At 44.6% G+C, this 123,853-nt stretch overlaps 4 protein-coding genes across 6 annotated transcripts; 1 reads left to right on the forward strand and 3 right to left on the reverse strand.

Moving 5' to 3' along the window:
* Positions 1-16,355: 16,355 nt before the first annotated feature.
* Positions 16,356-29,048, reverse strand: MPL (MPL proto-oncogene, thrombopoietin receptor). Its single transcript, XM_069738078.1, has 11 exons — positions 28,821-29,048; positions 26,242-26,395; positions 25,252-25,415; positions 23,672-24,046; positions 22,850-22,964; positions 22,128-22,291; positions 21,464-21,606; positions 20,990-21,149; positions 20,353-20,444; positions 17,964-18,047; positions 16,356-17,215 (listed from the first exon to the last, which is right to left on the reverse strand). The coding sequence occupies exons 1-11, from the start codon at positions 28,900-28,902 to the stop codon at positions 16,952-16,954; spliced, it is 1,797 nt and encodes a 598-aa protein (XP_069594179.1). The 5' UTR covers positions 28,903-29,048; the 3' UTR covers positions 16,356-16,951.
* Positions 29,049-32,419: 3,371 nt separating this feature from the next.
* TIE1 (tyrosine kinase with immunoglobulin like and EGF like domains 1) lies at positions 32,420-69,900 on the reverse strand. The gene is made up of 23 exons (XM_069738079.1): positions 69,352-69,900; positions 65,051-65,350; positions 58,960-59,070; positions 56,147-56,302; positions 55,925-56,056; positions 55,252-55,392; positions 54,754-54,882; positions 51,132-51,277; positions 50,891-51,035; positions 50,234-50,392; positions 45,561-45,698; positions 44,867-45,154; positions 42,439-42,729; positions 39,062-39,255; positions 38,164-38,374; positions 37,149-37,259; positions 36,762-36,952; positions 36,364-36,477; positions 34,974-35,044; positions 34,847-34,887; positions 33,366-33,462; positions 33,184-33,283; positions 32,420-32,831 (listed from the first exon to the last, which is right to left on the reverse strand). The coding sequence occupies exons 1-23, from the start codon at positions 69,410-69,412 to the stop codon at positions 32,760-32,762; spliced, it is 3,399 nt and encodes a 1,132-aa protein (XP_069594180.1). The 5' UTR covers positions 69,413-69,900; the 3' UTR covers positions 32,420-32,759.
* Positions 69,901-86,997: 17,097 nt separating this feature from the next.
* C8H1orf210 (chromosome 8 C1orf210 homolog) lies at positions 86,998-106,094 on the forward strand. 3 transcript variants are annotated; one of them, XM_069738080.1, is made up of 5 exons: positions 86,998-87,137; positions 91,591-91,673; positions 92,624-93,113; positions 103,537-103,683; positions 105,362-106,094. In XM_069738080.1, exons 1-5 carry the CDS (start codon positions 87,080-87,082, stop codon positions 105,682-105,684), a joined length of 1,101 nt encoding a protein of 366 aa, XP_069594181.1. In that variant the 5' UTR covers positions 86,998-87,079; the 3' UTR covers positions 105,685-106,094. The 3 variants fall into 3 exon arrangements, with proteins under 3 accessions (XP_069594181.1, XP_069594183.1, XP_069594184.1); XM_069738082.1 differs by having other exon boundaries at positions 87,014-87,137; positions 92,624-93,092; XM_069738083.1 differs by lacking the exon at positions 86,998-87,137 and adding an exon at positions 91,359-91,442.
* A 7,283-nt stretch (positions 106,095-113,377) lies between these two features.
* TMEM125 (transmembrane protein 125) lies at positions 113,378-114,319 on the reverse strand. The gene has a single exon (XM_069738084.1). The coding sequence runs from the start codon at positions 114,177-114,179 to the stop codon at positions 113,523-113,525; it is 657 nt and encodes a 218-aa protein (XP_069594185.1). The 5' UTR covers positions 114,180-114,319; the 3' UTR covers positions 113,378-113,522.
* Positions 114,320-123,853: the final 9,534 nt, after the last annotated feature.

The raw sequence follows: 123,853 nt of genomic DNA on the forward strand, positions 1-123,853 counted from the left end.
TCAGATCACTAAACAAATATAAATATTAGACAAAGGTAACACAAGTAATCACAAAATGCAGTTTTTAAATTGAAGTATTTATTATTAAGGGAAAAAGAAATCAAAACCTACAGGGCCCTGTATGAAAAAGTGTTTGCCTCCCCCTCCTCCCAAAAAACATAAATTAACTGTGGTTTATCACATCTTTGGGAAGCTGAGTTCACATTCCCTAGCCACACCAAGGCCTGATTGCTGCTACTTCTGTTCTCAATCAAGAAATCACTTAAATAGGACATGCCTGACAAAGTCAAGTAGACTAAAAGAACCTCAAAAGCTAGACATCATGCTATGAGCCAAAGAAATTCTCGAACATATGAGAAACAAAATCTATCAGTCTGGAACAGGTTATAATGACATTTCTCAAGCTTTGGGAATCCATTGAACCACATTGAGAACCATTATCCACAAATGGTGAAAACATGGAACAGTTGTGATCCTTCCCATGAGTGGCCGGCTGACCAAAATTACCCCAGGAGCGCAGCGACAACTTACCCAAGAGGTCAAAAAAGACACAACAACATCCAAAGAACTGCAGGCCTCACTTGCTTCAGTTAAGGTCAGTGTTCATTACTCCACCATAAGAGACCGGGCAAAAATGGCCTGCATGGCAGAGTTCCAAGACGAAAACCACAGCTGAGCACATGAAGGCTCGTCTCAATTTTGCCAGAAAACATCTTGATGATCCCCACAACTTTTGGGAGAATACCCTGTGGACTGACAAGAAAAAAGTTGAACTTTTTGGAAGGTGTATGTCCCATTACACCTGGCGTAGAGGTGACTGTTATGACCTGGTGGTTAGGACAATAATGGACCTGGTGGTTAAGAGCACACGGAATGACCTGATAGTTACTGATAATATAGGACGAGCTCTGAGACGTGGGAACTCTGCTGACCGCAATCCCCAATCCTATCACACACACTAGAAATAGCCGTGGATTGCTCCTAACGCTCCCTATGCAACTCGACACAGCCTAAGAAACTAGCTAGCCTGAAGATAGAAAAATAGGCCTGACTTGCCCCCAGAGAAATTCCCCAAAGGAAAAGGCAGCCCCCCACATATAATGACTGTGAGTAAAGATGAAAATTACAAACACAGAGATGAAATAGAATTAACAAAGTGAGGCCCGACTTACTGAACAGACAGAGGATAGGAAAGGTAGCTTTGCGGTCAGCACAAAAAAGTACAAAAAGACCACGCAGAGGGCGCAAAAAGACCCTCCGCACCGACTCACGGTGCGGAGGCGCTCCCTCTGCGTCCCAGAGCTTCCAGCAAGCAAGACAACAATCAAAATAGCAAGCTGGACAGAAAAATAGCAAACCAGAGAAAAACAAGCAGGAACTTAGCTTCTGCTGGGAAGACAGGTCACAAGAACGATCCAGAAGTGAACTAGACCAATACTGGAACATTGACAGGTGCCATGGAGCAATGATCTAAGTGGAGTTTAATAGAGCAGCCAGCTAACGAATTAACCTCGTCACCTGTGGAAGGAAACCCAGAAGCAGCAGCTCCACTCACAGCCACCAGAGGAAGCCCATGGACAGAACCAGCCGAAGTACCATTCATGACCACAGGAGGGAGCTTGACAACAGAATTCACAACAGGTAACGCAGCATTTCAGAAAATGAACATCATACCAACAGTAAAATATGATGGTGGTAATGTGATGGTCTGGGGCTGTTTTGCTGCTTCAGGACCTGGAAGACTTGTTGAGGTAAATGGAACCATGAATTCTGTTGTCTACCAAAAAATCCTGAAGGAAAATGTCCGGACATCTGTTCGTGACCTCAAGCTGAATCGCACTTGGGTTATGCAGTAGGACAAGGATCCAAAACACACCAGCAAATGACCTTAACCTTGTAGGTTTGGATTTCTTTTTCATTAATAATAAAGACTTTCATTTAAAAACGCATTTTGTGATTACTTGTGTTATATTTGTCTAATATTTACATTTGTTTGGCGATCTGAAACATTAAGTGTGACAAAGACGCAAAAGAATAGGAAATCAGGAAGGGGCAAACACTTTTTCACACAACTGTATAACCAGAAACTTCTCTACAAGTGACAGCGCACACCTGTGCATGTAACGTAATATATTATACACATCACATGTCCACATGTAACACTGTACATATTATTTATCTATATGTTACCCTACATGTCATGTGTATTGCGTCTGTATATGTAATATTAGCATATATATATAATCATATCTTTACATATATCACTATCTATTATCTATCTGTCTATATATTATCTATCTCATATCTATCATCTATCTATCTATTATCTATCTAATATCTATCTATTACACTGGTCTACAAAAAAAATTTTCTGGCATGGACTTTAAGAACAGTTTTAGACTAATTTGAGGGCGCTGAATTCAAATCTGATCTTACAATTTCTCTATCACATCACGTTTTTGCGCTATAGGTATATAGCCCATTTTCAACAATTCCATGATAAATACATTATGTATAAGCAGTGTATGAAAAGTGCCGGTTTATACGGTTCACTAAGGTAAAGTTAGTTTTCATTTAGTCTCCCAATAAATGTGAGAATATCTTTGTTTTCTTTGAACATGCATAATTCCCATTTGTTATGATAACACCCTTGTTTTCTGTGCTACTGGGACAGTAGAGCTACAGCAGAGCATTGGGTGAAAACTGAATGGCCTCAGCGACAGAGTTTGGCATCTGGCGATAAGAATGTCATCCATGATCCTCTAGTGGATAGGAAGGACATTGTCGTTCCTCCCTTACACATAAAACTTGGATTGATGAAGCAGTTCGTCAAAGCTCTCAATCAGAGTGGAGAATGCTTTAACTATATATGTTCAACTTTTCCTGGTCTTAGTGAAGAGAAGAAAAAGGCTGGAATATTTGATGGACCTCAGATAAGAACACTTATGAGAGACCCAAATGTTATCACATCAATGAATGAGACAGAAGAAAGAGCTTGGAATGCATTTTATAATGTGGTGCAGAATTTTCTAGGGAATAAGAAAGCAGACAACTATGAAGAGATTGTGGAAGAGCTACTAATGAGTCTGCGAAATCTTGGATGGAGAATGAGGATCAAGATTCACTATTTACACAGCCATTTGGACTTTTTTCCAGAGAACCTTGGGGATGTGAGCAAGGAACAAGGGGAGCGTTTTCATCAGGACATTAAAACAATGGAAGAACGGTATCAAGGCCGGAGGGACTCACATATGATGGCGACTATTGCTGGAGCTTGATGAGAGACAACCCAGAAGCTGTACATCACAGATCAGCCAAGGAAAGAAAGTTCACATAACTGCCATTTGTCATTCATCTGTGCGCCATATATATGTGTTTTTATATGTTGTAGTTTAATTCTGTAAGTATATTTGATTTGCTGTACAAAGACTTTGTAATCTTTGTTATTCCTTGATTAAAAATATACAAAATGTAGTACCGAAAATCATGTGTTTTTATCATAAAACATTAGGAGTAATTTTCATCAAAAATTGAAAATATCTCGAAATCCTGATGTGATAGCCAAAAACGGAGTTCATATTCATAATCAGCAGCCAAAATTGACTTAAAATATGTTTTAAAACCTTTTGCCTGAAAAATTGCGTTGACCAGTGTTATCTATTATCTATCATCTATCTAATATCTATCTATTATCTATCTATCCATCTATTATCTATCTATTATCTATCTATTATCTGTCTATATATTATCTATCTCATATCTATTATCTATCTATTCATCCATCCACCCATATATACATCTACATACATACATCTATCTGTATTACCTGTGCTGGTTTATGGCGGAGGTTATTTCCCGGTCATCCTGTAGTCCAGCATACCCGCGTATACAGGTTTCCCTGCTCTCTGCATTAACAAGATTTGTTTAGGAATAATTTCACTATTTGCATCCGTTTTTCTCATGCAAAACTTTGCAAGGTGCTGTTCCTCCTGACGGGGTTACACCGGAGGTCACTCAATTACGATGAGCTTCCTGGGAAGTTATGTGTCTCATAATGATAAAATCTTGGGAAGGGAGACACTTATACAAAGCATTGTTTTTGTTTTATTCTCTGGTTATTTTCATGGATTAGAACAGGTGATGGAGGAGCTTGTGACCAGTCGTGCCCATCAGCCTCCCCCTTCAGGAAGCAGTGCTCCTAAGTGCAGTGGTTGTTTATGGGAGGAGGCTGATACACAGATTTGGTCACGCGCCCCTCCATCAGCCGACCTTTGAAGAACTGTGAGGAAGGCTTCTCTAACAAGTGCAGGAGGAGAGCCTCTATTATTTATACATTAGTAAATGCCAAAAATCCCCAACAATTTGTTACATTTAAGCTAAAGTGGACAACCCCTTTAAACATGACGAACTGTGTCTCAAATATACAGTATTTTAGGGTTTGTGCATACATTACATATTAAAAAAAAAAAAATCCATAAACATTTACTTGTGAAAAATGCAGTATCATAACTTACATCTAGTGCACACATCCACTATACATGTACAGTGCATGTGCGACTCTGCTAATCTGCACCATGTGAGCAACAAATTTGGATCAAACTGATTAAATCCACCCTGATGGATCCTCAAATGGCAGACTTACTGCTTTGAAAGGTTGGGGGCATAATGCAGTTTTTTTTGCCACAACTGTAACATAAAGCATAATTTTGCTTCAAACTTGCAGCAACAAAATTGTGGTTTTATCATGAAAAAAGAAACACAGCTGCAATGTGTGAGCGCAGCATTACGGTGTATCAGAACTTGTCTTTCAGTCCTACTGCTGTGACACGAGCAGAACAGGTTTGGAAGTATACAGTACATGTTCACATTAGGCAGATAATTAGCGTACATTTCTGTGACTGCGCTATATATTAGAATATACAGTAGTTGCAGTAATATAGGCGTTTGCTACAGAAATCTGAAAAATATATTTTCAGCTTCATTAACTTCAGCAACAAAACTGGCATTTGTTTATTCTCAATGAGAACTGCTGGAGAAAGTCCATAAAGAATGAAAAGCCCCATACTGGTCATAGATGGAGGTCCCAATGGTCAGACCCTCACCAATATGAGTTACCGCCTATCCGCTACTTAGGTGATGATAACTTGCTTTCACAGAACAACCCTTTTAATATTTCTTCCACAAAATCCTATTAATATTTCATCAACAATAAGCATGTATCTTAACCCCTTAATGACAGCCAATACGTCTTTTAACTGACCTGAGATATAAGAGAATAGCCTCCCCATACAGATGACAATCCAGTAGCTGTCGGCTGTACACTATAGCTGACAACTTGCTGCATCAGCCACGATCAGTGTTTGCACCGTCCAAATCTGTTTAACCCTTTAGATGCTGCTTCCTCAAGGAAGGTTGATCCGAAACATCATCTACTATTATTCGCAGAGGCGGATTATCAGAGGGTCAATATGGGCGGTAGCCCAGGGCCCAGTGGTCTGGGGGGGCCCTGGGCTACCGCACAGATTGACCCTCCACTAAGTGTCTGAATGCCCGCCGGCATTTGTGTGCCCCCGGACCCGGTGGGCAGAGAGAGGGGGCCCGCAGTGGTTGGGAGGTGCGTGTATCAGCCGGTCAGCTGAGAGCTTGGAGTCCCTGCACCAGGCCTGCACAGCAGCACACCACATAATGGCTGCTCTGTGCACAGGACCTGTGATACGGTCACAGGATGGGAGGAGTCAGGGGTCACATGATCGGGAGGAGGACCTCCGTGTACAGGACTTTGCTGGTTCCCATGGCGCCGGAGGAGGGTAAGGCAGCGTATGTGTGAGGTCAGGAGGTGTTTACAGGGTGGATGTAGCAGAGCCGTGTGTGTACGAGGTGTATGGATCGGAGCAGCGTGTGAAAGGTCTATGGAGCGGAGTCGTGTGTGTACGATGTGTACGGAGCGCAGCCGCGTGTGTACGAGGTGTACGGAGTGGAGCAGCGTGAGAATGAGGTGTACGGAGTGGAGTCGTGTGTACGAGGTGTACGGAGCGGAGTCGTGTGTACAAGGTGTACGGAGCACAGCCGCGTGTGTACGAGGTGTACGGAGCACAGCCGCGTGCGTACGAGGTGTACAGAGCGGAGTCGTGTGTAAGAGGTGTACAGAGCCATGTGTACAAGGTGTACGGAGCACAGCCGCATGTGTACAAGGTGTACGGAGCGGAGTCGTGTGTAAGAGGTGTACGGAGCCATGTGTACGAGGCGTACGGAGCACAGCCGCGTGTGTACGAGGTGTACGGAGCGGAGCCGTGTGTAAGAGGTGTACGGAGCCATGTGTACGAGGTGTACGGAGCACAGCCGCGTGTGTACGAGGTGTACGGAGCACAGCCGCGTGTGTATGAGGTGTACGGAGCGGAGCCGTGTGTACGAGGTGTACGGAGCACTGCCGCGTGTGTACAAGGTGTACAGAGCGGAGTCGTGTGTAAGAGGTGTACGAGGTGTACGGAGCACAGCCGCATGTGTACAAGGTGTACAGAGCGGAGTCGTGTGTAAGAGGTGTACGGAGCCATGTGTACGAGGTGTACGGAGCACAGCCGCGTGTGTATGAGGTGTACGGAGCGGAGCCATGTGTACGGAGTGGAGTCGTGTGTAAGAGGTGTACGGAGCCATGTGTACGAGGCGTACGGAGCACAGCCGCGTGTGTACGAGGTGTACGGAGCGGAGTCGTGTGTAAGAGATGTACGGAGCCATGTGTACGAGGCGTACGGAGCACAGCCGCGTGTGTACGAGGTGTACGGAGCGGAGTCGTGTGTAACAGGTGTACGGAGCCATGTGTACGAGGCGTACGGAGCACAGCCGCGTGTGTACGAGGTGTACGGAGCGGAGCCGTGTGTAAGAGGTGTACGGAGCCATGTGTACGAGGTGTACGGAGCACAGCCGCGTGTGTACGAGGTGTACGGAGCACAGCCGCGTGTGTATGAGGTGTACGGAGCGGAGCCGTGTGTACGAGGTGTACGGAGCACTGCCGCGTGTGTACAAGGTGTACGGAGCACAGCCGCATGTGTACAAGGTGTACAGAGCGGAGTCGTGTGTAAGTGGTGTACGGAGCCATGTGTACGAGGTGTACGGAGCACAGCCGCGTGTGTATGAGGTGTACGGAGCGGAGCCATGTGTACGAGGTGTACGGAGTGGAGTCGTGTGTAAGAGGTGTACGGAGCCATGTGTACGAGGCGTACGGAGCACAGCCGCGTGTGTACGAGGTGTACGGAGCGGAGTCGTGTGTAAGAGATGTACGGAGCCATGTGTACGAGGCGTACGGAGCACAGCCGCGTGTGTACGAGGTGTACGGAGCGGAGCCGTGTGTACGAGGTGTACGGAGCACTGCCGCGTGTGTACAAGGTGTACGGAGCACAGCCGCATGTGTACAAGGTGTACGGAGCGGAGTCGTGTGTAAGAGGTGTACGGAGCCATGTGTACGAGGTGTACGGAGCACAGCCGCGTGTGTACGAGGTGTACGGAGCACAGCTGCGTGTGTACGAGGTGTACGGAGTGGAGCCGTGTGTACGAGGTGTACGAAGCACTGCCGCGTGTGTACGAGGTGTACGGAGCACAGCCGCGTGTGTATGAGGTGTACGGAGCGGAGCAGCGTGTGAAAGGTGTACGGAGTGGAGTCGTGTGTACGAGGTGTACGGAGCACAGCCGCGTGTGTACGGAGCGCAGCCGCGTGCGTACGAGGTGTACGGAGCGGAGTCGTGTGTAAGAGGTGTACGGAGCCATGTGTACAAGGTGTACGGAGCACAGCTGCATGTGTACAAGGTGTACAGAGCGGAGTCGTGTGTAAGAGGTGTACGGAGCCATGTGTACGAGGTGTACGGAGCACAGCCGCGTGTGCACGAGGTGTACGGAGCGGAGTCGTGTGTAAGAGGTGTACGGAGCCATGTGTACGGAGCACAGCCGCGTGTGTACGAGGTGTACGGAGCGGAGTCGTGTGTAAGAGGTGTACGGAGCCATGTGTACGAGGTGTACGGAGCACAGCCGCATGTGTACGAGGTGTACGGAGCGGAGTCGTGTGTAAGAGGTGTACGGAGCCATGTGTACGAGGTGTACGGAGCACAGCCGCGTGTGTACGAGGTGTACGGAGCGGAGCCGTGTGTACGAGGTGTACGGAGCACTGCCGCGTGTGTACAAGGTGTACGGAGCACAGCCGCATGTGTACAAGGTGTACGGAGTGGAGTCGTGTGTAAGAGGTGTACGGAGCCATGTGTACGAGGTGTACGGAGCACAGCCGCGTGTGTACGGAGCGGAGCCGTGTGTACGAGGTGTACGGAGCACTGCCGCGTGTGTACGAGGTGTACGGAGCACAGCCACGTGTGTATGAGGTGTACGCAGCGGAGCTGTGTGTGTGCAAGGTATGCGGAGCAGTGTGTGCAATGTGTATGGAGCGGAGCGGTGTGTGTATGAGGTGTACGGAGTAGTGCCGTGTGTACGAGATGTATGGAGCGGAGCCGTGTGTGTATGAGGTGTATGGAGCGGAGCCGTGTATGAGGTGTATGGAGCAGAGCCGTGTGTGTATGAGGTGTATGGAGCAGAGCCGTGTATGGAGCGGAGCTGAATGTGTACGGAGCGGAGCCGTGTGTGTATGAGATGTATGGAGTGGAGCTGTGTGTACGGAGCGGAGCCGTGTATGCAAAGTTTACGGAACGCAGCCGCGTGTGTAGGAGTAGCTATGTGTGGCCATTATCATGTGCGGCCAATATACAGTAAGGAGCATCATGTGTGGCCATTATACAGTATGGAGCATTATGTGCGGTCATTATACAGTATTATTGAGCATCATGTGCGGTCATTATACAGTATGGAGAATCATGTGTGGCCATTATACAGTATGGAGCATCATGTGCGGTCATTATACAGTATGGAGCATCATGTGCGGTCATTATACACTATGGAGCATCATGTGTGGTCATTATACAGTATGGAGCCTCATGTGCGGTCATTATACAGTATGGAGCATCATGTGCGGCTATTATACAGTATGGAACATCATGTGCGGTCATTATACAGTATGGAGCATCATGTGTGGCCATTATACAGTATGGAGCATCATGTGCGGTCATTATACAGTATGGAGCATCATGTGCGGCTATTATACAGTATGGAGCATCATGTGTGGCCATTATACAGTATGGAGCCTCATGTGCGGTCATTATAAAGTATGGAGCATCATGTGTGTCCATTATACAGTATAGAGCATCATGTGCGGTCATTATACAGTATGGAGCATCATGTGCAGTCATTATACAGTATGGAGCATCATGTGCGGCTATTATACAGTATGGAGCATCATATTCGGTCATTATACAGTATGGAGCATCATGTGTGGCCATTATGGAGCATCATGTGCGGTCATTATACAATATGGAGCATCATGTGTGGTCATTATACAGTATAGAGCATCATGTGCGGTCATTATACAGTATGGAGCATCATGTGTGGCCATTATACAGTATGGAGCATCATGTGTGGCCATTATACAGTATGGAGCATCATGTGTGGCCATTATACAGTATTGAGCATCATGTGCGGTCATTATACAGTATGGAGCATCATGTGCAGTCACTATACAGTATGGAGCATCATGTGTGGCCATTATACAGTATTGAGCATCATGTGGGGTCATTATACAGTATTGAGCATCATGTGTGGCCATTATACAGTATTGAGCATCATGTGGGGTCATTATACAGTATTGAGCATCATGTGGGGCCATTATACAGTATGGAGCGTCATATGCGGTCATTATACAGTATGGAGCATCATGTGTGGCCATTATGGAGCATCATGTGCGGTCATTATACAATATGGAGCATCATGTGTGGTCATTATACAGTATAGAGCATCATGTGCGGTCATTATACAGTATGGAGCATCATGTGTGGCCTTTATACAGTATGAAGCATCATGTGTGGCCATTATACAGTATTGAGCATCATGTGTGGCCATTATACAGTATTGAGCATCATGTGGGGTCATTATACAGTATGGAGCATCATGTGCGGTCATTATACAGTATGGAGCATCATGTGTGGCCATTATACAGTATGGAGCATCATGTGTGGCCATTATACAGTATTGAGCATCATGTGTGGCCATTATACAGTATAGAGCATCATGTGCGGTCATTATACAGTATGGAGCATCATGTGTGGCCATTATACAGTATGGAGCATCATGTGTGGCCATTATACAGTATTGAGCATCATGTGTGGCCATTATACAGTATTGAGCATTATGTGTGGCCATTATACAGTATGGAGCATCATGTGTGGCCATTATACAGTATTGAGCATCATGTGGGGCCATTATACAGTATAGAGCATCATGTGTGGCCATTATACAGTATGGAGCATCATGTGTGGCCATTATACAGTATTGAGCATCATGTGGGGTCATTATACAGTATTGAACATCATGTGTGGCCATTATACAGTATTGAGCATCATGTGGTCATGTGGGGTCGTTATACAGTATGGAGCACTGTGTGGCCATTATACAGTATGGAGCACTGTGTGGCCATATTTTTTTTTTATAATTATTCTTTATGAACAGTGTGATCAGCAGTGCTAAATGGGTGTGGTTGAGACATGGATATGGGTGTGACTAGTGAATGGGTGTGGTCAGAGGTGTGTCCTAAAATTTGCTGCGGCGCGCAACGCGCGCCGCAAACTTTGTCCCTCTTTCCCAACTTCAAAAGTTGGGAGGTATGGTAATATGTGGTCTGGAAATGGTGCGGTGGTATTTGTCCCTTGTATGTACTATTATTCGATCACTGTGGTTGTAATTTGTGGTCTGGTCATGGTGCGGTGGTATTTGTTCCTTGTATGTGATATTATTGGTCAAGATATACCTAAATTGTATTGCAGATTTTAACAAATATTTCCTAGGTTACAGTAGAGTAGGGCCCGGCCTTTTTTCTGGAATAATCTGGTTCGGGTATATCATGACCCCCGTCATATGACCCCCGTCACATGACCCCTGTCACGTGACCGGGGGGGCCCACAGTGTGTGAACAGCCCGGGGCCCTGGCTACCCTTAATCCACCCCTGATTATTCGGTATGTGATATTGTATATATGCCCTGTCTATATAACTTGTTGTCTACAATTTTGGAATGCTAGGTGGGTATTTATTTACACCTCTTACATATATTTACTAGCATTCCTCTTGGGGCAACATATTTGATGTAATCATGAGTAGTAGGATGTCTGCGTTGCTCTGTTCCCCATTAGGCAGTTTAGATGTGTTTGCCAATTTTGACCCCTGCTGTCATTATTTGACCGTTTGTATTTGTATGGATATTTAATAAAATTTATATTTTATATCTTGGACTAGTACACTATTTATCTTCTGTGGTGCCTTAGTTCTGATAGTGTGTCCTGCACATCCAAGTTATTTGGCTTCAGCATCATATGCGCGGTTATGATGTTAGTTTATTGTTGTAGAAGCTTTGTTTCCTATGTTTTCATATTCCAATAGGTGTACAGTAACTAATTGATTTTTAGATGTATAAAGTTTTGTGCATTTTTTTAACTACTATTTGAAGGGTTTGACCTCTCACCACGGGGAAGGAGGTATTCATTTTGCTGCTTCTCCGTCTATCAGTCTCCTAGCATGTGACGTATATACTACCAGATATTGGCTTCCCTATATAAGAATGCTCAAGTCAGGACCAAAACTTGACTGGATTCAGATGTCTCAATGACTATGATCTATAGAAATATCATTAAAAGGGGTTTCCAGAATTGTCTTGTTGTATGATAAATAATCTTTTATCAATTTATGTAAATGGCCTCTTCCAGGCTATGGGCAGGTCATTGCCCGGAAGACATATGAGACTTATTAATAGTTTAAATAGATCAACTGTGGTGACAGACTCCCCTTAACAAATGTGAGATTTGCAAGCTCTGACCTTAGACTGGGAAGTTGGCCATGAATCGTACGCATTGCTAGTCTACAGCAGTCTATGGATGTTTATACAGCAGTCCTGGATGTTATATCAGAGCTGGAGATATTTGATATTTTAGGTATGATTATGGGGCAGTGAGGATTCTGAACTATTATATTATTGAAAAGTAATACCCAACGATAAATGTTTCTATTGAATATACAAGGATATCTACTAAATCGTAGATTTCCTGACTGATCTTTGACCATTATATATTTTAATTTTGATCTTGTAATTGTATGTGTGTGTATTGGGGCCATTGATTTTCAGTATGTCAAATAGCTATATTTTAAAAAGAAACAAACCTTTTGGGCACCGCTATGGGTACACACTGTACCCCAACATATGCTATTCAAGCCTAGAATGTAAAATGTAAAGTCAAAATTCAGACATAACTTTTAGCCAAGTGTTTCCAATTTCTCAAGAGATAAAGCAGGTTATGTATTGATTATTCTTGTAAATTATTATAGACTATTATGGATATAGACAACATAGATACAGTTTAATAATCTCTGCATTTCACATTGTGTTGAACTTGAGTATGTAGTTCCATTAGTGCATGTTATATGCCAATTATATAATATGTTGCTGATTACATATGTCTATACAACAGACTGCAAAGGTTGTATTATGTTTTATATTTATTTCATTTCAATATATTTCATAAAAGCTGACAGTTTGCTTTAATAATGCTCAGTTGATGCTTGTATTTTAATATTCTCTTACACATCCCCATGATGAAGACATACTGACTCCCTGAAACACAAAGCTGAGAGCATGAAAGATACCAGGTTTACAGAACGAATTCAATCACATCTTTCAACATTTGCTTATGTAGCAATTTCTCCTTTCACGTTCATAGCCTTTTGCTAGAGGTGTTGTTCAACATTCAGCTTTACATATTAATAAAGTCTGGCACGGAAGACTTATTGATAGGTTTCGAATGCAAATTCAATGTTACATTGTAACATCGTGTAATTACAACTGCAACATCAATATATTACATTATTGCCAAGAACAGAACTAGTAAAGTAGAAGGGAGGATATTATGAGAACAGTTGCTAGATTAATATAATAATAAAAATGTTATTAGTTTAGTTGTTGCATTGATATAAAGCAAATTCAAGTTGAAAGCAGATTGTTTAGGCCAGTGTTTCCCAAACTCCAGGCCTCACAGCACACAACAGGTCATGTATTCCTTGGTATTGCACAGGTGATGGAATTATCCTCAAGGCATCAGGAATACCCTCACCTATGCAAGACTATGGAAATCCTGAAAACATGACATGTGGGGGACCGTGAGGACTGGAGTTTGGGAAACACTGGTTTAGGCCATTGATAGTAAATGCACATTTATTATCATAAAGTTGCAGAAATGTATATTAAAGGGAATCTGTTAGCAAATTTTTGATATGCAATATAAGGGAAGCATGCTATAGAGGCATAGACCCTGATTTCAGCGATATGTCACTTACTAGACTTTATTTTGCTTTTTCAAAAAAATCAGTTTTATTAGCAGGAGATTATCACTACAGTACTAGGTGTCTCGTGCCTCCAGGTCCAACTATGCTCCCAGCACTGATTGGAATCTTCCTGTCAATATACAAAGAAATCTGCCAATCAGTGGCGTGGTTTTTTTTTATACAGTTCAGCATTCAGAGCTCTGCTATATCTGCAGCAGAAAAAACTGTGATTTGGTCATAAGTGCTGCACCAAGTAAACTAAGTGACATATCACTGGAATCAGAGTCTGTGTCCCTACATCATACTGCTGTCAGATTACAAAAAAAAATCTTTTGACGTATTCCCTCTAATACTTTCTCCAACCAATATACACCCTTACACAAACATCTTTATTTTATCATAACCATGTCACAATTCCTAATTGTAAACCTTTCTATTGCATAATACTTTACCCCTAACCCTTATATCTCATTCCAGCTCGTTACTCCATCCCCAAGTCTTGTCCTTTCCATTTTGAGCCGTCTAGCCATAATGTCATGATCCAGACCAGGTTTTGAGTCCTGTCTACCCCTTTCCCGGTCTGGTCATGTCAGGGGTTAACTTTGCTCTGCCTCATTCTGGGTTCAGGTTTGCTATTTATCTCCGCTGCATCCTGCAGGCGGTGTCAGTTATAGTTTCTGTCTACAGCATGAGTAGCTGACCCTGCTTAGACCCTGGTTTGTCCTGCTGCGTTTGCTGTCTATGCTCGCGCCTGTTTACTCCCCTCTTCCCGTCCCGACACTGTGTTTTCCCTTCATGTGTAGACTCCCAGGTACTTGACTCGGCTTGGACCCAGACCTGCTTTTGTCTCTTGTCTTTGGTATTTCAGCTCCTGACCGGTATTGACCTTGTGGCTTGTCTCTGCCTCTGTGTTTGTTTACTCCTTTGGTACTGCACTACTGACTAATATCGACCCGGCTTTTTTGACTATCCTGCTGCTACCTGGTGGTGGCCTCGCTGCTGCACTGCAGGTCTGCTCTGGTAGTGTGCAGTTCTCCCGCCACTCTATTGCCATCTAGTGGAGCTTGCATCTCCCTGCATAGCAGCAGCATGACACATAACACTTATGATAGCATGATTCATAATGCTTTTTTTAATTATCCCACGATACTTTACCCAACCGTACCGCTACCATAAACCATGACTTTGCAAGGTTCTAAAGGCATGGGACCAAAATCGACTCTGTTACATGTTTATACACACACATATATACATTGTTTCAGATGTTTAGACCTTTTTCTCGTAGAAACATATCACATAGATATTATACTAATTGTTGTGGATGATGATGGGGAGATGTGTCAGTTTTTTGTTTTAGTTTTTCTCTCTTCTATAAAGCATCAATTGTCCGGCTGAGTGTTAACGACATCTTAATATCGGGAGGGATAGGTGTGACCAGAGGACTATTTGCATTTTCCCTTATTGCCCACAGATCTTATTAATCCTTGATAAAGTATCACGCCACCTCCTCATGTTTGGGATTCCGGTTTTGCTGAGTGTCCCCTTGTTTTTTAGGTTTCATCATTGCTAATGAACTGCTCCCCAACCATGCAACCAGAGAATGTGCAAATAGCATAATCCTCATCGCTTGTTCTAATTTGCATAAAAAGTTACAAAATCCAAAAAGTAACTTTTCACCAATCTATATAGAGTTTTACATGTCAGTGAATTAGGCTGTGAGGCCCGGATGATGAGATGGGAGGAACAACAATATGGAACATTGATTGAAACATTGTAACAAAGCGGGACTTAAAGGTTCATGTCCTCCTTATCCATATACATTGACAGGGTTAGTTTTTAGCAAGAGGAAAAAGGATAAATGTCATTTAACATTCACTAAACTTAAACATCATCAGCACAGGATGTACAAGATGGCAGAATTTCTGAACGCTCTTCATTTTGGAAACAAGTAGACAGGTGACCAGAACCCTGAAGTATTGGTATTGCCAATCTTCTTTAGGAGGGCACAGCTGTCTAGAAGGCCACTGCCATCTCCTGGACGAAAGTGGGAATTACAATATGTCTGTCAGCTCATGTACATGACTGTATTTACCTTCTCCCCTGATTGACAGTTTCCTATTTCATCCTCATTAGAAATCTATTGAAAGCAATGGCCATAATGATGACTTCGCTGCCCAGCAGCAAATTCATAAGGCTTGTTGTTCGTGTGTCTAATTAATCACAAGTCACAAAAACGTTGGTATCCTTTGGTAGAGCCAAGTCCTTGTTAAATATAAACCGTAGCTTTGGAGAGGGATTCTAGATAGTTTAAAAGTGTAATAGATGGCAAAGAGTCACGTGGAGTCATTTCTAGAAGTCAGCACCACGTAATGTTCACCTTTAGGTAGTTTAAGGGGTCTTCTCTATTATAATGGGCCACTTGTTTTGACACAACTGGACTATTCATGTCTTATGTGAATACTCATTGACACTAATAGGTTCTGCACTAATAGGTTCTGCATTACACTTAATTTTTATGGGGTAATTTGCCATCGCTGCCATCATCTGTACTCCACCCGAACACGTTCTGAAATTAAGGCAGCAAATAGACTGGTGAAAAGTCACTTTAAAGCAACGGTTTCATAGGAATAAAGACAAATCCCCTAATAAAGAGATTTGCAAAATTTCATAATTTTCCACACAGGAAAAAATTATGAACAAAAAAATGAAACTTTAGTTTTTTTTTACCTGCAAATTATCTCCATATCTGCAGGTTAATAGTGTTATTTTACATGACAGGTTCCATTTAATCTTCTGGACCCCCTGGCTCCATGGACTAAATTTAATAGATTCCCAGTAGGAAATACTTAATAACATTTACATAATTGATCCAGGAACAAAGAAGTCTGCGGCACTCACCCCATTGTTGCTGTGTGAACGTGTTCTTTATTGAAACATGGCTTTATGGAAGAACATACATCCAGCTAGGCAGCAGGTTTTACAGAAGGGTGCGGTGGTGGAGCGTGGACAGTGGTGCTCCACCACCGCACTGTGTGATGCCCCCTGAGGAAGGTTTCATTCCGAAACGCGCGTCGGGGTGTGCGGTGGACGCTGCGGTGGTTGGTGTATTAATTACGGGTAAGATCGGGGGCCTCTCCTCTCCCTATGGGGTGTCTTTTACATTATGTATAATACGATTTGACAATCTACCATTGGAGTGTGGCTCTGTTACTGTTTTAGCCCTTTGTGGCTCTGGGCCAGCTTTATAATGTGGAAGTTCCCCATATGATATATATGATTCACCCCACGTACCGTCAGCTGCTCCATTTTGGCTATTGGGCTATTGTATAACTCCCTTCTGTTCTTTTTATACCTGTTTGTCGATTTGTTTTATTAATAAACTATTTTTGATATTTTGGACTAAAAAACTGCTGTGGGTGCTTTTTGTTTTCGTATCCAGGATTGACCCAATGACAAAGACAATGTTCCTTATATGTACAAAACATTTTGTGCCAAGGTCATCTTCATCCCACGCTCCAGCCTACGGGCAGGTAAGTCTGATTGGTGAGGTCACATGGCGGCTGATCGTTGGCACCAAGTCCCTGGTTCAGTCCCAGAGGCTCCAGGTTTGGCCATTGCTCCTTATTCTGGTAGCTCGCTGGGGCAAGCTGAACATAATCCCGGGATACTGGTTGACTTTCACTGGTTAGCGTCAGTTCACAGAGAATTTCCAGACAGGAGGATTGTGCAGCTTCCTCCAGAGGCTTCTCATACAGAGTAGAATCAGGCTGGAAGAGGAGACAACATGGTCATAGGTTAAACCAGATGGAGAAATGTCTTAAAGTGTCTTCAACCTCCTTCACATAAGATCAGAAATTGGTGCTCCTGCCTTCAGCTTCTGTCTACCATAATCCGCCATACTAGCAGCTGTGGGGGTAGTTTCTCAGTCACCCAGTCACTCAGAATATTGGCTTGAGTGGAGAATGGGGGGTCTTAATGGAAACAAAGAATAAAAAATGGGTCCATTTCAGATGTGACTTAACAAAACGGCAGATCCTGGTGCCTCAATCCACACAATCTTTCTACATGAAATTGGAAACAAGAGAAATCAGAAATATACCCCTCAGTGCCCTATAAGAGCATCATGGGCTTCCCATATGGTGCACATGGATTTGTGTCCCCACCCGCCCCACTCAATCTCCATCCTTTTCCATGGCAGTCTATATAGTAGTGAGATAGGAAGTAGCTAACTTCTCCATCTATTTGGACTTTCGTAGAAATCAACATTTATGCAGCTAGGGACTGAGATGCCGACATTGAAAGATGTCACATATCTCCTGTAGGAGCAGGAATGACAATCATAATATTTCCCAAGAACAACTGAATGGTTTTAACAAACGTTTCAGAAGAATCTGGGATATTAATAATTTTTTTTTTTTGGGGGGGTGTGGGGGGGTGGGTAAGTAGGAAAATATGGATCTTGGTTCAATGCTGATGACTTTGTATTTCTTAGAATGGACTCTTATTAGACGTTACCTGATACTGTTTCTGGATCTCAGCTAGAAATGAGTCCAGCACGCTGTGCAAGTTCGGTAAAGGGGGCCACAGCTTATCTTTTAGCTTCCTAGAGAAAAAATATCACATAAAAAAATAAAGGGAACACTTAAACAACAGAATATAACACCAAGTAAATAAAACTTCTGTGAAATCAAACTGTCCACTTAGGAAGCAACACTGTTTGACAATCAATTTCACATGCTGCTGTGCAAATAGAATAAACAACAGATGGAAATTATTGGCAATTATCAAGACACCCTCAAAGGAGTGGTTCTGCAGGTGGGGACCACAGACCACATCTCAGTACCAATGCTTTCTGGCTGATGTTTTGGTCACTTTTGAATGTTGGTTGTGCTTTCACACACATGGTAGCTTGAGATGGACTCTACAACCCACACAAGTGGCTCAGGTAGTGCAGCTCATCCAGGATGGCACATCAATGTGAGCTGTTGCAAGAATTTTTGCTGTGTCTGTCAGCGTAGTGTCCAGAGGCTGGAGGCGCTACCAGGAGACAGGCCTCTACACCAGGAGACGTGGAGGGGGCCGTAGGAGGGCAACAACCCAGCAGCAGGACCGCTACCTCAGTCTTTGTGCAGGAGGAACAGGAGGAGCACTGCCAGAGCCCTGCAAAATGACCTCCAGCAGGCCATAAACGTGCATGTGTCTGCACAAACGGTTAGAAACCAACTCCATGAGGATGGTCTGAGTGCCCGACCTCCACAGATGGGGGGTTGTGCTCACAGCCCAACACCGTGCAGGATGCTTGGCATTTGCCACAGAACACCAGGATTGGGCAAATTCGCCACTGGCACCCTGTGCTCTTCACAGATGAAAGCAGGTTCACACTGAGCACATGTGACAGACGTGACAGAGTCTGGAGACGCCGTGGAGAGCAATCTGCTGCATGTAACATCCTTCAGCATGACCTGTTTGGCAGTGGGTCAGTAATGGTGTGGGGTGGCATTTCTTTGGAAGGCTACACAGCCCTCCATGTGCTCGCCAGAGGTAGCCTGACTGCCATTAAGTATCGAGATGAGATCCTCAGACCCCTTGTGAGACCATTTGCTGGTGCGGTTGGCCCTGGGTTCCTACTTATGCAGGACAATGCCAGACCTCATGTCGCTGGATTGTGTCAGCAGTTCCTGCAAGATGAAGGCATTGAAGCTATGGAATGGCCCGCCTGTTCCCCAGACCTAAATCCAATTGAGCACATCTGGGACATCATGTCTCACTCCATCCACTAACGTCATGTTGCACCACAGACTGTCCAGGAGTTGGCGGATGCTTTAGTCCAGGTCTGGGAGGAGATCCCTCAGGAGACCATCCGCCACCTCATCAGGAGCATGCCCAGGTATTGTAGGGAGGTCATACAGGCACGTGGAGGCCACACACACACTACTGAGCATCAGTTCCTTGTTTTGAGGCATTTCCACTGAAGTTGGACCAACCTGTAATTTGATTTTCCACTTTGATTTTGAGTATCGTTCCAAATCCAGGCCTCCATTGGTTAATAAATTTGATTTCCATTGAGGATTTTTGTGTCATTTTGTTGTCAGCACATTCAACTTTGTACAGAGCAAAGTATTCAATGAGAATATTTCATCCATTCAGATCTAGGATGTGTTATTTGAGTGTTCTCTTTATTTTTTTGAGCAGTGTACTAATATGTGTCAATTTTATTCAGATCGGAATTATATTTAGGCTTTACATCATCCAGGGCAAAGATTTATTCAGCTGGCATAGCCTTGCATTTAGACAGAGTGGCTAGTTGGCGTTTCCCTAATAGCTAGACCCCACATGTCACAATATAATATACAGGTTTTGGTACTATTTCAGCCAGGTGAAAAAAGATTGATCGTTCTCAGTGGAATAAACAAAATAATGATATTGTAGTTATTATCTAAGCTAATTAAATATTTATTCTGAGCTCAGCTTGTTTGTTTTTTAAATGTCCATTTATTACGTCATGTTTCTACTCTTTTTGTATATATATATATATATATATTTGTGTTTCTTCAGATACTTTTTATACCATGCCTGATGAAGAGACCAAAGTAGTCTCGAAAGTTTGCTTTGTGACATCACTTATTTTATTTTTATTATTCTTATTTTGTTCCTCCCTCTGAGAATAATCAATATATTAAAAATAATAAACAAACAAGTATTGTTCACACAACATGGGAGGAGATAATGGCAGATGGGGAACACCCACTGAGAACTGAACCAGAAAAGTCAATGAAGCAGCCCTTAGATGAACAGAAATCAGCCAACAATATGGAGGACTCTGCACCCCTCCATGTATACAGTTATATAATATCAATAGGACGAACTCCGCGCATGTAGGATTTGTGTTGTGTGACACTTTTACTTGCCTGTAAAATAAGGGGAAGATACAAGGCAGACAAAATCCTGCAGCCAAGAGAATGAGAAGAGACACAATGATCACGGGAATCACCCAGACTGCAAAAGAGGAACATGCAATAATATATACTCTATTACTTCCTGAGTATTGACCATAAAAAAGAATATGTTTTATTATATATTCTCTATTTCTGGGAAAGCTTTAGTGACATCCATTATGGCTGCCAGGGCTGTCAGATTTACACATCACGAGGATGAGAGATGACGGTTAACTCTTTCTAACTCTTTTAAAACCTGTAATTGAGGCCATATTGTTTAATGCTCAAGTCTTCTAGTTATATAAAAATAATCCTATATACCAATAATATGTAATATGTAGGAATATCAGAACTGAAGGAAATATATTGACTTGGAAGGCGCTTGATTTTAGGGGCTGTTCCCATTCAATTCTTTGTCAGGAAAGGGAACCTGTGCGTTCTCTTTTTTTCGGCATCAATTGGAATTCCGGAACCTGAATTGTCACTGATGAGACATTTATGGCCACATCTAATTAAAGCCCTATAATGGTAATTACACAAAATATGTGTCCTTCTTGGGTCTCATAAAAAGGGAAGAACCTACAAGTATCCTGTGATATTCCTCACCAGAGCCTGAAGAAGATTTGGTGGTGATTCTTGTGGACCACTCGCTCCAGGACCCCTGAACGTCCTCCTGACTAGGACTTGCTCTGATTTGCAGAGTGTAGCTTGTATCAGAGACCATGGAGATCTCCTTGTTGTGAACACCGGCCGGGACCTGCAGCGTCTGAAATAAAGCGCACTATGAGGACAGGTCTGCACCGTAGCTCCACAGACAGGCGTAACCTGGAGCGTCTTGGCCCAGTAGAAAATCTACCACAGACCCCCAGATATCATGTGCAACATATACTTATATAGCGATGTTCAGTCTCATCAAAAATACAGTAAAATTATCACTTTATTTCTCATTGACGCCAAAAACTTGACACATAACCAAAAGCCATTATCCATCTTGGACATTAGCCTTTCCCTTCTCATTACTTGTCCCCCCCAGATTATCTCTGCACCCCTCTGCTATGTTCCCGGCTCATATACATTTACCGTCCAGGAGTTCTCATTGTCAGTTGAAAATCGGATTTGATAGATGAGATATTTTCCGAGTCCTGGCACTGGACTCGACCAGTTGAGAGCCAGTTTGTTCCCAGGCAGATGAAGGATGTGTAGATCAGGGGCTGGCGGGAGAACTGTGTTCAGGGAGAATTAGTAACATTTTTATTAGAATATGTATATATAGATGGTGCCAGGAAATTACAAGACAACAAACAGATCCTCAGGGGTGGGACTAGTTCTACTGGTGCTCACATCTGGAGTTCCGGATTATGCCCTCCTCCTCGGTCCCTGAATCTCATTTGGCAACGCTGGGCATATATCCTGTTCCTCTACATGTGATGTCCATGTATGTGAAGCTGCGTCCCCTCTCTGCCCTTTAATTGTAGCCTCCTCCTCAACAGCTCCCTAGGCGACTGACTATTTTGCCTTTTCTCCATTCCAGCATCAGATTTTCTTTGATACCTCTAGTAGATGCTGTCTGCTGGGAAACCCATAATCGGAGTGTTATTGGCAGGATCCAATTTATTTTTGTTTGGGGGTTGGGGTTCGTTCCTTGTGGTCTCTTGATACAATTCATCATTATGAGAGCCATTTGCCACCACACGCATTAGCCATTATGTTGGGGGTCGGTAGCCATGTCCTCAGAAGCGCTTACCTACATGGTTCAGCATAAAGGGTTTCTTATAATACAAGCCCCACTTCCCATCCAGTAATGTTGCATTCAGTTTTACAGACACGGCGCTGTCGTTCTTTCCTGAGAACACGCAAGGACATTGATTCGGATGTATCGAGGTCTCGCAGAGCTGCCATGGGGATGTGCTAAGTACGGAAGAGAATATCTGAGATTAAACCAGGGACGGAGCGTTCAGGACCCCCATGGAAGACAAAGACGGGCACATGTGGTGGATCGAGGGTCAATGTTGTGCTACCTAATATGATGCATCTTCATAGATATCACCCGCCATCATGTAATAAGACCATCGCCAATGGTAAGAGGCACCACATATAGCACTCATTCTTAAAGGTCTATGTAGGACAATGTAGGACTCATTATTGAAAATCTTACACATGGGACAAGCAGAAGAATAAACCTGGCACATGCCTAAGACCCCTAAATATAAGGGAGCAACTCCATTATGGACCCACCAGCCCCTGCGGTGGGACAAGTGGCAGATCATTAAAGAGTGCAGAACACTGCAGAGCAGCACAGTAGATAACTACCCCATGATACCACCAGAGACTGCCCATCCTAGGGGAACTACATCCCCCAACATCACCATTGGCATCGTAGACTCCCATCCTTCCAGAAGAAGCCACTGGATACCATGTGCTGTTATCACAGCGTTGTGGGGTCTCTTCAGACCACCTTATAATTACCTCTCTTGTGCATATCTATAGTGAACTTGAAGGAGTTGGGCATCCACGATCTTTTCATCCCATTTACAGCAGATCTGAGATAGGTCCGAGGTGAAGCACTGGAACTTGATGGTTTCTGGGAAATGCAAAATAATTTTAATAAGGTATGTACTTCTACCAATATCCTGTATGTTGTCATTAATTGCAAAAATCAGTACGAAGTGAAATTGGGAGTTGTTTCATGGGCTCTTCACAGTGTTGGGCTTCTCTAACTACTTTGTGAGATTAACAGGAATCCGTCAGCAGGTTTTTGCTTTGAAATCCAAGAGCAGCATAATGTAGAGTCAGAACCCCTGATTTCAGCAATATGTCACTTACTAGGCTGTGTTATGTTGCTCCAGTACAATTTTTTTTTTCAGCAGGAGATTATCACTACAAGACTCGTGCCTCCTGGTCCAGCCACACCCCCAACACTGATTAGCAGCAATCTCTAAATATACAGTTTACACATAAAGTTGCCAATCAGTGGTTTTGGCAGGGTTATACACAGCTCTGCATTCAGAGAACTGGTAGATCTGCAGCAGAGAAAACTGACTGTCACAACTGCTGCACGCAGTAAACTGAGTGACATCACTGGAATCAGGTTCTCTGTCCCTACATCATGCTGCTCTCAGGTTCTTTTTTAAAAAATGGGTTTTTGGCTCCCTGACTCTGTAAAATTGCTATTTTGTTAGTTAGGGACCATGAGCAGCAGTTCTACAGTGTGGGGATCCCAGCAAATATCTCAGCCTCCTTGACCTCTGTTATTGTGAAGAACGGCAAACACATCTTGTATCCATCTACCTGCAGACCTCGGACTAGTGAATGTAACAGCCTCAGACCAAGGACCCCATATACTTGGCTTCTCCCATTCCACTGATGTGCGGACTCGGACTTGGTACAGAAGACCAGGCTTCAGTGGGGGGAGCAGAACCTCTTTGACCTCTTTAATTATCGTCGGATGTTTAGACACCGTTGATTTCACCAATGTGGGGAGAGGGGTCTCTGCAGGTGTAGGAGTAGGGTCACCCATCTGGTGAAGATCCTCAGTGGTCATAAACTGGACTTCATATTTGAAAATGAAACTCATATCCAGTTTCGGAGGTTTCCACGTGACCCGGAATCGTTCAGGACCTTGTTCCCACACGACCTTTATGTCATGTGGAGGCGGTAATATAACTGAAAGAGAAAACCCAAAGAAATTATGGAGAAGTACAACTGGTCTCCCCGCTAGCTACAGCCTGGCTATCAGGGTGCTTGTAGGGGGTCGGGTGACAAAGAATGCAGCCACATGAGAGCTAACATGGCAAACGGTGAAATCAGCTACTGCTTGTCCCAGAAACTGAAGGCAGGAAATTAGGAAGAGGAAGGGACTGAAAGGATACAGTAAAAATGAAACAGATACATTTGCTAACAGCATGGACTGAACTATCAACATTCAACTACACCTATTCCTGGCCCAAATAATATTGGCACTTCCAAAATTTCTAATGAAGCTACAAAGAGGGGGAAGCTGAAGCCACTTCAAATCAAACACATCTTTATTGGTATACAAAGGCAATTAATCAAAAACTATTAAAAGAAAAAGAGGAAATAAATGCAGAGAAAACTCCACTCACTGGTAATACCACAACCATACCCAAGGGAGAGACTGAGCTAGTACACAAGATGGAGAGGCTTACAATTACATCCAAGAACAAATCCAATAATGCCAAACAAATTATGGGAATATCAATTGTACAAATGGGAAATCTTCCAATAAAGATGGGTTTGATTTGAAGGTTTGTAGGTTTATAATGTCAATATTTAAGACCAGCAACCATGAAGTCGGGTCAGAAGAAAAGACGCTGAGACAACCCCTGTAAATATTTATTTTGAACATTAAGAATCATCTTCACCTATTCAAATGATAGGTGATCTCTGGGGGTCTAACTGCTGGGGCCGCCACTGACACCAAGAAGGGTCTCTGACGTGTCCCATTGGAAGTGACCCCAGCCTGTGCATGCACCACCACTTCATCCATTCTTCATGGGTTGTCAGGTCTGTACGGATCTCTCCAGCCGCCCTAAAGAGAATAAATGGATGGAAAGTCTTCATCCACGGCCTCCGCTCCAACAGGGCTATTCAGAGCCTGCGGCTTCCAGCTGTCGGACCCCCACAGTCTGCAAGGTATTGCTTTTCCGAGGAATAGGTGATACTTTTTGATGTTGGGAATAACCCATGAAATCCGTCCCTGAGCTACCGTTACATTACATGAGATCTTGTGTGATTCTCCAATACACTTTTTTTTATGGCAGTCTGTACCCTGCACCCTTTGGCACAGTACTGACTGCTGTAATACCATATTGTGCCAAAATATCTCCAAGAAAGTCCGTAGTTCTTACCATAAAGCTCCAATTCTAATTTGCGGCTGCGGAGGGTCCGGTTGGTCATTTTGTCTCTGACGCTCACATTAAGTTCATTGAACAGGATAACGTCATCGTGCTCGCAGACGTAGAGAGTGCGGCTGCCGGTCTGCACCAAGATGTCACATTCCTCCTCCGATTCCCTGCGAGGCAGGAAAACAAGTCTGATCCGTCAGAGAACGATCGAAGGTTCTCGACTTTGATATTTATTTGGTTGCTGCTCACATACAGAAGCTGAAGACCTGCACAGACCTAATTCTTCTCACAGCAGATGGTTTGTTACAGTTGTATCCAGGCTACACAATCCTCTGTGAGCCAAACACATCCAGAGCTCTCATCTCTCCTGTCCTAAAAAGTATGACCGCAGGTGACACGGATCAGCCGGAATTCCCGTCTCTTCAGCTCACAGAGGATTGTCCAGGCTGGATACAATTGTAACAAACCACAAACTGGTGGAAATTTTAAGCTGGAGCTTTTCGGCCTTTGAGTGCGAAGGAGAAGATTTCTGGTGACTTACAGACGGCAGAAATCTTAAAAATGGTGAAGAATTAATGCATAATATATATATTAGCGAGGCACAGAAATATAACTAAAGGCAAGAGGAGGATGCAGGAGGACATGGGAATGGGCAGAGGAGGAGAGTATGTGCACAATTTGGTGACCGGGTGACTGAAAGACTCTAAGGGGTAGAATTTCTCCTTGTGCAGAGTGACATACCCGGCCTAGCATGTGAGGAGACTTATAAGCCATGCAGTGCTCTTCTGGGAAATTAAATATGCAAATTGCCTTTCCAGAGAGGAGGATTTGAACTCTAGCGCCACCTATTGGAAGTAACTATCCTAAAAGTCAATGCTGATTTTAGGATTGCTAATTCCAATAGGTGGCGCTAGAGTTCAAGTCCTCTTCCTCTGTCAAGATGTAATTTGCATATTAAAAGACTCCATCGATTTACCATTCCCGGGCACGTACTTGCCATAGGCGTAATAGAAGCCATAAGAGACATCCTCCCTTCCTGCCCAGTCCTTGGGCAGCACCTCCTCCGCTTCCCAGTAACAGATAACGGTGTCCAAGTTTCTAGAGAAGCAATGAGGGACATCGTGGTCTCCGGATAAGAGGAGGAGGTCTGGAAAACATGTTATATACATTCATATTTACAGTGTTAGGACGGACAGCAGGGCTCCTGCACAAGAAAAGTATTGATCAGTAGAGCGCAGTGTGCTCACAATTCTCTTTTTGTTTAGTTACTGTATTGCATTGTTCATATTTAGGTTCTGGTCCTAATTATGTCAACAGTTCAGTTTAGCATTATAAGGTCCTAATTCTGACCTGTTATGGGGGCTTATTAATTATATTTATGCCATTGACTTAATGTGAACCTACGATGCCCGATAATGCTATTAACCTGCAGATATGTAAGTACGGCACCCCGGGGATGATTGCTCTGGGCATGACTGCCAGCTAGCCGCTCCTGGGAGGAACAAAGTACATTTTCTTTCTCCCAGTCCTGGCCAACTTCCTGGTATATATGTCTCCCATCCTAGCACATATGTCCCCAATCCTGGTATATATGTCTCCCATCCTCGGCCCCTTCGTGCTATATATTTTCCCCGTTCTGCTTCTGCATAAAAAAAATTTCTCACCTTCAGCCAGTCCCTTGATGTGCGGTGTCCTTTTCCGTAGCAGGTGCAGAGGCCGGCAGCTGACATCGGTGTGGCTGCTATGGCGACTCATGTGATGCCAAGGCCTGGCACGCCGACATCAGCTGATTGGCCAGCTCTGGAGTACTCAGGGTCAGTAATGTAATGTATGTACACAGTGACTCCACCAGCAGAATAGTGAGTGCAGCTCTGGAGTATAATACAGGATGTAACTCAGGATCAGTACAGTATCAGTAATGTAATGTATGTACACAGTGACTCCACCAGCAGAATAGTGAGTGCAGCTCTGGAGTATAATACAGGATGTAACTCAGGATCAGTAATGTAATGTATGTACACAGTGACTGTACCAGCAGAATAGTAAGTGCAGCTCTGGGGTATAATACAGGATGTAATTCAGGATCAGTAATGTAATGTATGTACACAGTGACTGCACCAGCAGAATAGTGAGTGCAGCTCTGGGGTATAATACAGGATGTAACTCAGGATTAGTAATGTAATGTATGTACACAGTGACTCCACCAGCAGAATAGTGAGTGCAGCTCTGGAGTATAATACAGGATCAGTACAGGATCAGTAATGTATGTACACAGTGACTGCACCAGCAGAATAGTGAGTGCAGCTCTGGGGTATAATACAGGATGTAACTCAGGATCAGTAATGTAATGTATGTACACAGTGACTCCACCAGCAGAATAGTGAGTGCAGCTCTGGAGTATAATACAGGATCAGTACAGGATCAGTAATGTATGTACACAGTGACTGCACCAGCAGTATAGTGAGTGCAGCTATGGGGTATAATACAGGAGGTAACTTAGGATCAGTAATGTAATGTATGCACACAGTGACTGTACTAGCAGAATAGTGAGTGCAGCTCTGGAGTATAATACAGGATGTAACTCAGGATCAGTAATGTAATGTATGTACACAGTGGCTGCACCAGCAGAATAGTGAGTGCAGCTGTGGAGTATAATACAGGATGTAACTCAGGATCAGTAATGTAATGTATGTACACAGTGACTGTACCAGCAGAATAGTGAGTGCAGCTCTGGGGTATAATACAGAATGTAACTCAGGATCAGTAATGTAATGTATGTACACAGTGGCTGCACCAGCAGAATAGTGAGTGCAGCTGTGGAGTATAATACAGGATAAAACTCAGGATCAGTAATGTATGTACACAGTGACTGCACCAGCAGAATAGTGAGTGCAGCTGTGGAGTATAATACAGGATCAGTACTAGATCAGTAATGTAATGTATGTACACAGTGACTGCACCAGTAGAATAGTGAGTGCAGCTCTGGAGTATAATACAGGATGTAACTCAGGATCAGTAATGTATGTACACAGTGACTGCACCAGCAGAATAGTGAGTGCAGCTCTGGGGTATAATACAGGATGTAACTCAGGATCAGAAATGTAATGTATGTACACAGTGACTGCACCAGCAGAATAGTGAGTGCAGCTCTGGAGTATAATACAGGATGTAACTCAGGATCAGAAATGTAATGTATGTACACAGTGACTGCACCAGCAGAATAGTGAGTGCAGCTGTGGAGTATAATACAGGATCAGTACTAGATCAGTAATGTATGTACACAGTGACTGCACCAGCAGAATAGTGAGTGCATTTTATTGATAACGGAACCTGATTTCACACCACTAAGTGTATCAGTTCAGACTCATCAGCCTGGAGACAAGAGGTGGAGAGCTTTGTGCTTCAGGGTGTTCTGCGCATAGAGGAATGCCTGGTACATTGTCACAAGCCCGTCTGCTGTGAAACCTGATGTCTAGAGTTCAGCCTTTGAATGTAAATATTTCAGTTCACTGACAGCAAGCAGGAATTCTAATTAGTATGAGAACTGGAACAAGCTGAGCTCGAAAACTTACCTTCTTCTGTAACTTTGGGTTTCACGACAGAGCAGAGCAGGGTGAGCAGCGTGCCCAAGGTGACGGGTAGATGTCTTCTCATGTCTTTAGATGTGTTCTGGTCCCAGAAGCTGACACTTAGAATAGTGTGATGGTGGTATAAGTGCTGTCTTATCCAATGTGATAGCTTCTAGCTTACGGGAGCCCCTTGCAGGGTGCCCCATCAGCCATCAGTGTGGTAAACTCTGTGACAGTGACATGGTCGCGGCCGTCGGTGCATCCTGTTGGTGGCTGGTGCTTGAGGGTAAAGCCCGAGCGGCAGGAACCAGAGAAGGAAATAGGAGAGAAGATAAGGGACTGCAAGAACGGCACACATTTTATGACTGTGTAAGAATAGGTGGACATGACCGTATCTTTGGTCCAAGTGTGATCCGGCAAAACATAGGATTGTATTCGGACCAATGTTATTCTATGGTGCTGTGCACATTTCCAATTTTTTTCCTTGGACAGAGACTATCCGAGGAAAAAAAAATCAATTTCCACGCCCTGGCACAATGGAGACGACTTTGCTTTCTCCATCTTCTCATCGCCTGAGAGAATCGGATCTCTCTATGATCAGAGTGTCATTTGCATAATCAGCCCGATTATTTTAGATGAAAGAATCTACGACCGTCTGCACCTGCCCTAACGATCCACTGGTGTGAAACGACAGCTCCCAACATGTCAGCTACTGGGGAATGATGGAGGTTGTTGTTCGCAGCAGCTATAAAAACGCTGTTTGGAAAATTTTGGTGGTCTGAAATCTATGAATATTTGGCAGTGAATGCTGGGAGTTATAGTTTCACAGCTCCTTGAAAACTACCAGGTGCAGATCACAATATTAGGTTTTGCCATTATTCGATTATTAAACGGAATCTGTCACCATGTTTTTGCCACCGAACCTGAGAGCAGCATAAGCCCCATCTCACATTGATTGCAGGTGCTCATCAGACCGCTGCAAGTCCCCCGTAGGGATATTAAACAGCCGGTAACCCCAGTTACACAGTGAGACCCCCTCTTTTATGCAGCTATAAAGGGGCCTACAGTGGCGTAACTACCGTGGTTGCAGCGGTCGCCACTGCGACGGGGCCCGGCAGATCAGAGGCACCCTACACCATGTTGCAGTGCAGGAGATCCCTCCCGCATGGCAACAGTCCGAGGCGTATCTAGGGCAGTGGCGTATCTGGGGGGGGGGGCAGGGCGCAGCCAGCAGGGGGGCGCAGTCGGCCACCTAATGTGGCGGTCCGCAGCGTCTCCCCCGGCGGCTGCATTCTGCCGCCCCCGCACTGGGAGTCAGCTGTTCTCTGCGCCGACTGTCAAGCTGACAGCCGGCACAGAGAAGCTGCAGAGCGCCGACTCCCAACGTGTTAATAGGGAAAATGTGAATTTGGGTGGAAAATATTTTGGCATGGTGGGGGGGGCCCCATTTGAAAGTTTGCAACGGGGCCCATAACTTTGTAGTTACGCCACTGGGGGCCTATATTTACAGGTATAGAAATTCTAAAGGGGGTCTCTGAGGATAGCAAATAATGTTCATTTTATCTCAGTTATCTAAAGGTTACAGCCATGTTCATAAATCCGCACTTATACATGTGTCCATAGAGTTTATATACTGAATCTATAGAGTTCTATGCAAATGTTCCTACAAGCAGCAGTGTACCTTGTAGGGTGGGTTTAGGATGCAAAATCCCCATTAACCTTAATGGGATTGCCAACTTTGACCAGACAATTCCAAATGACCTACAAACGTGCAGAGAAGTAATGGTGACGGTGCCAGAGATGGCGGCTGCTGCCTAAAGACAATCACATTCTTTAGGATATGCTGAAAAAAAGAGCATGGACCGCACCTCCAAAAATCATACAATGATCTAATGCCGCTAGGGAAAAATATATATGATTGATATGTAATATATATAATTGAACATGAGGTTCTTAGTTTAACATTCTGATCAGAGTGTATGAAGCCCTTTGCCATGTCACAGGGAACCTCGTAGTGGGTCCTACCGACCACCGCCACAGTGACAAGTCACCAGCAGGGCAGACGGCCTGGTGCCCCACAGCACCCATGTTGCAAGACTGAGTCCCCATCCTGGGCTCATCTTGGTATATATGTCTCCCATCCTGGGCTCATCCTGGTATATATGTCTCCCATCCTGGGCTCATCCTGGTATATATGTCTCCCATCCTGGGCTCATCCTGGTATATATGTCCCCCATCCTGGGCTCATCCTGGTATATATGTCCCCCATCCTGGGCTCATCCTGGTATATATGTCCCCCATCCTGGGCTCATCCTGGTACATATGTCTCCCATCCTGGGCTCATCCTGGTATATATGTCTCCCATCCTGGGCTCATCCTGGTATAAATGTCCCCCATCCTGGGCTCATCCTGGTATATATGTCCCCCCATCCTGGGCTCATCCTGGTATATATGTCTCCCATCCTGGGCTCATCCTGGTATATATGTCTCCCATCCTGGGCTCATCCTGGTATATATGTCCCCCATCCTGGGCTCATCCTGGTATATATGTCTCCCATCCTGGGCTCATCCTGGTATATATGTCTCCCATCCTGGGCTCATTCTGGTATATATGTCCCCATCCTGGGCTCATCCTGGTATATATGTCTCCCATCCTGGGCTCATCCTGGTATATATGTCCCCCATCCTGGGCTCATCCTGGTATAAATGTCCCCCATCCTGGGCTCATCCTGGTATAAATGTTCCCCATCCTGGGCTCATCCTGGTATATATGTCCCCCATCCTGGGCTCATCCTGGTATAAATGTTCCCCATCCTGGGCTCATCCTGGTATATATGTCCCCCATCCTGGGCTCATTCTGGTATATATGTCCCCCATCCTGGGCTCATTCTGGGCTCCTTTCTTGTGTGTGTGTTCTCCATCCTGGGCCCTTTCTGCTATATCTTTTCCCCATTATGCTTCTGAATAGAAAAATATATCTATTTTACTCACCATCCAAAAATATAGTCATGTGAATATAGCAATCTGGTAATTTACATTCAAGAAAATGTCATCTTTGAGCCAGACTCTGTACAGTAAGTAATGTAATGCCTGCACGCAGTGACTTCTTAGAGTATTCCTCAATGTCATGCATGACATTGTACCTGAGGAAGACTCTAAGAAGTCGAAACCGGTTGTATTCTAGTTTGAAATTAAAATCATCCCTGAATCAGAATCTCGAGTTCCATCATCATCATCCTTCAGGAGCGCGCGTTTCTGGGAAAAACATTAGTTGCTTCATAACAGTGCCGTGCACTTTGTTTTCTCCCACCAGACATTTTTCACAGCCTGAAGAGGAAAAAGAAACATCCAACATACGACTACAAAAGAAATGTTATGACAGAAATGAATAAGAAAAGTCTTTCAAGTATCTTTGATGTGACATTTCTGTCGTTCTTTGTTGCGAACCCCCCTCCAAAAACCTCTCTGTGCATAAAGCCTTATACAGCCGGCACTAAAAGACCCCAGTAAATCTCTCTGCAGGGTGCAAACTGTCGGATAACTTGATACTTTTATATCTGTAGTAAGATGATGAGATACAATGAAAGAGAAGTGAGACAAGCTACAAACAGTAATGAGGTTTATTGTGGCAGTATAGGTGGGGGTGACTGTACAGGGGCATAGGGGGGCTTTACATATGGCAGTTTGGAGCTGTAGTGGGGGGGGAGACGCTCTTATCACTCTCCTCCAGCCGCACTCATTGACATCTCCGTCTTACCCTCTCCTGTGGTTTGTGGACGGAGCCAGAGATGAGTGACAGTACAGGAGCCCGAGATCCGGCCATGGGCTCCGCTGATCTCCGCAGTCCACCTCTCCGGGGAGACGGCGAGAACATTAGTCCTTATGTACAGAGTCCTTATCTCCAAGTGTGCAGAGTCCATAACATCCTCAGTCTTCTCTCCGTCACGCCTCTTCAGCCGTCGCATCAATTCCAGCATATGTGAAATTCTCAAATAAAGCCATGTTCACATAGGCCTGAAAGAGACGAATATGAGATGTGATGGGGTCACTGATCTCCTCCTATCACAGCGGGCACTGGGCGAAGCCCAGCATGTCTACACCGGCCATGATAGACCCCCAAACTGCTCTCCTTTAATCACACCTTCTGGCAAAATTCCTTGCACCCTTATTTCTTTCTTTGCTAGAAATACTTATACCTGAGCTGAAATGTAGGTGTAATATGCTAATTATCTAGTGATGAACGACTGCACTGCAGAGAGATAGGATCGCCGAATATTCAGCCTGCATTTCCCAGGTCCAAAATTTTGCGGAGTTATAATGCTGCCAGATTCTTTTCATTTACCCACTCCATCCTTCTCAGTCTTACCTTCCTGGCCTCCAACATGCGGATGAGCTGCAAGGATATCTGGGTAAAAGGAGGCCGCTCATAGGGACGATCCCTCCAGCACTGACGCATCAGCTCATACCTGAAACCAACATACATCATCATATAGGACCCCCACCCACAGCAGCACCTGGGGGGACAAGCGGTGCCGTGTCGTCACTTACACTTCGTCGTCGCAGTTCCGGGGTTTTTCCATCCTGTAGCCCTGCGGTAATTTTTCATAGAGTTCCGCACAGGTCATTCCACAGTATGGCGTCCCACCTGGAAACATATATGACAGACGGTTAGAAATGTGCTGGTTCTTATAGCATTGTAGCAGCGGAGGGTCCAACATCGAAGCTACGACCCCCAATGACCAGAAATTCTTACATTCTGGAATGAGGTTTTCAAAATTGGACATCCCCTTTAATTCTCTGGACTTTATAATCATAGGTACGTTTTTAAAGGAAATGTCTCGTGTATGTGATTTATTACTACATTTATTAGATTTCCTTTAGTAGAAGAGAAATAAGTTTGTTTAGGTTTTAAAACACTTGTACTTTTTTAAACCTTCTCTATTGGCGGCCATATTGGAGACCCACACGTCCCGTCTGTATGGAGAGTGCAGCAGCAGAGTCATAGATTAATATGATCAAACAAACAAGGCAGCACTCTGTAGCGCTATAGCATGCAAACATGAAATATGAACATTTTTATATTTCTACTGCAATAATGCAATTCAATTTTCATATTTCATGTATGCATGCTACAGCGCTACAGAGTGCTGCCTTGTTTGATTGTATATGAGTTGGTGACTCTAGGTTCAGCACCTGTTCACACCTAGTTCATGTTTGAATGTGACGGTCAGTTTTTTGATTTGTATGCATTGGCCTTCTGACTGAGCACTCCACCCCTTAGCTTCAGGCGTTTTTAATCACAACAGGATCACTACCCCTCCACAGAGACAGAGATTGTAGTCTAGGAGAGAATCCACATTAGGTTCTCAAGAGAGGATTGGCATTAAGTTAGGTCCTGGAAACGAGAATCGCCTTAACGCGGCTTCCAGGTACACATGAATTGGCCAATTTGTGCACTACGCTTTCTCAATTTTTCATATTTCTACTGCAATAATGCAATTCAATTTTCATATTTCATGTTTGCATGCTATAGTGCTACAGAGTGCTGCCTTGTTTGTTTGATTGTATATGAGTTGGTGACTCTAGGTAAGCACTTGTTTACACTTAGTTCAGGTTTAGATGTGACTGTCATTTTTTTTTATTTTTAGATTAATATGATGTCCATAATGTGATGTGAACAGGAGCAGGGAGCGGCAGGGGATCATCTGTAGACAGGATCTTATCTGTGTGTAGAGTGATACTTTCCTGCCTCAAACTTCCCCAACCTGTGCTGATAATGAGATAACTCTGCTTCTTCTGTCCCAGTCTATAAAGCTTAGCTGATTTGCAAATTGCAGAAAACAGGAACTGTCTCTATATTTATCAGTGTGAAAACTATTTTACCTATATTATGTCAGCTTTTTTGTTTTATAATATGTAAATTTGTAAAATAATCTTCTGTTTATAAAACAAACTGATTTCAATATTCTGTAATTTTAGAATTTTATCATCTCCCTCAAGATGAAACAAAGAAAAGATTCTTCACTTACCTAAACTGACAATCTCCCAGAGGAGGACGCCGAAGGACCAGCTGTTATGGTAAAGCGAGAAACACGCATTATAGACCTGATGAAATAGCTCCGACCACAGTGTGAACACTTCTATATTGGCACTTACACATCACTCTTTGTAGTATACACACTGTAATTGAGGGACTCGATGGCCATCCATCGCACCGGGAGGCGACCCTGAGGAGTGGAAACCATCGTTAGTAGAAGGAACAAATTAAACTAGCATCTAGTTATTGCATCACTGTGTGCAGCTGTGGATGGAAAAACTCCCATTACCCTTTACACCTGATACTGTCCGGTCACCTAATGTAAGAAATGTAACATATTCCCTGGATTATAGAATAGATAAACTGTTAGGAGATTTCTGTGCAACCAGCAGAATAGTGAGTGCAGCTCTGGAGTATAATACAGGATGTAACTAAGGATCAGTAATGTAATGTATGTACACAGTGACCGCACCAGCAGAATAGTGAGTGCAGCTCTGGGGTATAATACAGGATGTAACTCAGGATCAGTACAGGATCAGTAATGTAATGTATGTACACAGTGACTGCACCAGCAGAATAGTGAGTGCAGCTCTGGGGTATAATACAGGATGTAACTCAGGATCAGTAATGTAATGTATGTACACAGTGACCGCACCAGCAGAATAGTGAGTGCAGCTCTGGGGTATAATACAGGATGTAACTCAGGATCAGTAATGTAATGTATGTACACAGTGACTGCACCAGCAGAATAGTGAGTGCAGCTCTGGGGTATAATACAGGATGTAACTCAGGATCAGTAATGTAATGTATGTACACAGTGACTGCACCAGCAGAATAGTGAGTGCAGCTCTGGAGAATAATGCAGGATGTAACTCAGGATCAGTAATGTAATGTATGTACACAGTGACTGCACCAGCAGAATAGTGAGTACAGCTCTGGGGTATAATACAGGATGTAACTCAGGATCGGTAATGTAATGTATGTACACAGTGACTGCACCAGCAGAATAGTGAGTGCAGGTCTGGAGCATGATACAGGATGTAACTCAGGATCAGTAACGTAATGTATGTACACAGTGACTGCACCAGCAGAATAGTGAGTGCAGCTCTGGGGTGTAATACAGGATGTAACTCAGGATCAGTAATGTAATGTATGTACACAGTGACTGCACCAGCAGAATAGTGAGTACAGCTCTGGGGTATAATACAGGATGTAACTCAGGATCGGTAATGTAATGTATGCATCCAGTGACTGCACCAGCAGAATAGTGAGTGCAGGTCTGGAGCATGATACAGGATGTAACTCAGGATCAGTAACGTAATGTATGTACACAGTGACTGCACCAGCAGAATAGTGAGTGCAGCTCTGGAGTATAATACAGGATGTAACTCAGGATAAGTACAGGATAAGTAATGTAATTTTTACTATATTACTAATATAACCGGCAGTTGCATTTGTTTATACGTTTTCTTATGGTTCTACATCAGTACAGCAGTTTACATCACTTACCATCGTCTTCTTCACATAAACCTCTTCTCCTCTTGACAGCCCAAAATCTGCAATCTTAGCAGCCATATTTTCCCCAACAAGAACGTTTCTGGCAGCTAGATCTCTATGAATAAACTACGAAGACAACAAAGATAAAGTACAGACATAACCACTTATCTATAGCACCGTTCATCCTGCTCTCCTGGTGCATGAACATCATTTCAGACCAACAGGATAGTGACATTCACACAAGCAAATGGCATAAGAGAATGGGCAGGGAGGAATGTAACTGTATTATACAGCACGTTCAGTGTCGTGCAGGGTCTGTGGAAAGCTGGGTGACATGTCCTATGGGCTCCCATTAGTGGTGGTCTCCCAGCCATCGCTGCTGACAAGGACAACAACCATCATCATCTCACCTGCTTCTCGCTCAGGTACTGCATGCCTTTTGCTACATCTGAGGCAAACTGCAGGAGCTGCTGGGAGGTCAGGGTGGACGCCGTCCCGTGCTCCTTGGCGAAGGCAGGATCCGTCTCCAGGACTCGGCTTTTTCGTAAGTAGTCCAGCAGGTTCCCAAATGGGGCAAATTCAGTGGCGATATAGAGGTATCCTACAAGACGGGGAGCAAAGCATCAGTACAGAAGAATGAATGGCTGAGATCAGTTTTCAGCCTTTGGATTTTTCTATTCACTTTGACCATAAATCTCAACTAAAAACTGATGGGGAAAAAGATGGCGACAAGATTCTCTGCACCGTAATATGGCGCAGAGGGCAGGATGGCGGCTGCCGCTGCAGGCATGCGTTACCTCTGTTCTCACAAGCTCCCAGCAGGTTGATGATATTGGGGTGATGTCCCAGTTTACATAGGACTTCCAGCTCTCCGGCAAAGTCTCTGTGGTCGTTCTCCGATGCAAATTCTGAAAAAAAGGACAGTAAAATTAAATTGAGTCAACAGATTTTACTTGATAAAAAAAATAGTTTGGTCTTTGTGTTTGTATTGTAACCACAGAATTCTGAGTGCAGCTCTGGATGTGACTAATGCATAAGATAAAATAGAACAGCCGAATACTGGATGTAGTTCTTGACATGAAATATACTTCAGACATAATGTAACTGTAAAATACTGGATTCAGCTCCGGATGTGACTAATGCATTAGACATGATGTAACAGCAGAATTCTGAGTGCAGCTCTGGATGTGACTAATGCATTAGATATGATATCACTGTAGAATTCTGAGTTCAGCTCTAGATGTGACTAGTGCATACTATAACAGGCTACTGAGCGCAGCTTAGAATGTAATTAATACATAGGACATGATGTAACAGCAGAATACTGGAGTCAGCTCCAGATGTGACTATCACGTAAGACATAATATAGCAGAATACTAAGTGCAGCTGTCAGTGTAACTAATGCATATAACAAGATGTAACAGCAGAATACTGAGTACAGCTCTGGGTGTAAGTAATGCATACTATAACAGATTACCGAGTGCAGCTCTGAATGTAATGAATGCATAGGACATGATGTTACAGCAGAATACTGGACTCAGCCCTGGATGTGACTAATGCATTGGATATGACGTAACAGCAGAATATTGAGTTCAGCTCTGGAGCATAAGAGCTAATGCAATCTCGCTCCGTAGAGGATAATTATAAGTATATATTATAAAATTGTTTTTAAAGGGGAATGTACATTGTGGCTCCATGGGTTTCTGTACATGCCAAGTCCCCTGATCCTCATCATGTGGATGTAAGAATCCCGTCTTCTCCCGGACACATTGTTGATCCACAGTCCGGAATTTCTGGTAATCACTTCCTTACCTTTGAGCATCTTGATGGCAGCGTTCATCCGTACTCCATCTTTTTTGATCATGGCCTTAATGACTTGACCAAAGTTCCCTTCTCCTATCACATCTTCAAACTTGATGTCGGCCCAGTCCAGGATGGGGTATGAGAAGGGCTCAGTCTGGGGTCTCGGTCGCCGGGTGAGGGTCAGCGTCCCCGAACTGAACTGCAGGATGGTTTCTTCTCCCTTAGAAGTGAATGATTCACAAGTGTCATCATCAGCGATAGGTCTCAATATGAGATCAGTAAAGCTATTGCCCTCTGTTATCAGCCAGTTTTGTGAATCATGTTTCCGGATTCTTTTGTGAGATACAAACTTGTTTGATATTTTTGCTATTGTTACAGTTTGGTCAAATCTTAAATGGAAAACAACTCTAAAGTCTGTCATTCAGAAAACATTTCCACTGTGGAAATTAATTGTATCCATTGTTCTCTGTTTTCAGCCATTTTAAACCAGGAAGAGCGCTGAAAACAATCTACTGTTCTCTGGTATCTGCCATTACTAGTGTTATCGCCAACGCTGAGAATCTAGAGGTAAAATACATCCGTATGTGACTGATATCAGCTGTTATAACGCTCCTCCACTGTTATAATCTCCAGTTGGTTAATATTTTAGCTGGAGTGGAAAAATAAAGCCACTGTATAAGCTGCTCCCTAGTGGACAAATATGGAAATACTTTTATATTTTGGGAAACTTCTCTCTTTCCATGGGTCTAGCCTAAACCTCCTGGTCCTCCAAGACAAAATCAGTTACTATTCATAATACTCATTTCGTATGAGACATTTGACCCATTTGGCGTGACTATGGCCGTGCTCTCTATTTGGCAGCTGTCCGTAATGACCCAGTAAATGTGACGTCGGAGGGGCTACTTACCGATCCGGAATTATACGTGAACATTCTCCTGCGATGGAAAAAATTCTTTTTGATGCAGAAAAGAGCGAGAAGTGCGACAATAATGGTGAAACACGTGACGGACACAGAGCCGATGATCGCCAGGATAAGCTGCTGTCCAGAACTGGAGGCTTTGAAACTCCGGACCTCCTCACTGGTGGCCATGACGGGGGGCTCTGCGGAGATAAGGGGCATTTACTGCAAAATTACTAAACAGAAACACAGACTGCGGAGAGGAGATGAGGGCCGTGTAAGCGACTGGTGCAGAAAAAATGACTGGTATATCATTTATTTTAATAGTAATATTTAATAAATAATAGATGTTTTAAATACATTGTTAGATTATGTTATTATTATGTTATAACTAGAAGTAGTAATGTTGTGATTGTCACTGATATCATTATATTTCGTTTGTGAATATTAATAATGACACAAGAATCAGTAATAGTAATTAAAAGTCCTTCTGTTCTTGAGAAAGGAGAAGAGAGGATTTTTAATAATAAGTAAACTGCAACGTTGCTTGTCAATTGGTTACATTAAATAAGATGAGACAAACCCTTTAATGTTATTAGCACTAACAGTATATTTAATATTAGCATCAATATAAGTATCCGTATTAATATCAGTCACCATATTTTTGGTCCAAGTGCGATCAGACAAAAAATTGGATTGCACTCGGACCAATGTTATTCTATGGGGCCATGAACATGTCTGATGATTGATTCGGTCTGTGGGAGAAAAAAATTGCAACATGCATGATTTGCATCCGATATTCGGATCACACTCAGCCATGCAAATGAATGAGTTTGTGGAAATCATCAGACTGCACTTAGATGACATCTGAGTGCAGACTGATTTCCACAGACAGAGAGAATGGAGGAGATGGAGAAATTGTTTTTTTTCCATCTTCTCCTCATCCAAGAATCTTGGTACATGTGTGGTGTTTTAACTGATGAAGGAGTCTGAGAACTCCAAAACGCATTGAATAAAGCCACGACCTATATGACATACGTCTGGACTTTTACTATTCAGAAGCACCGAGTGAATTCACGTCTACCCATTTTTTTCTTTTCAGTTGGTCATCATTACACCTGTGGATCTGCTGCAGCGAATGCATCATAAGCCATAAACTGGCTCCATCTGGTGAGTAAAATCTTATTGTGTCTAACCATCTGAATCTCAGATAAGACCCTATTTTTGCACTATTTCTCCAACAGTATTCATCCAAGACTCTTATCACACCCCTGATCACACTCCTGATCACATATCACACCCCTGATCACACCCCTGATCACATACCACACCCCTGATCACACTCCTGATCACATATCACACTACTGATCACATACCACACCCCTGATCACACTCCTGATCACATATCACACTCCTGATCACACTCCTGATCACATATCACACTCCTGATCACATATCACACTACTGATCACACCCCTAATCACCCCTGATCACATATCACACCCCTGATCACGCTCCTGATCACACTCCTGATCACATATCACACCCCTGATCACATATCACACCCCTGATCACGCTCCTGATCACACTCCTGATTACATATCACACTCCTGATCACATATCACACTTCTGATCACACCCCTGATCACACCTCTGATCACATATAACACTCCTGATCACACTCCTGATCACACTCCTGATCACACCCCTGATCACACCCCTCATCACACTCCTGATCACATCCCTGATCACACCTCTGATCACACCCCTGATCACACTCCCGATCACACTCCTGATCACACTCCTGATCACACACCTGATCACATATCACACTCCTGATCACATCCCTGATCACCCCCCTGATCACACTCCCGATCACACTCCTGATCACACTCCTGATCACACGCTTGATCACATCCCTGATCACATCCCTGATGACACTCCTGATCATCACATATAACATCCCTGATCACACTCCTGATCACATATCACACTCCTGATCACATATCACACTACTGATCACACCCCTAATCACACCCCTGATCACATATCACACCCCTGATCACGCTCCTGATCACACTCCTGATCACATAGCACACCCCTGATCACATATCACACCCCTGATCACGCTCCTGATCACACTCCTGATTACATATCACACTCCTGATCACATATCACACTTCTGATCACACCCCTGATCACACCTCTGATCACATATAACACTCCTGATCACACTCCTGATCACACTCCTGATCACACCCCTGATCACACCCCTCATCACACTCCTGATCACACTCCTGATCACATCCCTGATCACACCCTTGATCACACCCCTGATCACACTCCCGATCACACTCCCGATCACACTCCTGATCACACTCCTGATCACACACCTGATCACATTTCACACTCCTGATCACATCCCTGATCACCCCCCTGATCACACTCCCGATCACACTCCTGATCACACTCCTGATCACACGCCTGATCACACGCCTGATCACATCCCTGATCACATCCCTGATGACACTCCTGATCATCACATATAACATCCCTGATCACACTCCTGTTCACATATCACACTCCTGATCACATATCACACTACTGATCACACCCCTAATCACACCCCTGATCACATATCACACCCCTGATCATGCTCCTGTTCACACTCCTGATTACATATCACACTCCTGATCACATATCACACTTCTGATCACACCCCTGATCACACCCCTGATCACACCTCTGATCACATATAACACTCCTGATCACACTCCTGATCACACTCCTGATCACACTCCTGATCACACCCCTGATCACACCCCTGATCACACCCCTCATCACACCCCTGATCACACCCCTGATCACACTCCCGATCACACTCCTGATCACACTCCTGATCACACACCTGATCACATATCACACTCCTGATCACATCCCTGATCACCCCCCTGATCACACTCCCGATCACACTCCCGATCACACTCCTGATCACACTCCTGATCACATCCCTGATCACATCCCTGATGACACTCCTGATCATCACATATAACATCCCTGATCACACTCCTGATCACATATCAAACTCCTGATCACATATCACTCTCCTGATCACATCCCTGATCACGTCCCTGATCAGGTCCATGATCACACCCCTGATCACACTCCTGATCACACCACTAATCACACCCCTGGTCACACCCATGATCAGAGTATGATTTACATAACCTGCCTGATTCTCTCAAATGAAATATGTGACCGTCTGCATCTGCTTTTGCAGTAGCATTGGTGTTAGTTGTATTAATGCCAGTAATACTTGTGGTAGTAACAGAAATATTAATAGTATTAATGCATCTATTAGTAATACAACCAGACAGCATAATTACCGTCGCTGTATGTTGCTGCCGTCACAATGCGGCTCCATTCTCCGGGAACTCTGGAGTTCGCTCGGACCCTGAACTGGTACAGGGTGCTGGTGTTCAGGCCGCTGATGATGTGCCAGGTCTGGTTATGGCCCTCCGTGTCTGCCCACTGCTGCCCCCCGGGAGCCCCCAGCCTCCGGCTCTCCACCGTATATTTAATGATCCCCCCATTAGGATCATCAGGGGGAGACCAGATCAGCTTCACGCTCTCCCTGGACAGCGGGTCGGCATGGACATCCTTGGGGGGTGATGGACCTGTGGACACAATAGATGTAGTAGATAAATGGGAAGAAAGCAAAGAACCTACAGGAAAAGCTGAGGATGATGACTCCATGGTCTCAAAAAAATCACCTATTACTCACAGCTGAGAGTTTGTTACAGTGTCTCAATGAAGGCAAGAGCCAGCACTTTGTACAAGACCTGGATGCCTAGAGATTTGTGCTCAACTCAGAGAAGACTGTCTAGAATGATACAATGTAACATAAACTCTTCTATGAAAGGAGATTACAGAGTTGCAGATCTTTTCACTATATATACACACACACACACACACACACACACACACACACACACACACACACACACACACACACTTTGGAAAATAAGTAGTTGATCCACTGACCATTTTGCAGGTTATCCCATTTACAAAGAATGGAGAGGTCTATAAATTTTATTGTAGGTACACTTTAGCTGTGAGACACAGAATCTAAAAATAAAATCCAGAGAATCACATTGAATGATTTTTACGTGTTTAACGCAGTGTATCAAATACTTATTTCTCATATATATATAAACAACAGAATATAACTCCAAGTAAATCAAACTGTCCACTTAGGAAGCAACACTGTTTGACAATCAATTTCACATGCTGTGGTGCAAATGGAATAGACAACAGATGGAAATTATTGGCAATTATCAAGACACCCTCAATAAAGGAGTGGTTCTGCAGGTGGGGACCACAGACCACATCTCAGTACCAATGCTTTCTGGCTGATGTTTTGGTCACTTTTGAATGTTGGTTGTGCTTTCACACTCGTGGTAGCATGAGATGGACTCTACAACCCACACAAGTGGCTCAGGTAGTGCAGCTCATCCAGGATGGCACATCAATGCGAGCTGTGGCAAGAAGGTTTGCTGTGTCTGTCAGCGTAGTGTCCAGAGGATGGAGGCGCTACCAGGAGACATGCCAGTACACTAGTAGCCATGGAGGGGGCTGTAGGAGGGCAATAACCCAGCAGCAGGACCGCTACCTCTACCTTTGTGCAAGGAGAAAAAGGAGGAGCCCTGCCAGAGCCCTGCAAAATGACCTCCAGCAGGCCACAAATGTGCATATGTCTGCACAAACGGTTAGAAACCGACTCCATGAGGATGGTCTGAGTACCCGACGTCCACATTTGGGGGTTGTGCTCACAGCCCAACACCGTGCAGGACGCTTGGCATTTGCCACAGAACACCAGGATTGGCAAATTCGCCACTGGCACCCTGTGCTCTTCACAGATGAAAGCAGGTTCACACTGAGCACATGTGACAGACGTGACAGAGTCTGGAGATGCCATGGAGAGCGATCTGCTGCCTGCAACATCCTTCAGCATGACCGGTTTGGCAGTGGGTCAGTAATGGTGTGGGGTGGCATTTCTTTGGAGGGCCGCACAGCCCTCCATGTGCTCGCCAGAGGTAGCCTGACTGCCATTAGGTACCGATATGAGATCCTCAGACCCCTTGTGAGACCATATGCTGGTGCGGTTGGTCCTGGGTTCCTCCTAATGCAGGACAATGCCAAACCTCATGTGGCTGGAGTGTGTCAGCAGTTCCTGCAAGATGAAGGCAATGAAGCTATGGACTGGCCCGCCCGTTCCCTAGACCTGAATCCGATTGAGCACATCTGGGACATGTCTCGCTTCTTCCACCAACATCATGTTTCACCACAGACTGTCCAGGAGTTGGCGGATGCTTTAGTCCAGGTCTGGGAGGAGATCCCTCAGGAGACCATCCGCTGCCTCATCAGGAGCATGCCCAGGCGTTTATAGGGAGGTCGTACAGGCACGTGGAGGCCACACACAATACTGAGCATCATTTCCTTGTCTTGAAGCATTTCAAGTGAAGTTGGATCAGCCTGTAATTTGATTTTCCACTTTGATTTTGAGCATCATTCCAAATTCAGATCTCCATGGGATATTCATTTTGATTTACATTGATCATTTTTATGTTTTATTCTTCTCAACGCATTCCACTATGTAATGAATAAAGATTTGCAATTGGAATATTTAATTCAGCGATATCTAGGATGTGGGATTTTAGTGTTCCCTTTATTTTTTTGAGCCGTGTATATTATATTGCTGTGATTGGATTTGTACTTGGTCACTTCTCACTTAGAGGAGGGGGCTGCTCTCACCTTTGCTGTTCAGTATGATAATGTAGGGGTCGGATGGGGGCCCCAGGCTGGTGCAGTGATATATGAGGACTCTGAAGGTGAACTCTGTCTTCGAGCTGAGGCCATAAATCTGGGCGGACAGGACGTCTATGGAGGTTATGTTCTCCTGGCGAAAAAGATGGTTGGCAGGATGATAGATCCTGAGCAGGTAACCGCTCCCCACAGTGCTATAAGAGGGGAGCTGCCAGTTTATGTATAATGTGTTATCTTCTATGGAGTAGCCCTTAATCTCTGGCTTCACTGTGGGTTCTGTAGAAAAGAAACAAAAAAAATGAACCAACCTGGCGAATATTCCCAGTGAAAAACTTCTTACCGTTTTGCGTATACAGCTCTAATGCAATTCTATATATTGACATGGTTACAGACTGAAAGTAAACCCAGTGTAGCCTGATACTCTTGGGGTCACTTTCTGTATAGGAAACAAGAAGAGGAGGCAGAAGGAGGCGAATAGCAGAACTGCATGATAGGACTGCGCCATGGTCTGCAACCGCATCAGTCCGCCTAGTGGTCATAGCTGGTACTGCATGTGTTAACTGCCTAACTGGGACAATGTTCTGCATTGTGGACGTTTATATTTCCCTGTGACATGTAAATGCCAGACATCTAGTACTAATTCAGTATGAAATATAGACAAGCACTATACGTGCGTATTTACCTATACAGTCTGTGTGCAGCACGGCCACTGGTCCCAGGGGCCCTTCTCCTCCAGCTCCTGGTCGACTCAACTGAAACTGCACCAGGTAAGCAGTGACCGGCTTCAGGTTGGGAAGTGTTATGTTGTCTTTTGGATCCACTAGAAAGGCAAGAAGATCAATCTGTGATTGATTAAATTTACAAATAAATCTCTGCTGATTGTACTTGTATACAGGGTGGGTCATTTACTGTATATGGATACACCTAAATAAAAGGGGATTGGTTGGAAATATCAACTCCCTATTTGTGGCACATTAGTATAAGATGGGGGGGGGGGAACTTTTCAAGATGGGTGGTGACCATGGCGGCCATTTTGGATCCAACTTTATAAATGGCCTACCCAGGTGTATCCATAAAGATGACCCACCCTGTACATGCAGGCAGATTCCAGCAGTTTTCTATATGTACTACCTATATAAGAAGCTTAGTTGTTGTGTACATACATTATATTACTTATTCTCTACTGACCCTGAGTTACACCCTGTATTATACCCCAGAGCTGCACTCACTCTTCTGCTGGTGCAGTCACTGTGTACATACATTACATTACTGACCCTGAGTTACACCCTGTATTATACCCCAGAGCTACACTCACTATTCTGCTGGTGCAGTCACTGTGTACATACATTACATTACTGATCCTGAGTTACATCCTGTATTATACCCCAGAGCTGCACTCACTATTCTGCTGGTGCAGTCACTGTGTACATACATTACATTACTGATCCTGAGTTACATCCTGTATTATACTCCAGAGCTGCACTCACTATTCTGCTGGTGCAGTCACTGTGTACATACATTACATTACTGATCCTGTACTGACCCTGAGTTACACACTGTACTATACCCCAGAGCTGCACTCACTCTTCTGCTGGTGCAGTCACTGTGTACATACATTACATTACTGATCCCGAGTTACATCCTGTATTATACCCCAGAGCTGCACTCACTATTCTGCTGGTGCAGTCACTGTGTACATACATTACATTACTGATCCTGAGTTGCATCCTGTATTATACTCCAGAGCTGCACTCACTATTCTGCTGGTGCAGTCACTGTGTACATACATTGCATTACTGATCCTGTACTGATCCTTCATTACATCCTGTATTATACCCCAGAGCTGCACTCACTATTCTGCTGGTGCAGTCACTGTGTACATACATTACTGATCCTGAGTTACATTCTTTAATATACTCCAGAGCTGCACTCACTATTCTACTGCTGCAGTCACTGTGTACATACATTACATTACTGATCCTGAGTTACATCCTGTATTATACCCCAGAGCTGCACTCACTATTCTGCTGGTGCAGTCACTGTGTACATACATTACATTACTGATCCTGTACTGATCCTGAGTTACATCCTGTATTATACCCCAGAACTGCACTCACTATTCTGCTGGTGCAGTCACTGTGTACATACATTACATTACTGATCCTGAGTTACATCCTGTATTATACTCCAGAGCTGCACTCACTATTCTGCTGCTGCAGTCACTGTGTACATACAGTGGGGCAAAAAAGTATTTAGTCATTCAGCAATAGTGCAAGTTCCACCACTTAAAAAGATGAGAGGCGTCTGTAATTTACATCATAGGTAGACCTCAACTATGGGAGACAAACTGAGAAAAAAAAATCCAGAAAATCACATTGTCTGTTTTTTTAACAATTTATTTGCATATTATGGTGGAAAATAAGTATTTGGTCAGAAACAAACAATCAAGATTTCTGGCTCTCACAGACCTGTAACTTCTTCTTTAAGAGTCTCCTCTTTCCTCCACTCATTACCTGTAGTAATGGCACCTGTTTAAACTTGTTATCAGTATAAAAAGACACCTGTGCACACCCTCAAACAGTCTGACTCCAAACTCCACTATGGTGAAGACCAAAGAGCTGTCAAAGGACACCAGAAACAAAATTGTAGCCCTGCACCAGGCTGGGAAGACTGAATCTGCAATAGCCAACCAGCTTGGAGTGAAGAAATCAACAGTGGGAGCAATAATTAGAAAATGGAAGACATACAAGACCACTGATTATCTCCCTCGATCTGGGGCTCCACGCAAAATCCCACCCCGTGGGGTCAGAATGATCACAAGAACGGTGAGCAAAAATCCCAGAACCACGCGGGGGGACCTAGTGAATGAACTGCAGAGAGCTGGGACCAATGTAACAAGGCTTACCATAAGTAACACACTACGCCACCATGGATTCAGATCCTGCAGTGCCAGACGTGTCCCACTGCTTAAGCCAGTACATGTCCGGGCCCGTCTGAAGTCTGCTAGTGAGCATTTGGATGATCCAGAGGAGTTTTGGGAGAATGTCCTATGGTCTGATGAAACCAAACTGGAACTGTTTGGTAGAAACACAACTTGTCGTATTTGGAGGAAAAAGAATACTGAGTTGCATCCATCAAACACCATACCTACTGTAAAGCATGGTGGTGGAAACATCATGCTTTAGGGCTGTTTCTCTGCAAAGGGGCCAGGACGACTGATCCGGGTACATGAAAGAATGAATGGGGCCATGTATCGTGAGATTTTGAGTGCAAACCTCCTTCCATCAGCAAGGGCATTGAAGAAGAAACGTGGCTGGGTCTTTCAACATGACAATGATCCAAAGCACACCGCTAGGGCAACGAAGGAGTGGCTTCGTAAGAAGCATTTCAAGGTCCTGGAGTGGCCTAGCCAGTCTCCAGATCTCAACCCTATAGAAAACCTTTGGAGGGAGTTGAAAGTCCGTGTTGCCAAGCGAAAAGCCAAAAACATCACTGCTCTAGAGGAGATCTGCATGGAGGAATGGGCCAACATACCAACAACAGTGTGTGGCAACCTTGTGAAGACTTACAGAAAACGTTTGACCTCTGTCATTGCCAACAAAGGATATATTACAAAGTATTGAGATGAAATTTTGTTTCTGACCAAATACTTATTTTCCACCATAATATGCAAATAAAATGTTAAAAAACAGACAATGTGATTTTCTGGATTTTTTTTTTCTCAGTTTGTCTCCCATAGTTGATGTCTACCTATGATGTAAATTACAGACGCCTCTCATCTTTTTAAGTGGTGGAACTTGCACTATTGCTGACTGACTAAATACTTTTTTGCCCCACTGTACATTACTGATCCTGTACTGATCCTGAGTTACATCCTGTATTATTCCCCAGAGCTGCACTCACTATTCTGCTGGTGCAGTCACTGTGTACATACATTACATTACTGATCCTGAGTTACATCCTGTATTATACCCCAGAGCTGCACTCACTATTCTGCTGGTACAGTCACTGTGTACATACATTACATTACTGATCCTGAGTTACATCCTGTATTATACCCCAGAGCTGCACTCACTATTCTGCTGGTGCAGTCACTGTGTACATACATTACATTACTGATCCTGAGTTACCTCCTGTATTATACCCCAGAGCTGCACTTACTATTCTGCTGCTGCAGTCACTGTGTACATACATTACATTACTGATCCTGAGTTACATCCTGTATTATACCCCAGAGCTGCACTCACTATTCTGCTGGTACAGTCACTGTGTACATACATTACATTACTGATCCTGAGTTACATCCTGTATTATACCCCAGAGCTGCACTCACTATTCTGCTGGTGCAGTCGCTATGTACATACATTACATTACTGATCCTGAGTTACATCCTGTATTATACTCCAGAGCTGCACTCACTATTCTGCTGGTGCAGTCACTGTGTACATACATTACATTACTAATCCTGAGTTACATTCTGTGTTATACTCCAGAGCTGCACTCACTATTCTGCTGGTTGTTATTGGAAACAGTCACCAAGCTCGTGGAAAAAAATATCTTTACAGCAAACTCCTAAAATGTAGGGATGTAGTTTGAGTCTCTTGTACAGTTCACTAGAACCTGTAGAGTTGTGAGAGCACATCTGGAGTATAATGAAGGTTGGCAGAGCGAGGAAACAAATAAAACCTCAGTATAATCCATATGTATCAGATTAATGCTTATTGTAAAATCTGTTCCTATGTGATACCAGTAATGGTGCTTGTCCCCTTTCAAGAATAACCATCGTTTACATTTTGTATTTTTCCTAACTCAATAATCCATATGAAAATAAGCAACTTTGTAATTTATCTACGCAGAAAAATTCACTTCTTTTCTCCGCCAGGACTGATCTGTCACTTTCATTCATTGGTTACATCTGTATTCATTGAAGAGAAGACAAACTACCCCAGTACTGAGATAGGAGGTGACGGTTGGGGGTCTTAACACTATGAAGTGTGAGGATCTAGAGGTCGACACAGACATTTTGCTTCTGGTTCCATAGAACTTTATGAGCACCAGCTGTCATCTCATATCTCAGTAACCGGAAATACTGAAATCACTGAAGATTATATGCGTGAATTCAGAATTTTGAGACTGAATGATCAGTCCAGAGGGAGAAAGTAATGGATTTCTCTGATCAGATTTATTACAAACATTTCTTATTTTCATGTGCATTAATGATTTATGAAGAAAATAATAAAGAAATAAAAGTGATGGTTACTAAATTAAGTTTTGGTACCTTTTTTCCTTTGAGTATTTTTTCTGCCATACTCAATACGTGACCTATGACTTTAGGTTACAGTAAGAGTTTCCTACCTACAATGTTGGACCAGTAGTTTGTACTTTTCTTGGGTCGATACAGCAACTTAATAGATGAAATTGGCCCATCTCCAGTAAAATTATGAAGTGGAGCGAGGATCAGATGTCTGCTCCCTCGATCGAGCAAACGTGGCGGCTCCAGAGGTTGTGGAGGAACTGCAGAGAGAGAACGTAATAACAATTACAGCATCAGTGCAGGAGGCAAATGGCTAAAATGGGGTCTGAAAATTTCCCCCAAGTACAATGTGGAATATTATCCAGTTGTAAGACATGCAGTTCCAGCTATGGCCACTGAGTGTCCAGTGAGACAAGCTATTGCGCTTTATGACATGTTGCAATTATACCGTCCAATCACTGGACCCTTTATCTATGTCTTTGTAATTGCAGAAAGTAACTATCAAGTCTATTCTACTTTGTATCTTCGATTGCTCTGCTTGCCGTCAGGCAAAGGTAACATTAATGAGTTACATCCAGAAAGGAACAACCCATCCAACAATGATCACAGCTGTCAGACAAGTCTCCCCCACTTCCTGAGATCTTATTCTTATTCACAACAAGCAGAGATCATGAAAATATTGAAGAAGAAAAAATGAACACAAAGTAGGAATTGTATCAGATGACAAGTATGAGACAAGTTCTATTCAAGATCATTACCTCTGACGACAACTTGGAATTTGCGGCTGTCCTGCCCCCCGCTGGTGGAGACGCGACATTCCCAGAAGCCGTGGTCGGACAGTGTTAGTGCAGGCACATTGAACTTGCACGTGCTGCGCTCCGAGTCCAGCACAGCCTGACTGGCCTGACGGGGAGAAGACAGGAGAAGGGTCATCACCAGACAGGTCCTGTGATTGTGACTGGATATGATAACTGTGGGACTATAAGTCCCAGGACTTACGCTGAGGACAGACCCGTCCGGGCGTCGCAGCACTATACTCTCCCGCACCGGCTGAGGCTTCCCAGAGGCGGCACAGCTCAGGATCGCTGGGGAATTCAGATTGAACTCAACCTGGATCGGAAGATCGATGATCTGCGGAAGGTGATCTGCGAGGAGGAGGGACGGGGTCAGACACAGCGATTCTTACTCTGCGCGGCTGTGGGACCCCACTCATCCCATTATGTCATTCTCATGTTGTGGCCTCCAAAGGTTCTGCCTGAAACACTCTGTGCTGCTTGGACTCCTTTCCATTCTATAATTCTCAGTATATAACCACTAACACGATCTGTATTCTTTGCTTATCCTGTTATTTTGACTATAATGTGGTCTCCAACAGGATCATGCCTATTCCTGAAATACTCAGGATCAAGGATCAGTCCTAGGCCCCCTACTCTTCTCATTGTATACTGCCCCTATTGGACAAACAATCAGTAGATTTGGTTTCCAGTACCATCTCTATGCTGACGACACCCAATTATACACTTCTTCTCCTGATATCACACCGACCTTTTTAGAAAACACCAGTGATTGTCTTACCGCTGTCTCTAACATCATGTCCTCCCTCTATCTGAAACTAAACCTGTCAAAAACTGAACTCCTCGTGTTCTCTCCCTCTACTAACCTACCTTTGCCTGACATTGCCATCTCCGTATGCGGTTCCACCATTACTCCAAAGCAACATGCCCGCTGCCTTGGGATCATCCTTGATTCTGACCTTTCATTCACCCCCTACATCCGATCACTGGCTCGCTCTTCTTACCTGCATCTCAAAAACATTTCTAGAATTCGCCCTTTTCTTACTTTCGACTCTGCAAAAACTCTTACTGTTTCACTTATTCATTCTCGTCTGGACTATTGTAACTCTCTACTAATCGCCCTCCCTCTTGCAAAACTCTCCCCGCTCCAATCTGTCCTGAATGCTGCAGCCAGGATCATATTCCTCACCAACCGTTACACCGATGCCTCTACCTTGTGCCAGTCATTACACTGGCTACCCATCCACTCCAGAATCCAGTACAAAACTACTACCCTCATCCACAAAGCACTCCATGGCTCAGCACCACCCTACATCTCCTCCCTGGTATCAGTCTACCACCCTACCCGTGCCCTCCGCTCCGCTAATGACCTCAGGTTAGCATCCTCAATAATCAGAACCTCCCACTCCCGTCTCCAAGACTTTACACGTGCTGCGCCGATTCTGTGGAATGCACTACCTAGGTTAATACGATTAATCCCCAATCCCCACAGTTTTAAGCGTGCCCTAAAAACTCATTTGTTCAGACTGGCCTACCGCCTCAATGCATTAACCTAACGATCCCTGTGTGGCCTATTTATAATAAAAAAAAAATAAAAAAAAAGGTTCCTCGCATCATGTTCTCATACACTTTATGCAGTATTAGCCCTCTGTGTCTGTACTGCTACATACTTAGGCAGATAACTGGTTCATGCAGCTTTACATGAACACCTGAGCCTTACACTATGGCTGGTCCGAATAACTAAAGCAATTGTTACCATCCACCTCTCGTGTCTCCCCTTTTTCCTCATAGTTTAGCATTCCTCATAGCATTCGACACTGTGGATCATCAGCTCCTCCTCACTATGCTCTGCTCCATCGGCCTCAAGGACACCGTTCTCTCCTGGTTCTCCTCCTATCTCTCTGACCGATCCTTCACTGTATGTTTTGCTGGTTCCTCCTCCTCTCACCTTCCCCTTACTGTTGGGGTTCCTCAAGGATCAGTCCTAGGCCCCCTACTCTTCTCGTTGTATACTGCCCCTATTGGACAAACAATCAGTAGATTTGGTTTCCAGTACCATCTCTATGCTGATGACACCCAATTATACACTTCTGCTCCCGATATCACACCGACCTTTTTAGAAAACACCAGTGATTGTCTTACCGCTGTCTCTAACATCATGTCCTCCCTCTATCTGAAACTAAACCTGTCAAAAACTGAACTCCTCGTGTTCTCTCCCTCTACTAACCTACCTTTGCCTGACATTGCCATCTCCGTGTGCGGTTCCACCATTACTCCAAAGCAACATGCCCGCTGCCTTGGGGTCATCCTTGATTCTGACCTTTCATTCACCCCCTACATCCGATCACTGGCTCGCTCTTCTTACCTGCATCTCAATAACATTTCTAGAATTCGCCCTTTTCTTACTTTCGACTCTGCAAAAACTCTGACTGTTTCACTTATTCATTCTCGTCTGGACTATTGTAACTCTCTACTAATCGCCCTCCCTCTTGCAAAACTCTCCCCGCTCCAATCTGTCCTGAATGCTGCAGCCAGGATCATATTCCTCACCAACCGTTACACCGATGCCTCTACCCTGTGCCAGTCATTACACTGGCTACCCATCCACTCCAGAATCCAGTACAAAACTACTACCCTCATCCACAAAGCACTCCATGGCTCAGCACCACCCTACATCTCCTCCCTGGTATCAGTCTACCACCCTACCCGTGCCCTCCGCTCCGCTAATGACCTCAGGTTAGCATCCTCAATAATCAGAACCTCCCACTCCCGTCTCCAAGACTTTACACGTGCTGCGCCGATTCTTTGGAATGCACTACCTAGGTTAATACGATTAATCCCCAATCCCCACAGTTTTAAGCGTGCCCTAAAAACTCATTTGTTCAGACTGGCCTACCGCCTCAATGCATTAACCTAACGATCCCTGTGTGGCCTATTTATAATAAAAAAAAAAAAAAAAGGTTCCTCGCATCATGTTCTCATACACTTTATGCAGTTAATAGTCCTCTGTGTCTGTACTGCTACATACTTAGGCAGGTAACTGGTTCATGCAGCTTTACATGAACACCTGAGCCTTACACTATAGCTGGTCCGAATAACTAAAGCAATTGTTACCATCCACCTCTCGTGTCTCCCCTTTTCCCCATAGTTTGTAAGCTTGCGAGCAGGGCCCTCACTCCTCCTGGTATCTGTTTTGAACTGTATTTCTGTTATGCTGTAATGTCTATTGTCTGTACAAGTCCCCTCTATAATTTGTAAAGCGCTGCGGAATATGTTGGCGCTATATAAATAAAAATTATTATTATTATTATTATTATTACTCTGTGCTGCTAGGGCTTCTACCCTTTTCATTCCATAATTCTCATAATTCTCAATATATAACCCCCCTTTCCCCTACATTATCTCTCCTTAAATATTCTGTGTAATCCCCACAAGATCAGCACTCCTCTCCTGAAATACTCTGTGCTGATGGGACCCCTGCTGTCTCCACTATGTCGCTCTCAGTTTACAACCTCAATAAGATCTCTCCGAAAATACTCAGTGGGCGGAGCGAGGTCTTCAAGCCTCACAATGTGCCTCTCCGTGACTCCTGAAATACTTTGTGCTGCTGGGGGCTTGCTCTATCCGCTTTACAGCTGGGGTACTCCTTTCACTAGTTAATACACCGTTTATACCCCCGTTTAAGCACACGCTTAAAGTTCTCTCCTGAAATACTTTGTGCTGCTTCAACCATGGCCTGTTCCAGAAGATCAGCACACATCGCTCCTGAAATACTCTGTACTGCTGTGAACATTCTTCTGGAGGCTGCTGTATTCGAGCAATCTTACCTGACTTCTCGCAGTGCTGCCCATGCCAGCCATTGGGGCACACGCAGCCACTGAACCTGTTACAGGACCCCCCGTTCTTGCACTCGCACTTCAGGGCGCAGTTTGCTCCGTACAGTCCTGGAGGACACTCTATAAAATGTAGAAACACAATACAGGAAACATGTGTGAGATGCCAGGGCGATGCCAGCACATCCTCAGGCCAGGGAATACTCCAAACCAGCTAACCAATCACTGGGTCCACAGAATCGCCAGGGCTGGTAATAGCCGATGTGGGGGACACCTTCAGTAGCTTTCTCCCTGGATTATTTGCATTTGCCATGTGAAAAGCAAAAAGTACATGGGACTGTGACTATCTTCCATTATTCTTATGGCGTAGGTGGGTTGTCAGAGAGTGCCTCCATTGTCATCATGGAAGCCACATACCTAGAGGCTCCTCCAGTGAGCAAGTCTGACCTGAAGCCCACAGGCCGCAATGTGCATGTTCTCATGAGCCAGTACCTGTTTGGCAATGAGTCCCGGTCCAGCCACTTCCACAGGAACATCCATAGGGGTCGGGAAGACAGAAGGTGAGGCCCTTACAGCCATTTTCTCTCTTACACATCTCCTGACAGTTTCTGCCAAAGTTTCCTTCTCTACAAGCTGCAGAACACAGGAGAATAATGGTGGAATGATTACATGACATGTCCAACTATCGCCCTGACGTGACCATACTACAGTCACCCTGACATACTGCATAAGAATCTGCCGAGATCAAGCATCTAGGACTGTTATTGCTCTACACAATAATCGTTCATGGGAGCCACATTGCTCCATCCCAACTCCCAATGAATCCCACCAGCACTGGCCACATCACATCTACGTTGGTGCGATCGGGCCACTAAGGTCTATGTTGGGAAAACTATGAGAGACTTGTTAAATTTCAACATTCCAAACACTTTTGTATTCCTTGGTGCCATTAGAAAAGTTCAGCAGAAGCAATGTGGATGGCGACAGTCATGGAGAAAAGTACCTAGAGCCACTGAGAAGCCTCAAGACCCAAACACAAGACGAGACATTCCAGAGGAACATTCAATAAATGGTCATGAGGCAGAAAAATTACACAAGAATCAAGTCCGATATGATTTATTTTTTTAGCTCAAGCCCTAACGATTTCCAAAAAGTGTTGTCTTACCCTTTTCACAGAGCGTTCCCATGAACCCCGGGGCACATATGCATTCTCCACTGGTATCATGGCACACTCCACCATTCAGGCAGTCCAGGCAATCCTTCTGACATGATGGACCCCACTTATCTGCCGGACATCCTGTAGTAGACAACACGGGGGCAATTACAGGGGAAATCCATCCCACAATTCTGGGACTTACGATGTATATAAGCTTAGATCCCATCTGACCTCTTACGATGAGTCTGAAGAAGGCGTTGACGAGGGGGGTGGCCCCCATGAAGCCGGCGCTGTAAACTCCAGCTTGACTGTGCTGCACCGCATGGAAGTTGAGCTGGGCTATCCCACTACTTACATCGTTCTTGTATGTTGTCTTCAAGAAGGTGCCTGGAATGTAAGAGTTAATTTGTGAGACATAAATAGGCATTGGAACAATAACTCCCAAAATCTCATGCAATCCCCGTGAAGGACTCAAGTCAACAAGTGGAACATTGAGTAATGATTGCTCAGATTGACCGTGATGCTGACCAATCTAATGAATCCGATCTCTCCAGAATGTCCCATTTCCGCCTCAGGTCTTCCGGCTTCTCAATGGCATGGGGGATAATGGCCCGGGACACAGGGTTGGGCAGAACCAACTGAATGTTCCTATGTACATAGAACATGTCTGCCCCCTTCCAAATTAATTAGATAGTGACTCAAACAAATATGTTCTGCTTTAATATATCTGGAAAAAGGCTATATATTCTTAATCTCCCCTGCAGATAACAGACCTGGTAGACTAGGGCCTAGAAGACATTAATTTTAATGCCTCTGGTGGGTTTATATTGTGTAGAGGGTTCATGATAACATCCCTGATGGGATCACATAGTGAAGGGTGTTAATAATGTCCCTGTGGGCTAGTTAGCTGAAGATGGTGGTCTAGCAGTAAAGAGGTTGATGATAGCAATGGGCTATGGTCAGGTAGTGTATTAATTATGTCATCCCTGGTTAGCTATGGTTGTGAAGGTGTTAATTATAATGTCCCTGCTGGGCTAATCCAGTGAGGAAGTTAATGGATACCTCCTTGGTGGGGTTGTGTAGTGAAAATGTTAAAAGGTAACAGCTATTGTGGCTTACAATGTTGAAGTAGATAAACCTGATATCCCTGGTGGTCTAGGGTTGCTCATGTTCACCCATCATCACCACCATTATCCTCTACCGCTTCCCATCAACATATGTGTTACATTTAGTCTGGCATCTCTGGTATACCCATATAGGATGTATACACCGAGGCGTAGAGCTAAAACATCTCCCCACAAAGCCCCACACAACGAGGACGAGCCATTATATTGATAGTCTGTTTTCTTAAGCCATTCAGAGGTGGACTTGCTGGTGTGTTTTGGATCCTTGTCCTGCTGCATAACTCAAGTGCGCTTCAGCTTGAGGTCACGAAGAGATGGACGGACATTCTCCTTCAGGATTTTTTGGTAGACAGCAGAATTCATGGTTCCATTTACCACAACAAGTCTTCCAGGTCCTGAAGCAGCAAAACAGCCCCAGACACTACCACCATCATATTTTACTGTTGGTATAATGTTCCTTTTCTGTGTTACTTCTACGCCAGATGTAATGGGACATACACCTTCCAAAAAGTTCAACTTTTGTCTCGTCAGTCCACAGAGTATTCTCCCAAAAGTCGTGGGGATCACCAAGATGTTTTCTGGCAAAACTGAGACGAGCCTTCATGTTCTTATTGCTCAGCTGTGGTTTTCATCTTGGTTCGCTGAAGTCCCATCGCTTTAGAAATGGCTTTATAACCTTTTCCAGACCGATAAATCTCAATTACTTTGTCTCTCATTTGTTCCAGAATTTATTTGGATCACGGCATGATGTATAGCTTTTGAGGATCTTTTATTCTTCGTCACTTTGTCAGGCAGATCCTATTTAAGTGATTTTATGATCAGGAACAGGTGTGGCAGTAATCAGGCCTGCGTGTGATTGGGTAATTTGAACTCAGGTCCCCAAAGATGTGATAAACCACAGTTAATTTATGTTTTGGGGGAAGTGTGTGGGGGGGAAGGGGGAATCACTTTTTCACACAGGGCCCTGTAGGTTTGGATTTTTTTTCTCTAAATAATAAAGACCTTCATTTAAAAACTGCTTTTTTTTGGTTACTTGTGTTATCTTTGTATAATATTTAAATTTGTTTTGTGATCTGAAACATGTGAGTGTGACAAACATGCAAAACAATAGGAAAGCAGGAAGGGGGAAAACACTTTTTCACACAACTGTATACTCATACAGACTGGATACAGATATATATTCGTATAGACTGGTTACAATGATGGCATAAATAAAGTGGATACAGGTATGTTCATATCCACTGGATACAATGAATCCAGCGGAGCTCTGTGAAGCTCCTGGGATCCACTGTTACATCTGTATGATGTTCACTCCTCACCATTCGTCTTAGGCTTCTTTCACACGAGCGTTGGAATCTCCCCGTCGCAATGCGTCGGGGAGAGATTCCGATGCTATCGTTTAACGCATTGCACAATGGAGGCAGCGGATGCATTTCTCCGGTGCATCCGCTGCCCCATTGTAAGGTGCGGCGAGGTGGGGGCGGAGTTCCGGCCGCGCATGCGCGGTCGGAAAAAGCGGTCCGTCAGGAGCAAAAAACGTTACATGTAGCGTTTTTTGCTCCCGACGGTCCACCAAAGCACGACGCATCCGTCGCTCGACGGATGCGACGTGTGGCAATCCGTCGCAAATGCGTCGTCAATGTAAGTCTATGGGGAAAAAACGCATCCTGCAAGCACTTTTGCAGGATGCGTTTTTTCTGCAAAACGACGCATTGTGATGGATTGCAGAAAACGCTAGTGTGAAAGTAGCCTTATGGGGTAGAGAAGACTCTGGACCCCTTTAGCAGTAGGGCCTAGGTACCTCTGCTGCGTCTGCACCCCTTTAGCATTTCCTGGCTGTAGGTAGGACATGTTAACCCTCATCCAGATCATTCTCGGGTTTTCCCCCATAGATATAACATACCAGATGCTACTACCCACCATTGTACTTCCACAAGATGTCTGGGTGCCATGGTTTCACGACTTTGGCTTGTAGTTGCGCATCTTGGTTTAGGCTGACAGTCACCGTCACTTTAACTGGAATTAGATCGGCTGAAGAGAAAACACAGAAGGTATTACTTGGGACTGCTGACTTGGAGTCAAGAAGCGAGGCTACAAGAGTAATCAGAGCTCGGCATCCACCAGGCGGGCACTAAGATCACACAGGTTACATTTTAGCCCTGGAGATAACCTGCAACATAAACATCTAACCACTGCTTATCTCCTGTTTAGGAGCCATGGTTGTCAAGACAGTAAGGGCCCTTTTAGACATGAACGCTTGTTTCTGAATTTAAATAATACAATTTTACCTACCTGTAGTTACCACTAGAGGGAGCTCACTGCATACAACATTTCCATTTAACTCACTATTATGGTGCACTCTCTGTGGCTCCACCTAGAGGTGACTGCAGGGAGAAATAATTGTTATAGATGATCTCTATGTATATACGGGGGATTTAAATTTCTGTTTTAAAAAAATAGGATTCCGACAAAATTAAAGGTTTATGAAAAAAAGAATCCGCACAGGATGTTGGTCATAAAAACAACATGATATAAGGTGGAGATTCCCTTTAAACACTTTTATTATTTTTAAAGCCAAATAATCTAAAAGCTCCAGGCGTCTCATTCTCCGGGCACTTCCTTGTTTTCTCTTTTTAGTCTCAGGGTTCTTATCTCACGTTCTTTTTGTTTCCTGCTCTTAAAAATTATCAGAGAATTTCTCCCGTAAATCGAAAGTTGCTTCCTTGCAAATTAATCGCCATCAATTAAATGTTTCACTTATTTTTTTTTTTCTTCCTGGGAACCCAGGAGTTTGGTTATTTACTGCATTTATCAGAGAAGCGATAAGATCAGCGCTACCGTACAGAACAGAAGGAAGGAAACACAATCAGTGACAGGAGGATTACAGCTCCGGAGGATTACAGCTCCGGAGGATTACAGCTCCGGAGGAATAGAAGCAGCACCATTACCCTTCACGAAAGAAGTAATAACAAAATACAGCACGAGACACAACAAATCTGGAGAAGTCGTAAACTGCTCTGCTTCTTACTATGGTATAAGATAAAAGAAAGTTGGCACGCTTAATAATTTTGGCACATTTTATTTTCAGAAAGTTAAATCTGCAAATGCCAAAAGCACCAAAAATTGAGCCATTTTCTGATTTCTACAATTTGTCTTAAACTTGGAGACAAAAACCACTGCCCAGAGGCTAGACCTACAATTACGTCATTTTTCCAAAATAAGAAAACTGGAGCAATTTATCTCATTTCATGATTTGCAACAATTTTTTATGCAGTTTGCATCAAAAACTGCTAGAAAGTCACAAATTAGTGTGGACCTTTGTGTTCCTCTGTCTCTATTTTCAAGACTTTTGCTTGCTGTCAATTGGGAAATCTGTTCAAAACTCATCTGGCCATAATACTTCTTACAAGGTACTGTTTCCAGTCCGCACTGATACATTGTAGCAAATGACAGGAGAGAGATTTGTGTTACCCCAATATCACATATAATAGATGGGATACCAATGTAAATAATTCTGAGAATTTTTCCTTCAGGACCATTTTCAGCCAATGGACATAAGGCAGGAGTGCTCTCATTCCCTGACAACAAGCAGAGATTTTATAAGTGATGAGGACATGAGACACAAAGTTGCAAACTTTCTCTATATAATGAAAGACATAGAAAGATGAGGAGTTTTGCAGATGCCTCATTTACTTCTGTTTTACAGTTTTGTGTCAGATTGAGTCTCTTTTACATTCACATCCAGAGCTGCCATCATAATTCTGCCCTTGGAAGTAGACAGTAGTTACCAACCCCCGGGGCCGCACTGGCCATCGGGCAGTTCTGGAAAATGCCAGAAGGGCCGGTGGCAGTCGTGGGCCGCTCTCCAGTTCCGACTTTTTTTAAAATATATCACTGAGTGATAACTGGATTGTGGGGCTATTGGGGGCTGTATTACAATCTATGGGGGCTGTGCTGTATTACATTCTATGGGGGCTGTGTTGCATTACATTCTATGGGGGCTGTGCTGCATTACAATCTATGGGGGCTGTGCTGTATTACATTCTATGGGGGCTGTGTTGCATTACATTCTATGGGGGCTGTGCTGCATTACATTCTATGGGGACTGTGCTGCATTACATTCTATAGGGGCTGGCTGCATTACATTCTATGGGTGGCTGGCTGCATTACATTCTATGGGGGCTGTGCTGCATTACATTCTATGGGGGCTGTATTACATTTTATGGGGGCTGTGCTGTATTACATTCTATAGGGGCTGTGTTGCATTACATTCTATGGGAGCTGTGCTGCATTACATTTTATGTGGGCTGTGCTGCATTACATTCTATGGGTGGCTGGCTGCATTACATTCTATGGGGGCCGGCTACATTACATTCTATGGGGGGGCTGGCTGCATTACATTCTATGGGGGCTGGCTGCATTACATTCTATGGGGGCTGTGCTGTATTACATTCTATGGGGCTGTGCTGTATTACATTCTATGGGGGCTGTGCTGCATTACATTCTGTGGGGGCTGTGCTGCATTACATTCTATGGGGGCTGTGTTGTATTACATTCTATGGGGGCTGTGCTGCATTACATTCTATGGGGGCTGGCTGCATTACATTCTATGGGGGCTGTGCTGTATTACATTCTATGGGGGCTGTGCTGCATTACATTCTATGGGGTCTGTGCTGCATTACATTCTATGGGGCTGTGCTGCATTACATTCTATGGGGGCTGTGTTGTATTACATTCTATGGGGGCTGTGCTGCATTACATTCTATGGGGGCTGGCTGCTTTACATTCTATGGGGGCTGTGCCGTATTACATTCTATGGGGGAGGGCTGTATTACATTCTATGGGGTGCTGTATTATATTCTATGGAGGGGCTACATTATATTCTATGGGGGGCTGCATTATGCTCTATGAGGGGGCTACCATATATATGCAGGGGCCGCATTATACTATATGAGGGGGCTGCATTATATTCTCTGGGGGGTTACATTATACTCAGGGGGCTACAACATATTCTGTGGGGTGGCTGCATTATACTCTGGGGTGGCATCATTATACTATATGTGGGCTGCATTATACTGTATCAAGGACTATGGGGAATACATTATACTATATGAAGAACTATGGGGTGCATTATACTATGGGAAGTGAATTGTACTACATGGATGACAATGGTGGTGCATTATACTATATGGAGCACTATGAGGAATGTATTATACTATTTGGAGGACTGAGGAATGTATTATACTATTTGGAGAACTGAGGAGTGTATTATACTATATGGAGGAATTGCAGTGTATTTTAATATATGGAGGTCTATGAGGAGTGTATTATACTACATGGAGAACTGAGGAGTGTAATATACTATATGGAGGACTGAGGAGTGTATTATACTATATGGAGGACTGAGGAGTGTATTATACTATATGGAGAACTGAGGAGTGTATTATACTATATGGAGAACTGAGGAGTGTATTATACTATATGGAGGGCTGAGGAGTGTATTATACTATATGGAGAACTGAGGAGTGTATTATAATATATGGAGAACTGAGGAGTGTATTATACTATATGGAGGGCTGAGGAGTGTATTATACTATATGGAGAACTGAGGAGTGTATTATACTATATGGAGGACTATGAGGAGTGTATTATACTATATGGAGAACTGAGGAGTGTATTATACTATATGGAGAACTGAGGAGTGTATTATTCTATATGAAGGACTGAGGAGTGTATTATACTGTATGGAGGACTGAGGAGTGTATTATACTATATGGAGAACTGAGGAGTGTATTATAATATATGGAGAACTGAGGAGTGTATTATACTATATGGAGGACTGAGGTGCACATTATAATATATGGAGGATTATGGGGTGTATTATACTAAACAAGCAAAATGCTGCCTATTCATCGAGTGATTGGAGTGTTTATGTGGGATCAGGAATCCTTGTTCTCAGCAGCACATCGCCGGTGTAAACTGTAGATGTGCTGCTGATAACATGATACTGTATGGGGACAGATTGATCTAATTGTGATTGTTCCGTTCCCTTCATTCTTTCTCAGTTGGTGTAAAGAGGCCGGGAAACAAGCGAATTACTTCAGTATAGTCGATTACACTCGTTTAGTGGCCTGAGATCAGCGCATGTAAATACAGCAGAAATGCTTCGCAGGGAGACCAGGCAAGGATGATGACAGTTGTAGTTAGCACCCGGCTCCTGGGAATAGCGCTAACTCTACTGCTTTTCCCAGCCGCCAAAGCATTTCATTCTGGTATGTGTAATGATTTTTAGGGTTGATGTCAGCTGCGTAATGTCAGCTGCTATCAATCCCTGGTGTAAGTAATTGAGAGGTGTCCATCAGACACCCCCACTACTAGCCCAGACCTGGCGAGACCCAGCGAATCTGAAGAGCGGTGACGGTAGTAACAATACCGCTCTTCACAGTCGCCGAGCTCAGCGCAAGACCCGGAATATCTGAAAAGGGGTGACGTTACTGATGTCACCACTCTTCAGAGTCAGCGGGTCTCGTGCTGCGCAGCAGAACCAAAAGTGGCTGTAGGCAAAGTGTATGGAGCATCAGAATGAGGTTCCACAGCCTTTGGTCGTCTCATCCCTTCATTATGTACGAGATCCAGTTATGTAGGTAAAGTAGCGGCTTTTCTTGGTACTGCAACTAAAAGCAATAAACAGGACTGAGCTGTAATGCTGGATACAGCTGGGATTATATGTTATATAGTTGTTTCACTCCCCTCACTTCTTGTAGCCTACAAGTGTACAAAGATATTATACAGTCACCATGTGACAAGTGGGCCTGTGTGACTTCAAATGCCAGGGCTGAATTTTAGTCCCAGTCCGGCCCTGCCGACCCCACTGTCAGGCATTAAGGTACCGTCACACTGAACGATATCGCTAGCGATCCGTGACGTTGCAGCGTCCTGGCTAGCGATATCGTTGAGTTTGACGGGCAGCAGCGATCAGGATCCTGCCGTGCCATCGTTGGTCGGAGCAGAAAGTCCAGAACTTTATTTCGTCGCTGGACTCCCTGCAGACATTGCTGAATCGGCGTGTGTGACGCCGATTCAGCGATGTCTTCACTGGTAACCAGGGTAAACATCGGGTTACTAAGCGCAGGGCCGCGCTTAGTAACCCGATGTTTACCCTGGTTACCAGCGTAAAAGTAAAAAAAAAAAACACTACATACTTACATTCCGCTGTCTGTACCCCGGCGCTGTGCTTCTCTGCACTGTGAGCGCCGGCCACCGCTGTGCTCTGCTTTCCGGCTGGCGCTCACAGTCAGTGCTGAGAAGCACAGCGCTGGAGGACAGACACCGGAAGGAAAGTATGTAGTGTTTTTTTTTTTTTACGTTTACGCTGGTAACCAGAGTAAACATCGGGTTACTAAGCGTGGCCCTGCGCTTAGTAACCCGATGTTTACCCTGGTTACCAGGGGACTTCGCATAGTTGGTCGCTGGAGAGCTGTCTGTGTGACAGCTCTCCAGCGACCAAACAGCGACGCTGCAGCGATTGGGATCGTTGTCTAGATCGCTGCAGCGTCGCTAAATGTGACGGTACCTTTAGTGTTAGCTGGGAAGCTTCCATCTTATCTCCCACTACATAATTACATTGAACAGAATAATTCTAGCAGAGAACTTCAACCCTCAACATCCTCAGGGGATTTCAGACTTTTTCAAGCTGCAATTCAAGACCCAATTTATGGACAGTCATGGCGATATTCCTGGAAGAAAGCAGCCACGTTTTTGAATGTACTGATGGTGGTTGTCAATGGCCTTCCCCCACTCATGCTCATTACATTACTCAACAGGGGGCGCCAGGTTGCTCCTATAATAAAGAGATCATGAAACCTAAGGCATGTTGGGAGTGATAGTCCACATTAATAAAATGAATACGTGCATCCAAGAAAATGACTCCGACATCATTCCCACTATTGCTATTCATCACTTATGACTGGAGATGCCCTTTAATTACATTCTTTGCTGTTCCTGCACTTACCGTATGGACTGTTATACGGGTACAGTATTTTGGTCTGCTCAGACGGCCCCCGAGCAGTGCAGTAGAAGACGCCCACTAGTGCATTCCTAGAGAATCCGCTGGCATGCAGCTCCTTGTCCAGCGATTTAATCTTGAATGGTTCCCGAGCAGGGATGAGCACAATCTTGTTATCTCGTTCAATGCGCAGATCCGAACTCTTCATATCCCGCTCCCCGGTGACACATGATAACGAGAAATCCCCTTTTCGGTGCTCAGAGGTGAAGGACGTAAATGACACCAATGTGACATCTAATACAGCTCCTGCAATGTCCAAATCACAAAGTCACACAAAGCCGATGTCCGCTCCGAATCCAAATATATAACGCTGTAATTACATTACTCATCCTGTACTGATCCTGAGTTACATCCTGTATTATACTCCAGAGCTGCACTCACTATTCTGCTGGTGCAGTCACTGTGTACATACATTACATTACTGATCATGAGTTACATCCTGTATTATACTCCAGAGCTGCACTCACTATTCTGCTGGTGCAGTCACTGTGTACATACATTACTGATCATTCATGAGTTACATCCTGTATTATACTCCAGAGCTGCACCCACTATTCTGCTGGTGCAGTCACTGTTTACATATTGTACATTACATTACTGATCCTGAGTTATCTCCTGTATTATACTCCAGAGCTGCACACACTATTCTGCTGGTGAAGTCACTGTGTACATACATTACATTATTGATCCTGTACTGATCCTGAGTTACATCCTGTATTATACTCCAGAGCTGCACACACTATTCTGCTGGTGAAGTCACTGTGTACATACATTACATTATTGATCCTGTACTGATCCTGAGTTACCTCCTGTATTATACTCCAAAGCTGCACTCACTATTCTGCTGGTGCAGAGGGGAGGGGGGGTCCATTCATGGTACGGTAAACTGAGGCTCTGGGGGTCCGGAGTTAGGGGCAGGCAGCTGCCTAAGGCCCCCGCACCCCTCAGCTAGCGGCACATCATGCAGCCGCTATGGGGCCCCTGTGAGGCAGGAGGGCCCGCCTTTAGCCAGAGCCGATTCCCCCGCCGCCGCATTGAACTATACCGGCGTCTGCCAGTACAGTTCAAAGCAATGATGGAGGAGAGAACGTCAGCTGACGCTCCCTCTCCCATGATTCCCCGCTCTGCCTCTGACACTGCGGGTGCGTGATGACATCATCACCCATTTACTGTGTGCCAGGCAGTGCAGCCGCTGAGGCAGGAGCAGGGAGCAGCACGGCGTGGGCACGAGGAGAGGTGAGGAGTGTGGTATTTTATTATTTTGTTTACTATAACAGTGAGTACTGGACTGTGGGGCCATTCTCGGGGGGAGGGGGAAGATGCACGCTGTACTATATACCACATGGCTGTGCTATATGCTACGTGGGCTGTGTTATATACTACATGGGCTGTGTTATATACTACGTGAGCTGTGTTATATGCTATGTGAGCTGTGTTATATGATACGTGGGCTGTGTTATATACTACGTGGCTGTGCTATATACTACGTGGGCTGTGTTATATACTATGTGGGCTGTGTTATATGCTACGAGGCTGTGCTATATGCTACGTGGCTGTGCTATATACTACGTGGGCTGTGTTATATGCTATTGGCTGGGCTATATGCTACGTGGGCTGTTATATGCTACGTGGGCTGTGTGATATACTACGTGGGCTGTGCTATATATTATGTGGCTGTGTTATATACTACGTGGCTGTGCTATATACTACGTGGGTTGTGCTATATACTATGTGGCTGTGCTACATACTACGTGGCTGTGCTATATACTATGTGGGCTGTGTTATATGCTATGTGGCTGTGCTATATACTACGTGGCTGTGCTATATACTACGTGGGCTGTGTTATATGCTATGTGGCTGTGCTATATACTACGTGGCTGTGCTATATGCTACGTGGCTGTGCTATATATTATGTGGGCTGTGTTATGTACTACGTGGCTGTGCTATATACTACGTGGGCTGTGCTATATACTACATGGCTGTGCTATATACTATGTGGGCTGTGTTATATGCTACGTGGCTGTGCTATATGCTACGTGGCTGTGCTATATGCTACGTGGCTGTGCTATATATTACGTGGGCTGTGTTATATACTACGTGGCTGTGCTATATACTATGTGGGCTGTGCTATATACTACGTGGCTGTGCTATATACTATGTGGCTGTGCTATATACTATGTGGCTGTGCTATATACTATGTGGGCTGTGTTATATGCTATGTGGCTGTGCTATATACTACGTGGCTGTGTTATATACTACGTGGCTGTGCTATATACTTTGTGAGCTGTGCTATATACTACATGGCTGTGCTATATACTATGTGTGCTGTGTTATATGCTATGTGGCTGTGCTATATACTGCGTGGCTGTGTTATATACAACGTGGCTGTGCTATATACTATGTGGGCTGTGTTATATACTACGTGGCTGTGCTATATACTACGTGGGCTGTGCTATATACTACATGGCTGTGCTATATACTACGTGGCTGTGTTATATACTATGTGGCTGTATTATATACTACATGGGCTGTGTTATGTACTACATGGCTGTGCTATATACTACATGGCTGTGCTATATGCTACGTGGCTGTGCTATATACTACGTGGTCTGTGTTGTATACTACATGGCTGTGCTATATACTACGTGGCTGTGCTATATGCTATGTGGCTGTGCTGTATGCTACCCCTTTTGTACTTTTACAAATGTTCTACGTTAATACTTTCTAATGTTTACTTGAAAAAGTTTTCCATTAAAAAATTGTCATATTCAATGTATGCAGTTTTTTCTTTGCAGCAAGTTCAGCTAACAATAAAATGACTACTGGTAACTGAGGAAGAGGAAATAAGTCACAAAAAATGGCATATAAGGGGTTGACTTATATAAAGCCCCTCTGCTATATGGTATTGTAGAATTTACAATAGCTGTCAATCATGTAAGAAGTGAAATATGGCATTGTACTATACCTATAAATCTCTGCTGTATCTCTGCATCATGAATTGTGGTATGTGTTAAAGGGGGGGCCCACTGAGACTCTTTCGCCCGGGGCCCTGAAAAACCTGCAGCCGGCCCTTATTATACTCTAGAGCTGCACTCACTATTCTGCTGGTGGATATATGCAGGGTAAGTAGTGTAACGTGCCTACACAATGATGTACCTTTCATGTAGAATATTTATGTATATGAATAATATGTAATTATGTAGGATGTAAGTTGAGCCTCTATCGTTTTGTGATCAGATGATCTGTATATTTTAAACTGGAGACGCAGCTTGAAGTCCAGCTGTGAGGTGCTGTGTACAATTATTTTTAAGCTCCTTCCCATTGCCCATAGGTCCAGATGTGACTGACCCAAGTTCTCCTCCTTCTTTAGAGACCCTATTATGTGACATAAAGTACTGAATAATTCCCAGAGATACAGGAGGCCTCTATAGCTGTTCACTGGCAGTTAATTTACTTCTTCAGATCATACACACGTGGTCAAAATTGTTGGTCCCCCTCGTTTAATGACAGAAAAACCCACAATGGTCACAGAAATAACTTGAATCTGACAAAAGTAATAATAATTAAAAAAAAAAATCAATGAAAATGAACAAATGAAAGTCAGACATTGCTTTTCAACCATGAAATAGGCCTGGGCAGAAATGATGGTACCCCTGAAAATAATGTGACAAAAGGGACATGTTAAATGGTGGTGTGTTCCCTAACTAGCATCACAGGGGTCTACACTCATGAAAACACTCACTGAGAAGAAACACTGCAAAAACGCTACGTGCGAAAAATTAAGTTATATTCACTGAAAGCAAGCAGAGGTGTTGTAAGATTTATTAGAAATTTGCTCTTTATTTATTCACTATCCTCCATTTCAAGATCTCTGCTTGTTGCCAGCGAGTGGAAAGTTTTATGTGCATGTACTTGTATATAGTTTATATCTAAAGGCTGGAGATCATTTCTGATTTCATAGATTGTTACGATGTATACGTTTGGGAAGGAGCTTGAGTTCAGGAGACACATCTGAGTCTGGAGTTGAGATCAGATGGGATTATCTAGATTTATACATTGTAACAAACAGTCAGCAGTGAGAGCAGGACTGAATTAGGGTTTGTTAAGATTCACTGGCAGCAAACAGGGGTCATGAATTTCATGAGAAATTGAAATATAATTCTCGACGTTGTTCTTTTTTTCAATGAGGTCAGAGGTTAATACGTGTCCCCCAATTATTCTGCATGTTATTAACTCTTTAAAGTTACCTGTTTCCTTGTAAATTAAAGATACGACCACAAGAATGAGGGAATGGAGCAGCCTCCGCATTGTCCTAAATCCGATCCAGAGGTGAGAATGTCCCGCTGCCGTCCACGTGTCCAGAAATCACTGCCACATCCACATCGTGTCTTCTCTCCAGACAGAAATCCCGAAAATAGATCCACAAAAATATTCCAAAAATATCAACCCAGAAATTCCATCCAAAGAAAAACAAACAGTAGCGGTCAGATCCCGGAGGGATGACGACATCAATAATCAATTGCTCGGTACAATGTATCCAGCCTTGGGTCACCCTTCTCACATGATTGCCCCCGCCACCAAAGATGGTCAACTCTTAGCACCAATCCCAAAATTTCTAAGTAGCGGTGGTCGTCAGCTGAGTCCTTTGCTTTACCCTCTGTGACTCTCTCACGTTCGCTCACCTCTGACTTCCACAAATTTCTGGGATTTGGCCATGGAAAGAGGAAAAAGGCGTAACAGAGGAGCGAGGCACAGGAAACGCTGGCGCTCAACACTCTGCGAAGGCCTCGGAGTATAGGAAATCACAATGTAGTGAGTCTGGGAAGGGAAGATGACAAAGGCTGCAGCCCCCACACAGCACCACACCAGAGAAAAAACATATTGTCAAGTCATACACCCACCTATGTGTAATACTATACAAGCCGCAGCGCCCCCCACACACCAGAGTGACGGCCGATCAGATATTAATGAAACATATGTATATATGGCAATAACTGGTGGAGATCATTGTGCTCTTCTCCTATCACATAGCCAGAAAATCAGCTTGTGTTGAATCTAAAGTCTTGTAATTACTGGAGCGAAGAAGTCCGACATTATATAAAGAGAAGCTAAGTCATAAATATGACTACGGTATTTATATAAATCCTTGTTATATAAAGAAATTCTGAGTTACATCCTGTATTATACTCCAGAGCTGCACTCACTATTCTGCTGGTGCAGTCACTGTGTACATACATTACATTACTGATCCGGAGTTACATCCTGTATTATACCCCAGAGCTGCACTCACTATTCTGCTAGTGCAGTCACTGTGTACATACATTACATTACTGATCCTGAGTTGCATCCTGTATTATACCCCAGAGCTGTACTCACTATTCTGCTGGTGCAGTCACTGTGTACATACATTACATTACTGATCCTGAATTACATCCTGTATTATACCCCAGAGCTGCACTCACTATTCTGCTAGTGCAGTCACTGTGTACATACATTACATTACTGATCCTGTTACATTCTGTATTATACTCCAGAGCTGCACTCACTATTCTGCTGGTGCAGTCACTGCGTACATACATTACATTACTGATCCTGAGTTACATCCTGTATTATACCCCAGAGCTGCACTCACTATTCTGGTGGTGCAGTCACTGTGTACATACATTACATTACTGATCCTGAGTTACATCCTGTATTATACTCCAGAGCTGCACTCACTATTCTGCTGGTGCAGTCACTGTGTACATACATTACATTACTGATCCGGAGTTACATCCTGTATTATACCCCAGAGCTGCACTCACTATTCTGCTAGTGCAGTCACTGTGTACATACATTACATTACTGATCCTGAGTTACATCCTGTATTATACCCCAGAGCTGCACTCACTATTCTGGTGGTGCAGTCACTGTGTACATACATTACATTACTGATCCTGAGTTACATCCTGTATTATACTCCAGAGCTGCACTCACTATTCTGCTGGTGCAGTCACTGTGTACATACATTACATTACTGATCCCGAGTTACATCCTGTATTATCCTCCAGAGCTGCACTCACTATACTGCTGGTGCAGTCACTGTGTACATACATTACATTACTGATCCTGAGTTGTTATTATTATTATTATACATTTTTATAGCGCCATTTATTCCATGGCGCTTTACATGTGAACGGGGCAAATATAGACAAGTACAATAAACAGGAGTAAAACAAGGCATACACAAGTACAGGAGGAGAGAGGAACCTGCCCGCGAGGGCTCACAATCTACAGGGGATGGGTGAGGATACAGTAGGAGTGGGTAGAGCTGGTCATGCGGCAGTTCAGTAGACTGGGAATCACTAAAGGTTGTAGGCTTGTCGGAAGAGGTGGGTCTTCAGGTTCCTTTTGAAGGTTTCCGTGGTAGATCCTGTATTATACCCCAGAGCTGCGCTCATTATTCTGCTGGTGCAGTCACTGTGTACATATATTACATTACTGATCCTGAGTTACATCTTGTATTATACTCCAGAGCTGCACTCACTATTCTGCTGGTGCAGACACTGTGTACATACATTACATTACTGATCCTGTTACATCCTGTATTATACTCCAGAGCTGCACTCACTATTCTGCTAGTGCACTCACTGTGTACATCTCTCTCATCTCTCACTTTACACATAGCGCTCCATATTAGAAGTATGCTGGTTTATGCTGCTGTATGATCAAGTGACGAACAAGACCTTCTTAATATAATATTGCTGGGGGTCCGACACATGCCCCCCACTGATCAGCTGGTATCGCCTCTGGCAGTGGTGGGATGTGAGCGTTGTATGGAGCAGAACACTGCAGCTCTGTACATTATGTAGTGGCCCCTCACAGCAGTGACGATCGGCTCTTATTAAAAATAATACGGCAAACAGACACTGAAGCGCAGCATGAAGCTGTGTAAGTGATAACACTCCGTTCTCCGGCAGTCAGTCTGATGTCTTCGGCTCACTGCTGCCTTGCCCATTACAATCCCCGGCTGGTGCCAATCACTTAGTGACCTAGTCCTGACACTGCGGACATCCATAGGGCTGGATGACCTGGCAGAGAATTCAAGTAGGAAGTAACCCGACTGCTCAGTGCTATTTTATTATGGACTTGTTATTTCTTGCAATAATATTTTGCTTTTTCTGCTACAGAGTGTAAATGCCGGCCGTGCCAGTGATTCACCAGCCAGGTGGCTATCCTATATACAGTACTCTGTACTAAGCATGGACCGCCCCTCGTAAAAATCATACATTCATCTATTGTCGCTAGGCAAAAATATATATAACTGAACGTGAGGTTCTTCATTTAACGTTCTGATCAGACTGTATGAAGCCACTGCCATGTCGCGGTGAACCTCTCAGTGGGTCCTAATTTTTATTGCCTTAGAGGAGCGGCGTCGTGCGCTAACCTTTAAAGGCAATAAAAGTTAGGACCCACTGAGGGTCACCTTGACGTGGCAGTGGGCTTCATACAGTCTGATCAGATGGTTAAATGAAGAATCTCTATAGTTTCAGCAATTCTATTGAAAATGTAAAATGTATCTTACACTAAATATACTAAATGGGACCTGTTCTCTTCAACATATTCATTAATGATCTGGTAGAAGGTTTACACAGTAAAATATCGATATTTGCAGATGATACAAAACTATGTAAAGCAGTTAATACAAGAGAAGATAGTATTCTGCTACAGATGGATCTGGATAAGTTGGAAACTTGGGCTGAAAGGTGGCAGATGAGGTTTAACAATGATAAATGTAAGGTTATACACATGGGAAGAGGGAATCAATATCACCATTACACACTGAACGGGAAACCACTGGGTAAATCTGACAGGGAGAAGGACTTGGGGATCCTAGTTAATGATAAACTTACCTGGAGCAGCCAGTGCCAGGCAGCAGCTGCCAAGGCAAACAGGATCATGGGGTGCATTAAAAGAGGTCTGGATACACATAATGAGAGCATTATACTGCCTCTGTACAAATCCCTAGTTAGACCGCACATGGAGTACTGTGTCCAGTTTTGGGCACCGGTGCTCAGGAAGGATATAATGGAACTAGAGAGAGTACAAAGGAGGGCAACAAAATTAATAAAGGGGATGGGAGAACTACAATACCCAGATAGATTAGCGAAATTAGGATTATTTAGTCTAGAAAAAAGACGACTGAGGGGCGATCTAATAACCATGTATAAGTATATAAGGGGACAATACAAATATCTTGCTGAGGATCTGTTTATACCAAGGAAGGTGACGGGCACAAGGGGGCATTCTTTGCGTCTGGAGGAGAGAAGGTTTTTCCACCAACATAGAAGAGGATTCTTTACTGTTAGGGCAGTGAGAATCTGGAATTGCTTGCCTGAGGAGGTGGTGATGGCGAACTCAGTCGAGGGGTTCAAGAGAGGCCTGGATGTCTTCCTGGAGCAGAACAATATTGTATCATACAATTATTAGGTTCTGTAGAAGGACGTAGATCTGGGTATTTATTATGATGGAATATAGGCTGAACTGGATGGACAAATGTCTTTTTTCGGCCTTACTAACTATGTTACTATGTTACTATGTAAATATGAAAAGTATCTGCAATTAATTTGTACAAGGTTTATTCAGTAGTTTGGGAATGAGCTTCAGTATCCAATATGGCCCATGGAGAAGGGTGGCGCTGCTTCTGGAAGGAAAAGCAGATCCTATTGACTAGAGGTCATTGAGTCGTTCTCTTGTGTCAAGATTTCCAAAACGTCTTTTCAACCAATTTTTAGTTGTGATCTTTTTTTCTAAAAACTGTGACTCCTCAGATGGCCTCCATTACCTCCCACATTGTAGAATGTAACATTGTAATATTTTGTTTCTATTTTTATTTTAATATTTCAGTTTTGTTTTCTTACTTGAACCTTTTTCGGGAGCTCACATGGGTCACTTCAAGCTCCAGAGCCCAGATACTAGAACAATAGGGAGGAAGTCTGGGTAATGTCTCCTGGCCATGGTTGTCTTAAGTCTTATAGGACGGAGGGGGGAGGGATCGGGGTCTCTAGACTCGGTGAAGTCTCTTGTCTTAGAAGTTGTTTTCTTTCCTGCAATTCATAAGCAGCTGGCGCAGAACCAAGTCCTCTATGCCCAGGACACATCTTCTGCCGCACTGCATTTCATGCTTGAAGATGACCGAAAGTTAGAGATGGGTAATAGCTGAAAAAAGGAAAAATACATTTGCATTCTAATGTGATTTGCTAAATATAATTGTCCTGAGAAGGGGACAGGGAATATGAATATGACTGATTTATAATTGTAGACGTTTTTCCACAAGTGTAAACTGAGCCCCAACATCTGTACCAAGGTCCCATCCGTCATGTGTAATTTCTCGCATCCCTATTCTCTAGGGCACAAGGGGCCCCCACTAGGAATTGATGCACCCCCATAACTATCGTACTTTTCTTTTCAAAGTCTTTTACCTAAAAGCCATAAAACAAACCTCACACCATCCACCGGTCTATAATCTTGTTTTTCCCACCAAAATTACCCCTCTACAATTGTAAACCCAAGCCTATCAGAGATCCCAGTGCCTGGTTTTGATTTATCCTCAATCTATCATGGATGATATTGGACCTTTTATGATCATGATTATTTCAACCAACTTTGTATAAATGATTAGTGTGAGTGAATATAAGATCTTTTGTATTATATAATATTGGAGAAATCTGCTCTTTTCTCCATTTATGAGCCACTTCTTCTCATCACTGCCTCCAGAGCTCACCTTTTACAGAAAAGACGAGTGCTACCATGACTGTTGTGTCATCCATCAGTAAGTCATCCTGAGACCATCCATGTGTGGGGGCTTCTCATCCATATAGGGGGCTCACTCACAATTTTACTACGAACGGCCTACTTCAAGAGCAACTTCTCCCAATGATTCAGGAGACATTTGGTGATGCACAATGCTTTTTTTCAGCATGATGGAGACCATGTCACGTGGGCAAAAGTGATAACTAAAAGGCTTTGTGAAAAAAAAAGCTAACAATTTTTGAAAATGTGGCCAGGACACTGCCCAGATCTCAATCCCATTGAAAACCTGTAGTTAATCCTCAAAAAAAGCTACAAACACAAACCTTGTGATAAACTCCAAGCCCTGATTAGACAAGAACGTGATGTCCTCGGTCAGGATTTGGCCCAGAAGCCGATATCCAGCTGCCAGAAGGGCAGAAGTCTTGAAAAATGAAGGGTTAAAATTGTAAATATTCATTATTTGTATAAACTTGATGTATTTGTCAATAAAAGTGTAAAAATTCTACTTAAATATCTGTAGAGAAAATTGGCTAAAAAAAAATCAAAAAACGCTGAAGCGGCAAAATGGGAAAACCAAAATTGGTGTCAGTGTGAAAATTATTGCCACAACTGTTCAATGTTCTCTCCCATTTTGTGCTATAGAGGCGAGAGCAGGAATCCCTCATGTTAGAGACTTCGTAGCAGCCAGAGCTCGAGCCGGAACAGGTGAAAAATGTAGGATAAAAGTCATAGAATGGTCAGAAGTAGCGTTATCCTTCATGGACACACCGGACAGCTAACCATGAAGAGTCAGCCGAGATGATGGCTACGCTTTAAGGCTAAAGCTTTGGTTCTGAGTGGAATTGTCCTGGTAACATGGGGGAGGTTTATTCCTGGCCCAGCACTTTGGGGGTTAAGTGCTTGGCGTCTCCTTCCACCATTGCCTTTGTCTCGAGATGTTTTCCTGTTATTGTTTGAGGACAGTAATGAAGTTTGTTTCCACATCCTGAGACTCCGTGAGCCGAGAGCAGCTGGGGATTCTCAGGCTACGCGGACCTGGTGTTATTGAGGATGTCACCACTTTGTCTTCAGGTCCCTTGCACGGTAATTGGCGCGTCCTTTGCTTCCTGCGCCATGTCACAGAGTGGTAATACAGAGGAGACGATGAGGGTGAGGGTCAATAGATGACATCTATGGGTTCACTTTGGACCAGCTCTCCTGCTAATCGTCAATGGTTTCTCACCTTTCCTAATCACTTGCTATAATGTACCAGTGCTGGTAAAGTCACCGGCAGCCCTCACTGCTTGGATTATAGGACACGCCTGGAGTAGATTCGTTATATCAAACCCTCAGATGAGCAAAGAATGAAGGCAGAATTCACGGAGCCGTGTTTTCTGAATAGGGGCAGCAATGTCTGGACTGTCTGTGGGCCGGGCTGTTTATCACAGTGGCCACTTTCATTGTTGAGTATTAGCCCGGTTTCATTTATGTCTGATTTCCCCCATGATCTTTTTATTTCCACTGGGCCACGGTTATTGTCTCCACCAATAAAGCTTGTTGGCCCAACGAAAAATCTCCTACAGAGCCCCCAACTATCACAGATCATTAATGCTACATGTCTTATGGCCCAGGGGACATTTTGAGCCCCTATGCTTCATTACCCAGGTGCAAATGCAAACTCTTGCACCGCCTCTACTTCCATCCCTGGGCTCTGAGCACTTAGGAGAGACAGTAACAAGTCCAAGTTTTAGTAAATCCTTCCTCCTACTATTGAAAAAAATGAAGGTTCGCATATCGTGCTGTGTTCTGTGTCCCGAATAATTTCCGCTAATGTTACAGTCATCCTGCTGTGACCATAGAGGCGCAGTGCAGTCTTCAGAAGACATGTGAGTGGTGTATGGACTGGGCAGGGTGTGCTGCCAATAACATGGTGCATCAACCGCTGTACACAGGACATGTGCTGCCAATAACAGTACCCAGGACATGTGCTGCCAATAACATGGTGCATCAACCGCTGTACACAGGACATGTGCTGCCGATAACAGTACCCAGGACATGTGCTGCCGATAACATGGTGTATCAACCGCTGTAAACAGGACATGTTCTGCCAATAACAGTACCCAGGACATGTGCTGCCAATAACATGGTGCATCAACCGCTGTACACAGGACATGTGCTGCCGATAACAGTACCCAGGACATGTGCTGCCGATAACATGGTGTATCAACCGCTGTACACAGGACATGTGCTGCCAATAACAGTACCCAGGACATGTGCTGCCAATAAAATGGTGTATCAACCGCTGTAAACAGGACATGTTCTGCCAATAACAGTACCCAGGACATGTGCTGCCAATAACATGGTGTATCAACCGCTGTACACAGGACATGTGCTGCCGATAACAGTACCCAGGACATGTGCTGCCGATAACATGGTGTATCAACAGCTGTACACAGGACATGTGCTGCCGATAACGGTACCCAGGACATGTGCTGCCGATAACATGGTGTATCAACCGCTGTACACAGGACATGTGCTGCCAATAACAGTACTCAGGACGTGCTGCCGATAACATGATGTATCTCCCAGTGTACCCAGGACATGTGCTGCCGATAACATGATGCATCTCCCTGTGTACCAAGGACATGTGCTGCCGATAACATGATGCATCGCCCAGTGTACCCAGGACATGTGCTGCCGATAACATGATGCATCGCCCAGTGTACCCAGGACATGCTGCCGATAACATGATGAATCGCCCAGTGTGCCCAGGACATACGCTGTCGATAACATGATGCATCGCCCAGTGTGTCCAGGACATGTGCTGCCGATAACATGATGCATCGCCCAGTGTACCCATGACGTGCTGCCGACAACATGATGCATCGCTCAGTGTACTCAGGACGTGCTGCCGATAACATGATGCATCGCCCGGCACAGTGTACCCAGGACATGCTGCCGATAACATGATGCATCACTCGGTGTACCCAGGACATGCTGCCGATAACATGATGCATCGCTCGGTATACTCAGGACGTGCTGCCGATAACATGATGCATCGCTCCATGTACTCAGGACATGTGCTGCCGATAACATGATGCATCGCCCAGTGTACCCATTACATGTGCTGCCGATAACATGGTGCATCGCTCAGTGTACTCAGGACGTGCTGCCGATAACATGATGCATCGCTGCGTGTACTCGGGACATGTGCTGCCGATAACATGATGCATTGCCCAGTGTACCCAGGACATGTGCTGCTGATAACATGATGCATCGCCCAGTGTACCCAGGAAATGTGCTGCCGATAACATGGTGCATCGCTCAGTGTATTCAGGACGTGCTGCCGATAACATGATGCATCGCTCCGTGTACTCAGGACATGTGCTGCCGATAACATGATACATCGCCCAGTGTATCCAGGGCGTGCTGCCGATAACATGATGCATCTCCCAGTGTACCCAGGATGTGCTGCCGATAACATGATGCATCTCCCAGTGTACCCAGGGCGTGCTGCCGATAACATGATGCATCTCCCAGTGTACCCAGGACATGTGCTGCCGATAACATGATGCATCTCCCTGTGTACCCAGGACATGTGCTGCCGATAACATGATGAATCGCCCAGTGTGCCCAGGACATACGCTGTCGATAACATGATGCATTGCCCAGTGTGTCCAGGACATGTGCTGCCGATAACATGATGCATCACCCAGTGTACCCATGATGTGCTGCCGACAACATGATGCATCGCCCGGCACAGTGTACTCAGGACGTGCTGCCGATAACATGATGTATCGCCCGGCACAGTGTACCCAGGACGTGCTGCCGATAACATGATGCATCGCTCAGTATACTCAGGACATGCTGCCGATAACATGATGCATCGCCCGGCACAGTGTACCCAGGACGTGCCGCCGATAACATGATGCATCGCCCAGTGTGACCAGGACATACGCTGTCGATAACATGATGCATCGCCCAGTGTACCCAGGACATGCTGCCGATAACATGATGCATCGCTTGGTATACTCAGGACGTGCTGCCGATAACATGATGCATCGCTTCATGTACTCAGGACATGTGCTGCCGATAACATGATGCATCGCCCAGTGTACCCAGGACATGCTGCCGATGACATGATGCATCGCTCGGTATACTCAGGACGTACTGCCGATAACATGATGCATCGCTCCATGTACTCAGGACATGTGCTGCCGATAACATGATGCATCGCCCAGTGTACCCATTACATGTGCTGCCGATAACATGGTGCATCGCTCAGTGTACTCAGGACGTGCTGCCGATAACATGATGCATCGCTGCGTGTACTCGGGACATGGTGTGCTGCCGATAACATGATGCATCTCCCAGTGTACCCAGGATGTGCTCCCGATAACATGATGCATCTCCCAGTGTACCCTGCACATGTGCTGCCGATAACATTTTGCATCGCTCTGTGTACTCAAAACATGTGCTGCCGATAACATGATGCATCGCCCGGTGTACCCAGGATGTGCTGCCGATAACATGATGCATCACCCAGTCTATCCAGGACATGTGCTGCCGATAACATGATGCGTCTCCCAGTGTACCTACAGTTGTGGCCAAAAGTATTGACACCACTGCAATTCTGTCAGATAATACTCAGTTTCTTCCTGAAAATGATTGCAAACACAAATTCTTTGATATTATTATCTTCATTTAATTTGTCTTAAATGAAAATACACAAAAAGAATTGTCCTAAAGCCAAATTGGAGATAATTCCACACCAAATATAAAAAAGGGGGTGGACAAAAGTATTGGCACTGTTCGAAAAATCATGTGATGCTTCTCTAATTTGTGTAATTAACAGCACCTGTAACTTACCTGTGGCACCTAACAGGTGTTGGCAATAACTAAATCACACTTGCAGCCAGTTGACATGGATTAAAGTTGACTCAACCTCTGTCCTGTGTCCTTGTGTGTACCACATTGAGCATGGAGAAAAGAAAGAAGACCAAAGAACTGTCTGAGGACTTGAGAAACCAAATTGTGAGGAAGCATGAGCAATCTCAAGGCTACAAGTCCATCTCCAAAGACCTGAATGTTCCTGTGTCTACCGTGCGCAGTGTCATCAAGAAGTTTAAAGCCCATGGCACTGTGGCTAACCTCCCTAGATGTGGACCGAAAAGAAAAATTGACAAGAGATTTCAAGGCAAGATTGTGCGGAAGTTGGATAAAGAACCTCGACTAACATCCAAACAAGTTCAAGCTGCCCTGCAGTCCGAGGGTACAACAGTGTCAACCCGTACTATTCGTCAGCGTCTGAATGAAAAGGGACTGTATGGTAGGAGACCCAGGAAGACCCCACTTCTTACCCCGAGACATAAAAAAGCCAGGCTGGAGTTTGACAAAACTTACCTGAAAAAGCCTAAAACATTTTGGAAGAATGTTCTCTGGTCAGATGAGACAAAAGTAGAGCTTTTTGGGCAAAGACATCAACATAGAGTTTACAGGAGAAAAAAAGAGGCATTCAAAGAGAAGAACACGGTCCCTTCAGTCAAACATGGCGGAGGTTCCCTGATGTTTTGGGGTTGCTTTGCTGCCTCTGGCACTGGACTGCTTCACCGTGTGCATGGCATTATGAAGTCTGAAGACTACCAACAAATTTTGCAGCATAATGTAGGGCCCAGTGTGAGAAAGCTGGGACTCCCTCAGAGGTCATGGGTCTTCCAGCAGGACAATGACCCAAAACACACTTCAAAAAGCACTAGAAAATGGTTTGAGAGAAAGCACTGGAGACTTCTAAGGTGGCCAGCAATGAGTCCAGACCTGAATCCCATAGAACACCTGTGGAGAGATCTAAAAATGGCAGTTTGGAGAAGGCACCCTTCAAATATCAGGGACCTGGAGCAGTTTGCCAAAGAAGAATGTTCTAAAATTCCAGCAGTGCATTGTAAGAAACTCATTGATGGTTACCGGAAGCGGTTGGTCGCAGTAATTTTGGCTAGAGGTTGTGCAACCAAGTATTAGGCTGAGGGTGCCAATACTTTTGTCTGGCCCATTTTTGGAGTTTTGTGTGAAATGATCAATGTTTTGCTTTTTGCTTCATTCTCTTTTGTGTTTTTTCATTTAAGACAAATTAAATGAAGATAATAATACCAAAGAATTTGTGTTTGCAATCATTTTCAGGAAGAAACTGAGTATTATCTGACAGAATTGCAGGGGTGTCAATACTTTTGGCCACAACTGCAGGACGTGCTGCTGATAACATGATGTGGAGCGCCCCCAGACGCAGGGCCGCGGGGTACTCGGTACCGGTCCTCTCTGTCTCGGTCCTGGGGTTGTCACGGTGGCTGGACCCGGTCCGTGACCCTGCTAAGGGGCGTCCAATGAAAGGGGATGAAAGTCTGTCAGGGGTTCGTGACGCCACCTGTGGTATTCGGTCAGGGTGACCGACGCTGCTTGGGGTCCACTGGGGTGGTGTTATGGCAGCTAGATGGTAAACCTTCCCACAGGTGAAGTATGTCCCCAGGGCTTCCCAGTAGTGTAGGTGGTGATGATGTGAGGCGCGGGTAATAACGAGGACACAGGGTTGCAGTCTCTTTACCTTTTTACTGAAGACTTCAGGATCCTCAATCCAGAGCACTGCTAACAGGGCTGGCTGAGACCGGCCGGTCCGAAGGCACATCCAGAGTTCCCTTTGCAGGTGGAAATCAGTGCCTACCATCTAGCGCCTGTGTGTTGTAGTCCTTCCCTGCTGAGCACCACGGGATAGTCCTCACAACTTTCGTATTTGTTCGTTCTCTCTCTCTCTCCGTCCTGCAGTTTATCTGGCTAGGACGCACCCGTATGACGGGAAGGCCTGGAGTTATTCTGGGACCCTAGAGACGCCCCTCTCCACGTTTGCCCCTATGTCTGCTTAGGTGATTTAAGGTAGACAGCCAACCTATAATCAACTGTCCTGCCGCTGTTTGAAGTAATGCTTGAAGTCTGTTACTTCCTCGGCGTTCCGGCCACCGGCTACGCGCCTCAGTAGGATGTTGCCGATCTCGAGGCACAACTCCTACTGGTTCTATCTCCTTTGTGCTGTGATCTCGTTTCTCACTTCTCCACAATATACTTCGCTTCGTGTCCTTCCTTAGGATGCCGCCGCAAGGTAGTGCAGGCGCGGCTCCGTCACGTTCTGTCCTTTCTGCTAGGTACCTGCCAGGAACCCACCCTTGACAGGTCCTCCCTGGAGCTCTCCCAGGCTGCTTTCTCACTTACTTCCTATCCAACCCCCAGTTTTACCAGAGTGTGAGGAGTGGCCTTTTGCTCCCCCTGGCGGCCGGAGTGTGAAGTGTAATGTGTGACTGTGATACCTGGTCAGGTGAACTCCTTTAGTGCAATCAGACATAACATCACTCCCCTTAGTGGCAGAGCGACATTACTGCAACAAACCAGGACTCTGGGGCGCTGCAGATGCATTTCCCAGTGTACCCAGGACATGTGCTACCGATAACATTATGCATCGCTCGGTGTACTCAGGACATGTGCTGCTGATAACATGATGCATCGCCCAGTGTACCCAGGATGTGCTGCCGATAACATGATGCATCGCCCAGTCTACCCAGGACATGTGCTGCCGATAACATGATGCATCGCCCGTTGTACCCAGGACATGCTGCCGATAACATGATGCATCGCCCGGTGTACCCAGGATGTGCTGCCGATAACATGATGCATCGCCCAGTGTACCCATGACGTGCTGCCGATAACATGATGTATCGCCCGATGTGCTGTTATAACATGATGCTCTAGGGGACAGAATGATCATATTAGAGAATATTCTCTTCCCATCAGTTCTCCTCAGCCCAGGTCCACAGCTCAGTAGACGAATGCCGATCGACTGGTTATGTGACCGACCTGTGCTCATCAATAGGCTGCGATCGGCCAGTGTGAATGCGCCTTCAGTCTTTATGACTGCGGTATATCACTGTTTCCCACTTTAGTGCGGCTGCTGTTGGGGTCAGGAGCTGCGGAGAGGTCTCCAGGCAGCAGAAGTGGAGATAAAACTAAAGGAAATAGGAGGTGAAGTAGGCAGATAACAGAAGATAATAGACCCCACCTATGGGGAAGCGCTCAAAATAGCAAATCCATGAAGCCAAAGGATAAATAAGTTACATTTTTGCCATCTGCAGGAGATTATTTACAGGGATTCTTCATTTATGGGCATAAACTGGTATACATGAGAGAGAAGCTGGCACGGGAGAAGATGGGGGAGCATGGCACCTCTCCTGATCTGTCAGGCTGGGGTCCCTAGTGACTTCCCAGGGGTCATTTCTCAGCCGGTCCCCAATAAGTCACATTCTAGATCCCTGTACTGTTCACATGCTACGGATAAAACCCAGCTCTGACCTAGTCCTGATCTCACAGAGGATGGGCTTGTTACAATGTTACAGGCATGGGAAACAAAGGCTTTCTTCCCTTAAATGTAAACAGTGAATGTTTCCATTCACTGACAGGAAGCAGAACTGTGGAGATGGTGAGAAAATGAATAGTGATGAGCATGTTTGCTCGTTAATCGAGTTTTCCGAGCATGCTCAGGTGTTCTCCGAGTATTTTGGCGTGCCCATTGATTATGTTTTTCCTCCCGCAGTTGCATGATTTGCGGCTGCTAGACAACCAGAACACATGCAAGGATTGCCTGTTTGTTAGGGAATCCCATATATATTCAGGCTGTCTAGCAGCTGCAAGTCTTGCAGCTGCGGGGACTCAAACACAATCTACGAGCACGCCCAAAATACTCAGAGACCACCCGAGCATGCTTGGAAATCTCGAGTAATGAGCACACTCGCCCATCACTAAAAATGAAACATAAAGTGCGGCTATGATCCCTGCTGAGATTTTGCGTCACTAGTTTATATTCTTCATGAACAATGTCACCCTCACTGTGTGATTATATATGAAGATACATATTTAAAGAGAGAGCGGCCACCTATTGTCATGTCATCACCTCTGCTCTGCATGTAACAACATTATGGGTGAGACAGAGTGATACAAGTGAACCAGATAGTAACAGTTACACCAATGCCCCCTAGTGGTCTGTCAGAAACTCTGCATGGGAGTCACTGCAGCGATAGGACCAGTAGTGCCGGCCGTGCACATTAGCTGGTGGTCTGTCCAATGAACATTTGTCCGACACCGATCTCTCCAGAATTGGCCGACAGCTGCAGAATTATCTATCAGCATCTTCTCTCCTGGAGAACAAAAGGATCAGATGTTGAAATTCCAACCACCGGATCCTCCTCTCCCCCAATATCACATACGTTGGATGGTTGGCCAATATGACATTGACAGGTTCTAACGTGTATAGGACCTTCGAGCCATTAGAAGACCCCTGTATTATAAATGGCACATGATAGGAAGGGAGCCCTGTTACAGATTTTTTGGGGTCTAAGATCTTTTAGTGACAGCTGGTGTATAGCTAGTGACCCCGGCCCTTGCATCTTTTAGGCCAGTGATTGGCATCTATGGCTGGTACTTATGGTGCCTAGTGACTGGCACAATGATCCTGGCTGAAATATAAAAATATATGGTATCCCGTTATATGACCTCGTATAGCAGTGATGAGATGGGGGGCTCTTCTCCATGCAGCCCCTGCACCCATGAAATATTTGTGCTGACTTCCTTGCCAGGTGCACGACCATCATAATGTAAGCGTATCCCCCCCCCCCCCCATCACAACAACCCCTCCACTATGACTAATGCAGTCGTGACTTCATGTGAGGACCACCCTACTGCAACAGAGCAGAAAAAAACAGAAATCGATCCATCCATGTGAGCCCAATATACAGTATACTCATGGAACGCCATACTAGCCTGGCCATTACAGTACAAAGCTTACAGGCGGCCATGCTACACAGGTCTAAAATATGAAGGTCATATACTTCTACATATCTCCGATTTCATTCCAAGAGAAGGGTCTTCGGACCCTCTCAATTACTAGGAGCGGGCAACCTGCTGCTACTGTCAGTTGCAAGAGTGGCACTTAGAAATGGGAGACAATGTCTATTCTGACCCCGATAACCACCCCACAACATGAGTACGGGGAAGGGGGGGTGAAGGGCGATGGCACAGGTTCACGTCCTCTAGGGAGAACAAAGAAATGAAGAAAAAAATGCAAAAAAAGAAGCTGGTTAAAAAAGGGCCGCCCACCAAAACTGTCATCCGGGCAAGGAGGGCATTAATCAGAGAGGCAGCACAGAGACCAAAGGGTAACCCTGAAAGAGCTGCAGAGTTCCCTAGCAGAGACTGGAGCATCTGTCCATACGGCCAGAATAAACCGTACACTCCGCAGAGGTGGTCTTTATGGAAGAGTGGGCACAAAGAAACCTTTACTTACACACAAAAATTGTAAGGCACATTTTGAGTTTGCCAAAAGACATGTGGGAGACTCCCCAAATGTATGGAGGAAGGTGCTGTGGTCAGTGGAGACCAAAATTGAACTTTTTGGCCACCAAGATAAATGCTATGGCTGGCGCCAAACCAATACGGCTCATCACTCCAAGAACACCATGTCCACAGTGAAACATGGTGGTGGCAGGATCATGATGTGGGGATGTTTTTCAGTAAGGACAGGGAACATGGTCCAAGTTGAGGGGAAGTTTCGCACAAAGACATGGATATTCTTGAGAGAAAAAAACCTGTCTCTGTCAGTTAGTGATTTCAGACTGGTACGGAGATTCACCTTTCAACAAGACAATGACCCAAAGCATACTGCTAAAGCAGCACTTGAGTGGTTTCAGGGGAAGCGTGTAAATGTTCTGGAGTGCCCTAGTCAAAGCCCAGACGTTAACCCAATGGAGAATCTGTGGTCAGACTTGAAGTTCGCTGTTCACCAGAGGAAACCGTCTAATGTGAAGGAGCTCCAGCAGTTTTGCCTTCAGGAATGGGCAAAAATCCCAGTGACAGATGTGGAAAACTCAAAGACTTATCCAAAGCAATGTGCAGCTGTAATTGCCGCAAAAGGAGGCTCCACAAAGTACTGACTTTAGGGGGAGTGAATAGTTATGCACACTGAAATTTTCAGTTATTTTGTCCTGTTTGTTGTTTGCTTCACAATAAAAAAAAGAAAACTAAATGTTCACTGTTGTCGGCATGTTCTTTACATGAGCTGATGCAAACTGTCAAAAACTGACTGTGAAATTCCAGGTTGTAAAGCACAAATAATCCCAAGGGGGTGAATACTTTTGCAAGCCACTGTATTGTTCTTGCGCAGGGGCCCTTTTCTGTCTCGGTCCACCAGTGGATGGATCCTGTGGTTGCTCAGCCTTCGCATACAACCACCCCATCGTTTTCCTCACAATTATTAACCATTTCTGTGGCTACCCACAATCCTCAGCACAATGTTACCCAACGTCTCAGGATTTCTTTTTATAGGCTTTCAGCGGAAACTGCAAACTTCCAAAAACAGGAAACATTATTAAGTCCAGGGATGGGGGTTTCGCGGCTCGGGTACCGTGATGAGTACGCGAAATGCGCGAGCCCGGAACAGAACACGAAAGGGAGGAAAGCGCCGGGGAGCGTCTGCAGGAACGTTACATGACCCATTATTAGGGACCAGGACGGAGAATCTTCCAGGGGTGAATACTACAACAATGGCCATGAGACTACACCAGACCTGATGCTTCTCACAGCTGAGATTCGTTACAGTTGTATCCAGTCTGATGTTCTGCATTCTGCTCCAGACTGAGACATTGTACCTGCTCTGATAGCTGTAACATACATAGATATTTATCATGCATTGCTTAATGCAATAGTAACAAATAAGCAGCTGTGGACAGTTATCTCTGATTGTGAAGAACATTGTTCTCATTCACTAACAGCGAACAGGGAAAGTGGTGGAAAAAAAGGAATTTATGTCTATATAGTCCTTCATCTTTTATCACCAGCTTTATTGCAGCCTCCTGACTCTGCCCCGTCACCTAATTATCCGGTGTTGTGCTCTGGACATGGCATTCGTGTAGCGCCAATGTTATGTGTATGTTATGTGTCTTCTTGTGCCATCCATGGACTGACAGGATGGTGGGAGGCTTCTGCGGATCTGACAGGTGGACATAACCCTCATCTGCTGTCTTTCTTCATACACAGGGGAGGTTATTCTTTAACCAGCTCTGCCACCTTTGGACTCTGCCTGCTGCCTGTCCCCACCCCTCACCTTCAGGAAGAGGAATGTGAATGGAAGGTGGCGCAGGGTGGCAGGAACATGGTGCACACCTGAGAGACCTACACAGAGGTGAGGGGCCGGCACAGGTGAGGGGTCGGCACAGGTGAGGGGTGAGGGGCCGGCACAGGTGAGGGGTGAGGGGCCGGCACAGGTGAGGGTGAGGAGCCGGCACAGGTGAGGGGTGAGGGGCCGGCACAGGTGAGGGTGAGGGGCCGGCACAGGTGAGGGGTGAGGGTGAGGGGCCGGCACAGGTGACCTCTCCGCAGCTGCTCTGGGAATGGGACTCTGTATATGTCAGGTGTTGTATCTGCCGTTACTGACACTTGTATCCCTATAGCCATCCACGTTTGCCGGCAGTCAGCGATCCCCCTTACATGAGCTTATCTCCCCTGAAAACAAAATGATCGGCCACTGTAATTCCATCTATGGAGGGGGAGTCGGGAGGCCCCATACACCGCAGACGATCGGACCGTCCCAAAGACATTGTGGCTCCAGCCAACATTCACCTACTATGTCATTTTTTACTTATTTTTTCTGGACAACTTATCCAAAAGTTGCAAACAGATGAAAAACAAAGTAAAAATCCAAAATCTATGATACTGATTCTGAGGGCCATCTGTGTGTAGGTCAGATCAGGGGCCCCAAGCTGTCAGTATCTGCCTGCGGGTCAGATCAGGGGCCCCATGTGCTCAGTGTCCACCCCGGGTCAGATCAGGGACCCCAACCACTCAGTTTTCGCCCCTGGGTCAGATCAGGGGCCCCAAGCCCTCAGTGTCCGTCCCTGGGTCAGATCAGGGACCCCAAGTGCTCAGTGTCCGCCCCTGGGTCAGATCAGAAGCCCCAAGCCCTCAGTGTCCGTCCCTGGGTCAGATCAGGGACCCCAAACGCTCAGTGTCCGTCCCTGGGTCAGATCAGGGACCCCAAGCGCTCAGTGTCTGTCCCTGGGTGAGATCAGGGACCCCAAGCGCTCAGTGTCCGTCCCTGGGTCAGATCAGGGACCCCAAGTGCTCAGTGTCTGTCCCTGGGTGAGATCAGAAGCCCCAAGCGCTCAGTGTCTGTCCCTGGGTGAGATCAGGGACCCCAAGCGCTCAGTGTCCGTCCCTGGGTCAGATCAGGGGCCCCAAGCCTTCAGTGTCCGTCCCTGGGTCAGATCAGGGACCCCAAGCGCTCAGTGTCCATTCCCGGGTCAGATCAGGGACCTCAAGTGCTCAGTGTCCGTCCCTGGGTCAGATCAGGGACCCCAAGCGCTCAGTGTCTGTCCCTGGGTGAGATCAGGGACCCCAAGCGCTCAGTGTCCGTCCCTGGGTCAGATCAGGGACCCCAAGCGCTCAGTGTCCGTCCCTGGGTCAGATCAGGGACCCCAAGCGCTCAGTGTCTGTCCCTGGGTGAGATCAGGGACCCCAAGCGCTCAGTGTCCGTCCCTGGGTCAGATCAGAAGCCCCAAGCGCTCAGTGTCTGTCCCTGGGTGAGATCAGGGACCCCAAGCGCTCAGTGTCCGTCCCTGGGTCAGATCAGGGGCCCCAAGCCTTCAGTGTCCGTCCCTGGGTCAGATCAGGGACCCCAAGCGCTCAGTGTCCATTCCCGGGTCAGATCAGGGACCCCAAGCACTCAGTGTCCGACCCTGGGTCAGATCAAGGAACCCAAGCACTCAGTGTACGCCCCGGGTCAGATCAGGGTCCCCAAGCTGTCAGTGTCCATCCCCGGGTCAGATCAGAAGCCCCAAGCGCTCAGTGTCTGTCCCTGGGTGAGATCAGGGACCCCAAGCGCTCAGTGTCCGTCCCTGGGTCAGATCAGGGGCCCCAAGCCTTCAGTGTCCGTCCCTGGGTCAGATCAGGGACCCCAAGCGCTCAGTGTCCATTCCCGGGTCAGATCAGGGACCTCAAGTGCTCAGTGTCCGTCCCTGGGTCAGATCAGGGACCCCAAGCGCTCAGTGTCTGTCCCTGGGTGAGATCAGGGACCCCAAGCGCTCAGTGTCCGTCCCTGGGTCAGATCAGGGACCCCAAGCGCTCAGTGTCCGTCCCTGGGTCAGATCAGGGACCCCAAGCGCTCAGTGTCTGTCCCTGGGTGAGATCAGGGACCCCAAGCGCTCAGTGTCCGTCCCTGGGTCAGATCAAGGAACCCAAGCACTCAGTGTACGCCCCGGGTCAGATCAGGGTCCCCAAGCTGTCAGTGTCCATCCCCGGGTCAGATCAGAAGCCCCAAGCGCTCAGTGTCCGTCCCTGGGTCAGATCAGGGACCCCAAGCCTTCAGTGTCCGTCCCTGGGTCAGATCAGGGACCCCAAGCGCTCAGTGTCCATTCCCGGGTCAGATCAGGGACCCCAAGCACTCAGTGTCCGACCCTGGGTCAGATCAAGGAACCCAAGCACTCAGTGTACGCCCCGGGTCAGATCAGGGTCCCCAAGCTGTCAGTGTCCATCCCCGGGTCAGATCAGAAGCCCCAAGCGCTCAGTGTCTGTCCCTGGGTGAGATCAGGGACCCCAAGCGCTCAGTGTCCGTCCCTGGGTCAGATCAGGGGCCCCAAGCCTTCAGTGTCCGTCCCTGGGTCAGATCAGGGACCCCAAGCGCTCAGTGTCCATCCCCGGGTCAGATCAGAAGCCCCAAGCGCTCAGTGTCCGTCCCTGGGTCAGATCAGGGACCCCAAGCCTTCAGTGTCCGTCCCTGGGTCAGATCAGGGACCTCAAGTGCTCAGTGTCCGTCCCTGGGTCAGATCAGGGACCCCAAGCGCTCAGTGTCTGTCCCTGGGTGAGATCAGGGACCCCAAGCGCTCAGTGTCCGTCCCTGGGTCAGATCAGAAGCCCCAAGCGCTCAGTGTCTGTCCCTGGGTGAGATCAGGGACCCCAAGCGCTCAGTGTCCGTCCCTGGGTCAGATCAGAAGCCCCAAGCGCTCAGTGTCCGTCCCTGGGTCAGATCAGGGGCCCCAAGCCTTCAGTGTCCGTCCCTGGGTCAGATCAGGGACCCCAAGCGCTCAGTGTCCATTCCCGGGTCAGATCAGGGACCCCAAGCGCTCAGTGTCCATTCCCGGGTCAGATCAGGGACCCCAAGCCCTCAGTGTCCGTCCCTGGGTCAGATGCTGATAAAAATCTTGTACAATAATTATAATCACAATAATTTGTTCAGATTTCTCCAGCTTCATCCTCTTTTTATGGACACTGGAAATGTATCTTTTTACTGAATAATTTACCGACTTTTGGAAATCCTGACGACAGAACCGGAGACCACCGACTCCTTTACTTACACCTCCATCACTACAGACCAGGACGGTACAGAAGCCCCCATTACTGCTCAGTGATCTGTGATGGCAGGTTTGTGGGTCTCACTGCTGCCGAACACAAAGCAAAAGAGTTGCAAGTTGGACATTAACATGATGAAGGTTTGGGGGGATGATAGGACCCCTTTGTAGGGAGTTACCCCTAAATCTCCCTGTGTGGTCTGAAGAGGTTAATTCACATGATATAAAATAATCACATTCAGTCCCTTTGCCCCGTGTCCTCATGTGCCAGGGTAAGGACCCAGCCCTGCTCTGAGCAGAGAAGGGGTTAATTTCAGGTTGCAGGAAGTTCTTGCACAATTGTCACGGGGAATAATTATGGCGAATCGGACGTTATTGCAAAACATGTTATAGATCCAACGGAAAACAATGTATATATTCCAGGAATATAATATCTGCATCATCGCTGCTTTCTGTGGATGCAATAGAGCGGCCATAGTGGCCATAGTGCAGATGACCCCAGCCCCCGAGGGGCAGATGACCTGGACTTTCTAAAACAATTTCCATTTTAATTTCTTGCCATTTTCAAGATCTCTTCTTGCTGTAAGTGAATGGAAACATTCTTGTTTCCACTGAGAGATTGATGACCTAACAATTATTACGCCTCCACAGCTGAGGGTTTGTTTCAGTCGCATTTGTTCTTGATAATTCCCTGTAAGATAAACAGTCTGCGATCCAGGTTGATATTTGCTACCTGCACTGATACATTGTAATAAACTATCACTACAAGATAGAGATTTGTGCTGCCAATGTACTTAGCTGACAGCAAGCAGAGATCTAGAATATAGAGTGAAATTAAAACACAAAGTATATTAGAAGGTGGCAGAACTTTGTTATACAGGGATCACGTGGTCACTTTCATTTCAACCAACTTTACATAATTCAATAGTACAAGTGAATACGAGTTTGTAATATTTCATATCAGAGAAATCAGCTTTGTTCTCCACTCATGAGCCAACTCTTCTCCTCTTTCTTGCCTTCTAAACTCACCATCCACTCTGGAAAAAAACGACTCAGATCCATCTTTGTGAAAAGACGGATTGCCAGTGCACTGAGGGATCAGATTATAGCTGCATGTTGAATTCAATGGAGAGAGGAGGAACAGAGTAAGAAAGTCACAGACTGATTGTGCTGCTTTTTGGCAACAGCTATACTGCTGTATAATATCACTTTGCTGGAACTGTAAAATGCTGCGTGTGAACGCGTCCCAAAAAATAAATATATTTCCTTTTTGTATTGCCTTCTCATTGACAGCTTGTATCAGCATGAGGCTCATCCTGTACCTCTCATCGCTCCTCCTGGCAGCGTCCGCGCACCCCTGTACACTGGCCGCTCAGGTAAGACGCCGGATCTCTAAAAGTTCCCAAATTCTCATTTATAGGTGGGCTCTAATACAATAGATGGTAAATAGTATACTAGCTGCACCCGCGTGTCTTGGCGCTGATCATTTCTACTTCTTTGGATCGGCCGGCAGCCATTGATTAGGAAGTAGTAGTCCATAGTAGTAGTCCATACTTTGGCAATATACCAATGAAGCTGTAAAATGTTTCCACCTGCTGTATTTTGGTAGAAGACCCCAAAAGTGATGATGTCCCCAAAGAAACCAGTCCTAAAAATAGTAGAATGAAAATGTGTAAATATTAGATTTTTAACCCATAATTTAGTATTTTTATCTCATGCGCTGGGTTATACTTTATAGTCACATGACTATGCATATCTGACAACTGACTACTTTGTAAGAAAAATAGATCTAACCTACCGGGTGGAGTCAGACACAGGTTTGTTGATGTGGAAAAATAAATGTCATGTCAATAAAAGTCTCAGGCTATATGCACACGTCAGGATTTCTTGCAGAAATTTCCTGAACAAAACCGGACATTTTCTGCAAGAACTCGGCATGCTTTTTTTCCTTTTTTCTCGCGTTTTTCTCACGTTTTTTTTTTGCGGATTTTTCCGGAGGTTCCCAATGCAATAATATAGTGGGAAATCCGCAAAAAATCCGCAAAATTAATGAGCATGCTGCGTTTTTTACCGCGATGCGTTTTTTTCACGGAAAATGCAAAATATGCACAAAAATTGCGGAATGATAGGATGCATATGTAGGCATTTTTATCGCGAAAAAACGCGAAAAATCCGGAACATGTGCACACAGCCTCAAACTGTAACAATGTTGAAGCTATATTGTAAGACTGAAAGAATATGCACAAAAGCAAATTGATGGGTCATCATGATGATGGGTGGAGTAGTGGGAAAACAAAATAATCTATTGTGTGTGGACTTTCTATAGGGCCGTGCAGACTGCAGCCACAAAGGACTCACTAATGTTCCCACCAACCTCCCCCATAATCTCCACTACCTGAATCTATCCTCCAACTCCATCCACCACTTGCAACTGTTTCCTCAAAAGTTTTCAGAACTTCTTTTTCTCAACTTGTCCGGGAATCCCTTACACCTCATCCCAGCAGGAACTTTCAAGAGGTTACCCCATCTCCGAGTCTTGGATTTGAGTAGCTGTGAGATCTCCAGACTACACTCCGATGCTTTTAAAGGGCTGCTCCGTCTTCAGACTCTGATATTAAGAAATAACAGTTTACAAGACATTGATCTATGGAATCTTAGGGCATTGACCAGGCTGGATGTGAGGGGCACCGCCCTGTTGTCATCGCCCAGGATGGGGGTCTTGATGGACCAGTTAGCCAGTCAAAGATTCTGCGACTGCTCCTCCAGGAGAAAACTTCATCAATCCCGAGATCGAGGTATTGGGAAGGCGGTTATGGGTAGGTGGTCACTGTTGGTTGGTTTTGGAAGAAGACACAAGAGGTGTTGTGTTTTTTTACATAGCAATGTATGAAGTGTTCGTTCTGCCCAATCCGCCATGATAGTGGAGTGTAACAGACAACTCAGATTGCAAAACATATTGAAAGTCCATGTACAGCAATCAGTCCTTATGGAAATTAATGTATCCAATTATGAAAATTAGCTCCGCAATTGTGGTAATTAGTATCTAATTAGACACACTATAAGGAGAATAAGTGTCTGTCCCAGTGTCACAGCTGCAGGAGGGAGAAACTGATGACCCCTATTAATGTGTAGCTAACTCTTATTAGTTGCACCATAAAGTATGGCATTTTTTTAGAAGACCACTCATTTGTCACCATACAGTGGAAATGTTTCCTTTTGTGCCCCCACACAGTAGTATTGACCTCCTTTGTGCTCCTATATAGTATTACTAGCATCCCCTTTCTGCACCCTCATATGGTAGTAATACTAGCATCCCCCTTTTGTGCCCCCACACAGTAGTATTGACCTCCTTTGTGCTCCTATATAGTATTACTAGCATTCCCTTTCTGCACCCTCATATGGTAGTAATACTAGCATCCCCCTTTTGTGCCCCCACACAGTAGTATTGACCTCCTTTGTGCTCCTATATAGTATTACTAGCATCCCCTTTCTGCACCCTCATATGGTAGTAATACTAGCATCCCCCTTTTGTGCCCCCATATTGTAGTAGTGACTTCTTTTGTGCCCTCATCGAATAGTACAAGCCTCCCCTTTTTATGCCCCATATAGTAGTAGTGCCCCCCTTTTTGCCCCTATCCAGTAGTAGTAGTGTCAGTCTTTTGTGCCCCCATACAGTATTAGTAGTAGTGTTCCCCTTTTGTGCCCCCATACAGTAGTAGTGTTCCCCTTTTGTGCCATTATACAGTAGCAGTGTCCCCTTTTTTGCCCCCATATTGTAGTAGTGACTTCTTTTGTACCCTCATACAATAGTACTAGCCTTCCTTTATTGTGCCCCCATACAGTAGTAGCTCCCCAAGCAAAAGTGACAAGTTTTATTGTCTTTGTTAATAATGACTGGTGGAGCAGGGAGCCAGTGGTTTTCTACTGAATCTGCACCCCGACAACACAGATGCAGTTGAAAATAGCACTGTCCATCAGCGGCTCCCTTCCCTCAGGTGTCCCATGTGTGGCTCCCTTCTCCTCAGGTGTCCCATGTGCAGCTCCCTTCTCCTCAGGTGTCCCATGTGCGGCTCCCTTCCCCTCAGGTGTCCCGTGTGCAGCACCTTTCCCCTCAGGTGTCCTATGTGCGGCTCCCTTCCTCTCAGGTGTCCCATGTGCGGCTCCCTTCCCCTCAGGTGTCCCATGTGCGGCTCCCTTCCCCTCAGGTGTCCCATGTGCGGCCCCCTTCCCTTCAGGTGTACCATGTGCGGCTTCCTTCCCCTCAGGTGTCACATGTGTGGCCCCCTTCCCCTCAAGTGTCCCATGTGCAGCCCCCTTCCCCTCAGGTGTCCCATGTATGGACCCCTTCCCCTCAGGTGTCACATGTGCGGCCCCCTTCCCCTCAGGCGTCACATGTGCGGCCCCCTTCCCCTCAGGCGTCACATGTGCGGTCCCCTTCCCTTCAGGTGTACCATGTGCGGCCCCCTTCCCCTCAGGTATCCCATGTAGGGACCCCTTCTCCTCAGGTGTCACATGTGCGGCCCCCTTCCCCTCAGGTGTCACATGTGTAGCCCCCTTCCCCTCAGGTGTCCCCTGTGCAGCACCCTTCCCCTCAGGTGTCCTGTGTGCGGCCCCCTTCCCCTCAGGTGTACCATGTGTGGCCCCCTTCCCCTCAGGTGTCCATGTGCGGCTCCCTTCCCCTCAGGTGTACCATGTGCGGCCCCCTTCCCCTCAGGTGTACCATGTGCGGCCCCCTTCCCCTCAGGTGTACCATGTGCGGCCCCCTTCCCCTCAGGTGTACCATGTGCGGCCCCCTTCCCCTCAGGTGTACCATGTGCGGCCCCCTTCCCCTCAGGTGTACCATGTGTGGCCCCCTTCCCCTCAGGTGTACCATGTTCAGCCTCTACAGCTTGTCAGGACTTGGAGACATTGCATCCATCTTATTGATGCAACAACATCTTCTGCCTCGTAAAGAGAATCGGTCTCACACCGGTATAATATTTTACCAGGGATTCAAGCTTCAGGAGGCTAATTTGCATATTCCAGGTGCCTTCTGGGAGAAGCGAAGTCTCCCTAAGCTAGAAGATCGTTGGGTACAGCCGGGACCAGCTGCTTCGAAAGCATCACCAAACCAGGGATTCAAGCTTCAGGAGGCTAATTTGCATATTCCAGGTGCCTTCTGGGAGAAGCGAAGTCTCCCTAAGCTAGAAGATCGTTGGGTACAGCCGGGACCAGCTGCTTCGAAAGCATCACCAAACCGCGAATTTTTGCCTGTAGGACATTATTGCAAGAGAGCTTGGCTGAGTAGATTACACAAGAAGGAAAACACACAGCAAGTCAGCAGGATCTAGGAGCAACATGGCAGATGTGACAACCTACATGGTGAGCTGCAGCATGTGCTACATGTTCACAGATCGACCAGAAGAAGAATCCAATTTCACCTGTCAGAAGTGTAGACTAGTGGCCCTTTTAGAAGAAAAGGTGCAGGGTCTGGAAGAAAGAATAGCAACTTTGAAACTCATCAAAGAGAATGAAGACTTTCTAGACAGAACAGAAGCATCTCTACTGGTCACAGAAGGTGCAAAAAGTGTCAGAGAACCTCCAAAAGCAGATGAGTGGAAGCATGTGACCAAAAGAAGCAAGAAGACCATGGAGAAATCACCAACCACACAACTGAAGAACCGATATCAAATCTTTGTAGAGGATGAAGATGGCACACCTAAGAATGAAGCAATACCAGCAAGCAAAAAAGAAAAGGGCACACAGCAACAAGTGACAGCAAAAAGTACAGCCAAGAAGCAACGAAGAGTGGTGGTGGTGGGAGACTCACTACTGAGAGGCACCGAAGCAGCCATCTGCAGACCGGACATAACTGCAAGAGAAGTATGCTGCCTTCCAGGTGCGATGATCAAGGATGTGACCGATAGGATACCAAAGCTCTTCAGCTCCAAGGACGTCCACCCATTTCTTCTGATACATGTTGGCACCAATGACACGGCAAGGAAGGACCTACCGACAATCTGCAAGGACTTTGAAGAGTTGGGGAAGAAAGTAAAGGAACTGGATGCACAGGTAGTTTTTTCTTCTATCCTTCCAGTAGACGGGCATGGCACCAGGAGATGGAACAGGATCCTTGATGCAAACAACTGGCTAAGACGATGGTGCAGACAACAAGGATTTGGATTCCTGGACCACGGTGTGAATTACTGGTATGATGGACTCCTCGCCAGAGACGGACTACACCTCAACAAACCTGGGAAACACACATTCGCCAGAAGACTCGCTACACTCATCAGGAGGGCGTTAAACTAGAAGAAGAGGGGACGGGAAGAAAAACATTAGACTCGAACAAAGAAGACCCAGGAAAACATACTCAGAAGGGAGGTAAGAACATTTCTAAAACAATCCACAGTGAGGAGATTGGAACAAAACAAAATCCTCTAAACTGCATGCTCGCAAACGCCAGAAGCCTGACAAACAAGATGGAAGAACTAGAAGCAGAAATATCTACAGGTAACTTTGACATAGTGGGAATAACCGAGACATGGTTAGATGAAAGCTATGACTGGGCAGTTAACTTACAGGGTTACAGTCTGTTTAGAAAGGATCGTAAAAATCGGAGAGGAGGAGGGGTTTGTCTCTATGTAAAGTCTTGTCTAAAGTCCACTTTAAGGGAGGATATTAGCGAAGGGAATGAGGATGTCGAGTCCATATGGGTTGAAATTCATGGAGGGAAAAATGGTAACAAAATTCTCATTGGGGTCTGTTACAAACCCCCAAATATAACAGAAAGCATGGAAAGTCTACTTCTAAAGCAGATAGATGAAGCTGCAACCCATAATGAGGTCCTGGTTATGGGGGACTTTAACTACCCGGATATTAACTGGGAAACAGAAACCTGTGAAACCCATAAAGGCAACAGGTTTCTGCTAATAACCAAGAAAAATTATCTTTCACAATTGGTGCAGAATCCAACCAGAGGAGCAGCACTTTTAGACCTAATACTATCTAATAGACCTGACAGAATAACAAATCTGCAGGTGGTTGGGCATTTAGGAAATAGCGACCACAATATTGTGCAGTTTCACCTGTCTTTCACTAGGGGGACTTGTCAGGGAGTCACAAAAACATTGAACTTTAGGAAGGCAAAGTTTGAACAGCTTAGAGATGCCCTTAATCTGGTAGACTGGGACAATATCCTCAGAAATGAGAATACAGATAATAAATGGGAAATGTTTAAGAACATCCTAAATAGGCAGTGTAAGCGGTTTATACCTTGTGGGTATAAAAGGACTAGAAATTGGAAAAACCCAATGTGGCTAAACAAAGAAGTAAGACAGGCAATTAACAGTAAAAAGAAAGCATTTGCACTACTAAAGCAGGATGGCACCATTGAAGCTCTAAAAAACTATAGGGAGAAAAATACTTTATCTAAAAAACTAATTAAAGCTGCCAAAAAGGAAACAGAGAAGCACATTGCTAAGGAGAGTAAAACTAATCCCAAACTGTTCTTCAACTATATCAATAGTAAAAGAATAAAAACTGAAAATGTAGGCCCCTTAAAAAATAGTGAGGAAAGAATGGTTGTAGATGACGAGGAAAAAGCTAACATATTAAACACCTTCTTCTCCACGGTATTCACGGTGGAAAATGAAATGCTAGGTGAAATCCCAAGAAACAATGAAAACCCTATATTAAGGGTCACCAATCTAACCCAAGAAGAGGTGCGAAACCGGCTAAATAAGATTAAAATAGATAAATCTCCGGGTCCGGATGGCATACACCCACGAGTACTAAGAGAACTAAGTAATGTAATAGATAAACCATTATTTCTTATTTTTAGTGACTCTATAGCGACAGGGTCTGTTCCGCAGGACTGGCGCATAGCAAATGTGGTGCCAATATTCAAAAAGGGCTCTAAAAGTGAACCTGGAAATTATAGGCCAGTAAGTCTAACCTCTATTGTTGGTAAAATATTTGAAGGGTTTCTGAGGGATGTTATTCTGGATTATCTCAATGAGAATAACTGTTTAACTCCATATCAGCATGGGTTTATGAGAAATCGCTCCTGTCAAACCAATCTAATCAGTTTTTATGAAGAGGTAAGCTATAGACTGGACCACGGTGAGTCATTGGACGTGGTATATCTCGATTTTTCCAAAGCGTTTGATACCGTGCCGCACAAGAGGTTGGTACACAAAATGAGAATGCTTGGTCTGGGGGAAAATGTGTGTAAATGGGTTAGTAACTGGCTTAGTGATAGAAAGCAGAGGGTGGTTATAAATGGTATAGTCTCTAACTGGGTCGCTGTGACCAGTGGGGTACCACAGGGGTCAGTATTGGGACCTGTTCTCTTCAACATATTCATTAATGATCTGGTAGAAGGTTTACACAGTAAAATATCGATATTTGCAGATGATACAAAACTATGTAAAGCAGTTAATACAAGAGAAGATAGTATTCTGCTACAGATGGATCTGGATAAGTTGGAAACTTGGGCTGAAAGGTGGCAGATGAGGTTTAACAATGATAAATGTAAGGTTATACACATGGGAAGAGGGAATCAATATCACCATTACACACTGAACGGGAAACCACTGGGTAAATCTGACAGGGAGAAGGACTTGGGGATCCTAGTTAATGATAAACTTACCTGGAGCAGCCAGTGCCAGGCAGCAGCTGCCAAGGCAAACAGGATCATGGGGTGCATTAAAAGAGGTCTGGATACACATGATGAGAGCATTATACTGCCTCTGTACAAATCCCTAGTTAGACCGCACATGGAGTACTGTGTCCAGTTTTGGGCACCGGTGCTCAGGAAGGATATAATGGAACTAGAGAGAGTACAAAGGAGGGCAACAAAATTAATAAAGGGGATGGGAGAACTACAATACCCAGATAGATTAGCGAAATTAGGATTATTTAGTCTAGAAAAAAGACGACTGAGGGGCGATCTAATAACCATGTATAAGTATATAAGGGGACAATACAAATATCTCGCTGAGGATCTGTTTATACCAAGGAAGGTGACGGGCACAAGGGGGCATTCTTTGCGTCTGGAGGAGAGAAGGTTTTTCCACCAACATAGAAGAGGATTCTTTACTGTTAGGGCAGTGAGAATCTGGAATTGCTTGCCTGAGGAGGTGGTGATGGCGAACTCAGTAGAGGGGTTCAAGAGAGGCCTGGATGTCTTCCTGGAGCAGAACAATATTGTATCATACAATTATTAGGTTCTGTAGAAGGACGTAGATCTGGGTATTTATTATGATGGAATATAGGCTGAACTGGATGGACAAATGTCTTTTTTCGGCCTTACTAACTATGTTACTATGTTACTATGTTAATGGGGTTATATTAGCAGGCACAAAAGCATCCAATCAGCAGCCGCGAAGGTGCCAAACAGTGCAGACAATCCAGACTGTGGCACTAAGGATGATGATGATTCCTGAGTGCGCAGTTGCCGGAGCCACAACATTTCATAGTAACATAGTTAGTAAGGCCGAAAAAAGACATTTGTCCATCCAGTTCAGCCTATATTCCATCATAATAAATCCCCAGATCTACGTCCTTCTACAGAACCTAATTGTATGATACAATATTGTTCTGCTCCAGGAAGACATCCAGGCCTCTCTTGAACCCCTCGACTGAGTTCGCCATCACCACCTCCTCAGGCAAGCAATTCCAGATTCTCACTGCCCTAACAGTAAAGAATCCTCTTCTATGTTGGTGGAAAAACCTTCTCTCCTCCAGACGCAAAGAATGCCCCCTTGTGCCCGTCACCTTCCTTGGTATAAACAGATCCTCAGCGAGATATTTGTATTGTCCCCTTATATACTTATACATGGTTATTAGATCGCCCCTCAGTCGTCTTTTTTCTAGACTAAATAATCCTAATTTCGCTAATCTATCTGGGTATTGTAGTTCTCCCATCCCCTTTATTAATTTTGTTGCCCTTCTTTGTACTCTCTCTAGTTCCATTATATCCTTCCTGAGCACCGGTGCCCAAAACTGGACACAGTACTCCATGTGCGGTCTAACTAGGGATTTGTACAGAGGCAGTATAATGCTCTCATCATGTGTATCCAGACCTCTTTTAATGCACCCCATGATCCTGTTTGCCTTGGCAGCTGCTGCCTGGCACTGGCTGCTCCAGGTAAGTTTATCATTAACTAGGATCCCCAAGTCCTTCTCCCTGTCAGATTTACCCAGTGGTTTCCCATTCAGTGTGTAATGGTGACATTGATTCCTTCTTCCCATGTGTATAACCTTACATTTATCATTGTTAAACCTCATCTGCCACCTTTCAGCCCAAGTTTCCAACTTATCCAGATCCATCTGTAGCAGAATACTATCTTCTCTTGTATTAACTGCTTTACATAGTTTTGTATCATCTGCAAATATCGATATTTTACTGTGTAAACCTTCTACCAGATCATTAATGAATATGTTGAAGAGAACAGGTCCCAATACTGACCCCTGCGGTACCCCACTGGTCACAGCGACCCAGTTAGAGACTATACCATTTATAACCACCCTCTGCTTTCTATCACTAAGCCAGTTACTAACCCATTTACACACAATTTCCCCCAGACCAAGCATTCTCATTTTGTGCACCAACCTCTTGTGCGGCACGGTATCAAACGCTTTGGAAAAATCGAGATATACCACGTCCAATGACTCACCGTGGTCCAGCCTATAGCTTACCTCTTCATAAAAACTGATTAGATTGGTTTGACAGGAGCGATTTCTCATAAACCCATGCTGATATGGAGTTAAACAGTTATTCTCATTGAGATAATCCAGAATAACATCCCTCAGAAACCCTTCAAATATTTTACCAACAATAGAGGTTAGACTTACTGGCCTATAATTTCCAGGTTTACTTTTAGAGCCCTTTTTGAATATTGGCACCACATTTGCTATGCGCCAATCCTGCGGAACAGACCCTGTCTCTATAGAGTCACTAAAAATAAGAAATAATGGTTTATCTATTACATTACTTAGTTCTCTTAGTACTCGTGGGTGTATGCCATCCGGACCCGGAGATTTATCTGTTTTAATCTTATTTAGCCGGTTTCGCACCTCTTCTTGGGTTAGATTGGTGACCCTTAATATAGGGTTTTCATTGTTTCTTGGGATTTCACCTAGCATTTCATTTTCCACCGTGAATACCGTGGAGAAGAAGGTGTTTAATATGTTAGCTTTTTCCTCGTCATCTACAACCATTCTTTCCTCACTATTTTTTAAGGGGCCTACATTTTCAGTTTTTATTCTTTTACTATTGATATAGTTGAAGAACAGTTTGGGATTAGTTTTACTCTCCTTAGCAATGTGCTTCTCTGTTTCCTTTTTGGCAGCTTTAATTAGTTTTTTAGATAAAGTATTTTTCTCCCTATAGTTTTTTAGAGCTTCAATGGTGCCATCCTGCTTTAGTAGTGCAAATGCTTTCTTTTTACTGTTAATTGCCTGTCTTACTTCTTTGTTTAGCCACATTGGGTTTTTCCTATTTCTAGTCCTTTTATTCCCACAAGGTATAAACCGCTTACACTGCCTATTTAGGATGTTCTTAAACATTTCCCATTTATTATCTGTATTCTTATTTCTGAGGATATTGTCCCAGTCTACCAGATTAAGGGCATCTCTAAGCTGGCCAAACTTTGCCTTCCTAAAGTTCAGTGTTTTTGTGACTCCCTGACAAGTCCCCCTAGTGAAAGACAGGTGAAACTGTACAATATTGTGGTTGCTATTTCCTAAATGCCCAACCACCTGCAGATTTGTTATTCTGTCAGGTCTATTAGATAGTATTAGGTCTAAAAGTGCTGCTCCTCTGGTTGGATTCTGCACCAATTGTGAAAGATAATTTTTCTTGGTTATTAGCAGAAACCTGTTGCCTTTTTGGCACTATGGGGGGCTATGTCATGGTACAATTTTGCTCATTAGGATCCTCTATTTGGACGTCTATATAATCGCCAACCAGCGGCTCTACAGTGTTTGCAAAACAACAACTCACATCATGTCCTGTGAGCCTACCTGATGGGAGTTGCAGTTTTTTAATCTGGAAAGCCGCAGATCAGGAACCACTGTAAGAGATTTTCTTTTTATTTTACTCGTCACCATGATTACAGTGCTCTATAAAGAAGCTGCAAGTCTCAAGAAAACATTGTAAAACAGTGTGAAAATATTGCTATAAAACACACGGAAGTAATCATAAAATACAAGGTAGGCGTGGTGTAATGCTTCCTTTATCCCGTGGGGGCACTGCAGGGAAATTGAAACAGTTGCTTCCAGGTCCCTCCATAGATCACAGATGATTGCTGGAGATCTCAGCACCAGGACACTGTGATCTGCTGATGGTTGGGGGACCTTGTGAACAAAAAAAAGATTAACCCCTTAAATGTCAAACAGGCCTTCAAATCATATTAATATTAATGGATGCTCATTATTTTGATGTAACCCTGAAACTCAAGATATTTTTTTTCTTCTTAGGCATGGATTGTTGGAAAATAACAAATGGAAGCATACTAACCTTTGAGAAGACCCCACAGATCCGCCGCTGGCTGCCATGGAGGTCTGCATGGCCTCTGGAAGTGATGTCTGCTCCATTCGGAAGTCGCAGCACCAGACTGTTCATCTGATCTCTGCAGTGATATCTGAATAGGGCTGACAGCTCTTCCGGAGCTGGTGCACTCCTCCAGGCCGGCCTGTGCTGGATCCGTGGGGACCCCGAAATGTGAGTATGCCCCCATTTATTATTATCCAACAATCCAAGCCTAAAAATAAATTATTTTACTGCCGGACAACCCCTATAAAAATTTCAGGCCCTAACGCCAGATCTAGAGCACCCACATAGCATATCCCATTTATACCAGTGTCTACTCGACAAAGGGGCTTATGGAGCCATCGTGCGGCAGAGCGAGGGTACGGCTACGTTGTCTATTTCTGTGTCCCCTCTCCAAACTTAGTAGTAAAGGAGGATGCCACCCTCATCTATAGGCCACCTTAGAAATAAATTATAGGCTGGATGCCATTTACCGGGAGAATGGTTTTCCTCTAGCCCTTATTTTGTATCAGGTAAACAGTAGAGAGGTGTCGGATAAGAGAAAATGAGCACGTCGCCCCCTCCCATCAGACACATAAGTGGGACTCCGTGGTCAGGGTTCCCCATTTAAGTCCATTTTTAATAACATTTTACTTATTTTCTACAAAATTAAAAGGAAAGAGCCGAGAACTTGAACCCACTTGACGTTTGTCTCCTGACAGTTTCTGGCGACTTCTGCTCCTGTCCGACCCTGATCGGAAAGGGGGAATTTGAAGTTCGTGCTGCAGGCGAGGTCGCCAGCGAGGTCATCCAACGCTACATCCGTGACGTCAATGACATCTCCAATGGCAGCTTGTCCTCCAACCGCAGTAAGTTGTGTCCTGTCGTGGACACGCGGCCTCCGTACTGACCTTCATTGCTCCTAAATAAGGTTTACTGCACCGTCGCTTTACGACGTTCAACATTGCAGCAGCAGGAGGGGAACTAACATTTATTTTTTAATTTAATAATTATTAAACTTTATTTAATGAAAAGTTTTATAACTTAAAATAGGTTCTGTTTGCACAATCTCTGCTTTCTGTCATTGAATGGGAACATACGGCCGGGACGTCCCCTGTTGACATTGCCCCATTGTTCTCCAGTTCTCCTCTTTTACGGCAGCAGTGTCCTGTGCCTGGCAACAGGGGGCAGCATCACACTTCTAAACTAATAACAGTTGCATTATACAGAAATTCTGTCTCCAGGCTCCTCCCCTACACTGAGGCTCCTCCTCTTTGACTGTTTGCAGCAGTTATCGGATAATCTCTTTTTTTCATTGTGGGATTTAGTTGCTTCGTTTATCTATAATCATTCTGTCCTTACTGTCATGAAAATAATTTCGCCATTAACTAAATGCCTGTTAAGGCATGCTGCAGTGTAAAGCATGGGGGAAAATATACTGAATTTTTAGACTATTAAGTGGTCAGCTGCAGGTTTACAACGAGAACATTAGTAGCAGGGAGCGCTAAGTGAGACGCAATGGTGGTCTTATTGATGGTTTCCCAGCTTGAATTGAAAGGGTTTTTATCTCATAACATTTACTAGGGGAATATTTCATTTTTAGGGCCAGTTCTTCACTTTTTATGTGTTTTTGCATCATTTTGATGATTCTTTCCCGCTCAGATCACTTCCATACTCATCACAGGGAGAAGGAAGTGTAAGTTTCCTGCTCTGCGGGTGCGGCTGGTGCTGAGCGCCAACACTGGAGCTATTGGGTGTGATACGGGAGTGCAGTATTTTGGCAGCGGTCATTTAATATGTGACTTCGGCTTTGTATTTACGCTGTCATCACAGCTAAATCCGCGGCTCCTTCCAGTTTCCCTGTTTGTACAAGGTCGTTAATAATAATTATGTGCACACCCTTCGCCTTCTCATATTTCACTGCACAATTATTGTCTCCTGTGTCTCTCCGTACACAAATAACCAGAATGTTGGGAGCTTTTGTGGAACTACAAGTGTCAGCATGCCATGCAGTTTATGCTGTAAGAGTCTCCTGTAGCCAAGATTAAAAATGAGCAGATGCTAAAGTGTCAGCGAGCCAATAAAAAATTGGGGGTTCCGCATAGGTTGGTTTGAGTCTCCTTCCTCATGGGCGGGGCCAAATCCAGACAAAGCTCCACCCATCTACATGGGCAAAGAAGAGGAACTGGTGCAAGGATCACTCTGATGTTTTTACCTTCTTGGGCAAAAGTTGTAGGGAATGGGAGCTGCTGGAAATCAGGACAACTGGGTGGGATAACTTCTGTCCTATTTTTTTTTTCTTTCTGTCCTTTCGCTTTGTTTACACCCCTGCTTAAGTTGGAGGCTAGAAACACAATTTATTTAACACAGCCTCACGTTGGAGGTAAATTATCCAGGCAGGGTAATATTAGCTTAGAACATTACCCAGAGGGGTTACAATTTTGGAGCCTAGGAAAGTTGGGTGACAACCTCAGAGTTGCAATGTTGTTTTTATCAGTTGTCAGGGTTTGGATTTCAGCTTTAAGGTTTTTTATCTTTGCTCCACAGCTACTCCCTCACCAGACTCCAACGTTCCTCAGAGTAGAAGTTGGCCGTACCTGGTGGGATTTGTGCTGGTCGCAGGCACCCTGTCCCTTCTCATCGCCGCTGCTGCCAAATGCAACCTCTTCCACCGATATTTCCGCAGTTATCGGCATCGCCCTTTGCCTGAGAACGAGTGGATTACGGAGTCTCAGAATGAGCTGCCAGGGGTGCCCCTTCCACCGCAAGATGATGAGGATGGGTTTATAGAGGACAATTATATCCAACCTGGGGACCATCGAGACGATTTGGATGAGGAGGATTTGCAAGAACCACATGAAGAACTTTAGAACTTGAGTAGACAAGGAGCCTCAAGTTCCTGCACCTTCTTATTTAGTTTCTGTAGATGAGTTTGCAGGAGACCATACAAGGAACATCATGTGAAGGTCCTGGTAAGACCCATGAAGAGCAAGTGCCATAGGGCATATACTGGGTTCATGGTGACCGCTACAGTATCCCGATGTATCCACCGTCTGTAGATGTATAGACCGTATATAGAGAGTGCATCTGAACATCATGTCACCCATGAAGACCATGAGAATGATTACTTGGCTTCTTATCATAAATGGTCAACACTCTAAATACTCCAATCACGGCCGCACTCCATTCACAACTGAATCTCCAACTCCAGATCCCTTGTTATTCCTTAGGGTCATTTCAACTTATGTATTAATAAAAAAAAAACAGATTTTGTCTTTTAGTTACTTGTGGCTTATGGAAATTATTTGTGATCTGACTTCTTGCTGAGTTTATGCCTGCAGAGCCGCAGTGTAAAGAAGTGAGGACAAAGTAGCAGCATGATCATCATTAAACTGACACTACCATTGATAATGCTGGAATCACTGATCAACAAAGATTTGTGATCATGAAGATGATGACCTTAGAGCAAAACAGATAACGTAGTTGGGCTGATCATAACTATGTTCTAATAAACAGCAGATAATCCGCAGAATCACTGGGCGGAGCGCAAAGTATATAGATTTATACAGCCACCACTAGGGGGATCGCACTACATACAGATTTATGAAGCCACCACTAGAGGGAGCTCACTGCATACAGATTTATGAAGCCACCACTAGGGGAACCTCACTACATACAGATTTATACAGCCATCACTAGGGGAACGTATTTATACAGTCACCACTAGGGGGAACTCACTGCATATAGATTTATGCAGCCACCACTAGAGGGAGCTCACTGCATACAGATTTATACAGCCACCACTAGAGGGAGCTCACTGCATACAGATTTATACAGCCACCACTAGAGGGAGCTCACTGCATACAGATTTATACAGCCACCACTAGAGGGAGCTCACTGCATACAGATTTATACAGCCACCACTAGAGGGAGCTCACTGCATACAGATTTATACAGCCACCACTAGGGGGATCTCACTACATACAGATTTATGAAGCCACCACTAGAGGGAGCTCACTGCATACAGATTTATGAAGCCACCACTAGAGGGAGCTCACTACATACAGATTTATACAGCCACCACTAGAGGGAGCTCACTGCATACAGATTTATACAGCCACCACTAGAGGGAGCTCACTGCATACAGATTTATACAGCCACCACTAGGGGGATCTCACTACATACAGATTTATGAAGCCACCACTAGAGGGAGCTCTCTACATATAGAGTTATACAGCCACCACTAGAGGGAGCTCACTACATACAGATTTATACAGCCACCAATAGGGGGAGCTCACTACATACAGATTTCTACAGCCACCACTAGAAGGAGCTCATTAAATACAGATTTGTACAGTCACCACTAGAGGCAGCTCATTACATACAGATTTATACAGCCACAAATAGGGGGAGCTCACTTCATACAGATTTATACAGTCACCACAAGAGGCAGCTAATTGCATACAGATTTACATAGCCACCACTGGGAGAAATCATTGTATATAGATTTATCCAGCCACCACTAACGTGAGCTCAATGCATGGCCGGACTGGCCACCTGGCAAATGCCAGAAGGGCCTGTCTGGTCATGGGCCGCCTTGTCTGCTACATTGTTAACAGAATCGGTGTTCTCCAGACCCCCATACTGTTAAGAGTTGTGATGGAGCATAAAGTCGCTGACTCCGTCACTTACCCCAGCACGGCATGGGAATCATTAGAAATATTGATCTTGTAGAAAATCTTCCTTTCCTCCATCCAGGGTAATATTAGTAATATATCCCATCTGGTTCATGGGGACGGGGACAACATGGGCCTGTGTGATTTCAAATGCCTGGGCTGAATTTCAGCCCCAGTCTGTACATGGCTCAATGTATATAGATTTGTACAGTTACAAAAACATATTATACAGCAACCACTAGGGGGAGCTCACTGCATACAAATTTATACAGTCATCATTAGGAGAAACTCACTACATCAAGATTTATACAGTCACCACTAGAGGGAGCGCACTACATACAGATTTATACAGTCACCACTAGAGGGAGCGCACTACATACAGATTTATACAGTCACCATTAGGAGGAGATCACTACATACAGATTTATACAGTAACCACTAGAGGGAGCTCACTACATACAGATTTATACAGTCACCACTAGGGGGAGCGCACTACATACAGATTTATACAGTCACCATTAGGAGGAGATCACTACATACATATTTATACAGTAACCACTAGAGGGAGCTCACTACATACATATTTATACAGTAACCACTAGAGGGAGCTCACTACATACAGATTTATACAGTCACCACTAGGGGGAGCTCACTACATACAGATTTATACAGTCACCACTAGAGGGAGCTCACTACATGCAGACTTATACAGTCACCATTAGGAGGAGCTCACTACATTTAATAGGTGTATATGGCAGAAAATTATGCATGACAGAGCACACTGTGACTCTGTCTGCATCCTTCTAGTCAATGTTTCTGTTGGTACATATACAAGAATCCCTTTTTGCTGAGGGTCAGACATAAGCCCTGACTGATCCACTGACCGTAGGAGAAGAAGCTTGGTTTCACATAGCTTTATTCACACATCAGTATTTTTGATCTGTATTTCATCAGTATTTCTACACCAAAACCAGGAGTGTCTCCAAAACACAGAATAGGTGTCAATCTTTCAATTCTAGTTTTTCTCTGTCAGTTCCTTTCCTGATTTTGACTTATGCAAAATACTGATTAAATACTAATGTGTTAATAAGCTCTAATGCTGTATATAGCGTTATTTGCACAGAGCTCCCCCTAGTGGTGGTTGCAAGCAGCCAGAATGTGAACATTATAGTCTACATCTATGTTGGAGGTTTGGTTCTTTTTTTATCAGAAACACCAAGAAAAAGGCAGAGATGCTTACCTGCCCTAGGCCCCAAAACAAATCCCTGATTGTAGGCTGGCTGTCTCATCGGTATTACTGCACCTGTGTAGCCGCCATCTTTAATTGGGTCCACTGCACCGTTAGTGCATTTGTTTTGAGTCCTGGGCAGGTAAGCATCTCTGCCTTTTTCTTAGTGTTTTTTTTTTTATAGATTTTTGGAGGATTTTCAAGTCCTCTTTTTGTGGTTTTCTTTTTTTGTCAGACCAATGGAGCTCTGAGCCCCTATTAAGATATTTTATAGAATGAAATAACAGAGAAACTCAAAGAATTATTGAATCATAATGTCTTTATTATCGTGTCATATATTAGCATCTCATTAAATAATCTTCATTTATTTGTACTGTAAAAATATATTATTTCTGTACCACGTCTTCATATAACAGCATCTCAGATGCATCAGGATAGAAACCTCCTATACGTCCTGCTCTGGACAGATCCGATACCTGGGGGGACGACTCCTGCCCAGCACCTGCTGGAGGATGAGCGTAAATTAAGGGGGCCCCTATAAAGGACCTGGGGCCACTGCAGCAATGGGAGTCAGATGAGGTCATTGTATAGGGTAAAAGGCTGTAAAACCATGACCTGTGTGAACAGAGGTGAATGGATGTAAGCCACTGCTGCCTGTAAATCTTTGTTTTGTTACCATAACTTATACTCCAGTCACATCCTGAGCTGCGCTCACAGTTCTGCTATTATATTATTATACTTTGCTTTCAGTTTTGTTGATATATTACGTCTTATCTCCTCCGAAGCTGCATTCACAGATTTCATACCAGAGCTGCAATCCTTATTCTGCTGCCCATATATTTAAATGGATATTAGACTTTTTTCAGCAGATTTCTTCCATACATCGGGCGGGATGGATTTTATTTGTGACAATGTTTTGGATCCCCTGTAGCACCTCAGGTGTTTGGCCGATATTTATCCCTTCCTGCTCTATAGACCTTAGCTGAGATCCTACAATGCAGCCCATGCTGTATGTAATAAAGCCATAACACACCACGGGGGGCAGGGAGGGATGTGACAGCCCAACAGGAGACGGCAGCAGAATTCTGAATGCAGCTCTTGTTACTCTAAAATACAGTATAAGATCAGAACGAGATGATCCGATGAGATGATGCAGGTTCTCAATGTAAAATTACTGGTACAGTACTTAGAAATGGATCACATTTATCGGTCTGATTGGAAGGAGTCTTGCTTTTAATGGAATTGGAATTTTGCAAACTAGAGCACTCTTATTGCGGTTTCTGACAAGTCCATGACAAGATGCACATGTGCGACACCCAGTTTTGGAGGAGGGTTGTTTTCACTAGAAAATACATCATGATCAGCTGTTATGTGACACAAGGAGTCAGCAAACAGGCAATGTCATCAATGTGGGGGAGGGGCGCTGCCCCGGTGCTGTGCGGTCCCTATATACTAAAGTATCATACATATCCTGGGCTCTTATGCAAAATGTAAACTGTGCCCCCGTCCCACCATCACCAACTACTTATAGTACGACTGTCCTCTTATAGGGCCGCAGTAAATAATAGACAAAGACCTCTACTAATGGGGTTCTTCGCGGTGTCAGACTGGAGAACATTGGGCCCACCAGAGGATTTGATTCGGAGGACCCACATTTCTCCCCCACTGAAGAGCCCCATAGCAACTGCACTATGAACTCTTCTGAAGGAGAAGCTAGGGCCCACCGGAGGATTCTCCGGTTCTCTGGTGGGCCAGTCGAACCCTGGGTTCTTGGATGCAAAATGATCCGGCTTACCACACTTCTTTTTAAAGACGGTGTTGTCTGGGTTCAGAAAGCCCATATACTCCAATGGAGTAATGAAGGGGAGTTCCTAGTTTGGAGGACCGGCTATGTAAACCATCTTCCTTCCTGGAGGACCCAGCACATCCATGTCATCCAAAAGACACCACTAATTTTAATGGCCATCATGCAATGCCTTATTTCTCCAGTGGGGGCGCTGCAGGAAAAGTAACCATTTTCTTCCCAGCTTAGAGAGGGCTCCAAATCTATGATTAGGTAACTGGCACCTATCAACACATTTTTAGCTGATACTTAGGCAATGAGGTGTCGTTATTTTGGGCACTTTATGGAAGTTTTTGGAAGACTGTTTCTCTGCTTCCAAATCATTAATACATTATATTAATCACCCATGGCCGGCCTGCATTTGCTGAGCTTATCTCCTTTTGGAAGGGGGGGTATATACACATACTAATCAAAACATGGATATACAAGACATGCATTTTGTATATTAATCTTGATTCAAAGTCTGGTGGAATAAGATGTTTGTGGCTTATAGGAGGATAATAGATGTGATAATGAAAGGTGGATATTATTATAGTATAGAAGCAAAGACCCACTTAGCTTTAAAATTACACATTTATTTAAATTAATTTAAATCATACCCAAATAAGAAATAACTAATTTGTATAATTATAGAAAATGGGTTTTGGATGAATAATCAAATAGGAAGTAACACTATATATGACCATAGAAAATGAGCTTAGATAAAATAAAAGCAGTATAAGGAAAAATAAGTGCAGGTTGTTAGTCTAATAAAAGACCCTAATAAGACCCTAAAAAATCTGACTCCTATCTGATTGTGGATGTTGGCACCCTAATAGGTAGCGATAAGGGGCCCCCACTTGGAGGAGGCTGTCCCTCCCTGAAGTTATCCCTACTATTACATCATTTTGTAACCAAATATACAAAGGAATACTGAACTTCTCTTTGTGGACCGTTATCCCCCCATTCTCCTGGGGTCTCACATTATGTTTATATTCGCGTTATTTCCAATTTGAGTGTTTGGATTCTGATCCGAGCTCATTTTCTATGGTTCTTTATACGAGTGTTATTTCCTAATTTGGGATGATTTTAATTAATTAAAATAAATGTGTAATTTTAATGATAAGGGGGTCGTTTTTTTCTAAAATATAATGCAATAACATGTTCCTATTTTATTAATGAAATTGGGCGCATCTTTCAACCTCCGTGCATCAGGGACAGAAATCTACCCAGTTAATTTCTTCTATAACTTTCGTCACTTTTGTGGCATAAATTATAATGAATATTTGGACTGTGTTACACCCCTGATATTAAGCTCCGCTCACTTTTGAAAAACTGGTATAGAAAAAGGCAAGTTGCTAAATTTTGCAACATATGCAACAGTTTCATGGCGGTCTTCTGGTACAAACTGTTTTATGACTTTGTCCATAGAGCATGGGGCACCTAAAGTTTTGATACCGCTATGTCTGCAGCTGCAACGTTGCACCATTCTCTCTGCAAACGCATCACGTGCATTGTTATATGCTTTTAGAATGAATGGTGCAGTATATAATCGGTTACATGTCAGCGTAAACTTTGCTCTAGACTCTGCATCGGGGCCCTGGATCTTCGGGCTTTGCCTCTTAGTACATTTCCTTATCATAGGCGTAACTTCTGCAAAAGGAAAACTGCTTGATGGTCAGATAAACGCTGCTACATTGTATGGATGGTTCCTCTGTCTGCTGATTACTAGTTTCTCCGCTTGTCTTGTGAGCACAATTCTCTTTCTTTGCTCCTAGTGTTTGACTCCATTGTGACTTTATGTGAAAGACACAGCAGAGAACATGCGTCAAGGACCCCACAAATCGCAGCGAGGACGGCAGAGGACACTCGGACATGACAAGGACACTTGTAACTAAAGGCACTTTGCTCGTGGTTAGAGCTCATCTATTAGGTCATACATTTGAAGTAGAAAATATATTAATGTTTGTTTTCACTTCGGATTTGACTGGAGTACAAGACTCGATAGCACTTAGATGAGTATTCAGAAAGTGACTCAAGGATTTCTGAGGGATTTTTGTTTCTGCCATTACCCATGATGACTCCCATGAGAGTTTGCAGTACATTCCTAAAGGGAATATCAGATTTTCTATATGAGTCAAACATCCTTACTTTTCTTATTATTAATATGAAAAGGAGTTTTCTCAAGTTTGAACGTTACCTCCTATCCAAAGGATCCAATCAATGAGCGTCCAACCACCATGACCCCCACCGATCCCGAGATCAGCTGAGCACAGCACTCGGCAATCGCCAGCACTCCCATTAAGAACAAATGGAGCAATAGTGTGCATGATCGACCATAGCTCCATTCAGATGGGGCTTACGGAGCTCAAGTTCTCAGGATCAGTGGGGGCCAGGGTGGTTGGACTCCCGGCGATCAGAAGGTTATCCCCTATCCAATTGGTACAGGATAACTTTTAAACTTGAGAACATCCCTTTAAGTTAAAGATTAAGAATGTTCCAAGCAATCCAATGACTGGCCATTGGGAATTATTTCCCTCTATGCAGCTACTGTCCTCATTATGACTTCAAAATAACATCATACTGATCCTATTGTATTCTTATCATGATCTCAACATGACATCATCATGACCCTATCATGCCCATAACATGAGCCTATCATAATCCTAATATTAGCTCAACCGGACATCATTATGACCCCATCATGTCCTCTTCATGATTTCCCCTTGACTTTGCCATGACATGATCATGACCCTTTTATGACCTCACCAATTACCTCAATATGACATTATTGTGACCTCATCATGAACTCACCATAAATTAGGCATGACATCATCATGATTTCAGGATAACATGATCATATCCACATTGTGGTCCTCATCATGGCATCAACACAACCTAAGCATGACAATTATGGCTCAGATTCAAAGATTTTGGTATAATTCAGAAGAGCTCAATGCCATTTGGTTACTTTGGCAAAGCTCATATGAGGTTGGCCAAACTTGAGGTGGTGTTCTGCCGTTGATGTAGTTGCCCAGAGATGGAGAAAACCTCAGTAATACGGGAATGAAATCGACCAGAAACACAAGATCTGCAAAACACCACTAGACTGAATATAATGACACCAACGAGGATAATTAATCCAACAATGATCAGTGTCGCCCCCACACTGTGCATGGTGACCAGAATGGGAGGGAAGCCTGGAGTTTCTCCACTAACGGAAAGTACAAGAAGGCAAACCCCACAAATTAGGATAATTATGGAACTTACGAGGAAAACCACCACATCTGATAACCCTCCGCTCTTCAGCATATTGATGTGGTCACGTCTGTTCAAACATTGCATGTCCTGGATAGCTGAGCTCAGAAGTTGTTTCAGTAAAATCAGCAGGGCGAGTATACAAAGGGTCGCTCCAACTGCCAATCTCCATTCTCCAGATCGACTGGTGGTGGTGGAAAGGAGCACAATCCCACCAATGCCACAGGCCAAGATAAGGAGAACAGAGAAACAGTAGCAAACTATGGACTTGACCGGCTCCCTAGACCACCACAAGTCTGTGTGCTCCTCTAGAGCGTCGCTCTGTATCTGTTCTTGGTTGGGTGAGGCCCTCGGTGGAGGCAACGCGTCGATGGAAGACATGGTTAGAGCAGAAGTATCAAAAGAGGAAAATTTGGAAAATTCTTAAAGTACGAGAAGAATCTCAAGGATTGTTCCCCAGGGTTCCAGCGATGATGGAGAAGTGGACATTTGTGAGATTATGGACCAGAGTTCACAGACAATAGACGAGCAGGACTCTTCATGACCAGGATTCCAGAAGACTCATTGGAGGCCAGGGGTGATTAATAAACACTTGGCTGAGGGGCACAATCACAGGAAGAGAAAGAACAGCAAGACGTCTGGCTAATGGACATCTGGTAATCAACGTCATATGGAATAAAAGTTCCTTCAAGTTCCTTCCTGTTGATTATAGGAACAATTTCTACTAATTTGATGACCATAAGTGGGGTGTTCTCTAGTCTTCAAATGGACTCTTCACCTAAAATCTGAAAAGAATAATAAATTAGTATTGACCGTGGAAGATGATTAATGATTAAACATTCCGGATGAAGCAGAAAACAGAGGGGTCAACAAGTGCAAGGACTATACTGGACAGACATGGCTATGGGTGCTTTCACATTGTGGTTAGGCACGCTCTCAGTGGCCCCGTTGAGGCATATGCGCAAACCCCCTCACCATTAATTCCACAGCGCTTTACATACATTATCATCACTGTCCCCATTGGGGCTCACAATCTAGATTCTCTATCAGTATGTCTTTGGAATGTGGGAGGAAACCAGAGAATCCAGTGGAAACCCACGCAAACACGGGGAGAACATACAAACTCCTTGCCATTGTTGTCCTTGGTGGGATTTGAGCTCAGGACCACAGGGCCGCAGTGCTAACCACTGAGCCATCATACAGTGCTAACCACTGAGCCACCATACAGTGCTAACCACTGAGCCACCATGCTACCAGTATAAACACACTCATTTATACATAGACTAAGGTGCACGCATGCATGCATGCATCTACAGTATACACTGACATACAAACTGTATATACAGAGGCACTAAATATACACTGAAAAAAACACGGAGAGGAGATAAATATATAATGTAAACACACGTGTACTATACGGGAGCACATACAGGGACGGACATAACAGAGACCCGCATCGAAAAACTCTATATGGCTTGTTGCTTATGGAGCAAAAAAAGAAACCAGTAACCAAACGTCTGTGGGTCATGAAATTCATCAATTCATCAGCCCAGACCTTCTCTGGAACCATAGACAGTAGCGAGTTGCTGCTCTACCCACGGGCGCAGGTGACATATCTACAGCATACAGAATAAACTCACACTATCTCGCATGATTAACCACTAGAGTGTGCGGTGTCTCTCAAACAATATTTGTACTGGGACTTTTCTGGTCCGCGACACCTGCACCTCGCCCTAAATTATTATTATTATTTATTATTATAGCGCCATTTATTCCATGGCGCTTTACATGTGAGGAGGGGTGTACATAATAAAAACAGGTACAATAATTTTGAACAATACAAGTCACAACTGGTACAGGAGGAGAGAGGACCCTGCCCGCGAGGGATCACAATCTACAAGAATTGACTGAGTGCACACCATTATACCTTATCTTATATCTACAGCATCCACATTTGTGCCCAGATATCTATCTGCCTGTCTGTCCAATTATCTATTATCTATCTCTCTGTCTATGCGTCTGTCCATCGTACGGGTGCACCAGAATACACATGCATATATACATATAGTCACAAACAGTCAGAAAGCTCATGGCTCTGTTCACACCGGTGTTTTGGCTTCTTCCTGGCTGTCCGTTTTTATGATCTCATGAATAGGACATTCCATTCAGTGTAATAGAAGAACATCCAGTATAATAAAGGGATCCTGCATTATATACACATCCACAGGACCACCCTGCTCCTTCCCCCCTGCACTGCCTCTGGCTCCCCTTCCCGGGATCCCCCTATAGTTACCTTCCTCCGGTGGGAGCTTCTTTTCGAGGCATGAGGCACTGGGTGGCTCAGTGCATAGTGGGGTTGGGTGGTGCATGGGGTCCAGGCTGTGAGGTGCGGCACTGGCATCATGTCCCCTCTCATTGTGACTCTTGGCACTAACTGCACTCCCTGTCACCAAGTTACTCTGACTGCTGCCTGCCTGTCAGAGGAGGAGTCGCCTGTAACCCTTTAAACCCCGCTCCCTACAGGCTAAACGTGGCTGTCAGGAAATCTCTTATATCCCTGCCAGCGTCTCCTCTATAGGACGTCACTGACTTCCCTATAAGTCCCCCATCTTCAGAAACACTTCACCCCCAAAATAAAAAATGGTAAATTCTATTCTTCATTCCTCAGGTATATCAGTTTCTTATAATACTGGGCGATAACCAGGTGTTTAGGTAAGTTTATACCTTTGTGGGATGGTTTTAGCCTCTCATCCATGCTAGTCTGAACTGGCTGATCACAGTGAGCAATAGATCACATTTACAGTAACTCCACAGCACATGCAGTAATGATGACATCAGGGCTACTGTCCCTTTAAATAAGTTTGCTGGCTTTATGTAAATATACTTAAACAGCTAAAACTTCCGAAACTTTTTACTTAATTTCAATCTCTCACCATATCTAAGATCTCTGCTTAAAAACATTCTTTATATCCAATGACTGAAGAACTGTATAGACCTAATTCTTCTCACAGCTGAGAGTTTGCTACAATGCTTTCCAGCTAAACAGTTTAGATACCAGACGGATTCAATGTATCACCGCAGGAGAAATGTAAGAAACTATCCAAAAAAGAGAGATATTTGTGCTGCTGGTGCGTTTAGCTCAGTGTGTAGACTGCATGCAATTGTAACAAACCCTCAGCTGTGAAAAGTGTTCTGTTTAACTTTGTCATTCACCATTAAAGAAGCACTCCTCCTCCTGCCTCTCCTCTTCCTCCTCATCCCATCAAAGTTTATAGCTTCTTAACATATTGCAGATATCATATTATATAGCACTGTGTATGTATAACTGCTCATTTCACCTTTCTGCCCAGTTAATTCTCTTTTCTTCTCTATATAGAAACAGGAAGTCTCTTGTCCCTGCATTTATCATCCCCCCTCTCCAACTCCTGACACAGCTGCTCCTCTCCAGCCAGGGACTTCTGCAGTGACTTATGACTCATACAAAGAAAATTAACTTCAAGTTTCTACATAAAGATTAGAAGGATTCAGCTACTTTTAATCACATGATGTCATAGACCTAATGGAACAGAGAAGAATTAGCTGGGTAGAAAGGCAAAATGAGCAATTGTAAGTACACAGTGCTGTATAATATGATGACTGCAATATATATGAGTGAGGATACAAATGTTGATGTAGGAGTGCTTCTATAAGAAATTGGAGCAGATTTTCAAATGTAATCGTCAGACAGTGCAAACTTAGACTAGACAGTCTTAAAAATGGATCAAATTTAAACTAAGTTTATGACAATCTAGTTTAAGTTTACATCACCCAGAGTGAGGAAAATAAGTATTTGATGCACTGCCGATTTTGCAAGTTTTCCCACCTACAAAGAATGGAGATGTCAATCATTTTTATCTGTTACACTTCACCTGTGAGATACAGAATCTTAAAAAAAAAATCCAGAAAATCGCATTGTAAGATTTTTACAGAATTCATTTGCCTTTTATTGCATGAAATTAGTATTTGATGCAATAGAAAAACAGAACTTATTATTTGGTACAGAAACCTTTATTTGCAATTACAGAGGTCAGACGTTTCCTGTAGTTCTTGACCAGGTTTGCACACACTGCAGCAGGGATTTTGGCCCCCTCCTCCATACAGATCTCCAGATATTTCAGGTTTCTGAGCTGTCACTGGGTAACATTGAATTTCAGCTCCCTCCAAAGATTTTCTATTGTGTTCAGGTCTGGAGACTGGCTAGGACACTGCAGGACCTTGAAATATTTCTTACAGAGCCATGCCTTAGTTTCCCTGGCTGTATGTTTTGGGCCATTGTCATGCTGGAAGACTCAGCCATTACTCATTACTGAGGGACGGAAGTAGTTGGCAAAAATCTTGCGATACATAACCCCATCCATCCTCCCTTCAATACAGTGCAGTCGTCCTGTCCCCTTTACAGAAACGCACCACCAATGTATGATGTTTCCCCCACCATCCTTCATGGTTGTGATGGTGTTCTTGGGGTTGTACTCATCCTTCTTCTCCCTCCAAACACGGTGAGTTGAGTGGATACCAAAAAGTTATATTTTGGTCTCATCTAATCACATGACCTCCTCCCATGTCTCCTCTGGATCATCCAGATGATCATTGATGAACATCAAACAGGCCTGGACATGTGCTGGCGCGAGCAGGGGGACCCTGCATGCTCTGTAGGATTTTAATCCATGACGACGTAGTGTGTTACTAATGGTAATGTTTGAGACTGTGGTCTCGGCTCTCTTCAGGTTGTTGACCAGGTCCTCCTGTGTAGTTCTGGGCTGACTCCTGATCTTTCTTATCATCCTTACCCCAGGAGGCGAGATCTTGCATGGAGCCCCAGACAGGGGAAGCTTGACATTAGGCTGCTTACATTTTGTCCTGTAGCCCATCCCAGCCTTGTGCAGGTCTACAATTTTGTGCCTGGTGTCTTTAGGCAAAAACATACTGACTAACATTTGTGCAGTCTATGAATTTGATCAAGCACATGGCAGCATAGCACCTGACTTTGTGGGCAGAACCCCAGGGTCCAGGAACAGTGTCTGTGGGTGACACCACTGCTCCTTTTAACTGATTTGATGCCTTTGGCATCTAGCTTTCGCTTTCATGCTGCTGGTAGCCATATTGATAACCTACTGTAGGGATCTGTACTCACCTGGTTGCAGTCGAGGTAGGCACAGTATGCGGTATTGTGAAAATGTCCAAGCAAGTTTATTAAACTGCATAAACCGCTCTGGATAGAAAAACAAATTAACAGCCCTTTCCGGCACAACGTGAAACAAACAGAAAATAAGCAGTCCATAAAGCACTGCGAGGCTGTGTGTTCAGCAACACACATGGAGGTCTCCGCACCTCCAGCCGCAGACACTGAATGAGGCAATTGGCTTCCATGTTATAAGCCAAACCACGCCCATGGGGTGGGGATATGTGAGCCGTCATTCCCACCCATCTCTTTTGACCACTCGTAAAACCCGGCCCTGGAGCTGCCCAAACAACTCTCTCAGCACTATATGTACTAGAGCATACTTCCGAGTTCACATCACAGCAGCTAATAGACGCGATGACACATATCTCCCCTCAAGGACTTGTCCGGCGGCCATCTTACAATACCTATAAATAATCTCCAGCATGGTGGCTCAGTGGTTAGTAATGTTGTTGAGGTCATGGGGTTCATGCCCTATTTCCTGATAAACCACTCCCCTTTATGCTACTCCTCCTAGTTGAACAAGTCTTAAAAAGTTTATAATACACATCATAGGTATGGCACGAGACATGAAATGCAGTTTTTTTGTGTGCAATGTACACCAGAATTGTTTCCTTATTAAGCTTGATAAATATATGTACACGACTGTTTAATTTAGTGGGGGAGGGGTAATTATCACAGCATCAGCTCTAATTGTCAACCTATCTTCTGAATAACTGGTTTGTAAAATACATCAGATAAGAACTTTCCTGTTGTGTTGTCAGTGGAACAAGGAAATGCTGCAGAATAAATTTGGAGCAGCAGAGAATCATCCACCGCTGTAAACAGAGAGTTGAAGAACTGGTTTTGTGTTGTTACAGGTGGCCATCAAATATTGTCTCCTCGTCAATCATTAAAGAAGACCCACGGAAGATCCCAATGTGATCATTTATGATTCTAACAATATAACTTTTATACATTCAGATAATTTGTGTTGCAGTATCAGTCCAATGTATAAATAGCGATTTGATTCAAATCTGTCAAAACTAATCTGACGTGCTTAAAAATCTGTCTGCCAATCCCAAGGTTGTAGAGTGTGAACAGCCTCTGAAAGATATTTGACAGATGATGGCAATAGCAGGGGATAGGAAGGTGAGAATTGGTTTGAACCAATAATATGTCTGCGTGTGTAAAGCTGGGTTCATACGAGAGTATTAAATGGTCCATACATGGACTGCAATGCCCAGAGTGACCCATGTCTCTGGACCTCCATACCGGGAGTTTGGGTTCAGAGACCCACGTCCAGACCGTGCATTTCAGCTTGTATACGGACCATAAAATATGTTCGTATGAACCCGGCCTAAGCCTCGTATATATATGAGGCAATTATATTAGGTCAGGAGATCTGGCGGGAAATTGTAAAGGGAGCACGGTCCACGTTTCATCATCATGTGAACCTGGCCTTAGACCAATTTTATTATTTGTAATATCAATGTGATTAATCAAAAATCTCTTTAAATCCAAGCCTTGAGCTGTGTCCTACCTCCGCTTAGTAACACAACAGTAGAGCTCCATTCTACATACTTTCGTATTTAATCTCTGCACTGGATCCTTGCACTCTTTTGTGGGATCTCTACACTTCTGTGCTACACACTCTTGTGTTGGATTTCTGTACTCTTGGATTGGATCTCCAGACTCCTAGGCTGGATCTCCACACCCCATCACTTATGCGCACTGATCTCCACATTCCTTGGCTCGATCGCCACACTACTGGGCTGGATCTCTGCTCGTTTGGGCTTGATCTCCACAGTCCTTTGCTATATCTCCACACTCCTGCACTGGATTTCTATACTCTTGAGCTGCATCTCTGCATCCCTGAGCTGTATTTCTACAATGTGCACTGGATTTCTGCACTCCTCCTGCACTGGATCCTTTCCCTCTGTGGCTGGACCTAAACCTTCTTGGGCTGGATTTCCACACTCTTGGGCCGGGCCTCCACACTTTTGGGCCAGATCTTCATCCTCTTGGACTGGACCTCCACGCTCTTGGGCCAGACCTTCATACTCCTGTGCTGTATTTCTACACGGTTGCACTGGATTTCTTCACTCCTGCACTGGATCATTTTCCCCTGTGACTGGACCTTCACCTTCTTGGCTCGGATTTCCACACTCTTGGGCTGGGCTTCCACACTCTCTGGCCTGATCTCCACACTTGTGGGTGAGATCTCCATCCTCTTGGGCTGGACCTCCACACTCTTGGACCGGATCTCCACACTCTCAGGCAGGAGCTCTGCACTTTTGGGCTGGATCACCTCAAAATAACACTGGACAGTCTGAATCTCCACACTATGTTGTCTACATACCCTACTAGAACATAAGAACAAAATAACTTACACCTTTTTGCAGGATCTCCTGGTATCTTAGTGAAGCCACATAATATTACATACATTTATGACGCAAATGGGTGAATCAGGAAATGATCAGGCAGATTCAATTTCCTGTTATGTGACGTTTTAGGCCAGAGGAGACTGAATACTGAACAACATTTCACGGTATTACTCCCTGATAACAGCCATTTCAGGCTATTCAAAAGCTGGCTACAGAGTTCTTTTAAAAAGGAACCAGCTATGCTGAGAAGTCAGCTTTAGTAAATACTTCTAATACCCATGAAATACCAATCCTGGAGCATCTTTCCTTATGAATCTGTGTTATGCTGTTACTCTGTTATTCTGCCTGGAATTTACCACTTTCCCTGTCAATGAGGCGTGTCCCTTCATACTATGTGTCCAGTATGAATAAAAGAGGATAACATTACAGGGAAAAATAAGTATTAACTGAAGGGGACTGAGTGATATGGAGGGTTTACAGTATCTGTCCTCCACCACCATGATCACTACTAAAGTACTGAGTGCAACCTCATGGTCTGTGTGCCGTTTCCCTTCCGCCATAGTACTGTCCATCTAAAAGTGCCTAAAGTTGTTCTGCCATACAATGTCTACATAACCGCCACATACAGCAAACACTTCTATACAGAGAATGCTTAAAAGTACCATACAATGCCTAAATAATACTGCACCACTACGTCTTCTGTATAAATATTCCCATATACTGCCCACATAACGTTACCAGATAGTGGCCATATAATGTTCACATTATTCCGACAACTACCCTTCTATAACAACATCACAGTGTCCACTGCTTACATAATACCGTCTATAGTGACCTGTACTAGCGCCGCACACATAGGACTACTTTAACACCGTGATCACAGTGCTATAAAGTAATCTCTGCATGCATAATACCGCTATAAAGCGCCATGGTCATGTTGATATTTTAGCTGCGATATTTTTTTTTAAATGTTTTCCATATAAATTAAAAAGTAAAAAAAACCCTGTGTTATGGGTGTTTAGGGGGGTAATACTAGTAGATATGACCACCGTTATTTCAAAGAACTCTCCTTAGGTTGTACATGCTTAATATACAGGGTGGGCCACAGAATTCGACCCTTGTGCAGTTGCGCAGGATAAGGATTATCGGGCCTCATTCATCAGAGCTATTCTACAGTAAAAGTGTATGTGTTGCCTATAGCAACCAGTGTTCAGCTTTCATTTTACCAAAGCAACCAATCGGAGCTCAGCTTTCATTTGACCAAAGCAACCAATCACAGCTCAACTTTCATTTTACCTTATTAGAGCTCAGCTTTCATTTGACCAAAGCAACAAATCACAGCTCAACTTTCATTTTACCTTATTAGAGCTCAGCTTTCATTTGACCAAAGCAACCAATCAGAGCTCAGCTTTCGTTTTACCTCAGCGGTGTAAGAAACGACTGTCTCTTTGCTGTCAGACGGCCGTTTCTCTGTGGAGAGCGGGAGAATGCTGTGCGAGCACAACATGGTGCATTGTGATAGTGGACAACAATGTATATGCAGGAACATTCACCAGAAAATGCGACTGTTCTGGCTAATTCATTTCTGAACCTTCAAGTCAAGCAGTATGGCATAGAAATGGCTGATACAAAAAAAAAAAAAATAGACACCAGAGGCCCAAATAATTTGTGTATTTTTTTAAAGTCACTATTCTATTTTTTTCTGTCTTGTAGAATTCGTTGTTGTGTTTGCATCAAATTCTATTTTACGACTTTTTAAAAAAAAAAAAAAGATTAATCAGCTGGGAAAAAAAATCTGAAACTGCCGTCCGCAATGCCTAAAAGAAAAAAAAAGGCAAAAAACACACAAAATATAAATTAAAAAAAGCGCAAATTAAAAGCAAGATAAAGCCCAATTGAAAAATAGGCGAAAAACGCCACAAAATTTAGAAAAAAAATGCTGCAAATGCAGTAATGAATCAGGCAAGAATTGTTATGGTGGCCGTCCAGGAGACGATTAGGAGAAGTCAGAGGAGATGGAGGAATCACCCCAGGCGGCGCTCATCAGCAGAACAACATGGCGCCGTCTACTGAAATCACATCACCTGGGGTCGCCCAGTGTCAGCAATGGAAGGGTTAATGGCAGGGGGTTAAAGAGAAGCAAATAGACTGGGCTACTTATCCACTGGACACGATGGTGGACGGACGATCACGCATCTCCTGCATCGGATCAGAAACGGTTCTGGTTTTAGTGGCCGCCCCCGCTCGTACATAAGCAGTAATGATGGCAGCTGAGTGCACACAAGGGGGGAGGTCTGCGGGACACAGGAGTATGACCTGACTACCTGGGTCCGGTCCCACCACCACCTCTGCACCTTCGTAAACTTTACAGTATAATTTCCTCGCTGATCACCAGACTTTCTTATTACATCCTAGGAGCCAAACTAATTGCAGAACGCAGCTCGTTTTTAGTCTAGCCATTCTTAGTAGCC

Source organism: Ranitomeya imitator, chromosome 8 (assembly GCF_032444005.1).
Source record: "Ranitomeya imitator isolate aRanImi1 chromosome 8, aRanImi1.pri, whole genome shotgun sequence".
Lineage (NCBI taxonomy): Eukaryota > Metazoa > Chordata > Amphibia > Anura > Dendrobatidae > Ranitomeya > Ranitomeya imitator.

What these genes read in the sequence shown, in the direction of transcription:
- MPL (XM_069738078.1), bottom strand. Translation starts at nt 28,902, where the DNA reads ATGAGAAGACATCTACCCGTCACCTTGGGCACGCTGCTCACCCTGCTC. An exon ending in TATAGATATGCACAAGAGAG is followed by an intron (nt 22,292 to 22,849) that starts GTAATTATAAGG and finishes TTCCGTACTTAG; the next exon opens with CACATCCCCATGGCAGCTCT. An exon ending in TCCCCTTATTTTACAGGCAA is followed by an intron (nt 18,048 to 20,352) that starts GTAAAAGTGTCA and finishes TTCTCTAGGAAG; the next exon opens with CTAAAAGATAAGCTGTGGCC.
- TIE1 (XM_069738079.1), bottom strand. Translation starts at nt 69,412, where the DNA reads ATGCGGAGGCTGCTCCATTCCCTCATTCTTGTGGTCGTATCTTTAATT. An exon ending in CCCGTATAACAGTCCATACG is followed by an intron (nt 59,071 to 65,050) that starts GTAAGTGCAGGA and finishes TTTTCTCTTCAG; the next exon opens with CCGATCTAATTCCAGTTAAA. An exon ending in GGGAACGCTCTGTGAAAAGG is followed by an intron (nt 55,393 to 55,924) that starts GTAAGACAACAC and finishes TGTGTTCTGCAG; the next exon opens with CTTGTAGAGAAGGAAACTTT.
- C8H1orf210 (XM_069738080.1), top strand. Translation starts at nt 87,080, where the DNA reads ATGGAAGGTGGCGCAGGGTGGCAGGAACATGGTGCACACCTGAGAGAC. An exon ending in CCTGTACACTGGCCGCTCAG is followed by an intron (nt 91,674 to 92,623) that starts GTAAGACGCCGG and finishes GACTTTCTATAG; the next exon opens with GGCCGTGCAGACTGCAGCCA. An exon ending in CAGCTTGTCCTCCAACCGCA is followed by an intron (nt 103,684 to 105,361) that starts GTAAGTTGTGTC and finishes TTTGCTCCACAG; the next exon opens with CTACTCCCTCACCAGACTCC.
- TMEM125 (XM_069738084.1), bottom strand. Translation starts at nt 114,179, where the DNA reads ATGTCTTCCATCGACGCGTTGCCTCCACCGAGGGCCTCACCCAACCAA.